This window comes from Wolffia australiana, chromosome 4 (assembly GCF_029677425.1).
Source record: "Wolffia australiana isolate 7733 chromosome 4, ASM2967742v1".
Lineage (NCBI taxonomy): Eukaryota > Viridiplantae > Streptophyta > Magnoliopsida > Alismatales > Araceae > Wolffia > Wolffia australiana.
In genome coordinates, this window is record NC_135838.1 from 5,199,341 (window position 1) to 5,339,820 (window position 140,480).

General features: G+C 40.0%; 7 protein-coding genes across 9 annotated transcripts; 2 read left to right on the forward strand and 5 right to left on the reverse strand.

Annotated features, from left to right (window-relative positions):
• Window positions 1–4,175: 4,175 nt before the first annotated feature.
• On the reverse strand, window positions 4,176–22,153 carry LOC144702066 (AT-rich interactive domain protein). Its single transcript, XM_078573936.1, has 3 exons — window positions 21,819–22,153; window positions 17,135–17,666; window positions 4,176–4,555 (listed from the first exon to the last, which is right to left on the reverse strand). The coding sequence occupies exons 1-3, from the start codon at window positions 22,151–22,153 to the stop codon at window positions 4,382–4,384; spliced, it is 1,041 nt and encodes a 346-aa protein (XP_078430062.1). The 3' UTR covers window positions 4,176–4,381.
• Window positions 22,154–41,248: 19,095 nt separating this feature from the next.
• On the forward strand, window positions 41,249–49,115 carry EIF3A (eukaryotic translation initiation factor 3A). The gene is made up of 14 exons (XM_078573427.1): window positions 41,249–41,353; window positions 41,705–41,803; window positions 42,091–42,572; window positions 43,331–43,546; window positions 43,643–44,011; window positions 44,099–44,128; window positions 44,407–44,634; window positions 44,720–44,881; window positions 45,661–45,882; window positions 45,958–46,176; window positions 46,488–46,694; window positions 47,466–47,546; window positions 47,624–47,825; window positions 48,558–49,115. The coding sequence occupies exons 2-14, from the start codon at window positions 41,758–41,760 to the stop codon at window positions 48,971–48,973; spliced, it is 2,880 nt and encodes a 959-aa protein (XP_078429553.1). The 5' UTR covers window positions 41,249–41,353; window positions 41,705–41,757; the 3' UTR covers window positions 48,974–49,115.
• A 1,384-nt stretch (window positions 49,116–50,499) lies between these two features.
• On the reverse strand, window positions 50,500–63,500 carry LOC144701692 (carbon catabolite repressor protein 4 homolog 3-like). Of its 2 annotated transcripts, none has more exons than XM_078573430.1 (13): window positions 63,171–63,500; window positions 62,248–62,408; window positions 62,099–62,164; window positions 61,964–62,016; window positions 61,785–61,866; window positions 60,893–60,979; window positions 60,156–60,248; window positions 58,619–58,651; window positions 58,457–58,533; window positions 52,394–52,505; window positions 51,833–51,918; window positions 51,663–51,747; window positions 50,500–50,710 (listed from the first exon to the last, which is right to left on the reverse strand). In XM_078573430.1, the coding sequence occupies exons 1-13, from the start codon at window positions 63,454–63,456 to the stop codon at window positions 50,636–50,638; spliced, it is 1,296 nt and encodes a 431-aa protein (XP_078429556.1). In that variant the 5' UTR covers window positions 63,457–63,500; the 3' UTR covers window positions 50,500–50,635. The 2 variants fall into 2 exon arrangements, with proteins under 2 accessions (XP_078429556.1, XP_078429555.1); XM_078573429.1 differs by having other exon boundaries at window positions 63,165–63,499.
• LOC144701690 (uncharacterized) lies at window positions 52,512–58,301 on the reverse strand. The gene is made up of 2 exons (XM_078573428.1): window positions 56,377–58,301; window positions 52,512–56,211 (listed from the first exon to the last, which is right to left on the reverse strand). The coding sequence occupies exons 1-2, from the start codon at window positions 57,692–57,694 to the stop codon at window positions 54,905–54,907; spliced, it is 2,625 nt and encodes an 874-aa protein (XP_078429554.1). The 5' UTR covers window positions 57,695–58,301; the 3' UTR covers window positions 52,512–54,904.
• Window positions 63,501–83,290: 19,790 nt separating the features above from the next.
• LOC144702067 (uncharacterized) lies at window positions 83,291–83,695 on the forward strand. Its single transcript, XM_078573937.1, has one exon. The coding sequence runs from the start codon at window positions 83,291–83,293 to the stop codon at window positions 83,693–83,695; it is 405 nt and encodes a 134-aa protein (XP_078430063.1).
• A 9,507-nt stretch (window positions 83,696–93,202) lies between these two features.
• On the reverse strand, window positions 93,203–98,187 carry LOC144701693 (uncharacterized). 2 transcript variants are annotated; one of them, XM_078573432.1, is made up of 8 exons: window positions 97,352–98,187; window positions 96,563–96,601; window positions 96,406–96,476; window positions 96,257–96,321; window positions 96,037–96,126; window positions 95,324–95,416; window positions 93,527–93,952; window positions 93,203–93,345 (listed from the first exon to the last, which is right to left on the reverse strand). In XM_078573432.1, exons 1-7 carry the CDS (start codon window positions 97,918–97,920, stop codon window positions 93,539–93,541), a joined length of 1,341 nt encoding a protein of 446 aa, XP_078429558.1. In that variant the 5' UTR covers window positions 97,921–98,187; the 3' UTR covers window positions 93,203–93,345; window positions 93,527–93,538. The 2 variants fall into 2 exon arrangements, with proteins under 2 accessions (XP_078429558.1, XP_078429557.1); XM_078573431.1 differs by having other exon boundaries at window positions 93,203–93,952; window positions 97,352–98,186.
• Window positions 98,188–125,727: 27,540 nt separating this feature from the next.
• On the reverse strand, window positions 125,728–130,896 carry LOC144701694 (transmembrane emp24 domain-containing protein p24beta3-like). Its single transcript, XM_078573434.1, has 4 exons — window positions 130,573–130,896; window positions 127,066–127,252; window positions 126,863–126,970; window positions 125,728–125,993 (listed from the first exon to the last, which is right to left on the reverse strand). The coding sequence occupies exons 1-4, from the start codon at window positions 130,795–130,797 to the stop codon at window positions 125,860–125,862; spliced, it is 654 nt and encodes a 217-aa protein (XP_078429560.1). The 5' UTR covers window positions 130,798–130,896; the 3' UTR covers window positions 125,728–125,859.
• Between the last annotated feature and the right edge of the window lie 9,584 nt (window positions 130,897–140,480).

Sequence of the window (140,480 nt, forward strand, 5' to 3'; positions counted from 1 at the left end):
GGTTCTGTATATATCAACTTCACCCTCAACCAGATGTCCCCCATTTTTCTCTTTCAAGGGGATCTGTGAAAGTTTTTATTAGATGATGAAGGCTAGCTGAATCTTAGTCTTACAATGCCCAAGCGTTTCATTTTTCTTCCTCGTGTAGTCTGGAAATATAAGGGTTTTGTGTAGTTTATTTATAAAAATATTCTCCAAATGAATGAAAGAAAAGAATGTGGAAACCTGAGATTGCTGCATTTTCCAGATTTTTTTAGTTGACCCACTCAGAACCTGAATAGAGTGTCTGCTTTTTTTTCTATTTTTTCAATGCCAATAATCTACGTGAAAGATGAACATAATTTCTGCATGCATGGGTTTTCTTGAGCATTATAAATACTGATGAAGAAATATCCTTGTGCATATTTTTTTGCATTTCAATATGCTTCAACATATATTTTTCCTGGTCTTTTTTGTGTTAATGCTCGTTTGATTGGTTCAGATTTATAAAAGCCAGTATTTTCAGGGAGAAAAGAGTTGACCCCTCCATTTCCGATACTGATATTTCAGGTTTTGATAAATACAAACTACCAGTCTTTCTTTTTGTCTCAATCTTTCTGATGTAGATGATCATCTCGAGAGGTTTGATTAGAACTAACTTTATGATGAAGAGGGTGCACCATCAAGGCGATTTAATATTGATTTAAACAAGGAAAGAGAGATATGAAAGTTCATGATAGATGTCTTGAAATCACGAGTAGGGATCGGCAATCGTCATCCGTCAGGTCACGCGTCACCGTGACGGTCACGTGACAGATGATGTGACGGTGACGGTGACGAATCAGAGGGCCCGTGACGGTGACGGTGACGCGTAGCCCAAACGATGACGTGACGATTAATCCGTCATGGATGACGTCCGTGACGGAATTTTAAATAAGTCTCTCTCTCTTTCGTTCTCTCTCTCTCTCTCTCTCTCTCTCTCTCTCTCTCTCTCTCTCGTAGTCTCGTTCTCTCCCTCTCTCGCTCTCTCTTTCTCTCTTGCTCTCTCTCTTTCGTTCTCTCCCTCTCTCGCTCTCTATTTCTCTCTCGCTCTCTCTCTTTCGTTCTCTCCCTCTCTCGCTCTCTATTTCTCTCTCGCTCTCTATTTCTCTCTCGCTCTCTCTCTTTCGTTCTCTCTATCGCTCTCTCTCTCTCGCACTCTCTCCCAATCTCTCTCTCTCACTCTCTCTCCCGATCTCTCTCTCGCTCTCTCTCTCTTTCGTTCTCTCTATCGCTCTCTCTCTCTCGCGATCTCTCTCTCTCTCTCGTACTCTCTCCCGATCTCTCTCTCACACACTCTCTCTCCCGATCTCTCTCTCGCGCACTCTCTGCCGATCTCTCTCTCGCGCACTCTCTGCCGATCTATCTCTCCCTCACTCTCTCTCCCGATCTCTCTCTCTCGCACTCTCTCTCCCGATCTCTCTCTCTCGCACTCTCTCTCCCGATCTCTCTCTCCCTCACTCTCTCTCTCTCTCGCACTCTCTCCCGATCTCTCTCTCTCTCTCGCACTCTCTCTCCCACTCTCTCTCCCTCTCTCTCGCACTCTCTCTCCCGCTCTCTCTCTCTCTCTCTCTCCCGCTCTCTCTCTCTCTCACTCTCTCTCCCGATCTCTCTCTCTCTCACTCTCTCTCCCGCTCTCTCTCTCTCTCGCACTCTCTCTCCCGATCTCTCTCTCTCGCACTCTCTACCGATCTCTCTCTCGCACTCTCTCCCGATCTCTCTCTCTCTCCCAATCTCTCTCTCTCTCTCTCTCTCTCTCACTCTATCTCTCCCGGATGTGCCGTTATGTCACATAACAATAAAAAATGGTCCATAAGAATAAAAATACATAACCTATAAAAATGAAAAAAAATTCCGTCACCGTGACGGTGACGTGACGGTGACGAGGGTCTGCGGACGAGTGACGGTTCGGTGACGATTTTCCTGAAAATCCTTGGACAAATGACGTGATGGTGACGTGACGACCAGTTCGTCACTTCACCGTCCCGTCACGTCCGGGGCGTCACGTCCCGGACGTGCCATTCCCTAATCACGACGCAGTTGTATCATCATTTAAACGTCAAGCTAATACACCAAAAATTGTGGCAACCGTATTTCTTATAATCTAAATATTGATTGAAGGGAGGAGAGCAATAAAGACAGTGTTAGATTATTGAAAATTAGAGCTGAACAATAAAAAAGTTTTTAGTGTTCATTAGAATTTTGAGAGACCTTTCCAAGGAATGGAGAGGACTTACGAGAAGAAAAACACAACTAAGTTTTACTACCTGGAGGACCATCTACTATGATATGATCCATCGGAAGGTTTACCTCCGTAAACGGGCCGGTAATGGGCCTGGCAAGTTAGCACCAGCCCTTGATGCCATCTCCCCTACTTAAGGAGGGGCACCGGCACGACAATAGGCAGGCAATCAGAAGTAAGGTCTCACTTCCCTCTCCTACCTCCCTCTCTGGGTTTTTCCTCACCTCTCCTCTTGTGGTTCGTAGGTTGACGCGCCCTCTTCGACGTGGAGCCAACAGCCCTGCTCAACCATTCCCGTTTCTCCTCTCCTCTACCCCTGGAACTCTCCTCTTCCTCTCTTCCCCCTCTGTCTCCTACTTGTTATCAATCGGATCAGTTGAACTATCTCAATTGGAACTGTTGAATTACATTGAGTCATATGATACGTTCCGAGTAGGTTCGTATCATACTACGAGAGTGATGAGGATACAAAAACAAATAAAGATAGAAGAAGGATGAGATATGTTAGCAGAGATGTTAAAATTTGATCATAATCGTTCTTGTTTATGCCAATCATGAAATAAACCCAAAAAATCAATCAAGAGGCAACGCAGTTAAGCAAAAGTAAAACATCACAAACCACGCCTCCTAAAAGGAGGGTCTTCCTCTCTAACCGAACTTTAGTGCCTGCCTCTCTAACAGAACGATGAGATATGTTAGCAGAGATCTTAAAATTTGATCATAATCGTTCTTGTTAACGCCCATCATGAAATAAACCCAAAAAATCAACCAAGAGGCAAAGCAGTTAAGCAAAAGTAAAACACATTTGAATTGGAATCAGAAACGTCGCTCAGTAGTTTTATCCTTGTTCAAAGTTTTTAAATTATTACATAATCACTTAGATTCAGTAAGTAAATAAAGAGTGACTTAGTAACGTGTGATCAATAATATCAAATCAATGTATGAATCAAGAAAATATAAATTTAATGTATTCAAAAGTCTCATCCATTTGTCATCCATTTTCATTTGATCTTCATCCACATTCGGTATCTCAAAAATCACCATCATCATCGTCATTCCACCTTCCAATCATCACCAGTCTTGTTATCAGCATCCCCACATTGGATTTGAAACCTAGTTGACACCAACATACCATCAGCTAGGGTCCATTGATACGATCCAGGGTGATCTAATCTATCCACTCCGTAATTGGACCTTCGAACTAGAATTGGATGTTCTTGATTGATCGACTACGTTGTAGCGTTCACAGATAGATGAGTGTATGAGACAGAAGAGAGGGAGAGATGGAGAGAGGTTCCTTGGGAGGAAGGGAAGAACGGGAATGGACGGGGGAGAGGCCGAGCAGAGGGGTAGAGATCAGCAAAGGACGAGCCGCCTGACGATGCAGTGAGGTAGAGCTGATCACGAGGACGGGGATCGTAGGGAAAGACAGAGCTTGGACATAAGACTAGAGGAGACGAGAGGAGAGGTACGAGTAGCCAAATACGATAACTTCCAGTCTGCTCTCCTAGGAGGAGGGCTGTGCTATTTAAAGGAAAAGGGGAGGGGCCTAGACGAGTTCATGATATTTAAAGGTTACTGTCCACTACAAAGACGAGTTCATGATAATCATTGTCATAATCAAATTTCATCATCCATGTTGGTGCGAGATGAACGACAAGACAATGACCTGAAGATGACAAGGCGATGGCAAGACGACGATAAATTGATCATCAGATGATTCAGACATATGATGATGAAGGTCATCATAATCCTGGATGGCTACATACCTACCAGTAACCTATTTTTTTTCACAAGAAAGAACCCCAGTGAACCAAAAAACTCGCAACATGAATTTTCAGTTAATCAACATAAAGGAAAAGACTGGAGAGTGAGCAGTGAGACTCCCCACCACAAAAGAAGAACAACGGTGTGATTGGACAAATATTAAAAATCATATAAAAAGTAGGGAACAAGTTTCACACAATAATGATCCAATATCTATGTGGGCTTGCTCTATTCGACACAAAAAATTTCAATATAACTACTTTACAACCTGTCGAAATTGGATATGAAATGAAAGCGCTGACCATAGAGATTACAGTATTAATATGACCTTCTCATCCTCTGAGCTATAAGAAGCTAGTCCACACTGGGCGCGACCTCAGTCGGATTAACTTCAAAAACATCTGAACTGGATAAGTCAGGCTCCTCCAGAAAATCTTGACTCTGAGTTGATTCCTTGTAAACAGTCGTCTCTTTGAAGTCTGTTGCACCCTCATTGTACGTAGCCACCGCAATACCACATGCAATTAACTTCAAAATCCCAAAGATCAGTACTTCTATGAGAGCTTTTTTAAAAAATATTGTAATAGCTGATTGGATCCCACAAAAAATCGAAGATAAAGTAGGACGTCAATATCTAATCGAACGATTTGTCAACCTTGAAACTTTTCGATACAGCACATTAAAATGGAAAAAAACAAAAGTAGGAGACCGAGCATGAAAATAGGCAGATAAAAGATTCAATCAGTACCCAGAGGCAGAAATATTTTCTTTTTGGATGATTATCCTGACTGGGATACTATGTAGAAGCAGCTCATGTACTGCCTACATAAGCGACCACTTAAGCAGAGAGACCGCTGCATGAGTAACCATAAATGTGTCAACAATAAGGATGGTCCAGAACACATTCGGCGGGTGCTTGTACAGTTTTGGGCGGTTTGCTGTGAAAATTCGAACAGCCCTCCGCCCAGGTGATCATTCGTTCCAGTTACGGGATTGGGCATGGGGCAAGGCAAAATTTTGACCAGGGACAGATTATTATAGTGCGTATTATAGTTCCATAACAAAAAATTATGATGCGGATGTGTGGCAAACGCATAAGCTTTTCTAGATGACGTTGCATGTTCAAATCTTGCCTTCTTGTGTAGGGTGACAATGACAACGACGAGCGGATGATAATAAATAATCATCGGTTGATGAATTGTCAACACTGCTGTAGTTCCTCTGTGCCCCAAAATGGACGCCAATGTGATAAAACAAGCAAAATTTACCAGAGAAAGCATAAAAACGGGTCAGACACAAGGGTAAGTATGCATCAAGACGCATGCGATAAGGATGACTTAGGTGGGAAAACCATCCTCCCACCAAAAGGATCAAGAATGTAGACGCAAGAGTTACTGCAGCAACAAGGCTGGAAAGCAAAGATCCTCTATTCTTGCCTTACTGCCTCCTGCTAAATATCTGTTGCGTTCCTGAGCGGATCTGACATTTTTACTACTATTGGAAGTTTGTTTCATGTTATTATTCCTGCTCATATCACAATGACGATGACAACACCAGAGGACAACGATGATAGCGACAAACTCATCATCGCCCGCCATTCCTTGTTTAGCATCAACGACAAAGATGATTTTTTTGAAAGAAAGAGGGAAGATCACCTGAAAACGGTGATCAACCCGTATTTAATACTATATATAATATGAAATACACAACCAACCAAAAGGTCCAATTCCCAATCATCCCTCCCTCCAAAACCAATGTGAAATGAGGTTCTCCACATCATGTTAGATGATGTCTGCCGATACAGCCCTTCCCTTAAACACAACCTCATGGCTGCGCACCCATATTGCCCATAATACTGCGAGGACCCTTATTACATACATCCCCTGCACGTGCCTCCCCGGATCGAGCTCTGTCAAGCCTTTTCAGAAGCCACATCCGACCCTGTGAGCTTTTGCGGCAACCAGATCTCCTGGGCAAACAAATACCCAAAGAAAATATGAGGAAATTCTTCTTCTCCCTCTGTGCATATGCCATACACTGCTGATGTACAAGAAGAACGTGCGCAGGCTCCGGTCATAATTCATCTTCTTTTTAATAGCCATAAAAGCCCTCACTTTTAAGAGGGTATTTTGCTTCGAAAGAAATCCGCAGGTGAAGACAGTAGATTCCTCTTCCATTAGGCCTTCTTGAATCTTGTTTTATGGATCCTGAATTGGGAAAAGTGTGCCTTTTCATCCCCAGCCATCCCGTGTCTTATTCAAAGGCTATAAGTGTAACGAAGGCTGCTGCATGCTCAGCAGTTCTTCCACCCTCTAAAATCGGGTGAAAGGATGCCCTCCAAAATCGGGTTCCATGTGTCATCCCAACATTCTCAAAAAGCACTTGGGTGTTCTTCGCGAGATGGAAGAGCCATGGGAACTCTTCCGGTAGCTTACATCGGACCAAACAGTCATCCGGCCAGTATCAGAATAGAGATTTGTTCCCTAGTCTGGCTTTAAAGAACCTCTGGATTTGGGGAAAGATCTGTCTCACTTCATCTATGTACCATAGCTATCCCTCACAACTTTCATGGCCGTGTCCTCATCCAACCCCATAATCCTGCCGGCCCATTTTGCCAGCAATGCCATGTTCATGTCTTGCAGGAGTAGCGCCCTCAGCCCCCCTCACTCCAGCGTTGGCAAACTGCCTCCAAAGAGACCCTAGTGGATCCTCTGCCGTTCCCTGATGTCTTTTCCAAAAATATTTCACTTCATGGCTTCCAAGAGCCTTCCAATTATCTGCAGCAACTTAAAAACTGATAGATAAAATAACAGAATGACCAAGAGCACCAACAACAGCAGTACCAACTGGCCCCCTCTCGACAGCATGTGGCTTTACCATGCCTCACGTCTCCTCTACACCTTCTGAATCACCGGGTTCCAATCCGTGTTAGTGGTAATGTCAAAGAGCGACTGGGTAACATTCCAATGGGCATCCCCAGAGCCCCAGGGCATTGTACCTCTTCCTCTCGTGATAGGTCAAACCCAACAGAAGCCGATTTCGTTCAGTTGATCTGCAAACCGTAAAATCAGCAACAAAGGTCTAGCAATGTGAAGTTTCTAGTTTCCGTCATGGAGCTTCCACGAAAAAGGTGGTGTCATCTGCATGTCGCAGAAGCATGATGCTTGCTGGGAAGCTCAAAGTCTGAAAACCCTCAGCAAGCATTGGGCACATGCACTGATTGTACATGTGGCCAATGCATCCACCTCTAGGGCCATCCTTGCCTGAACCCATGTTGTGGATGGATCCACCCTCCTTCCTGTCTTCCATTCACCTACAGTAAGAATGAGTGAAACATAATACATCTCCTGACCCATTGCACCCACTCGGCTGAAAATCCTTTTTTCCTAATAGAACCCCACAGAAAGTGCTAATCAAGAGAGTTGTAGGAAAGTTGATTTTGCAAAAGAAGAGTGTACAGTCATCGTTATTGGATTCCCAAGAGCCAACATCCATCATTTGATAATGAATCATCACCATTATCATCTTTCCTCAAAACCCAAACATGGATGATGATCACAATGAAGATGACAGCAGCATTGAAAAATTCATTATCATTTGGCAAGTCACCAATCCACAAATACCCTTTTATGACAATGTGTTAGGCCCCTAACTAGGCGGAATTCCCTGCCCAGAGGCCTGCATGCTTATTGGGAGGGTGTGTCCGCGTATTAGACTCATGACATTAAAGGACTGAGTCATTATGGGTAGCGATAACCAAACCTGATATTTCAGACCAATGCCCCTGTACGTGGTGATGCACTGCAGACGGTGCACGTGTCCGTCCACGCCCAAGGCGGGACGGATCAGATGAAGCCCGCGCGTGCTGTGCGTACAGGTCGACAGGCGTGTGAGCGCGCGCACGCCAAGCGCCACGCCCCAGCGCCAAGTGCCACGCGCGGGCGCCAACGCTACGCGAAAGCACCAAGCGCTGTGCGGGAGCGGAGTGCGTTGCGTGCGGGGCACGGGATGCGCAAGCCGGGCAGCGTGCCGCAGGTGCAGTGCACGGAGTTGTGCGGGGTGCCGCACAGCGGCCGCGCGGACAGCGCGCGCATTGCGTGTGCAAGGCGTGGGCCAGGGAGACATCCCGCCAGGAGACTAAGGCACGTGGTGCACTGAGAGCTCCGAGATGGCACAGAGGGCGTGTAATACACCCGCGGGTAGTGCTGGGCCTGCAGCGCCCAGCATGGGGCGTTGAATGCGGCGGCGTCGCGCAGGCTGCGCGCGAAGGTGTTGACACGGGTGCTGATGGAGTGTGCGATAGTCAAGGCACGGGTGGCATGTGTGATCGCCACGTCTGCGGGCGCACGGCGCACGGCCCGGGGCACTTGTGTAGCGGCAGAGCGGGCGCGCGTATGCGGAGCGGCAGCTTCGAGGCGGTGCGGTAACACTACCCTAGCGCAAGGCGCCTCGTCTCGTTCGTTGTATCACCCCTTGTCTTCCCCATGTAATGATCCCAACGATGATATACTCTTTTACGATATTAAGGCAATGACCCTATTCCTCGATGGGGCTGCGTCGCCACCATCTCCTCTAACCCCTTCTATGCGATCTTAAGCATTTGCAAAGACTTCCGCTGCAAGAGATCAAGGCTGCTCAGTGTTTTGCTCCAAGCATTGAGGCCGGCACACGCCAGATTCGAGCAAGAGACCTAGCTTGGGATTTAATCGTGTGACACCATGCTTAAACTGGGAATACGCTACGTACAGGGAAATTCCATCAAGGCCCAAATTAAGAGTTATAATGTGTGGTAACACAATCATTTCTACAGCGCTCCACATGGCATTATTATAGACTATTGAAGGCCACCAAGAGAAATGAGGCCTTCCATACTTATTTTATACAACCTAATGAAAGAGGGTTACCTGAGGGAAAGATTTGGAAATTTTATTCAAAGCTTGTGAAGGATGATAGGAACAGGAAGGATCAGTACATGGTTTTCAATATTCCAAGGCTTACCTGAATTGGTGGTGTCTCATCGTCCATGTGGTTTGCATCACACCAAGACGCAAGTTTTGTTCTATTGAACCAACGAGTATTAGCATATCCCCTTAAGGTTTGTGTGCACTATGGCCATTTAAATGTCTTTGACCACATATTTCACAGAACAAGAGGTGATGTTAAGCAGAGGATCATGTGAGAACAAAACTAGCAAAGATGTGAGGTTCAATCACAAGGTAGATGATACAATCCGCATATATGGGTTGAGAGATCACTTGAAAATCTACAGAAGGAGGATAAGGGAGGCGAGATGTAGAGTGAGAATCGAGGCCCTCACAAGGATTAGAGAACTGGACGAGGTGGAGGACAATCAAACATTAATGGTTGAGGAGATTCAGGAACGAAAGAGGTGGAGAGATGTAGTGGCAGAGGAAGATAGGAAGGAGGAAAAGGATTGGAGACAAAGATCCCGGCAGCTCTGGCTAAAGGAGGGTGACGCCAACACGAGGTTTTTCCACCTTGTAGCAAATGGACGACGGAGAGTGAATCAGATCCTATCAGTGAAGGTCGGATCACACAAGTTTACCGGCACGCAGGCAGTGGGTCGAGCAATGGCGGAGCATTTTCATTGGATGTCACGGCGGGAGGCCCCAAACAGATGGCGGTGGACGGGCCAGGGGGCGTCACAACTAACTCAAGACCAGAGAGATGATCTGGAACAGCCTTTTGATATAGCGGAGGTTCGGGCAGCTATGGCAGGTTTGAATGGCGAAGGCGCCCCGGGGCCGGACGGCATACCGGTGTTTGTCTACAAGGAGTTCTGGAACGAGGTCAAAGAGGACGCCATGGCCACATTGGGGGAGCTGAGAAACCCTCAAGCAAATATAGAAAAGATTAATAAATCTTTCCTATTTTTATTACCGAAGCGGCAAGGGGCAGAAAATGTAGGCGACTACCGACCCATATCACTATCCAACTCCATAAATCTTATAGTTGCAAAGGTACTGGCCAATCGACTACAAGGGGTGCTTGGGGACTTGGTTGGTCCGTTTCAATCTGCCTTTGTTCCGGGAAGACAGCTAGTTGATAGTGCAGTCTTGGCGGGGGAGATTATTGCTTCGTGGAAGGCGAATGGAACCAAGGGATTCATGTAGAAGGTAGATTTTGCGAAGGCACATGACTCTCTGGATTGGCAATTCCTATGGGCATCTTTAAGGAGGGGTTTCCCGGAGGAATGGACCAAATGGGTGAAGCGATGCGTGACTTCTCAGTCCTTTGCGATGCTGGTAAATGGACGCCCCGAAGTTCGCGGGGGTGGATTAGACCGCAAAGAGGGATCAGACAAGGGTGTCCTTTAGCACCGATGCTTTTTGTTCTGGCAGCTGATGTATTAGCCATCAGTACATCCTTGGTATGTGGGAGGGGATGTATTAGAGGGTTCTAGACGCCGAGCTATCCTGTGGGCATCCCTCTGTTACAATATGCCGATGATACACTGTTCTTCATCGAGGGATCGGTGGAGGAGGCCAAAAATTTGGCGGCACTCCTGCGGGTGTTCGCAGATTGCTTGGGACTGCTCATCAATAGAGGAAAATCAGAATTTGTGGCTTTTGGTCTATCGCCGGAGGAGGAGACCCAGTGTGCTAGTGCGCTTGGAACGCCAGTGGGATCACTGCCTATGAGATACCTGGGCTACCCCTATCTGCCGGTAACCTACAAAAAGCAGATTGGCAACCAGTGGTGGAGAAGGTGGAGAGACGCTTGGAGGGATGGAAACAGAGAGTTTTATCGCAAGGAGGAAGACTAGTGCTATTGCGGTCAGTACTATCAGCAATATCAACCTTTTATTTATCCGTGTATAAACTTCCAGTGGGTGTTGAGAAACGCATAAGCGGGCTCATGCGGAGATTCTTTTGGAAGGGGTCCAATGCAGGGGAGGGGCGTGGCATGGCGTTGGTTTCATGGAATGACATTTGCACGCCAACTAAACAGGGTGGACTTGGAGTACCTCATCTAGATACACTGAATGTGGCTCTACTGACGAAATGGGTTAGACGGATCGTGGGACCGGAGGATGACTTGATTAAGGATGTAGTGAGGGACAGATATGGCTCCAATTTGGGTTGGGAGAATTTGATGGACAAGGTGAGGGGGGAGTCGGCCTTTTGGAGAGGGATGAGGAAGGTGTTTCCCTTGGTCAGGGAGTTTTTCAGGGCCCAATGGGGGAATGGCGCCTGCTTTAGGTTTCGGATGGATAATTGGACGTCGCATGGATGATTTCGAGACCTGTTCCCTCGTCTGTATGCCCTAGCCTGTCATCGGCAAGCTTTGGAGGAAGAGTGTTGGGATGGTGTGTGGTGTCCAACTTTTGCGGCCATCTTATCTAATCAGCGGGTGGAGGATTTCTTAAGCCTTCAGCAAACACTGAGCAACTGGAGGCCAATGGAGGGGATGACAGATGGGTGGGTATGGGCATCGGGTCCATTCTCCAGTCGAGGAGTATACTAGAGGTTGAAAACACACCACAATGAGAACCCAATCATCTTATGGGCATGTCGCTCAATTTGGAGGCAAAAGATACCTCTAAAGGTTAGGGTGTTTGCCTGGATGTTCGCCAAGAAGCGGACAATGACCCGCGTGAGACGTCGAAGGTTTTTCCCAGCAGAATCATCTTTATGCCTCCTTTGTACGGAGGAGGAAGAGGAGTGCGAGCATCTTTTTTTCCAATGTCGTCTCATTTGTGCGATATGGGCTAGCCAGGGGCTAGCAAAGATTACGTCGAGCTCGGTCTTATGGGCCACACTGCCGCGGCGTCAACATGGTTTTGACAAGGAGCGGGGGCTGAGATTCGCGGTGCTTTGGGCAATATGGTCCCACCGCAATGAGGTCTTATTCAAAGGGACGGCAATGTCGGTGGACAGGGCTATTAATGAAGTGGAGAGACTTGTGTTTTGTTGGTTTGGTCTTGGCTGAGGTGGAGGGTATGGGGGCCATGATAGGCCATTTGTTTCTGGCCTAGATCCCTCCTGTCCACGTGTACGAAGGATCACCAAGCTGGGTGATCTTCTTTATTGTTAAAAAAAAAAAAACAAACCTCACACGAAAATATCAGAGAGGGCCCAAAGACAATGAAAGTTAGTTACAAGTATGTGTGGGCCCACACGTGATAGATTCTTTAACAGAGCAAGCTGAGCTAGAAAAGGGGAGGGAGTTTGTTTTACAAGATCAGGACGATCGTAGAGACTGGAGGCAGGAGCAGCGGGGGACCGCGGCAGGAGGGGAGACGATCGACCTGGAGGGAGATCCTTCTCCATCTATCTTCTCATTGTTTTCTTCTTCTATTCAATGTGACATTGGTACTATTCGATTTACTTTGGATTCTACTATTGGTCATGCCCTAGAGGATTTGCAATTCAAGAATAGTTCAAAGTTGTTGTTGGACTACGAGACATTGTTGTGTATCAACAGGTATCTCTCACGTGCGGGCCCACACATGCCTGTAACTAACTTTCATTGTCTTTGGGCCCACACATGCCTGTAACTAACTTTCATTGTCTTTGGGCCCTCTCTGGTATTTTCGTGTGAGGAATGTATCACTAGACAATTTAACACTGCATGAGTGCATTCTAGTAGGAAAAGGAAGTAGCATGATCTTGAATCAGATAACCTTATTTGCTGAATTGATTAAAGCTATGTTCAGATTCCTCTGTATGCAATTGCAGCTCTGATCGATTTTCTTCACATTCCCATGTGGAAAGATCTTACGCTATCTTGGTAGAACTCTACTTCATCGTGATGCCATTACTAGGGGACTTGGCGAGGATTCGATTTAAAGCATATAAAACGTTCCAAAGATTACAGTCTGTTTGCAAGGAGACAATCTGCAAAATCACATGAAGTTGTAGTTCTGCTGATCATTCACATTGCACACGGATGCATTTCAGCTCGAACATCTTACATCCTGCACATCATCATTGACTGTTCCTGATCATACCATGGCTCTTTGCCCCTTTCATTTTCAAACCTTATGAGTTTGATTCCAAAAAAAAATTCGAAACCTTAATAAGGTTTCTTCATAGAAGTAGAGTTGGAGTAAAGGGAGGGAACAGTAGGGAATCATGGTTGAGGAAAAAACAGATATATATCCTGTCAATAAAAGAGCACAGTCCAAAGATGATTCAGAGATTCACATCCCTATTTTTCAATTGCGGGGTCATCTGTAGTCTAAGTCTAGCAGGCGATGGCACATTTCTTTCGCGTTATCCAGAGGTTGTGCTTAACTTTGGACCAACGAGAGATGCATTGAATGAACTACTCATGTAGAAAAGCCAGCCATCTTTTTTTTTGAGGAAAATAGAGAGAGTCCCCCAGAATAGGGACCCCCCGTTGCCACTGATATAATGACATAGAAAATCAAGTCATGCATTACAAGGGGAACGAAATCAGGGGGCCACAGCCACCTCTCTTCCAAAAATTTGCCAATCCCCTAGCGTCGTGCAGAATAGAATCGACGGAGGGAGGCCTCCCCTTGAAGATGACTTCATTTCGGTGTAGCCATATTGCCCAAAGGTGGGCGAAGATCCGTTGCCACTCCGGCTCCCGGAACAGCCCGCCACTGATGGAGTTCCAAAAGTCCTCTTCAGTAGCGGGGTCAACGCTACCCACCCCGGCCGCCTGCCACACAGCCTGGGCCGTCGGGCATCGGAAGAACAGGTGGCCACAGTCTTCCACCGCCCCGGAGCATAGGACACATTTGGCAGTATTCCCCGGGTACCAGCGTTGACGGAACTGTCGCATCACCAGTCTACGCCGCAAGAGAAGCCAGCCGAAGATTTTCACCTTCAGTGGGATTCGCCGCCTCCACAGTATTCGACTTCGGGGTATGAGGGAGCGGTCTGCTGGACTCCCCTGTCCCCGCAGAATGCGGTATGCAGTTTTGGCCGAAAAACTGGCTCCTCGCCACTCCCAGGTGTCCCGCGCCCCTTCTTGCGGCTGCAAAGAGGCAATCAATCGCTGTAACTGGAGGAAGTCTTCCATTCGTTGCTCGGAAAGATTGGCAGGTAATGTTGGGCACCACGCATTGTCCCACATCCCCCGAACCGGGGCACTGGGGGCGGGCGATAGACCATATAATCTGGGGAATAGGTCTCGCAGGGGCCCAAGACCGGTCCAATCGTCCAACCAGAATCGAAGGCTGGTTCCATCCCCTAGCTTCGGCCGAAAGAGAGGCTGAGCCTTGGCGAAGACCCCCCTCAGCCCCCTGATGAAAGCGGAGTCCCCTCGGAGGGGTGTAGCCCATTGCTCCCAGTCCATTCCCCTTCCGTAGCTGTCGTGCAGGACCGCCGTGACCTGATCTGATGGAGGCTGCATCAGTCGACGTACCCATTTGATCAGTAGAGCCATGATGGTGTGCTGAATGTGCCTGACACCGAGGCCTCCCTGTGACGTGGGGAGACATACAGTGTCCCAGCTGACGAGGGCCACGCCCCTCGATTCCTCTTGACTGGGCCCGCTCCAAAAAAATCGCCGCATGCAGCTTTCAAGCCTTCTACGAATGCTCATCGGCATCCTGAAGACTGACATGAAGTGTAGAGGAATCGCGGCTAGCACAGCCTTCACCAAGACCAGTCGCCCTCCTCGAGACAAGAGACGACCTCGTCAGCCTCCCAGCCGCTGTTCAACCCTCTCCACCACCGGTTGCCATTCCCGTGCTCCAACTCGGCCATCAGTGAGAGGCAGGCCCAAATACCGAATGGGCAGGGAGCCAATTGGCGTATATAGAAGTTGGGAGCACTGACACAAATCTCCTGGAGATAGCCCGATACCGACGAGTGTAGACTTGGCCCTATTCAGTTTGAGTCCAGAGAAATCGGAGAAGATGTCCAGCAAGATCGAGAGGTTCTCAGCCTCCTCCACCGATCCCTCGATGAAAAAAGTAGTGTCGTCAGCATACCGAAGGAGTGGGATCCCGCTAGGCCAGCCAGGGGTGTGAAATCCTCTGAGCAGCCCCCTTGCACACAACCGTTTTGAGCACCGCGTCAAGGTATCCGCCGCAAATATAAATAAAAGCGGGGCCAGTGGACATCCTTGCCGGATACCCCTTTGGGGGTGGATCCAGCCCCCTTGAGGCCGGCCATTGACTGCAAAAGTGCTGGTCGCTACGCAGAGCTTCATCCATCGCACCCAAACCTCCGGGAAACCACGCTTGTGCAATACATTCCAGAGATATCACCAGTCAAGCGTATCATATGCCTTGGCGAAGTCCACCTTCCACATAAATCCGGAGGTGCCTGTTCGCCTCCAGGCCGCAAGAATTTCCTCTGCCACAACCACACTCTCCACCATGTGTCTACCCGGGACAAAAGCAGATTGAAAAGGGCTCACTAAGTAGCCGATTACCTCGCGGAGTCTGTTGGCAAGTACCTTGGAGATGATCAGGTATATCGAATTGGAGAGAGCGATGGGCCTGAACTCTCCCACTTGTTCAGCTCCCGGACATTTTGGGATAAGCACGATATAAGCTTTGTTCAGCCGGTCCATCTCGCAGGTACCATTCCGGAATTCCTCCAAAGTCGCCATGACCTCCGGACCCACCATATCCCAGCACTCCTTGTAGAAGAAAATTGGCATGCCGTCCGGTCCCGGAGCCCCTTCAGCATTCAACCCACGAATGGCCAGCTGAGCCTCTTCAGTTGAGAAAGGCTCGATTAGCTTAGTTCGTTGCTCTTCCGAGATCCTGGGTGCGTCGGCTCCAGACCACTTCCATTTTTTACGCAGTCCAAGACGGTAGAAAGCCCGAAAGTGGTTAGCTAGGGCACGTCCAACCTCCGTCTGGCCGCTGACCACTGTCCCCTCCACTTGTAAATGGTTGATCTTGTTCATTCTTCGTCTCCCACTTGCTGTTTGATGGAAGAAGCGGGTATTTGCATCCCCTGCCGCCAGCCAAAGCTGTCGTGATCGCTGTCGCCAGTCCATTTCAGTCTTTAAATCCTCCTCAGCCACTACGTCCCGATGGGCTTGACGCGTCGCCAACTCCTCCGCTGATAAAGGCCGGGTATCCTCCTCTGTGTATAAAAGCCAGCCATTTTGTGGACTTACGAAGGAAAAGGCTAGAGCAACTTCCTAAATTTCAACTTGAGGACAAGAAGATCTCACAGGTAGGGTGTTGTGATAAGGTCCTTCCGAGGACCTCATTGGAGAAAGAGGCAAAGGAGATAGCAAGAGGCACTCACACATGCCATCTGAAAGGCACATATCTGACAGCGCTTTAAGTAAAGGACGAAGCAGGAGATCCATATCATTCAATAAGTCTGTAATGGGAATCCCAGGGAGGCAGCCGAGAATGGCTGAAGGCTGGTCGTGTGAGAAGGCTGCGACCAGAAGGGGGAGTCTACTCAAATCCTTCATTGTGTCCATCTATCTTTCCATATTCATTTCATCCGAGCTCTTCCTTCTACCTTATCTTGTCCACAGACTGATTACTGTCTGGTGTTGGTGATCGAATACTATAACTTCTTCATAGCTAGATTTTCATTGGAAGGACATTTACGTTCATCGAATCTCTAAAGTGAACGTAACATTAGCCCAAAATAAAATTCTCCAGTTATGAATCAGAAATATGAATCAACAATTCAACGTTGGATCAGAAATATGAATCATTTCTCCTGTTATGCATTTAAAAACTCCATAAATATCTTGTAGACATCCCATCATGCTGCACAAGTTGAATTGCGTAATAATGTTGAGAGTCTAACAACTTGAACCAACAAAGAAACGAAACATAACTTCTGAACCAAAAGATATGAGCTCGCGAAAAATCAAGCGTTGCAGAGGTGATGAAGACCCTTTTAGAGAGGAAAAAGCCTAGTTTAGTAAAAAAAACTATGGCATCAACTTTCACTTTAAAGATTAAGCGGCGATTCATTATTGATGAACACGATCCCCATGTGTAAATATAAATTTCAAAATCAGACCACGGACTCGCAAATACTTTGTATTACAAAAAACACGAAGATCTTCGTGAGAAAATAAAATCGAAAAGAACCAACCCAACAGGAAATTATTTGAATAAGAAAGAATACGAGAATCACAAACAGGGAAAAATCAAACAAAATGAAGGACTCTTACAGCGAAAACAATCCCAAACGCCCACAGGTACTGCACGACGAAGCCGAAGGTTTCCCACTTGGACCCTTCCCAAAAATCAGTAGTGAGACCAGGCAACTCCGGCATCGCCATAGAGCTGCCCCCATCAGTTCCCAGCTGCAATCCATCACCGGCAGACGACAAGGAACCATCTTTGTTGCCCTCCGATGCTTCTTCTTTGGGCCTAGTACTCGTACTGCCTTCCTTTTTCCCCCGATTCTCTGACCCTCGCGTCCGAGAAGAAATCCCCTTCCTTGCGCACACCACAAGGGCGGTGCCTCTGCGGGCTTCTCCATCCTTTCCACGGGTAAAGGACAAACGCGGTAAAGGGGAAGGAGAATTCACCGTTCCCGCTTGATTGCTTCTCTGGAAGCTGCTGCAACTCCTCCCTCCTGCGGAGCACAGCATCGCCATGGCCATGGCGGAGAAGAAAGCTCGGAACTTGGACTGATCTCCGAGATTTTCACCCCCTCCTGCATTAAACGCAGACCAGTAGTTCAGAAGATAAGAGAAGCTTTAATGGGCCATTCAAGCCCATTAAAGCCAGTAAGCCCAATGACCCAATTGTACTTCCCTTAGTATATATACTAGAGTTGAGTTCTAGGGTTTGGCAGCCGCCATCCGTCACGCCACACGTCACGGTGACGGCATCATGACGGATGACATGATGATGACGATGATGGAATTAGGGGTCCGCGACGGTGACGGTGACGGGGGACATGACGCGACGTCCGTTACGGATGATGGCCGTGACGGATATTTAAGAGTCTTTAAAAATCACGAGAAAGGCTTATAAACTGTTAGATTTAAACTTTCTGACAGCTGAGATTTTGCCATGTGGCATCACTCAATCGATTTCTTGGCATTTTGCAGAAAAGTCCTTGTATTAATTCACCAGCGCAAAAGGACGCCGCTCAAAAATAATTGGAGGTATGCCCCTCCTATTCTCTCTCCTCCACAAGGGTTGTTCTTCTTGTCACACGTGACGGTGACAACTCCAGTGACGGGGATGTGACGGGACGCCTAATGAGGGACGTGTGACGCTGTTGTGATGAATTTGTCCAAAATCCGTGGACGTGGATGGGACGGTAATGGCAATTGGCAGACGTAGGGAACGGCATGTCTGCAACATGACGCCCCCAACGTGATGGGATGGATGACGCTTCGTGACCTGATGAAAATTTCGTCACGTCACTGTCCCATCACACGTCCATGGATTTTTCCAAAATTGAATTTGGAGAAATTCGAAACCCCCAAGTTTAGAAGGATGACAAGTGGGCCCAGGTATGTCCCATTTTCTTCTAGTGTGGGACCATGACAGTGTAAGAAAGTCAAATTTCAAGTCATGGTAGAGAGAGGGGGTATTTGACTTAGGAATATAAAGGAGAATGGCAAGAAAAATAAAGCAAAATTGTGTAGGAAAAATATTCAAAATGGGTAAGGGGATTCAAGGTGTTGAATTAGGTTGAAAAAACAAGAGATAAATATATAGATATCTAGATGGATATATAGATAAACTGATTGATGAGAAACTGTGCTAAGGACAAATGACAACACACACTTGGTGAGAATCATATTAGGGATGAAAAACAACGGCCAAGATGGATGCCGGATAACACATCATATGAAATACATGTCATGCATTTAAATATTATTTGTCAACATTTGAGTGCTTCACATTGTAATATTTGTTCGTTGTTACTCTATTCATGCATTAATGGTGGGAGCATGGGTCCATTGGTTACAAAACTTGGAATATGTCAAATGGGATGTAAATGTGGGCTGAGGGCCAAAAAATTGGGAAAACAACTGAAAATTTGGCTGAGTTGACTTAGCCAAAACATATGCTAAGAGACTTGGGATATGTGGCGCATGATTGTCAGCCCGCATTGGTATCGACCTCTCAATGACATAACTAATCCAACCGATCTGATTTTGATTAGAGTGCCAACTTAATTTAGATACCGGGCCATGCATGTATCTTGAGTTTTAATTTTTTCTTGATAGACTTAAATCAACTCAAACCTTGTGAAAATTCTACAGTGTATTTCTTAGTGCTCTTGTTCGGGCTGGAAAACTGATATCTTGACCAATCAATGAATACAAAATCACATGATTGGTTCTACGAGGGAGGAAGACAATTGAGCCATAATGAAGGGCTCTTACATGGAGAGGAATAACAAATCAATCAAGATATTACATTGATACTTTACATCTGAATATCTACCAATTAGTATTGGTTTAAAGGCTACCATGTGTAGTTGGTTGTGATTGATTTTACTGCATTGATAATGGAAAATATTTATCAAGTGGAAGTTTTAATTTTTCATTATCTTATGATTTATATGCATTATTTAGCGCTATAGCAATGAATTGGAAATTTGATACATATAAAAAATTGAGGATCAGAAGTGAAATCCTTAGGACTGTGATACAAATAATTATATTACTATAATGGCTTTAGTCAATTTTGGAATTGATATCTTATTAGAGGATATTGGTTTGAAATATGTGAACTAATGCAGATAGAGGAGAAATGCACCAGTAATTGTTGTTGAGAAAAATTTAATGTTATATTTGGAATCCTGGGATAGACTTATGGTTGAGATCTATCAACTTTGAAATTGATGAACGTAGGGAAATGTATATTGACTGAATTATCAAACCAAAGGATATAGTTGAGTTTGACCATCGAGAACAGCTTACTTGAATGTGTTACCAAAGTGACTAACTCTTCTCAAGGTGGAAATATTAAATATATTTCCGTTGATATTAGTATTACATTGAGAAGAGTCCAGTAGTTGATTTGTCGAGAATCAATAAGGCGCTTGTTGGAGTCAATAAGTGACTGGTGATGTCTGATACCTTGAGTGTAATAGGGTGATCAAGTCAAATAAGGGTAGTCCTTTGCATGCATCCTTCATCCTAACTACCCTGAAATTCAGTTCAACGCTACCAAAAAACTATTATTTTACATAATAATGAGATCATGCCTTCCAATTTTTCTAATAATTATAAAGCTATATTTTTTAATCAATTGAGGTTTCCATCAATGCTCTGACATGTATTTCTACCAAGTTGCATAGTTTGGGATTTATGTTTAAGAAGATTTCAGGGATATTTCTAAACCCCACTAGACTCAATGAGTCAGGTGGTATATGAATCTAACAATTTCCCCAGTGTGTTGACTTTTCAGGTCAAAAGTTGACTTTCGGTGGTCGTAAAATTATAAAACTTTATGAGGAAGTCAAGACATGAGTCTTGAGACTTGGGACAGAATTTCAGATCAAAAGGAGCTACGAATAAAAAGATGCATGCTAATCAATGGAGCTGACTCAACCAATAGACTTGTTGTGAAGGAGCTTGAAGAAAACCTTGTATAAGGTCCTTGGAGGCTTTGAAGATGATCAAGACACCTGAGGAGGACTCCAGCTGGAAGTTATTGTTTAGAGGAGAGCCCAGGGTCGGGATCCAGTCCAGGATTCATGAGGTGGAACCCATCCATCCATTCATTCCAGCTCAAAACCAAGGGCTAGGGATGATTTGTAACTAACTCTAACCAACTTGTTCTTTTCCCTCCAAAGTCAACCTGGAGGGAAAGAATCTGGTTGGTTGGGTCTGATCACCAGTATTGAGGCCTCAAGAACTCAATCCTGGATGTTCATCCATAATCCAACCACCACATGTACCCTCCTAGAGGGTATCCAAGAAGTGAGTATTGTTTTGTTCCATTTTCTTCCTTGTTGAGCTTGTTCCTGGGTCCACCTTCATCTTGAAGGTGCAAGGAGTCTTTTGGGAGCGTCCTGGATCTTGAAGCCAGTCGGTAGGGAGCTGAAGAGATCACCTTGGGTGTGACAAAAAGGTTCCTTTCTTCTTCTCGTTCTACCTCCTCCCAGACTTTTCCTAAGCTTCTTGGCTATCCCTTATGATGGTGCACACCATCAAAGATCATCGACGACGTCGTCCGCGCCGCCCGACACCATCATCAAAGATCGGGTGAAATTGCTCAAATTATCGTGTTTTGTTTTTCATCATCCTTTGCCGTGTTTTGTGTTTCATTTTCCCGTTCTCGTCGTTGTGTTTTCGTCGCGTACACGACGTGTTTTGTAAGTCCATCATTTTATCATCAAGGGAAAGGGGCCTTCCTTTGCCCCCTTTTCCTACTTTATTTTGTTTTAAACCCCCCCCCCCTTTCTGTGTAAAGAGGGGGGCGCCCTAGCCCCCTTAAACCAGGAAGAACAAGAAAGAAAGACATTGTCATTGTTATTTTCTCTGTCTCCCTTCCTCGTTTAGAGAAGAAAACAGAGGAGGGAGGAGAGGATCAACAGAGCAGTAAACATGGAGAATTGGAGGTGAGAGAGGCAACGAGGGGAGGCATTTGCCCTTCCAAAATTGCCAAGACGTTCACCACTCCCTCCCCAGATTCCACTAATTGCCTCAGAAATGCTCGTCCGCCGTTGGATCGGTGTTGGCGGCCGATGGTGAAATTTGCCGCCGAGGCACAATCACGACCAACTTCGGTGGAATAAGTGACTATTCTGACTGCTAAATTTCCTCAACTCGGTGACACCCTGTGAGAATCGAACTCGGTGACATTCCCCCAAATTTGGGTGACGATCTCGGTAATCAGGCGCTCGCACCGCTCAATTTGGGCGTCGAAAATTGCCGGGAAATCCCGGCGACTGTTGATGCTCGATCGCTTCCTTTGGATCCCCGGTGCCACAGATTGCACAATCCATGGTCTGGTAGACGGATGACGGATTTCTCTCGCTCCAAGTCTAAGAACAACGGGGTCAACTTGGCTGTTGCGATCAACTCACCGGCCGCGTGACCTTTGCCATTCTCCCTTTCACAAGCGACAACCGTCACGCCTGCGTGGAGTCCTGGTGACGGATCTCCCAAACAATTTGAGGCGGTCGTCAAGCGGCTGCAGGATTTGTTTGCTACCGGCCAGCCTTCGTGGGGCACATTGATCATCTCGAGTGCTCCGGAAGCCGTCATTGAGTTGCCGAGCCACCGCAAACACTTGGTTGCCCCGTGCGTGGTGCAGTTCTCTGGTGTTACGCTACCCAGGTCTGTCTCCCGGCTACATGGTCCCTACCCCAGATCCGCCCGAGCCGGCCCCATCCAAGGCCGAGGTGCCGGAGACGACCTAGTTCTCGACAAGGTACCGCACGTCGACCTCTCTTCTGCCCCTTTTACCTATAGCTCCAGCATCATCACCCTTGCTCATCGAGCCTTCGTGAACTCTCTGGCAACTCTTTGCCACACCCGCTCCGATCGTCGTCAACCATTGACAACACTGCATGACGAGCCACCACCGACGAGGTACACCGTCCTCTCCCGACACTCGTTTATTTACCTTTGCAGTATATTTTTCGTCTTGACTCCACCACGCTCGGGCTAGGTAGGTAAGAGAGGTCTTGAGAGAAAACTACGACGTATTTGAGTGTCTTACCGGTAGGGACGAGCGTCTGTTACATGCGAGCCCTACGGATTGATTCCATTTGGCCGTAGATGCCTTCGTCGCTCTGATGAGCTTCGAGAGGCCACCGTCACCGTCATTCGGCGACTCTGTCCTAGCTTGGATCTGGGCGCCTCCATCGAGTCGGAGCCTGCACGTATGACACGTAGGACATTCATTCGTGCATCGTAGTTACATCTACCCATTAGGGTTTATCCGTCGGACGATGACACCGTCGATGTTCGATACCGCCATCCCTTATCGGTATCGAGCCATCATACTCGGTGCTGACCGGATGGCATCCTAGACGACGTCCGATGCATCTTAGGCAGATATCCAATGTCCTAAGCTTTCCAACGCCTGCTCACACATGTCAAAACGATATCTGGAACTCCAGATATGATCATTTTGGTCCATCGCACGTGAGAGCACCTCTGCCGACGCAACCAGCGGTGGAGCGTCGAAGCCCAGCGCACAAGTGGCACTTCCGCCCGCACATTCAGGGGCGGAGCCCATGACTGTGCTCTTTCTCTCTTTCATCACTAAAACTGTCGGGAATCATTCCCGAACCGAGTTAACTTAGTTTGATAACGATTCGGGCAGCTCTCTCTCATCCGGTTCAACGACTTTGAACCGGATAAGGGAATTACAACCAAATTAATTTCAGAATTTTTTATCTCTTCCTAGAGACGATAAAAAATTCTGAAAAAAAATCTCAAAAATCATATTCTTTCCAATATTTGCACGGAAAATTTTCCACGGCTAGTAAAAATAGTCTTAATCTTTTTTGTTCAAAATAAATCATCTTAATGACTAAAAACATTATAAAAGAGACTTATAAAATCTAAAGCTTAAAATTCTTATTGAAATTCATCCTAACTAGCGGCCTAGCTCCCTGAGGGATCGACCCTTGCTAAGTACTACTAGTAAGGTAATAAAATTGTTGATTGGTTCCTTACTAACCTTACAAACCACCTAGTTAGAGCTATATTCATCATCAACTTGAACCCCTAGGTTGGTCCAATCAAAGGGTCAAGGGGCTGACATGGGTAATTTAATTACATTGGATTTACCATATGATTTTAGGAAAAATGTGTTTCATGGTTGAGAATGCATACTCAGATGAGGGGTGACAATTATGAGGACAAAATGACATTTGTGATAGAGAAGCGAGAAGGAAGAAGAAAGTATGTTTTGAATTTATTAAAGGGAGTCAGAGTGGATGTAAATCCCTCAGTATATGCATTTAACTAGGGTCCACCTTGAACACGGCAGTAAGCTTCAATTGGCTCATACTCAATTCCCATGATTTCATGATTCATTATTTATATTATTTATTTTAATTAACATAGTATAATTGATGAAGGCAAACTGTGGCGTTAATTTTACTGTCCTTGTAAATTTAGTCTGGCTAAATCAAATAAATTGAAATTACATAAAACTCACACAAATATGTATAGTAAGAGTGAGGTTGCCTCCACAGGGACTGGATTTTATAGGTGAATCTAATACTTGACAGAGGGTTAGGGAAAAAGAGAAGATAAAAGTAACTAGATAATATATGCAATGATGTAAGAAAATGATATTATAGTGATAAAGTAGAAGAAAGTGGTAAGTATAAAAAGGCAGTAAGAGTTAGAAAGAAAAGGGGGAAACTAGAGGTGAGATGTTTATAAGACAATCTATTATTTATATTATTCTGAGAATTTATATTGTATACAGAAATACAGGGATTGGGAAAAAGAGATGATAAATTGAGTGATTAGAGGAATTAGTAATGTAACTGTAAAATATAAGCAATGACATAAGCAAATGATATTATAGTGATAAATTAGAAGAAAGTGTTAAGTATAAATAGGTAGTAAGAGTTAGAAAGAAATGGGGGAATCTAGATGTGAGATGTTTATAAGACAATATATTATTTATATTATTATGAGAATTAATATTTTTTATAGATATATAGGGGTAGTGAAGTGGAGAATGAAACTTCTTTATAAGACTATGATGAAGGGAGAAAGTAATTTATAAAGTAGAAGAATGATTTTTTTTTCATTATAAGGTAAGATAAATAAAGTGAGGAGATAGTAGCTAAGATACTACTCTTAACAGAGAATATTTTGTGTTACTATTTATTTTAAGTGATGGTTAGGTTATATGGATGGTAAGATATATATATATATAATAATGGAGGAAGGATTGATGTAATACGATTGTCAGGTTCAGACGACTCGTGTTAGACCACAGGGGAAACAACGAAAATGGATGCAACAATTCAAAATGAATGCGGAGTTTTAAAAAAAAAATTCAATGAGAATTCACTTCTAGCACTAATTAAGAGTTGATCTGTTAATGTGACGGGAGGAGACTAGACAATGACCAAGCTCCCAATGACCCATTTGTTCGACTCAACGACCTACGGGGTAAGGGGACAACAATGTGTTCAAAGGCATCCACGGGCTTCGTTGATAATGATTCTACTTGATATCCCAAAGAAGTCCTATCCCTTGACAAGATGGTGGCTAATCCAATAAGTACATAAATCCTCATCAACTCTAGGTAGCGAAGCCAATAAGAAGATGGCACTGAAAGTAGCAATAATACTGGAATTATAGGAGGGGAAGCGATAGAATCTGGTAGGGTCATAACTGAAAGGTCATGGCGACATTCCATTTAGGCGATGGTGGCATGACTTGCAAGCACAAGATGATTGATGGCGGACGTTCAGGCACGCACCGGCGTACGTGAGGCCAGATGCGGTGACAACAGGCGCGCACGGCATGGCTAGCTACATGGGCACACATCACGAGCACTAGGCATGCTGCGTGGTGCACGAGGCACGACGTGGTGCGTGCAGCATTCTGCGCGTGGCGCAGGAGCATTGACACTATGGCACCGGGCGTGCGAACAGGGTGCCCGGGCGTCGAGCACACGGGGTTGGGCGCTGTGGCGCACATTGAGCGCACAGGTTGAGCTCTGGGCACTGGGGCAGGTGCATAGCACAGCACATGGTGCACGAGCGCGGAGTGACGCGAGCACTGGTGTAGGGGCAGAGGATGGAGATAGACATGATGGTCGACTGGGTCAAAGGCGTACCGCAAGAATGTGATTCTTGGTGATGCAAGAACCCAGGCAGGGCAAAGCGACTCGACAGACGATGATGCAAGGGAGTGAGGATGTGGCTGGCGATCAATAACCGAGGCCTTCTTGGAGGATGTCTCCAATAATCCCAAGAAAAGATGATGGTGATCAAGAAGTAGTGTGGCGACGAAGTCGTTCTTCTAGTGGAGACGTGGTTCAACATGGTGAATCTGATGGTTGTGGAGATGTGGGCTTCTTCATAGAACTAATCTAGAAATGATGTAAATATTATTCCCAAAGGGAGGAAGGCAGGATCCCAGATGAAGACAACTTCAAATGTTCAACTTTTAAAATAAACTCCAAAGGCTCCTTGGGCATGCCCCCTTTTATATAGGTTAAGGAGGATGCCCAAGTGGGTCGAGTTAGGGGAAACCGTCCCATGGCAAGGACTTTCCCCTAAAAGTCCAATAATGCCTGCAAAAGTAAAACGATTACGGACGAGTCCCAAAATACAATGGCATATCTGAAAATTCAGAAAAAAACATACAGAAAATAAAGACAACCATGGCGACCCATTGCTAGATCATATGCTTGAATCTCGGGTCTTTGGCGTCAGCTCAAACTTCGCCCAGCGATTGTTTACGAACTGTCATCTTGCTAGTTGGATGGTCCCCCATCAAGGATGGTTATTTAGGGAATTACATAATATGAGTCTTTGTTTTTATAAGGTCTGATTGGAAGGCTAGTTGAGAGATATGGGAATGAGAACAGGACTATCTAATTATAGATAACGTAATGAAATATATATATATGTCTATATAATAAGAGTTTAAGATTAAACTAAATAGGGAGAAAATATATTTTATTTAGTTTTAGAAGAGTTTAAAAACTTAGGTAGAGATGGAGAGAACGAGAGAAGACAGAAGGATTAATAAAAGAAAATTTTATGTGAATTGGTATATTATTATATAATAAATAAGTACCAGATGGATTAATATAGTTTGACTTATGCCAGTTTATATATTAATAAATATTTTTATAGAAGATAATAGAATATATTTAGAAAACTTTTTGATGCCTGGTACATGTTTGATGGAATGCCTCAACACACTATGAAATATCAATGAAATCAACCTTGGCATATGATATTAGCAAAATATATGAAATCAGTCACAACTACCAATTAAAAATGTACTGAATTTGATTCATAGATGAGCAGGGGTAATTGTGCTAATTTTCATCCCCTAGCTTTGGTATGCTGCCATGTTCATCTTTCTCAGTGCGGGTGCATATCTTGGTCATTTCTGGACCTCCTTCAGCACAGTCTTGAGTGAGCCAAGCTATCTTAGAGGAGTCACGAGCTCCAATTTGGCCAGACGAGCTCAAGATGGGTATCTCGCTGTCACTATGGGTCTAGATCAGAAGACCTGAATTTCAAGATCAAAGTGCTCATTTTAAGGCCTCGGGATGATCCTTGTTTGGCCATGGAGGTCCTCCAAGCACCGTTGGATTACATCTAGTGATCCCCGTGGCCGAAAACTGTCATTTGAACGATGGAGTTGACGACTAGGGACAGAGATGGATGGATCTGCCCTATGATGTCTGATCTCCTTCAGAGATAATTCAACAGCTACAATTAAACCGCACCATGGACCTCACTAAGAATGGTGCAACCCCTTACCACGTCGGCCACACTATTGGAGGGCTCATCAACTTGCCCCCATCAACATTAGCTGGCAAATCAAAAACCTGTGAGAAGAGCAAAAAATTGTAAAATTATATTCTTAAAATATCGCCATCCAATCTTCATTGAATATATTGAATGACCAAGATTATGTCAACAAACTTAAAGAAACATGTTATGATATAAATTTTGGACCCGTTTGGTTCGAACCATGCCATGGTTTCTCTCTTATTTTCTCAGGCTCGTGGCCCACATGGCTGCAGTCATTTTGTCATCCTGTCAACCCAGCCCACATGCACTTTAAAAAACAAAGAAAGATTAATCCCATTCAAAGAAAACTAAAACTACTTGTGGCTAGATAAATGTCATTCATATATATCTGATGAGTTAAATAAAGCTATCCTCGCGCTTGTGTGGGCCACCCTGCCACTTATGCTAATTGTGGGCCTTCCCTTGGGCCTTTGTTGAGGGCTCTCCTTCCTCTAGGTGATATTGCTCATGCGGTGGTGCTCACTAGCTATGGGGCAGGCTTGAGTGTTTGGGCTCCTCTGGTGGTAGCCGGCTTGTGCACTATCGTTCCTAACTTGGCTACCTTAGCTGGTAGAACCATTATTTTTTCTTATTATTTTAATTGTTATTCTTATTTATTTTCTTTCTTTTTATTCATGTATTTGTATCCAGCCCTAAGAAATATAGAATAACCACTAGACAGAGTAGGTGAACCCATCAAAATTAATAATATTAAAACTGATTTACTTTGAACATAATTACACTTGTAAAATATGTACCAAATTATTTTTTCTGTTAACCAAATGCTCCATTTAATGCATCAAATGAGAATTTATTAGTAAAATGATGCAAAAATGCCCTTAAGATGTGTATGTTTCATGACTCAGGTTGGGTTTATTGATAATGCCAATTCTTCCCCTTTAGTTTTTAACTAAAATTAAAGTTCTAAAAAATGCGTTCTACTTTTTAAATAATGTAAATAAATTATAAATTAAAATAATTTAATTAAATTATGGCATCAGCACATTATCAAAATATTTATTGAGCGCCACTTTAAATCTTCTCGATTAGTGCCTAAAAGTCACCAAATATGTTGATTAAGGTATGCTTTATGTTCTTCACTCCCAAAACAAATAATTAAAATTTACACAGAATATGCTATCCTGCATCATCACTACCAATTAGGAGAATGTCATAAACATTAGCTACAAAGATGAGAGAACCATTAGATGGCATTTTCGCAGTCATACTTATATTAAATGGGCATGATGTAAATTTATAAGTATGAAGAATTTTTCTAAGCTTTACAAACCAGTCGTGATGACTATGCTTCAGATCTTATAAAAGTATGATAGATCTGGCACAATGATAATCATGGATAACATCCTATTTTAACAGGTAATTTTATGTAACTTATGTGCTTATTTTAATTAATTTTATCTTAAATACATTTCATTGAAGCTTTAAAGGAACTATTACATTTATAATGAAAGTGTAATAGTTATTGATTTTCTTAATTTTATATCATTTTAACAAAATTTTCAGTTATTAATTTCACAAATAAAATTACTTTAAACTAAAAATATGATTTTGGTTTATTTATTCACTTTTAGTATATTATTAGAATAATAATCTGAATTTTCTGGTCTTTAAAATAATTATATGACCTAAAAATAGTAAGAAAGTATTTTATTATTCTGAATACTTATTTGGATATTTAAATGTTTTTAAGGGTATAAATTATGTTTTCTCATTTTATCCACCTTGCGAAGCTGTCTCAGTCCAGTTTGTGGAGATTTTAGATAATGACTTCCGTCAGAAAAAATCATTGGTTGTGTGAATGATTGGCGTGATCCAATTATTGGTGCAACCAATGAATTATACTCATCTTTCAAGATAATTTTATGTTTACTTTTAACATCATAAAGCATGCAATTAAATAGGGAAAACACCTTTTCACAAGAAATACATCTGACATGTACGCATGTCACTTTGGGATTTAAAGTGCGGAAATGATGGCAGAATTTTGAAAAATTGAAGGATAGGCAACAGTGCATCATTGGATGGCATTTTCAAGTGCGGGTTATGACATGAAATCTTTGAGAAATCTGATGATTCTATGCCACCTATGAAGACATCCTTTTAAGCATTTATGCATTAGAAAATGTCTAAGAGCGAATAATAATAAATTCATCAACTCAATGAAATATGTTCCTTTACAATGACTCTAGTTGGCGAAGCATAAATTAGGTATAGAAATTTCCTTTAAGGTTTCTGGTTTATGCAAAAATATTTATAATTGTCCTTACAACTGCATAGTAAGGTATTTATATATTTATTGGTAATTTAATTAAATAAAATCACAGAAAACTAATTCAAATTACTTCCAACGAGATTACAAAAAAAAATTCCCGCTTATCAAGTTAATTCAAGTTTTATAAAATAAAATGAGGAATTTAATGGAATTTATACTGAAAAATAATTATTATTTTTCATTAAATACCTTAGGTGGAGCTTCAACAATATTGGTGATGTCTGATGGAAGTGGATGTGCTTGTATTAGAACTGATGAAAGAAATATTATCGCTTATTGCAATAGAAAATGGTGTCGGATACGCACAAGGGAGTAGCATAGTGTGAGCGCGTGATGTCAACTTTATTGTCACTGTTGACAGTGGAGATGGAGGTGGATACACCTCGATGACCGGTGAAGTTGTTCTTTTCCAAGGAAAGAATGAAGATGTGAGTTCAAAAAATACAAATATTTCATTAACTTCATTGCCACGTGGCTAATGAGCCGAATGGTGCTTTTTCTTCACATGTAGTAAGGATGTGAAAATTTCTTCTTCAATCCTTCATTCATACAATGCAAGAATGGACCCATACAAAATTTTGAATGAGGTTAATAACTCGTCAAATTTTAATTATGAACAAAATTCAAGGGTACCTTTTTATGATGATGGGGGGCCTAAATTTAGATCTGAGATGGTGGATGGATATACGGGAGAAAGACGGAGCTACACTAAAAATTTCAGCACAAAACTCCTTCATTGAAATTCAGATTAATGTAGGACCTTTATTTTTCTCTCTCATCATCTAGAATTTCCAGCATGGTGTGGAGTCATCACATTTTCTGAAGATTCTACATCATAATCGATGCTTAAAGATAACCCTCCAATAATGGTATGACACATATCCTTCAATTTTGTAAGATTCCACCATTGATTGCATCTATTTCCGCAAATTAAGTCCCAAGGTGACTTATGCACATGGAAAACAGGAAAAAAGAATAATAATAACACAATGATTATGCCTTTGTCTCATCACTGAGTATCATCATGACAAATTGTGTTGAGATCATATGTAATTTTGTAGCTCAAAATGATTCACTAATCAATGATATGCTGCATGTATCATTTTTTAATAATTAATCAGCCCAAGAAATCCCAATAGAGTTGATCCAATCAGTTGTGACAAAACTGGTCTTTGACCAAACTCTTGATTGGACTATGATAATCTCAAAATTAGGGTTTTAATTCATTGTTGGTATTTTGTATATTATTAAATAAGAACATAATCTTGTACCCACTTTTTCATCTAAGCTAGTGATGATTACGGACCGTCTCCACAGGGGACAGTGATTAAGGGTTTAGTATTCTTAATATGGTTTATTTGAGATGGGAAGGGATACGTAATGAATATTATATCAAGCAACAAGAAAATACGAAGTGAGATAAGAATACTAAGTTTGGGTGAGGAGTTAGTGGATAGTGATAGTTTAGGTTTGAGAAGAGCGAGTAAAAGCGAGAAGGAAATAATGATGATGCGAAGAGTGACTAGAATGGAGTAGAGAATGAGTAGAATATGATAACTGAAAAGTAAGTGAACAATATGACAATGATGTGATGGTGGTAAGACATGATTTGGAGATTATATGAAGGTGATGGAATGGCAAGATATGTGGTGAAAGCGAACTAAGCTACCGATGTTGTTGAGAGAGAAAAATGTTAGGTGGATATGCTTATCCTTACATTCAGCCAAGAACATTGTTGCTTGTGCATAGGTGAATAGGTAATTTTCTCGTGCAGCTAATCTCCCTCTCTTCTTTGTTGCTTCTTCTCACACGCTAAGGCACCAAGAACACAATTGATGGTTCTCAAAAACCCATTATCTCTCAATTGGCCCGCATGAGTTGGAAGCAAGTTTAAGGATGATTTTGATAATGATCCGCACATCTATTTATATATCAGAGGGTATGAATGTAAATATGAGATGAAGAAGAAACATCTCTGAAAATTTCAACACAATCGTACCTCTGGATCATTATATATTGCGCTTTGAATTTGGAGCAATCATAGCCGTCCATTTTTTCTCTCCTTATCGTCAACGCTGACGCTTTTTCTTTTACACCATTAGTTGATAGTCTAATTTTTAGATAGTTGATGACTGTGTGGTCACCTCATCTTCTGCAATTGAGTGCTTCGAGAACACCACATGTACCTGCTTGAGAAAAATACAAAGATTAATTTTAAATTTTGTTTTGAATATTGTGACATGGCGGTGTGTCACTACGTGCGTTCCTGCATGAGTGTCAAGGAACATTCCTCCCCTAAATATATCTACTAGGTGTTGTTCCTGATCATTCAATCCCCCATAAAAGATTTGAAATAATTCATGAGATGGAATTCCATGACGTGGGCACTTCCTAGTGAGTGCCATGAATCTTTCCCATGCTTCTCCAAGGGTGTCAGTTCCTTGATAGAAATCTCTTATAGCCTTCCTAATTGAAGTGGTCTTTCCATAAAAATAGAATTTCTTTAAAAAACTAGATTGCATCTCACTCCATGATTGAAATTCTTGACTACTCCTATCTTTCAAAGCAAATTGAAGTAGCCTAAGTTTGAGAATTTCCTGAGGAACACCTGTATATCTATAAGCAGAACATATCTGGTTATACTCTTCTAAACACTCATAAGGCTCCTCATTGAATCGTCCATAAAATGTAGGTAGTTGATTGATCATATTTGGGTCAATTCTAAAGTTAACATTTTCAGGTAAAGGAGCAGAAATTTTAGTGTAAGTTTCACTCTTTGCAGGATCAGAATACTCTCTCAATCTCATTATTCTCATTCCTTTTTCAGCTCTACAATTTTGGTTATCCTCCATCCTCTTACAAATTTGTTGATTTTCCCCTTTGGAGCTCTAAAAAATATTATCAAGGCGAGGACTTCTACTGATCGTCTCAAGGTTCACTAAATAGGGATTTAAGGACCTCCTACCATTCATGCAATGTCAATCACACAAATAGTAAGACAATCAGCTTAGATGAACAAGAAAAATCGGATATAAGATAGAGAGAAATGACAATTTTGCAATTTCCACTATGCGTTTAAAATTCCTAAAATAAATGCAAAATTAAATTTAATTCAAGAATGTATAAAAAATGGTTTATCACTCTAGACCAGAATATTCCTGATGAATAATATAAAATTCTAACCGTGCCTCCCCGGCAACGGCGCCGATTGATAAGCCTAAAAATGATGTGTAAATACGTCGTTGATTGGGCGTTTAAACTTATACAATAAAATTTATAAATACCATTAATCACTAAATACAGTGTGTAGAGCAAGCACGGGGTTGAACCAGAGGGAGGCAGCAAGCAAGAATTTTTATGCAATTTTTTAATAAAATTAATTCAAGAACAAAATTAATTTTACAATTAATAACATTAATTATACTTAATGATATTTTTAATTAATCAAAATTAAGTAAAAACTTAACTTTAATTTTAAATATTTTTTGTCATAACATTCAAAATAGGATAATTTTAATTATAAGACCAGATTAATTCGAATTATTAATCTCCCAATTATTAGAAAATTTTAAGACAATTTTTATGAGTTAAAATTGGGAATTAATAATCAAAAAGGGGGTTTTGAAATTGAACTTCAACATGGACGAATTTTAGGATGAAATTTTATATTTAGGTTTTTATATACTGAATTAAATTTCTAAACAATCAATTTTGAAATCTAGAGAGAAAAAATAGACGAATTAACCTAGAGAGAGCAAATGAAGAATTTGGAAAAATAGTGAAATCCGACCATAAATTAAAATTCTAAAATGCAGAATTGTTCCAAATATATTTAAAACTAAAGATTAAAAATCAGATCTTGAATCAGACTCAAATTGCAATGCTAATTTCATTCAAAACAACTTTTAGGGCATGTACATTTCGCCCATGCCAAGGCGTTTTAAAATGTCTCAAGAAGAAGTTCAAAATACAAATCAGAAATTTACAACTCTGAATGAAGAATCAAGATCTGTCGACTTCCAAAGCAACTTTTGTGTCCTTCCTGGCCAAATCCTTGGGGAGAGCTTCAAAAAGTGAAATTTGCCTTCTTTCAGACCTCTGTCTAAAGATCCAACCATCTGGGTTATTGAAGGGGAAAATAAAAACATGCCCTCAAAATTTTAGCTCAATCAGAGCTAGATCTCAAGACGGTAGAAACTGGCATTTTTTTATTGGTTGGCGCATTTTTTCTCATTTTGTCCCTTCTCGGATCACGTTCTGACACGTCGTTGTCTACGTCCGCAACGTGCAATCATCGGGGAATGATCGATGTGTTTAAACGGCTAAAAAATGCTCCATGTCACCCCGTCAGTGTTGTTTTAAAGTAAAAAATAAAAAAGACAATACGGTTATTCATTAATCATTAGTGCACACACATTTTGACCGTTGCGTGCATTAAACGCACGTAGCAAATCGATTGCGCGTGCCAAATAAAAACATTTTAAAATGTACGTGTGTCGATAGCCGCGTGCATTTAATGCACGCGGTTTACCGACTTCGGTATGAGGTAGATAACCATTTATTTAATAAATGCACGCGAAGATTGATTCTCTGCATGCGTTTATAGCACTAAAAGTAACTAAAAATAAATGAATCTTACCTTTACCTTGCTGCCCGTGCCACGTTGTCTTTTGAGCAAATCATTTGCTCATTATGGCATCGCGCATTGTGATGCCATAATGAGAAAATGATGCTCTATCTCTCTCTTAAAATTATTATTAAAGAAAATGCATCCAATTATTCACCCGAATTTCGGGCGAATGACGTGGATGCCACGTGATATAATTATTAATGTATTATAAAATGCCAAATAAATAGAATATGTATTATTTAAATATGAAAAAATCATTTCTTGGCTATAGAATGGTCAGAAAATTATATAAAAATATGGAAAAAAACTCTAAAAAAATAGGAAAACCATTACTAACCTCTGCCCAAGAATTTAATGCCCTATTAAAATTATTTCTTCAATGAAATGAGGTTAAATACCATGTAAAAATACTATAAATTTAGAAATAACAATAAAATCAAAATGTATATCATTTATCTCTATTTGTATATGATAACATGCAAATATGGTCATTAAAACACATAAATATAATGTAAAATTCATCAATTAAACATGTTAATTTTCAAGTTGTAAGTGCGACATCCCAAAATTCCCATTACTGACATGTGCCATTCATGTCAAAGGAGGGGCAGATTTTCTCTTTAATTTTTAATTACATGCACACCACGTGTAGTGCCACAACTTTTGACTTTTATCCTCCCTTTATATTATTATTTTTTCTCATTCTACAAATCACATTTATTGAGACTTAAATTGTGCCTCTTCTCTATTGGTCCACATAGTCGACTACGAAAAACTAAAGGGTGTCAATTAATGATTGGTGCATTATGGCATCGTGATTTTGTGCTGCTATAATTTTGCCTCTTCACAATGATTAGCTTAGTAAATCACGATGGATACTTGTGATTGGTTGCCATTCAATGAATCAAATGGAGACACATGGCGGGTGCATATTCAAGCCATAAATATATATCTTATAAATCAATATAAAATAAATTATGTCATTAAAATATGATAAAAAATATTTGGAACTAGAAAATTTATATCTCTCTTAATATGAGTCCAAAAAATTCATAAAAGTATATTTTGAATTAGAGCATTAAGTTCTAAAGGATAAAAATGTTGAAAAAAATATTTAAAAATCTGATTAAATCCATAGAAATCGGAATATCAATCTTAAAATATGTTTGATCATTTAAAGGTTGATAACATGCACTATATTCATTTTAGTGCATAAATAAGTGTAACTTTCCCATGATTAACCCCATCATTACCTGTTATCAGTCTCAACCCCATAAGATCTTGAAGCAAGCTGATCTCAATTCTATCAATGGGCCAAATTTTCAGGCTACCGACTGGTTCTATATGCTTGTGTCTCATCTTCATGTGCTTGCTGCTCACCTTCGTGGCCAACACCGTTATAGTACTGACGAAACATATCTTATCATTTTCAATATGTCTGTGCTCTAAAAATTATTGAAATTTTGTAAAAATCATATTTAATTTTTGGGATTTAACTATAGAAATATTTTCTTAAAATTTTATTTTCACTATTTTTATCAATTTAATTGAATTTAATTCTTTAAATATCCATAATTTCCCAATTTTTAAAATAAATTATTTGTGCGTATGATAAATACTTGATCACTTTTAATTATTTTAAATATTATGACTTTTATTAATTCTTATACATATAATGTTTTTTAAAAAGTCAAAAGCATATGTTAAAAAATTATGAATTTTAAAAAATACAAAATAATGTTTCTCAATGAAAGGTTGACCTTTTCATGCCATGCTTTAGTGGGTTGGATTTTTAGTTACCCTTTTGCTAAGACAAAAATATCAATATTATTTGGGAAAATTTGGAAATATTTTAACCCAAAATGTTGGTTAATCATGGAGCATGAAAATCGGTTGAATGGTTCAAATGAGTTGAAAGATCACTCCATGCAATATCACAATTTTTTCAACTGGACTAAGGTATTGGTTCAACATCGAGTACGCATCTCCCCATTTAAAATAATTTCCTTGATTAGTAATAATTTGAATCCAAACTTCATGGAGGGCATTGAACTCAGCGTTTAGGTAAAGTTGTGATTTTTTAAAAGTTATTTCAAGATTATGAATTTCAAGGCATGGTTTAATTTAAGCTATAAATTTGATTATATTTGAACTATAATCAAATAAGGGGAGTGGCTGATGAAGTTGATAGCGGTAGCTATGGTAGGGGGTTTAGAGGATGAGATGTGGGTGGAGCTGGGGACAATGAAGAAGGGATTGAGTGTGAATGGGGGGTGAGATGGGTATTGAAAATATACGTGGCATGCAAGCAAATCACACATTCCACGTCCCATTACCATAGTGCCTGTGTGATGTTTATAATTGAATTCCACGAATATATCAAATGACAATTTTAATTATGATCACCTCATAACACAATGCTCAGTAGTCTTTAAACATGTGTTCTAAACATTCCTATTTGAAGGATACTCAATAAAGACATCGGAATATCTGAAAATAATAGCATGATCAAGTCCCACTCAAATCATGACTATGGCCGATCTCGTAGCCATGACGGAGGAAACATTTAGTACATAAACTTGGTGCTCTTTAGGGATATCGGTTTCTGAATTAATTCACGGATCCCTGAATATTATTTATTATACATATCCTCGATCAAGTTGATTTATGTTAGGGTTGTGTAAGCAGTTCTTAGACACGAGAAACCATACCTTGTGGATGGATGATTGGGCTTTAAATATGATATACAAGTTGCCAATCATGGGATCCCAACCCTTCTTAGCTCAGATGCAGCGATAAATCTATGAAGGTGATTGAGTGATCTGCCCCTGGTTTTGAGATATATTAACTTAAGAAATATGTTCTATATAAATCATAGGCAAAAGTACTGAAAATATCAGTGAAGGTGTTCTATAATGATTTTTTCATGCATGGATAACAAGCAAGATGACCAATTAGGATATAACAATTTACTGGATCCTAAGTCATTTAAGAGTGTCGCGTGGATGATGAATTATACATACACAATAACCAATGATGATAAAGGTTTCATGAGAGAATTTACATAATACTCTGTATCTTTGGGGCACAAGGTGCAGCTTGATACCCTACATGCCCTTGCTTAACCATTAGATTAGGTTAAATTGATCCTTGAGTAATTAATCTGTGTGTTAAATTTTAATAATAAGTTGATCCCATTAATGTTATTCATGAAAAAGTTTATAACTGATTAATCCACAGGCCTAGGGGGTCACACAAAATATTATTCGTAAAATTTTGGGGAATTTTACTAAATGTTCCCATAAAGAAGGACCTGTGTGAAAGTTTCCTAATGAATTTTATGAAAATCTCCCCATGAATTATAATTATGGGACACCCTCATTTGATATCCATGCAAGTTAGTTTGGTGCCCTCTCTTCCTTGTCTTCCTCTATTGTAAGGGCAGTTTCTATTGGAGCCTAGGTGGAGAGTAAAATCAGAAGTCAGGCAACCTAGTTTGCAGAAAGAAGAGGTGATTCATCACTTAGAATATCACATGGATATGGCTACATGTTGGACATCTGGACAACTTGAAGATGCTCAATAAAGGAACTGATAAATTACAGATTCCACTCCTGCAAAGGTGGTGGTTTTTGTTTTGTATGATGTTGGTTTTCAGATACGTCTTTGATTTGGTACTGTACTATGCAATTGAGATCAGATCATATCCATCAAGGCCTGAAATTCCCAATGATGGTGTGACTGATACTGAGGGAGGGGTTGAGAGGGAAGCTGGAATTTTATATTTATGATGTTTAACTTGTAATCATAATTTTATTACTTAGTTTTATGTTTTAATTTCATGTTTTTATGAATTTATATTTCTAAATATTTTTAACCTGTATTTTCGTAATGGGGTGAGGGGGAAGAGGAATGGATGAAGTGGACGAATAGAATTGAGAGTGGATGGGAGGGCCATGAGGATGCAGGGTGGGGTTTTGGATGGTGTAATTGTGGTGGGTTGAAGGGTGGGGGAATTGAGAGGAGGCATTATAAAGAAAAAAAGCTTGGGAATTTTGAGAGATTGGAAGTTGAAGTGGAAGATAGTGAAAGTGGGATACATACGTATTTATAAGGTTTGTGAACTGGAAGGGAGTTTTAAATAATAGCATATATATTAAATATGATAGTTAAAGCAAGATTGAAAGATAACGAAAGACATGTGATTGGAACTGTTGATATAAAAAACAAATAGTGATGATAAGATGTTTGAATATATTTTAATTGAATTTGACATATATATATATCATATGGGATAAATATATTTGATATTGAAAATAAGATATAGATCGAATGAATTCAAATTTTATATATTTTCATAAAATATTGTGAGCGAAAAGGAAATTTGACATATAAATATTAAATTGATAGAATGTAAATGTCATTGAATAATGGAGAGCGATAAATGAATTGGTAGCACCAGATTCAATTTGAACTACAAAATCATTGATTGTTAGATTTTTGATTTGTGTTTTATCATTGATAGAGTTTAATCAATATATTGAAGACGTGGGTGTGATCTCACCAAGTGTAACTAAGTTTGATTTTAATTTTTATCCCAGAGTGTGTAATGGATAAAATGAAAATTATTAGGAAAATCATATGTATACAGCTGGATCGCAAAGAATATGCTGGAAGAAATCAAAGAAATATCTCCATTATTATAGTTGATTTACATCCTCTTGGATTATTTCCATTAATTGTGTAATTTTTCAAGTTGGATCAAAATTATTAGAATTTATTTCAGATATTTGATGTTCCATGTCACTAATTTTTTTGTCCCGGCATCAGCTAGGCTTGTTTAATTAAGATCGAGTCTCTACTAGTTAATTTGTTGATCACGTCTCTTTGATAGTTTTTTTATGGGGATACCAATGGAGGGGGCATACACTAATGGTGGGAGTATGAACTATCTTGAAATTGTGTAAAAGGAAAAGTGTCCACATACAGGTACTATGATTATTTCATATTCACTGTTTATTATTGAGGAGTTTGTAATCATAACAATGGTCTCTATTTTTTGCTGTGCATTATTTCACTTGGAGTTAACATTTTGAAGCATCTTAACAGGAGCATTTTCCTAATTCCTTGATTTCACATGTGACTCTAAGAATGCTTATTAGGAAAAACATATTATTATTCTATCAACACTTAGTCATGCACTTGTCATATTAATATTTATAATGATAATTCTATAATATCTCTTGATTAGATGACAGTATAAGGCCGAAGCGTAACACTATAAAACTAACACAAATCAATTTATCATGCTTCAAAATGAATGCATAAAACTAAATGCTTTTTTCATTGCCTTCACAAAAATATATATACTTATTCTTCAGCATATAATATTCATGAAATCATCAGCCGCCAATGCACTGATATGAAAACTAAGTAATATATTGTCATATGTTATAGAAGGTGAACTAGGAATTAGAATAACATCCAGGGCACATCAACTAATCAGTGATCACTGCAAAAATGGTCATGACTTAGTGATATATTGATTTAGAATAAGGTTTTTGCAGAGTTTATATCAGCCCCAATTATAATGAATACGAAATTCTACTTGAGCGTGAAGGATAACGTGTTAAAGTCGTTGAAAGGGAGTAAAAATTCAAAATGGAAATAATCAAACTAGACAATGGAAGTTAATGTAAAAAAAATATTCGAAAAGGGTAAGTCATAAAGAGGAGACATTTAGATGCAAATGACATTCCACGTAGAAATCATGCTACTGTATATTTTCCCATGAAAAAAGAGAGAAAATTTGAGCAGTACCAGAGATAAAAAGTTGTAACCATGTGAAATGGGACATGAATAACAGTAAAAAATCTCTAAGGTAATATTTAAGGTCATGTCATATGCCAATTGAAAAACAAAAAAAGACAATTCTATATCCTTAAAACCTATAGTAACATTAAAAAAATATAATAATTTTCATGATCAAACTTCCACGAATAATTTTAGGGAATGCCAATGGCTGAAACAGAAAATTTAATGCAATTTTTTATGAATTTTTATATTAAAATCATTAAACGAACATAGAAATAATCCTGACACGAAACACACTTGTTAAAGAGGTCACCTACACTTTCTTCAACAAAAAAAAATCATAATCTCACTAAGGATCAAATGAAAAAGAGCCACAATGGGTTTACTTTTGCATTCCAATATAGAAGTTGGCAGGTTTAAATGAAAAAAAATCATAATCTCACTAAGGATTAAATGAAAAAGAGCCATAATGGGGTTAATTTTGCTTTTCAATATACAAGTTGGCATGATTAAATGAAAAAATCATAATCTCACTAAGGATTAAATGAAAAAGAGCCACAATGGGTTAATTTTGCTTTCCAATATAGAAGTTAGCATGATTAAATGAAAAAATCAAAATCTCACTAAGTATTAAATGAAAAAGAGCCACAATGGGTTAATTTTGCTTTCCAATATAGAAGTTAGCATGATTAAATGAAAAAATAATAATCTCACTAAGTATTAAATGAAAAAGAGCCACAATGGGTTAATTTTGCTATCCAATATAGAAGTTGGCAGGATTAAATGAAAAAAACATAATCTCGCTAAGGATTATAATGAAGAAGAGCCATATTGGGGTTAATTTTGCTTTCCAATATAGAAGTCGGCAGGAGTAACATAAACATGCTAATTATAAATGTTCCAAAAGTTTACCGATGTATACATGTTGACTTACATTCAAACAAAAAATATTCAGTTTTATACGCACAATAATAAGAAAATCCTTTACTTGTTTGTAATTTCGGACTTGAAAAATGTAGCATACGGACCGGCCGGCCGAGACGAACCGGCCGGTCGACCCGCCCGAAACCGTTAAATTCGGGTATCCGCTGAAGTAGTGGGAGAAAACCCTAATCGCCCCACTTCATCTGTTTTCCGTGGTCTAGGGTCTTGGCGGAAGCTCGAAGGAGGCGGCCTTAGATTCATCGGTGGAGCGCCAGAATTTCCAGGTACTTTCTTCTGCTCTACGATCTCTTGATTTCTTTGTTGATTCGTCCGTGTTCCTGTTTTTTTCTTGAAAAATACTGGCCTGTAACCGTTGATTTCGAATAATATTTGTGTAAGAGCTGCTTGAAAGTCGTCGGAGGATCATGGGGTTCAATCTTTGGTTGGGTTTATTGAATACGTGTATGTACCAGCTTTTGGGGATTTGAGGGAGATGCCCCGATTTAATTCGATGGAATTGTGTACTTTTTTGTTCCTCTGTCTTTGCTGTTTCAATTTGTAGACCTTTATTGCCCTCTTAAACTCTGTCATGTCTGGTCAATTGTGTTATCCTGATATTTCTTGTCTATTCCCAGGTTTTTCTCGCCTGCTTTGCGCAAGCAGGCGCGAATTTTGTTGATCGGCAATCATGGCGACTTTTGCGAAACCTGAAAATGCTCTAAAACGAGCGGAAGGTGAAGACTAAACTCACGTTGTCCACTTATTCTTGGATTTCCACGACATGATTTGCTTTCATTCTCTAACAAAATCTGATAAAAAATTCTCTTCTGTGAATCTTATCTGAAGGTTTTATGATGCTTTAAAATACCCAAGAAACCGCAACTCGATCAACAAACTTTTCTCTCTAAAATTATCTTGGCAACTGGAAATCTGAATTGCTCTCAACCCTTTTATTTTTCGTGCCAGATTAATCTGTAGGGATAATTTTCAACCCTTTTAATGTAATTTTACCTGCATGCAGAATTGATAAACGTTGGGCAGAAGCAATCGGCTTTGCAAGCACTCCATGACGTTATCACATCAAAGAGGTACAGGGCTTGGCAGAAGCCCTTGGAGCGTATTATGTTCAAGTATGTGGAGCTCTGCGTGGACCTACGAAGGGGGAGATTTGCAAAGGATGGTCTTATCCAGTATCGAATCGTTTGTCAACAAGTTAATGTTAGCTCTTTGGAGGAAGTCATCAAGCATTTCATGCAACTCTCCACTGAGAAAGCCGAGCAAGCTCGAAGCCAAGCTCAGGCCCTGGAAGATGCGTTAGACGTGGAAGATTTAGAGGCTGATAAGAGGCCAGAGGATTTAATGCTGAGTTATGTCAGCGGAGAGAAAGGTAAAGATCGATCTGACAGGGAGCTTGTCACCCCCTGGTTTAAGTTTCTGTGGGAAACTTACAGGACTGTGTTGGAGATCCTGCGCAACAATTCCAAGTTGGAAGCCTTGTATGCGGTATGCACTAATTTTTCTTGTCTACCTTTACTATATGAACAACTTTTGTAATTTGCAAACCCGTTTAATTATTTTCGTGTCATCTATATTGTGAAGAAACTGGTAGTAAAAGCCTTATAGAGCATACTTATAATTAGAGATTGTTGCTCCTGGCACCTTTCCTAGCTGTATGTGGTCACGTAATAATTAAGAAAAAACTGACGAACCAAATATATATTTTTTCTGAGTATTTTCCGGATCTGTAAGTGAATCCCAAGCTGCGAGTCTAACTTTCAGATTATATACAATCTTATAAACCTGATGATCCCAAGTGTTAAGGGAAAGATAAATTATTTCTCTAACCAGTTAAGAAACACCATTATCTTCAGATGAGATTTTAGTAAATTGCGTACTGCCTTGTGTCATCTATATTGTGAAGAAACTGGTAGTAAAAGTCTTATAAAGTATACTTATAATTGGAGATTGTTGCTCCTGGCACCTTTCCTAGCTGTATGTGGCGCGTATTAATTAAGAAAAAACTGACGGACCAATTAATTTTTTTTGAATATTCTCCGGATCTTTAAGTGAAGCCCGAACTGCGAGTCTAACTTTCAGATTATTTACAATCTAATAAACCCGATGATCCCTAATGTTAAGGGAAAGATGAATTATCTCTCTAACCCGTTAAAAAGCACCATTATCTTCAGATGAGATTTTAGTAAATTGGTGACTACCATGTTTCAAGTAATCAAACTTATGGTCTTTTTTGTTTCATGTAGATGACTGCGCACCGAGCTTTCCAGTTCTGTAAACAGTATAAGAGGACCACAGAATTTCGCAGACTTTGTGAAATCATTAGAAACCACCTCTCTAATCTCAACAAGTACCGTGATCAAAGAGATAGGCCAGAACTAACGGCTCCAGAAACTTTGCAGCTGTACATGGATACCAGAGTTGAACAGCTCAAGATTGCAACTGACCTTGAACTATGGCAGGTTAAGCACTGTTGCTTTCATTTTGATTGATTTTTACTTGAATCTTTACACGACATGTAAACCTTGTTAACGTTGATATGTCTTAATTACGTTCAGGAGGCATTTCGTTCTGTTGAGGACGTCCACGGGCTGATGTGTATGGTTAAGAAGACGCCCAAGCCGTCCGTAATGGTTACCTATTATGCTAAGCTGACAGAGATTTTCTGGGTCTCCGATAGTCATTTGTATCATGCTTACGCGTGGCTCAAGATTTTTATTCTCCAGAAAAGTCACAACAAGAACTTATCTCAGAAGGATCTGCAACTAATTGCCACGTCTGTTCTTTTGGCTGCTCTTTCGGTGGTTCCTTATGATCTGAAGTATGGAGCATCGCACCTGGAACTTGAGAATGAGAGAGAGCGCAACTTGAGGATGTCGAACCTAATTAATTTTAGTGTCGATCCCAAGCGGGACAGCAAGGAAATGGTATTATTCTCCAGCTTGACTTATATGTTTCTGATATTTTCTTGGCTTGCTTGTCAGATACTGACGTTCCTCTTTCGCTTTCTGCAGCTGACAAGGTCGTCACTCTTAGCAGAGTTGGTATGCATTGTGACTTTTTAAATTTTTTCTCTTTAGAGTGAGGATAATATGATGCTTAATTACTTATCAATAATTTAATTGGGATTTCTTGTTAGTAGTTCTAGTCTCGTTTCGAATTCTGTTCCTCCTAGCTAATCTTGCTCAAAAAAAGTTTACTAATGACTATCGGAGAGATTTCCGAAATATATGGTTTTCCGACCAAACAGACCAGTTAATGATATAGAATTACTCGCATTTATGTTGCCAATTTCAATCTTGTTTTTTCTCCCTTGTTTAAGGTTTCTAAAGGCGTCATGTCTTGCGTTTCTCAAGAGGCGAAAGATCTTTACCATCTTCTTGAAAACGAATTTCTACCGTTGGATCTTGCTTCGAGAGTTCAGCCACTGTTGGCCAAAATATCCAAAGTTGGGTCAAAGCTTTCTTCAGCGTCGTCTGTTCCTGAGGTTCAGCTGTCTCAGTATGCCCCTGCTTTGGAAAAATTGACGGCCCTGAGGGTTCTCCAGCAGGTCTGGATTCCATTTTAGAATTTTATATTCAAATAAAACGTCGGGTCTCTGGTGCTTATATTTCTTAAACTTGTGTCATTCTCAGGTCTCAAAGGTGTACCAGACGATGAAAATTGAGACACTATCGAGGATGATTCCGTTTTTCGTCTTCCCATCTATCGAGAAGATCGCGGTTGATGCTGTGAAATATGGTTTTGTCCCAATGAAAGTTGACCACTTGAACGGGGCTGTTCACTTTATTAATCTGGTGCGAATCCACCATTTTCTATCTTTTGATTATAAATTGATACCTTTTTGAGAGTATCAATTATTTGTTTTCAAAAAAAATTTGTACATTTTTGTTAGAAAGTAATTCATTCTTACTTCTATTCTTTCATCTTCAAAAAAGAAAATGACTTGACATAGTCAAACCATGGACATCGAGTAAGAGGGCCTCTGCGACTCCAATTGTCTTTTTTCTGTCAAGAAAAGATTATTTTTACTGATGAAACCTTATCCATCTTCTATTCTGTGATCTTCTACTAGTATGCGATGTCTTTCAACCACATTTTTCGATTTCAGGACTTGAAATCAGAGGGCTCCCCTACTGCCATTTCGTCCTTGTCCCTTATTTTTTCTTGAATTTTTTGAGTTCGAATGTGGGATAAAGTGACCGTCCCTTATAAAGTGACCGTCTCTATCTTCTATCCTTTGATCTTCAACCACAATACCGCTGACGTAAATCATAATTTTTGAGTCTAGGACCTCGACTCTATGGGCATCAGAAATCACTGTTTTCAGTCTTTTAATCATATATTTTGCTGAATGTTTTTGAATAGATAACTGTGTTATTTTGTGTGAAATGACTCAATCCATCTACTAATCTGCGACTATTGTCAACTTCAATCTCATATATTTTGACTTGGGACGTCGGATCAAATGACCGTCCCAATCAGTAATTTCTGTTATTTTTAGTTCAAATTTGGGATCTTTATAAACAATTACTCACTAAATCATCTATTCTGTGATGTTCACAACTCAATACAGGACCTCGAATCAGAGGGTCTCCGCAATCACCTTGCCGCACTGGCCGAGTCCTTGGGCAAGGCCAGGAACATGATTTATCCTCCGACCAAGAAGCAGCCCAAGCTTGGCGAGACCCTCGTCAGTCTGGGTGAGACAGTGGACAAGGAACACAAGCGTCTCCTCGCCCGAAAGTCCATCATTGAGAAGCGCAAGGAAGAGCATGAGCGCCAGATGCTAGAATTGGTACAGACTACTTTCTGTTGTCTTCTTTTCTTGAGTCTTGCACCGAGTGGGCGCTGACTTAGAATGTTTGTGAAGGAGCGGGAGGAGGAATCCAAGAGGATGAAGCTTCAGAAGCTGACGGAGGAGGCAGAGCAGAAAAGGAGGGCGACAGAGTTTTCACGCCGCGAGGAGCAGAGAATTCGGCGTGAGATCGAGGAGCGCGAGCTGCAAGAGGCGCAGGAGCTCCAGCAGGCTCTGCTTTTGGAAGCCGAGAAGCGTGGCAAGAAAAAAGGGAAGCGGCCCGCCATTGAAGGGGTAAGCAAGCTCAATAGATGGGTAGAATGTCATCAATAGAGGGAGTGACCAGCGCTTACGGTCACTAATGATGATTAGTCATTGTCTCGTCAATCGCCCCTTTTTAACCTCGCTCAGATGACGAGAGATGATGACAAGATCGTCATTCGTATCTGGAGGATGATGGGTTCTTGGTTTAGGGTATCCAATTTTCAACATAGTTTGCATCCACTAAGAGATGGGGTAGTCCATTACTGAGGGTGTTTTGTTCTTTAGGTATGATGATTAAGTTGTGAATAAATATAAAATGACTTTGTGGGATTGGTGTGTAGGAGAAGGTGACGAAGCAGGCATTGATGGAGCTCGCGAGGAGCGAGCAGCTGAAGGAGCGGCAAGAGATGGAGAAGAAGCTGCAGAAGTTGGCAAAGACGATGGACTACATGGAGAGGGCAAGGAGGGAGGAGGAGGATCCTCTCATCGAGGCTGCCTATCAGCAGCGTCTAGTTCAGGAGAAGATACTCCACGAGCAAGAGCAGCTGGTTCTTTCTCATCTTCCTTTTTCTCCTCTATTCTCTATTTTCTGTTTTCTCGCTTTCTCTATGTCTCTAGTATAGTGCAGGACGTGGAGGAGACGATTTTTTCGTCCCTGGACAAAAAATCGTCCCGTTCGAGGGTACCGGACGAATTTTGGGACAAAAACTCGTCCCAAGGACCACCGGATGAGACAGTTTTCGTCCCATGGGACGAAAAAATTGTCTGTCCGGAGGTCTCCGGATGATGGACGGACGAATCTGGACGGAAAACCGCCGGATTCACATCCGACGGTTGAGATGTTGCCACGTGGCCTCGCTACGACAATATGCATCAAAGTCCCTGTATTTTAAGCCATACTAATATAATTAAAATATAAAATGTTTTTTTTCGTCCGGGACGAATTTCGGGACGAAAATTCGTTCCGGGAGGACTGGACGGGACGAATAACTGTCCTGAGATTATTGGATTGGACGTTTTTTTATGTCGGTGGACGAAAAAGCGTCCCGTCCTTTGTCCCTGAGCTAACATCGTAGGACGGGACGAAATTCGTCCCGTCCCGTCCGTCCATGTCCGGGACGATCCGGAACTATAGTACTCTCTAGTTTACTTCTTTAATTAGCACCCAGCTTCTGAAATCACACCGTTGTCTGTCTCCCTCTCACACACGCTCTCTGTCATTACTTTTCTATCTCTTGCAAGTATCTGAAGCATTCTTTAGAAATTCTTTCATTCTTGATTTCACTGACCTTGCTTTTAAAAAAAAAATTCTTTTTCAGCAAGCGAACGAGCTCAGTCGGCAGCACCATGCTGGGGATCTGCAAGAGAAGAAGAGGTTGTCGAGGATGCTCGAACACAAGGTCCCCCATTTCTCTCTAGAAATTCTCTCTTGATGTTCTCTCTTATTTCTCTCTCATGAATGAAGTTCCCACTGCAGGTGATATTCCAGGAGAGAATCGTGGCCCGCCGCGAGGAAGAGCAGAGCCGGTTGAAGAGGGAGAAAGAGGATAAACTGCGACAGGTCATCGATGAGAGGAAGCGCGAACGAGACACTCGCCGCAAGCTCATCTTCTTCCTCAAGTCCGAGGAGGAGCGCCTCGCCAGGCTACGCGAAGAGGAAGAAATCCGCAAGCGAGAAGGTAAAATAGTCTACATTCTCTCTCTATCTTCAACCCACCTATTTCTATCGATCCATCAACCCTTCATTCAGATCTCTTTCCACCCATGCAGCTCTATTTGCCCATCTCACTCTTAATACATCTCTCTGCCCTTCTGTTTCTCTGGCTCTATACTTGACATTTCTTTCCCTCTACCCACCTATTTCTATCGTCCCATCCGTCTCATCCTGACTACATCTATCTACATTCTGGTTCTTTCTGGTTCAATCATTGCCTGATCTCTCTCAACCCACCCACGTCTACCTTTCTCTCTCAATCATTGCCTTATCCATTTCACTAAGATTACATCTCTCCACCGTTCTGTTTCTCTCTGGTTCAAACATTTCCATTATCATCTATCAGCCCGTATCATCTCTATACCGTTCTGTCTGCCTCTCTCTCTCTCTCTCAGCCAAACTATCTCTGTTTGCCCATCCCTCTCTCCCGGAGTACATCTCTTGTTTCTCTCTGGTTCAATCCTCTCTCAACTTATCCGACGCCCTCTCTGCACTTTTTAATCCTCTCTCAACTTATCCGAACTTCTTCCATTCATCACATCTCTTATCCCATCCCTCTTGAACTTCTTCCTATCTCATCTCACACTCACCCTCTCTACATTTCTCCACCTTTATCCTTCTCTCTCGGCTCATCTCGCACCCTCCGTTGACGTGCTGCCCTTTTGTCGTCTTCTTAATCCGCGGCCTTTGATTGCAGAAATGGAGAGGAAGAAGAGAGAGGATGCGGAGAGGAAGGCGAAGCTCGACGAGATAGCCGAGAAGCAGAGGCAGAGGGAGAGGGAGTTAGAGGAGAGGGAGCGGGAAAGGAGGGAGGCTTTACTCAGAAGAGCGCCGCCCCCAGACGTGTCGGCGCAGCCGCCACCGCCGGTGCCCGTCGCGGCGAACGCCGCGCCCGCTGCCGAGCCTGCCGCGGCGCCGGTGCCGGAGAAGAAGAAGTACGTGCCGCCAAGCCAAAGGCAGGGCGGCAGGCCCGCGGCGGCTGCACCGCCGGATGCCGACAGACGGGGCGGTGTTGGGGACAGCTGGCGAGACGACAGGCGCCGGTTTGGCGGGGGGAGGTCGGTGCCACCGCCCTCGTCCTCGGCGTTTTCCTCGTCCAGGGGGAGGAATTGATCACGAGGACGGAGACTTGTTTTCGATGTGGGAAGGGAGGAACCCTTTTTCTCGGCGCAATTTTGTGTCGCGTTGGTGAATGGATCTTTTATTTGTTGGCTTTTTTTTTTCTTTGATTATTTTGCGGCATGTTGTTTCTCTCTCCACTTTCTGTCCTCGACTGTTTGTGTAAGAGTTCTTCCTTCATCATGATTGCTTGCAACGAGCCGGTAACATCTCTCAATCCATATCTTTTTATTTCTTGTATTTGTATGTCTTTATTTCAGCTCCTGTCAGTGATCTCCCTCTCAGAAAACATCTCGTTCCCCCTCTACATCTCTCTACCCATCTATCATCTGTCTTTTGCAAAATATTATCTCCCAATCCAGGTACATTTTCTACAAAAAGAATTTTAAGGAGATATTTATGTCAGCACATGTCCCTATCATCTCTCTGATGAAATTTAGAAAATCTCTTTCATGCCAATGTTGTTTCACAATAACATTCCGGAATAAACAAGTGAACCAAGAATACTGTGGAGAAACCAAACGATGTGTGAAACAATACTGGGAATGTCATGCCCCTACTGTAAAATTAACAAGGATTGCTTCATGTCCATGATTTTCACTAGATGGGTAATGAGTGATCGAATTTATTTTCATTATTTGCTTTTTCTGAGAGAAAAAACAAACCCAGAAATGATATGAATATACCAACCTCTGTCTGCCGCTTTCTGACATGATCCCCGTGGTTGGCACATTCATAAAAGATCAATGGGTGAATTTCAGTCATTTTTCACTATGCTAGTATTCCCCTTAAATAGGGTAGCTCTCCCGTCAGGAGGGCAGACAAGGAAGTACAGTTAACTTGGCTCCTCTGTCTCCTCTGTGCAATGTCCTTTTCCCCGAAACAAGTTATTTCATGCCCAATGATAAATATCATAACATCTGGATTGAATAGAAACAAGTTATTTCATGCCCATCTCTCCACAAGATGGAAATGAAGCTTAATTTTTATATTTTTATAAATGTATTTTTATATTTTTTTTATTGAAAAAATAACCAGAAATGTATGTGTCAGGAAATGCCATGAAGAGACTGTGGCAGGCCAACAGGAGAAGCCTGATGCCCTTGGCCTCGGCTGATGACCATTCCGACATCTTCTCCCTCCATGTCCTCTGACATGGAGGTAGTAGAGACAACGTCTCTTTTTTTATTTACTTACATAGCTGAGAAATCAATTTCCCCTCAGCCTAGCCAATTGACTCAGTATAAACTTACTCACTTCATTTAATATTAATTGTATCACTTTCTTACTCGAAACAGGGTTCCCAAAGTCCAGTGATAAATATCATCACATCTGGACGGAATAGAAACAAGTTATTTCATGCCCATCTCTCCACAAGATGGAAAGGAAACTCAATTTACAATAAATGTATTTTAATATTTTTTATTGAAAAAATAACCAGAAATGTATGTGTCAGGAAATGCCATGAAGAGACAGTGGCAGGCCAACAGGAGAAGCCTGAAGCCCTGGGAGCCAGAATAGATATTGGATATCATATTCCTTATTTATTGGAAGATGAGAACCCTGAATCCATTACATTCAGGCACACCTTAAGGGTAACCTTATCACTTCCAACAATGAATAAAATTTACTCCCTGCTTTTCTCTTTCTGTCTTGTTATCTCCCTCGTTCAGAAGGGTCCCGGGTGAAGACGAAGTCGCAGGCTAGGGCTAGGTGGTCGCTACCAATGTTCTGTAGAAGAGAGATGAGGATGTAAATGCAAGCTCATTGCGTGTAAAATAAATAAATAATAAGATGAACTATTTCTAAAATAAACAATAGTTCTAGAGTGTATATAACCTACACGTTTGATCTTAAGACTGATGATAGGATGAAAAAGAACTGATAAAATTTCCCTAGCCCAGTTGCCGTCTCATGCAGAACATCGGTTCTAATTTGTTTTGTTTCGGATAAAAATTTCAAGTCACAATTCTGTCTAGCTTAATTTCGAACTTCATCTACATAGTATTTACCCCATTTCCTCAGAAGAATATGAGATATTAGATGTATGCTAGAGTCGCTTGAGATCTTGAAACAGAAGGAGCTTAAATGTAGAATTTTTTTGAGATTTCTTCACGGACCATTAGCTCAGATTTTTTGAATATAGTGTTAACTTTTTTTTTTGAAGAAAATAAGGAAGACTACCTGAGACCTTAGTCTTCTCGTTGAAGATGATAAGGAAGTTGGTTCAACATGAAGCTAACACCATTGGGTTGCCGTTAATGGGGAGGCAGTTAATTATGAAGTTGAAAAAGTTAGTGCTGATGGTTGGCATCAACAACGTGTCACGGAGAGTTGACACCATCCGTTGATGCTGTCTGTCAAATTGACGAAATTTAATTAAAAGATCGTCAGACCTGAACGTCAAAGTCAACGACCCTACTTGACGATGATGATGACATTTGACTATTTTTTTTTAAAACTATGGATAGTTGACATTAGCGGTAACATTGACATCCATTGACAGTAACCACATCATAGGCAATTTGTCAACCATCCATTACTGTTGCCATCACCATCACATATTGGCACCTTTGGGATGCGACGAATCCTAACATTATTAACGTCAACAAATCTGGATTTATTTCTTGAAAATCTAGCTAATTTATTGTGAAACTAATGACAACATATATGAAAGTCCTACCTCCCAAGGAAGGCCATTGATCTTCCTCAAATTGTTAAGTGAGGGCGTATCCAGAACCCGAGTGGGTGAAAGCCCGACCGAGTACCTGTAATGGAACTTTCCATATTTCAGACATAACTCAATTGAGAAAATTTTCCTGACATAAATGTATATTTTTATCTCTGACTCACCATATATAATCCACAGTTCCCAGAAATTTCGAGTGGTAGGATGTGGCTAATGGTTCCCCTTCGGGCCCCCTCGTGCTTTTGCCACCCTGAAGAAGCAATTTCATTCAGGAAATTTTTAGGTACATTTGCCAATATTGTGGACACAGACAAGAGGACAATGACAATACATCATCATCCTCGTCATTCTTTCTAACCTAGGTGATGCTGATGCTGATGTCAATGGTGAAGATGATGAGGACCATTCACAAGTCGTCATTGTCTACACCATTAATATTTGGCTCGGACGATGATGACTACGATAATTTTGTCCTCATTATTCTGGCTTCATACGAGGATGATAACAAGCTTATCAACCTCGGCGAACTAAATTGCTTGAATTATTACATTATTAGGTTCCCCAGCCCTAATAATAAGTTGATGTTGAACAGGCTGGCTGATCCTTGCTGAGGGGTTCAAATTCGTGCCTGTAACCACTGCTATTGTATCTTTCTCTCTCTCTCTCTCTCTCAATCTACTCTTCCAAGATCATCTCCTTATGCGCAGTTCAGGATATGAATGCACCTTCACACTGGCATAGGCACTTTGGAGCTTCAAGGGATGTCCAACTTGCGTACATCCCCACTGACCAGTTGCCATTCTAAGCTCTTCATTTGTCCAAGAATGATCCCCACAGCTGAGGCCACATGTAAAAATTAATCCATAAGAATAATCAATCATGAACGAAAAAAAATTGCACAAACTAAACAAATTATTTTGGCTCTTAACGAGTTTAGTGGCAATTTGATAGAATCAAAATATTGCTAGAATCGTGAACAGAATTTCCCTCCAGAAAATATCAACAATGTATCCGTTCACAGAATGCTGCCGAAAGTCTGAGTGTGGAAATCGGGATAAACTTGATGTAAATGAAAAGTATCGATAAATCGAGACGACTCCTCTCCTCCGGACGAGTTCCTCCTCGAACACGGGCGTCTCCTCCTCTCCGGACGAGTTCCTCCCTCCAGGCGACAGAAGATCAAGCTTCCCCCGCTCCGGCCTTCTCCCGTTCACTCTAGATCGGGCAAAACCAAGAAATGTCGAATAATACCCTCCTACCTGAACTGAGGTCGTTATTTGTAGAGTTGCGATCTTGGAGCGCCTGGTTAACTCGCCTGGTCAACCTTGCGTTGACCAGGCCCCCTTTTCTTCTTTCTTTGATAGTTGCGTGACTAAAATCTATCAATACCCATCCCTTGAAGATCCAGCTTGTCCTCAAGCTGGAAATCTGGAAATGCTTTGCAAAACCGGTTGACTTGTTCCCATGAAGCTTCATTAGTTGGTAGATTGACCCATTTGACTAGAACCTCTGCTCCATAAGGCTTGTGACGAATTTTAAGAATATCCTCCGGATACACCAGCCATTCATGTTCATTTGTTAGACAGTCTGGTAATGGTTGGCTATATTGCGGTGGGGGCCCCAATGCTCTTTTCAATAATGATGCATGAAAAACCGGATGCAAATTAGATTGAGGTGGTAGGTCCAATTTATAAGCTACCGATCCAATCTTGTGGGTAATTTTGAATGGACCAAAAAATTTCGGACTGAGCTTTTTGTATTTCTTCTTGGCCAAAGTCTTCATTCGGTAGGGTCTTAGCTTTAAATAAACCATATCACCCACTATGGAGTCCTCATCTCTCCGCTGTTTATCAGCTTGCGATTTCATTCTCGATTGGGCACGTGCCAGGTGCTGTTTCAGACTGGTAAGTACTTGATCTCTGTCAGTTAAAAGTTGATCAATGGAATCAAACGGAGAGGGGGTTGTCCCATAACGAATTAATGAGGGTGGGTCTCTGCCGTATACGGCCCTGAAAGGTGTAGTCTGGATTGATGTATGAAAAGAGGTATTATAATTGTACTCGGCCCAATGCAGCCAATTCTTGTACCTTTTTGGATTTTCTGAAGCAAAACATCGTAAATAGTGTTGGGAAATAGGTGGTGTGGCCTATTAGGTCCACTAGACCTTAGCCCACTAAGGGTTCCCTCTCTTAATCCCACATTTATAAATCTCCAATACTCTCTCTCTCAGCCCTATATATGGGCATGTATCCCTTCTTTTTCTAAGTAACAAAGTTCTATCAATTTTATCTTCTTCAACAAATAGCATTCCAGCCCCCTATTGGTGACTTCTGACTGGCCGTCTGTTTCTGGGTGATAAGAGGAGCTGAATTTGAGGCAAGTACCTTGGAGGCGATGCAGTTCTTTCCAGAAGTAGCTTGTAAATAAGCTTCCCCTATCAGAAATAATAGAGTTGGGAATGCCATGTAATCGAATTATCTCTTTAGTGAATATTTCTGCAATAGTACCAGCCGTGAATGGATGTTTGACTGCAATGTAATGGCTGTATTTACCAAGTCGGTCCACCACGACCATGATGGAATCAAACCCTTCTGATTTGGGTAGTCCTCCTATGAAGTCCATAGTAATATCTTCCCAGATTTGATTAGGAATTGGGAGAGGTTGTAGTAATCCAGCAGGGCTAAGGGTTGAAGACTTCTGTAGTTGACATACAGCACATTGATTCACATATGTCTTGATGGTCTTTCTCATTCCTGCCCACTTACATTGTTGGAAAACCTGCTTGAACGTTCTTAGGAACCCGCCATGACCTCCTACATTTGAGTCATGAAACTCTTGTAGGATTCTTGGTATTAAGGAAGATCCAGATGGCAAGATGAATTTTCCGTTGTATAATAGTATCCCTTGTTGAATAGTATAGTTTGGGTCTTGATCAGTACCTGATTCTAGTTGGTCATATATCTTCCCAAGTTTTGGGTCATTTCTGACCTCTTGGACTAGTTTCAACTTGTCCAACCAATGCGTTGTCGATATAGAATTGCACTCCCCTTGATGACCTTGTGGTGATCTGGACAATGCATCTGCCACAATATTCTTCTTCCCAGATTTATATTGTATCACAAAGTCATAGCCCAGAAGTTTGGATACCCAACGATGATATTGGATGGGCACCTCTTGTTGATCTGTTTAAAAACGAAGACTAAATTGATCTGTGTATATTGTGAACTTGTTAAACATCAAATAGTGTTTCCATTTTGAATAGCCCAAACCACAGCCATGAGCTCCTGTTCGTATGCTGATTTAAACCGGGTTCGGCAATTGAAGGCTTTGCTGAAATAAGCGATTGGATGATTTTCCTTTAGCAATACTGCTCCCACCGCTGTTTCCGATGCATCGGTCTCAATACTGAAAGGTTTGGAGAAATTTGGCAACCTTCGTACAGGTGTTTCAGATAGTGCTTGCTTCAGCTTGCGGAATGAATCTTCTGCTTCGTCTGTCCATACAAACGAGTTCTTCTTCAATAAAGCTGTCAGTGGTTGGGCTATGGCCTCGTACTTGGAGACAAACTGCCTATAGTAACCGGTTAACCCCAAGAATCCTCTTAACTCTTTAACTGTTGCAGGTCTTGACCATTGCTGTATGGCTTCGATTTTTGTGGGGTCAGTTGAAACTCCCTCAGCAGAAATGCCATGGCCCAAGAAGTCTATTCGGTCACATCCAAACATGCATTTTTTTGGGTTGATATGAAGATGATTTCTGGAGAGTAGCTCGAAAACAATCTTCAAATGCTGTTCATGCTGTTGTGAATCTGTACTGTACACTAGAATATCATCAAAAAATACCAAAATGAATTTGCATAGATGTCTGGAGAAAATCGAATTCATAAGTGCTTGGAAGGTGGCTGGAGCCTTTGATAAACCAAAAGGAATTACTTGAAATTCGAAGTGCCCATGATGTGTTTTAAAAGCTGTCTTGTAGATGTCATCGGAATGCATGCGTATCTGATAATACACTGACTTCAAGTAAATTTTATAAAAAATAGTCATCCCATGTAATTCTTCCAGTAACTCGTCGACCATGGGTATAGGGAATCTATTAGGGATAGTCATTTGATTAAGAGATCTATAAGCAATGCAGAGCCGGAACCCCCCATCTTTCTTCTTGACCAATAACGCAGGACTAGTAAAACAACTGTTAGAATGCCGAATAACATTTATTTCTAGTAGCTCCTGCATCAATTCCTCCAGTATGTTCTTGTGTGAGTAAGAATACCGATAGGGCCTCTTATTGATGGGTTTTGAATCTGGTAGCAGGTGAATCTGGTGGTCACAGCTTCTGACAGGTGGGAGGCTCTTTGGGTTTTCGAATACGTGAGGGAAAATCGTTTCTAACCCATGCAAATAATGATCGAGGGAGAGAGAATGTACCTCTTGAGGGTGGATAATCGCCTGCTCCTTGATCTCATTGATATGCTGAATGGATTCCTCCCATTCTTGGTGAGTTTGATCAACTTCAAATTTGGAGTATCTCAGGGAATTCAATTCTGGATCAGATATAATGATGAGTATTTGTCCACCGTAGAGAAATTTTAACATCAAATGATGATAGTTGCAATGAAACCATCCCCGAGACTTCAACCATGGAATTCCAAGGATCATGTCACAAGTGCGTAATGGAAACGGGATGGAGTTCTGTGTAAAAGTCAAACCTTGAAAGGTGATTGGGATGTTGAGGCAAATTCCTTCTGTCATTCTGCGAAAGCCATCCCCCAGTGAGATACTGAATTTGTGATAAGGGCTGACTTGGATGCTGAGTGCTTGGATCACCTTTGGCTTGATAAAATTGTATGTTGCTCCTCCATCTATAAGCAAACTTACTCTAGGGTTGTAGAGTTCTCCCCATAGTCTGAAGGAGGCAGGGCTAAGGCCTGTGTCTACCTTCGAACTATTTATTGACATAAATTCTCCCCTTATTAAGGGACCATCATCTAACTGCATGAGATTCTCTTCTGTGATTGGCTGGTCTTCTTCTTCTTCCACGTCTTCCTGAAGCATGTATATACTTAGCTTTTTGTTGCATCGATGGCCTGGAGTATACTTTTCATTACAGGTGTAGCATAGTCCCTTTTCTTTCCTTTGTATGAACTCTTCAGTAGTCAACTTGGTGATCTTCTTCTTGTTGTCAATCTGAAAGGATTCATTTCTAATTGAATTTTGAGCTTCCCGGTTTTGAGGGGGGTGAGGACGTCCTTCCCCTCTGATTATCCCCATTGATCTCTGATTGTTATTGTTATACAGAATTCTTGGAATGGTGGTAATTACTCGAGTTTGGCCTCCTTGTTCATCTAAAATAGCAAGATTACTTTCTGCCTCCAGCGAGTAATCCATAATATCCTGAATGCCGAACGGTCTGTACTTGTTTAGCTCAACCCTGATTTCGCGTTTCAATCCATTTAGGTAAGCCGTCTCCTGGATATCATGTGGCACATGCGCTAAAAATGCAACCAGATCTTCGAATTCTGACCGGTATTCAGAAACGGTGCCCTTCTGTCTAAGATTCATGAGCTGCGTACACAAGGATCTAACTGAGAAGTTATACCTCTTTTCAAAATAGTGGCAAAATCCAAGCCAATTTTCGGAACCAAAATTTTCTTCAGTATAAATGAACCATCCTTGTGCTATCCCTTCCATATGCAGCGAGACTAACTGTAGCTTCTCGTCATCAGTGAGTTTATGAATCTTGAAAAACCTTTCTACGCAATTTAACCATGCTTGTGCATTGGTGCCATTGAAGTACGGTAGATCCCCCTTGCGGAATATAGGCTTCTGTTCTGCTGTTGGCTCTTGGGTCACTTGAACTCTGCCATGCCTTGATGGGTCCGCTGGGCCTCTTCTTGATGTTGTAGCTGGTTGTACTTCCAACTTTGAGTTCATAGCCTTCAACTGTTGTAAAATTCCAATTAAGATCTCGGCTGGCACAGGAACATCTTCGCATTTTGCTTTTCCCTTGTCGACTTCGTCTTCCATTTTTGACCAGATTGATGATGAGGATAGTAAATTGGTTACTGACCTCTTTACACTTCTTAATGAAGATGGCGTGATATCCCTTGGAATCTTGAAGATTTGGGAGTTGCGGAACAGCCTCCTCTGGCTTCAATCTTGTTGGCGAATCTTGAAATCCAAAGATCGATGTATTGGAAAATCGACGCTACCAGCTTGACAACTTGTCGTCGAATCTTGATGTCCGAAGATCGTTGGCTCTGATACCAGATTGATAGAATCAAAATATTGCTAGAATCGTGAACATAATTTCCCTCCAGAAAATATCAACAATGTATCCGTTCACAGAATGCTGCCGAAAGTCTGAGTGTGGAAATCGGGATAAACTTGATGTAAATGAAAAGTATCGATAAATCGAGACGACTCCTCTCCTTCGGACGAGTTCCTCCTCGAACACGGGCGTCTCCTCCTCTCCGGACGAGCTCCTCCCTCCAGGCGACAGAAGATCAAGCTTCCCCCGCTCCGGCCTTCTCCCGTTCACTCTGGATCGGGCAAAACCAAGAAATGTCGAATAATACCCTCCTACCTGACTGGAGGTCGTTATTTGTAGAGTTGCGATCTTGGAGCGCCTGGTTAACTCGCCTGGTCAACCTTGCGTTGACCAGGCCCCCTTTTCTTCTTATTTTGATACTTGCGTGAATAAAATCTATCACAATTAAAATAAAGAAATCAATTAAAATAAAACAGAATTATGCATCTGGCGAGGTAATTAGAAAATTTTCAACCAACTTTGGCCAAGTGGATGGTAGAGCAGAACGCTTCTTTTGTCCGGATACAAATTTCTTCTCGTGGGCAGTCAAGTTCAGCTGCCAAAATAGGAGACAAACAGAACATGTCAATATCAGAACCTGCCAATGCTTTTATCGTGTATACAGGTTTCACGGGTTTAACCTCAGAAGTCAACAGGAACTTGTAAAGTGCACTCTGCAAAAAAGAAATGGTTTTTCTGAAATCACATTTTCAAAAGGTAATAACCAGAAGGCATGCGATAACAGTAAGGCATGATATAAGTGATGTTTGAAACATTGAATGTTGATTACAACGCTGGTTGAAGAATCATTCTCATGAAGACCTCGAGGATGTATCCATCGTGGATGACCTTGGAAAAGTAGAGTGAAAGGAAGAGAAATATAGAAGAAAAATGCCTATAGGCCTGGATTGGCATCTGAACGCCCTCTGGGGGAATCTAGCAGCCAATTCAAGAACTTCTTGTCTTAAGGGTGAGGTACATGTATTTTAAAAGATTTAATATCGTTCGTGACAAGACTTTTTTTTAAATTTTTTACAATTTACCCTAAAAAGTTGCCTAATTTTATTTGTCACTGCATTATTTGTCGTAAATTCATAACTTATGAAATCCGGTTTCCCCTAATGGGTAGGGGTTCCGGGTGTATAAATTAGAGCATTCACCCAGGAAATGAACAGTGGGGTTTTATGCTTCTTGTTAGGGATTGATGCACTAACCATAGGCCTAAGGCCATGTAATTGTAATAGAACTATTAGGATATTTAATAAAAGAACTAATGAACTTAGGATGCTGCTAATGGACCTCTGACAGGCCCATTAGCAGCCCAGTAATGGCCCACTATGGGCCCACTAAGGGCCCACTGAATATCGGGACCAATCAGGGACTGATATATTCTGGGCCTGTTCTGGACAGGCCCAGCGTCTAACGGCTAGTTTTTAACTAGCCGTTGGACCCTCCAACGGTCACTTTTCAAAAGTAACCATTGGAGGGTTACTTGTTTAACAAGTAAGGAATTACTTGTTAAACAAGTAACTCTGTCTGAAAGGGCTTTTTCGCCCTGGATTAATTCTGTATATAAGGGGAACTATGATGCAGTAATAGATATCTTTTCTTGCCCCAATCTTGTGTACTCTCTCTCTCTCTCTACTTTCTCTCTCCTCGGATTACCATTTTCACACTTCTTGTTCTCTATGCTCCTCTCTATCTCCTGTGAAGCTTCTCTCCGATGATGATCTAAAGTTCCTGGTGCTGTAGAAGCTAGTGGTGGCTTTCTGCACTTCCTCAAGCTCCATCTCACCTACTCAACATTTTATATTCTATCAATTATGTAGAACGATAGAAAGATAGAATAAAAATGGACATAGGCCTGGATCGGTGTCTACACTCTCTCTGGGAGTATCTACCAGAAGATTCAAGAACACCTTCTTGTCCACCTTCCTTAGGGGTGGGCTAAATGTATTTCAAGGGAACTGACCCACGAACGAAAGACTCAATACCCCAGATAGGGATCGGTGTTCCTTGCACAATCAACAAACTGTATAATATTCTTTTACTGTTTTTCTTGGACCATTTCGTGTCATAAAGTTTTCTAGGGTAATACACTTATTGAGAAATGATCATCGATGAAAGTTGTAGTGCAGACTTGATCAACGAGAGTGAGTCATAGGAAGAATTGGTCACCTGGGGAGTGCAGTTGAAGTCACCGGCAACAACAACTGGGATGCCTCCCCTCTTCTCAGCCAAAGCATGCGCATTTTGCAGTAAAACGCGTATCTGAGATGGTAAGAGAATAAAGGTTGACGAAGGGAAAATATAGAGCATACCATCTGTCTATACAATAGATTATTTTAATATGTTTGTCTTTAAATATTGTAATATTGGATTTATACCCATTACCGTTGCAAGACTATAAAAGGGTCATTTTGATCTGAAAATGAAAGAATTGTTCTATTTTTTCATTTTCCCTTTTCTCACTTCTCCCTTTTCTCAACTTGTACCCCATATCTGCAATGACATGCGAGAGATTCCCCTCTCTCCATTCTCTCTATAATATGGAGCTTATTTCTCTATAAGCTTGGTAAATGTGGAGAAAAAGGTTGCATAAACTGATGGCCTGTTGAATAAGTAAGGAAAAATCCTGTCAACAAAAACTTCAAAAAAATCAACCCGTAATATTTTCTAAAAATTTCAAGTCAATTTTGCCCTAATTTTTCTTACATCAGCATCATGCATACATCATGCCTTTTTCGATAGGAATTTTACTAACTATTCAAAAGCTCATCAGTTTATTCAGGCTTCTTCCCCTCATTGACCAAGCCATATTGTAGCTCCATATTGTAGCTCCATATTGTAGAGACAAAGTGAAATACATTTTGGCCTTAAATCATCCTTGAGCATAAGTAAGAAAAATAACTAACCTGACCTATTTTTATTTCTCCACGGTTGGGGTTAAAGAGAACATGAGTATTGCCAACAAGAAATCTTCTAGTTTCTCCTTTACGGGTCTAACTGCAATAAAATTAACAAGGTAAACCATGGCATTGATGAAAAAAAGGCCATTATAAAAGTGATAAACCATGAAAATACAGGAAGAAACCAAAAAAAGAGATTAAGAAAGACAAGATAAATACAATACTCATTAACACCTGCAATCAACCAACCAACTTGACTTCTCTCAATGTCCTCTAAGCTCAATTACGTTTTTTTTGAGACAGTCGGCAACTGATTGTTCCCTCAACGGCACCAGCGGTCACATCTTCCTGTCTGCTACGTTAAAGGGAGCGGCTACTCTATTTAAAGGAGAAATATCTTAACTCTAATGACAAAAATATCGTAGAGAGGTTTGGGGATCATATCAATACTTCCCCGTTGAAGACCATTTTTTCCCCAAGGCAGTGCTCAGGTGGTTTGCCTTCGGGCTCGTGGACAGATCGATAAATTTTGATGAAGGATTACAGACAAGCTGTGAGGGCTATTAGCCCCAAATTGATGTGTGTAACTGTCTGGTTAGAATCTCCAATAGCAACTCAACCCTCTCATAGGGGGGATCTCCCAAATTGGTCGGTCTTCTCACTTCGATCCTTTCTTGCCGAATCGGCACCAGCAGTTACATCTTGGATGCTCCATTAGGAATATGATTACATCTATTTAGAAGAGAGATATCCTAAATCTAATGACAGAAATACCACTGACGGATCATATCAAATAAAGTAATAGAAACAAAACATGAATTGTTATATTTTGTGAGATGTTCAGTGGTTATGAAGGTCAAGTAATGTAATTACCTCAAGAGAAATACAATATAATTACCTCAAAAATACAAAGTTGTGCTATGTTGTCCCATAAATGAAAACTTTTGAACTCGATGCTTTCATCTTCCAGTAAGTACAGTCTGAAAAATCATCCATGTGCAGAAAATACATTAGTCGAAACAACCTCAGTGAGGAAAAACTGCGCCCCCATTAAGTATTTCGTTAAATATTTTCTACTCTTCCTCTCTCCAGAATATAGCACATCCGTCTGTGGTTCCTCCAGTTCGTCTCTGTATATATTATCAGACCATTTATTAAAATTATCACCAAGATACAGGCAAAGAAAACTTTTCTTCCCATTTGAGAAGATACCTTAAAGGTTCCTGCATATCCTTGTTTACTCATAAAGTCTTGTAGATCATGATATCTATCAACCTCCTACAAAAAACACAGATATGCCACGTTAACATATTAAAGATGGAACTATGATACACAATTTCATTACTTTCGAATAAACTCACTTGAAGGCACACTATATCAGCATTCCACCGACATATGTCATGGAGAATAAGCTCTTTCCGCCTGTCCCATTTCATATATTCTATTGGTATATCAACATAGAGATCACGGTGCTTGGAGGAGTAATGGTCTCCCAGAATGTTGTGTGAAATGATAGCAAAATCTGTTGTAAAATAGGGAAAAAATAAGAAATTTTGTGGAAAAACTGTGCTCTAAACTTTCCCCGTAGTGTTCTCATTAAGAAAAAATATCTCTGTTTTTCAATGGATGGGAAGTTTTTCAGGCAGAAGGCTCATAAGTAATGCAGAAGATGTCATATCATTTAGACCTCTTTCATAAGATGAAATACTAATACGATATTAATCAGGTAATGAAGTGTTAGCTGGAGTATCTTAATAGTTTTCACTAAGGGTATTATCCCACATCAAATGATCAAAGATTTCATGCTTCATTTTATCTTCAAAACAATTTCGTGCCTCATTTCTTCAAAAAAAGGTTTCATGCCTCATGACAAAAAAAAACTTATACTCGCCAATTGGTTGGACTCGATCCGGAGAGGGAGGCATAAAAAGTTTCAAAAGATAAAGAGAAAAAAAAACTCGAAATATGATATTTTGTCTTGAAAGTGACTGTTTGTAATACGGGACACTGAGGCTTCTATCCAATCATCTAAATTACCACACAAAGAAGAAGAAAAAAGCCGAAACTGTCAAGGGCATGAGAACTTAAACTAACAAAAGAAATCTTCACGGTGGCAAAGAAAGAAAACCCAGAAGCGGAGAAATCTTAGACAAAATCACAACGCGCTGTTCACTGATACGTACGAATTGAGAAAAAAAAAAAAACTAGAATTAGCCTTCAACGAAATCTACAGGTTCCATAAAACAAAAAAACCCCGAAATTAGCAAAACAGCCGGACCTCGACCTCTGGCGCCTTCAGAGACCGGATTTCCCGCGTCTACCCATCGGCGAGAAACTTCAAAACCCGTCGACCACCTCCCCCTCCTCTCACTATTCTTGTCCTCAGAGCGGATCAAAATCCTCCGATGATCTTCTGATCCAGCCAAATCCAGACCGTCGCACGCAAGAACGACCCTTTGACAGGAGCGACGACGGGGAATTCTACGAACTAGGGAAGAATAGCCTTGCCCCGACGCTCCTCCAACGCTAATGGCGACGTCCCCGTGGCTTCCCAGCCGCAGTGCTGACATTTTCGAAGCTTATCGTCGCCTTCGTCTTACCTCCTGAACGGATATGAAGCTCTTCCCTCTATATATGACGTGGGGTTTCAGTGACCGTTACAACGATAGAGAACAAACAGCTTTAGGGACGCGGACGGGAAGCTTTTTGCGTCCCAGGACGAAAAAATCGTCCCGTCTGCGAGGCTGGACGAAAATTCGTCCCGAGACCTACGGACGGGACGGTTTTCCTCCACTCCGACGAAAAAACCATCCCGTCTGCGTCCCTGCATTGATTCCGGATGTTGGATGGGACGATCTTCGTTGCGTCCCTTCCATCTTCCACGTCCTGGATGATCTAGAACTAGAGAGTGCAGGGACGCGGACGGGACAGTTTTTTCGTCCATGACGACAAAATCATTTCGTCCGTGAGGTTGGACGAAAATCGGGACAGAAATTCTTCCTGAGGCCTCTGGACGGGATGGTTTTCGTCCACTCGAACTAAAAAACCGTCCCGTCCAGAGGACTCAGACAACAAAACCGTCTCGTCCGCATCCCTGCACTGATTCCGGATGTCGGATGATCTTCGTCCCCTCCCGTCCATCATCCACATCCCGGACGATCCGGAACTAGAGAGTGCAAGGACGCGGACGGGATGGTTTTTTCATCCCAGAAATGAAGAAATCGTCCCCTCCGCGAGGTTGGACGAAAATCAGGACGGAAATTCGTCCCGAGATCTCTGAACGGGACAGTTTTCCTCCACTCGGACGAAAAAACCATCCCATCTGGAGGTCGTGGACAAAAAAACCGTCGGTCCGCGTCCTTGCACTGATTCCAGACGTCAAACGGGACGATCTTCGTCCCATCTCGTCCATCATCCTCGTCCCGAACAGTCCAGAACTAGGGAGTGCAGGGACGCAGATGGGATGGTTTTTTTGTTTCAGGACGACAAAGTTGTCCCATCCGTGAGGTCGGACAAAAATTGGAACGGAAATTCATCCCAAGACCTCCGGACGGGATGGTTTTCATCCACTCGGATGAAAAAACAGTCCCATCTGCGTCCCTGCACTGATTCCGGATGTCGAATGGGATAATCTTTGTCGCGTCCCTTCCGTCATCCACGTCCCGGACAATCCGGAACTAGAGAGTGCAGCAACGCGGACTGGATGGTTTTCGTCCCATCTGGGAGGTTGGATGAAAATCAGGACGGAAATTCATCTCGAGACCTCCGGAGCAAACAGTTTTTGTCCACTCAGACGAAAAAACCGTCCGTTCCAGAGGTCTCGTACGAAAAAACCGTCCTGTCTGGAGATCTCGAAGGAAAAACCGTCCCATCCACATTCCTGCACTGATTCCGGACGTCGGACAGGACGATCTTCATCCCATCCCATCCATAGTCCACGTCCCGGACGATCTGAGACAATACAAACAGCTCATAAACTGGGCTGGACTGAGAGAAGGTTGATGGGCTTGAATAATTCATTTATCACATTGTATGGTAGACACCAGCTTTATTTTTCGTCTTCTTTCTAGGCTACATGTTCTGGGATTGGGATTAAATTTGTTCAGGGAAATGATAATGGATGATTACAAATTATCGTCTTGTTCTTCATTACATCTGAGTTATCCAAATGTCTGTTTTGTCATCCCCTCGTCATCGGCTCGTCAATGTCTTGTCACAATGTCATCTTTTGCCCGTTATGAAATTGAATAATGCAATGTTGGGATGGTAATCACAATGATGAGTTCATCATTTTCACCCATTATTAAGGATACTATGAGAAAAGTACTTGTGCGGGAGCATGCTTAACTTTGTAGTTATTGAGGATCCTCTAGTTTGAAACTTATCTGAATTATTTTTGTTGAGAAATGACTAGTTATTTCAAAAAAAATAAATGCTATATTGGGTGGGATGTGTCAAGGTTTAGTGAGTCAAATCAATCTTATTAGATGCACCTAAAATGTTTGTGTTTCCATAGTGATGTCCCCACCCAAGATAGGAAAACTGAGATTTGTTTGCAAGGAGAATGGACCATGACAAGGTACATCATAACTCATTTCTCTTTATGATTTCTCACCATCTGTCAATTTGTGACTAAGAGAAAAGATTATTGTATGAGTGATTATAAAAAGGGGGGATACATGCCTTGATATAGGCAACGGGATATTCGGGTGATTAAAATAACCCATGTAGGACTAATCACCCGAGAGAGAGAGAGAGAGAGAGAGAGAGAGAGAGAGAGAGAGAGAGAGAGAGAGAGAGAGAGAGAGAGAGAGAGAGAGAGAGAGAGAGAGGGAGAGAGAGAGAGAGAGAGAGAGAGAGAGAGAGAGAGAGAGAGAGAGAGAGAGAGAGAGAGAGAGAGAGAGAGGAGAGAATAGGCCTAATGGGCCTTGTTTAACACTCCCATCCAAGCTGGATCATATGGATCAATCACACACAGCTTGGTTCTTGTTTTGTCGTAAGAGACCCTTGATAGACTCTTGGTGATGATATCCGCGAGCTGCTGAGACGAAGCAACATATGGAGTTGAAATACTATCTGCCATTACCTTCTCACGAATATTATGACAGTCCCGGTTGATATGCTTAGTTAGCTCGTGGTACACTTCATTTCGAGCGATGAAGATTGTGGCTTGATTGTCGCAATGCATGGACATGGGTGTAGGAGACTCAATGCCAAGCCCTTGCAGTAGGAGTTTGAGCCGTACCATCTCTCGTGATGTGGAGTGCATGGTGTGATACTCGGACTCTGCACTAGAGCAAGCGACCACCTTGTGCTTTCGGGAGCGCCATGTAACCAAATTACCGCTGACATACATGCAATAGCTGGTAGTGGATTTTCGATCTCCTAGATCAACTGCATATGACACATTTGAGTAGGCTTCAATTCAAAGTTGATGATGTCGTAGATAAATAAGCCCTTTTCTAGGTGCAAGGACCCATAGCACTCCAGCCTAATGAGCTGACGTGGTTTCTACATAAATTAGCTGAGGACACTAACTGAGTATGCAATGTCAGGGCATGTGATGGTGAGGTAGATTAGTTTCCCCACTAACTGTCAATATTGGTCCACGTGCTTGAGTGGTGGCGATGACATGTCCTAGAATGGTGGTTGAGCTTCCATGGGAGATGATGCTGGCTTGCATCCAAGAAGTCCCGTCTCCTAAAACATATCAAGAGCATACTTCCTTTGGGAGAGGGCCAAATTATCACCTTGATAAGCAAACTCGATCCCAAGTATCTTGGAGTTCCCAAATCTCGCATGCTGAAGTGCTGCTAAAGATAGGCTTTTGTGGTCTGAATGCCCTCTATGTCGTTGCTTGTCACAAGCATATCATCCACATAAACTAGAAGTATGATGATACATGTGAGGGTTGTTTTGATGAGCATGGTGGGATCTGCTCGACACGGTATGAAGCCAAACTTCTTTAGAAGTCCACCAAACTTAGCAAACCATGCACAAGGACTTTGCCTGAAGCCATAGATAGCCTTGTGCATGAGACAAACCTATGTTGACTCCCCCAGAGCAACATACCCTAGAGGTTTCTCCATGATGACTTGTTCCTCAATATCACCGTAGAGAAAAGCATTAGACACATCCAACTGATGCATAGTCTGATGGATATTATGTGGCCGTCAAGCCAATCACACTACCATGTTTATTTAAGTTCATTGAATAAAGTATTTGTGTTCATTATTATTCCTTGTGATGTTTATAATGAAGTCCATGAATACGTGCAATGACTTAGTGAATTATGATGAGATCATAATACAGTGATCACTAGTCTTTAAACACATATTTTAAACATTCCTATTCGATGGATAGTCGAGACAGACATCAAATTATCCGGATAGAATAGCACTAGCTGATCCTACTTATACGATAAGTATAACCAATCCTGTGGCTATTAGTGTGGCGACACTTAGGACAGATAGTGGGTGCTCTTTGGAGAAAGTGTTCACTGAATTGATCATTATGAATCCCTGAATGGTATTATACCTAAACGTCAATCAGGTTGATTCAAGTCACGACAGTATAAGTGATCCACTAACCTAAGACACCAAGGACATCTCGTGAGTGGACAACTGCGTTTTGACTATGACTTACATGCCTCTAATTATGGGATTCAAATAAGTTATAGATCGAATGTAGTAAGAAGCTTACTGATATGATTGAGTGGTCAAGATGAGATCATCCGTCCTCAGTATAAGAGGAGATTGACTCGAGGAAGACGATGCAGAAAAATCCCTGGCCAGGGTAGTGAGGATATTGGAGAAGGTGTTCTCCAATAATCCCCATCACACATCAGTACTAATCGAATGACAGATTAGGGTTTGATGATAAACCATACCCTAAGTCGTTCGAGAGTCTCACGCGGATGATGGATTATACATAACGATAACTGATGACGGTAAAGGTTCCATGGGAGAGTTTGAGACTACTCGGTATCTTCTAGTGCACGAGATGTAGCTTCGCAGCCCACGGGCTAGAAACTTAACCTATCGATTGGGTTAACTTGATCCTTATTTAATTAATCTATATGTTGATATAGTTAATTAATAAGGTTGGTCAATAAATGTTATTGGGCCATTAAAATTATTAACTAGAATGATACATGGGCCTAGAGGATCACATGCACAAGGTCATAAGGGCATTGGTGGATATATTTTTCTTTGGAGGGTTTTTGAGAAAAACCTTAAGTGAAATATTAAGAGGAAAGGTCTCATTTTAAGCACCCATGCAAGGCTGATTTAAGAGCCCCTCCCTTTCTTCATTCTCAACATCAACCAATGAGAGAGTCTCCTAGAAGTGTTCAAGAGGAAGAGGTGGAGATCCAAGCGCCGAGTGATCACGTGGATACTTCTAGAGGCCAAATGCGTGAACGGCTTCATAACGATCTCAAAGTGAGCATGTCAAGGGTGGAATAAGTTCCCCAAAAGGTACACTCAATATTTTATTTTAATGATTGATTGTGAATCAATCGACACGCTTCCACATCCATGGAACGTGTTTTCCATGGACGAACCAAGGCATCGAACCCAATAGTGGTATAAGAGCCAGGTTAGTGAGTGTTTTGGTTCAAACATGATGGAAAAACCATCCAAAATGATGTTAAAATGATGATTTTAACATCATTATTGATGTTTTTACATCACTAGGCGGCAGCCAGCACGATCGCCCACGAGCTGCCTGCAATTGCCCAAGGGTGCCCAACGCCATCCAAGGGCCCTCGCGGCCGCCCAAGGGGCGCCCATGAGCGCCTGCGGCCGCCCATACGGCGGCTCGTGGCTGCCCACGAGCGCCTGTGGTCACCCATGAGCGCCCGTGGCCGCCCACGTGGCCTTGCAGCCACATGCGGGGCCGCACGCCCGGCCGCCCAAGGTCGCTGCGTGCGACTGGCGACAACTGCTGGCAGTCTCCAACGACGCCCATGGGTCGCCCCCGTAGCCCCGGATCGGGTTGAATCCGATCCAGTTTTGGCGGCTTTTCAAAGCCGCTCACGGATCGGTTCGACCGGTAGAACCCGGATCGAACCCGGATCGGACCCGGATCGGCAGGTCGACCGGGTCAGACCCGATCCGTTGGGGTCGGACTTAGATCGGATTCGATCCGATCCAATCCAATATTATAATTTTAAATACTTCCTGTAATTTATTTATTTATATAATTTATAAATAAATTATTTAAAAGGCAAAATAAATTTCAAAAAATTCTTGTAAATTTCAAGAAAATATTTCTTAGTTTTATTAACTCAAATAAATCAAAAACAAATTATTTGAGGTTGGTAAATTGTGAAAATTATATTTTTGGATTTATTGAATGTAATAATTTAAGATTTAAATCATTATAGCCTTCAATAAAATTCCAAAAAAGATTTAAAATCTTTAAATAATTATTTATTGAATTTTAAAGCATGAAAGTCATGTTTCTGTTCTAGAATTTTGGAAGTATTTAAGTAATTGTTTTACAATGCATTTGTTATGTGATTTCATTTGTGATATAAATATGTGGCATGATGAATATGTTGTGATCAACGAAAACTTAGATGAACTAAATTTAGGTTCCCTTCAGTTAGTGGACCAAGGAGATTGGAATATGGATTTGACTATATGTGATAGTCAACTTACATTTACACATACAAATTCATACAGCACACATGAGTTAGGGCATATATTAATATGAGATATTACATGTGCGTATGTCATCGATGAGACCATATCAATATCCCTCTCTTTAAAAACTGAGATGCAGCGCGAAAGTGTCAAACTTAAGCGTGGTCCTCCGTCGTTATAGCCTTAGGATCCAAGTCCCTTCTAAGCTAGGTTGGTGGAGTCAACTCCAGGCCTACTTCTTCGGGAGGAGGAACTAAGAGTTAGTGTGTGACACGAGGTTGAGATAGAGGAACCGTGTAGTTTGGTGGGGATATACTCTAGGATTTCACTCAAATCTATTTTTGACAAGTAATGATGGTATTGCTTAGACCAAACTCAGTGGTTGGTGGGGGGTATACTCCAGGCCGCATGAGCGTTGGGGACCAAAGTATGATTGGATATTGCAAAGGGTTGCAAGTCCCATGAGATGGATGTTCAATAATGTATCTTACGATTGGTAGGGGTATACTCCAGGTCGTATTACACATGTTGACATTCCGATCCCCACTAGGAGATAGTCGGTTTCTCCGCATCCGTACACTTGAGGGTTGTATGGAATGATGAATTTTAGTGGAAGCCATTTATATTCAATGAACTTATAATCTGCTTAAACTAGTAATTCATTAGATATATCCCGTGCAAGGCAAAGATGTCGTCGAGCAACCCGGTACATGGCATAATGGATGCCAATTGTTTGACTAGACCAAACTTTACTGATTGGCTCAATAACTTAATGATCCTCCTTAAGTCTGAGCACATAGCCTAGTCCTTGAGAGTGATGGCCCAGGAGAGCTTTCATCGGATGCAACTGAAGGGGAGATTATGGAATATCAAAAGTGAAAACATGACTCAACTACGGTCCAATGCTTCATGCTAGATTCTATGTGTAATGAGTTGCATAGGCAACATGAAGATACGGAGCCAAGGCAAATGCTTCTCCATTTGATGGAGTAATTAGCCGAATATAGTATAACTCAAAGATATGAGATATCAAAGAGCCTATTCAGGGCTCGCATAACCGAATCGTCCTCAGTACAAACTCATGTACTAAAGATGATTGAGTGGATAGAAAGGTTGGCAGTGCTAGGAGTTGAACTCCGTGTTGAGATGAGCACAGAAATTATTCTTCAATCCTTACCTGATTCATTCTCCCAGTTCATAGTTAATTTAACATGAACAAAATTTGGACGACTCTTCCCGAGTTGCTTAACATGCTTACCACTACCGAGGGCAACCTTCAGAAGGACAAGCCACAAGTTCTCTTTGTTGGTGGGACCAACAAGAAGAGAAAGGCGATGTCTGCCTCAAGGCGAGACAAAAGGAAGAAGCAAGTGAAAGCACCACTGGCAAAGAAGGACAATGGCGAGAAAGGCACGTTCTTCCATTGCAAAAAAGGGCCACTAGGAGAGGAAATGCAAGAAGTACCTCAATGAGATAGCTCAAAAGAAGCATGGTGATGCTTCAGGGAGCTGTGATAGATACTTACTTGTCTTGTAGAGATTCATCATCTTGGGTATTGGATACTGGATGTGCTTCTCATATCTGCAATGACTTGCAGGTGCTGACAAGTAGAAGAAAGCTAAGCAAAGGCGAGGTGGAGCTGACAGTGAACCTCAAGCTTCCATCCGGAGATTTCTTGTCTTTAGAAGACAACTATTATGTTCCTAGCATAATAAAGAACATCGTATATGCTTTATGTTTGGATAGGCTCGGGTACACTGTGATCATTATGAACAAATGTTGTTCCGTTTATTTTCAGATAAATTGGTTGCATCAGCACCATTGGTCAATGGGTTGTACTTGATGGATGTTTCTTCTTATCTCCAAGCAGATGTTTCTCTTAATAAGAGTAAACAATCAGTGAACTCAGCCTATTTATGGCAACACCGGCTTGGGCATGTTGGAAATAGAAGATTACTAAAATTGCATAAGGATGCATACTTGGGTTCATTTGATTTTGAATCATGCATAAGCTGTGAATCTTGCATTATGGGTAAGTTACCCAAATCACCATTCTCAGGGAATGGCGAGCGTGCCAAGGGCATCTTGGAACTCGTACATTCTGATGTTATGTGGTCTTATGCCCATCCAAGCTAGAGGTGATTGTTTTTACTTCATTGCTTTCACCAATGATTTCTTTGGATACGGATGGGTATACTTAATGAAATATAAATCCGAAGCTCTTGAGAAATTCAAGGAATTTAAGAATGAAGTCGATAAACAATATGGAAAGAGTATTAAAACACTTTGATCGGATTGAGGTAGAGAATACTTAAGTACAGAGTTCACTCAGTACATGAAGGATAATGGTATCTTGTCTCAGTTGACTGCTCCATATACGCCACAAATGAATTGGGTGTCATAAAGGAGAAATTGAACCTCGTTAGACATGGTAAGATCTATGATGAGTTTCTCGAAACTACCAGTTTTCCACTGGGGATATGCACTTGTAATAGTAGTGCATATACCGAACATGTTACCTATCAAGTCGGTAACTTCTACACCATATGAGATATGGAGAGGGAGAAGACCAAATTTTATGTATGCTAGAGTATGGGGATGTCCTGCCCATGTGAAGAGGCATGACCCTGGAAAGCTGGAACCCATAACTGAGCTGTGTAGATTTGTGGGATATCCAAAAGAGACACATGGATACCACTTTTATCGACAGGAGGAACAAACCATTTTTTGTTTCAAAGAGGGCCGTTTTCCTAGAAGATGGATATCTTCTAAGAGAAGATAGTGGGAGTAAAGTAGTTTGGGAAGAAATTCTAAATCAAGACACAAATTCTAGATCATCAGATGAGGGCTCACTTCATGAACATGTTCAGACAAATACACTAGAGCCACGTAAGTCAGGAAGAGCAGTGAGACAACCTGATTGCTATATCGGACATATTGCATCATGTGAAGTCGAGACACTACATCTTAAGGATGATGATCCTCTGACTTATGACGAGGCGGTTCGAGATTTTGACTCTCAGAGATGGCGAGAAGCGACGGATTCTGAAATCCACTCCATGCACCAAAATCAAGTATGGTACTTTGTTGACCCTCTTGAAGGTATAGTACCTATCGGGTTTAAGTGGATCTTTAAGAAAAAGATCAGTGCAGATGGACAAGTTGACACATACAAGGCAAGACTTATTGAGAAAGGTTATCGTCAAAGGCAAGAATCAGTGCAGATGGACAAGTTGACAAAGGCTACCAGAACATATTTGCCAATTGCCATGATAAAGTCAATCAGAGTTCTTCTCCCAATAGCTGCACACCACGACTATGAAATCTGGTAAATGGATGTCAAGACCACTTTCCTCAATGGAAACCTTGAGGAAGAGGTGTATATGATACAACCTGAGGAGGGTTATGAATCCAAGGAATTTTCAGATAAGGTGTGCAAGTTGCAATGTTGAATTTCTGGCTATGCCCCTAGCTCACAAATTGTGTTACGATTTGTTGAGTTCAAGTAATTTGAGTAACGCAACTGTGCACCAATTTGAGCTTAACTCAATTGGGGATTGCTACATTGAGAGATCTTAACCAATTGAGTAATATTTTTAAAATATTGATCTCTTAAAAATATTTATTTCAATTATTTATATATATATATATTTGTTTGAAATTGAAAGCTAATGTAAATTGGCAAATCGTGAACACAATTTGCCAATTACGGTGTTCTAACTCAAATTGGGTTGAATCAAAGTTCAAATTTGATTCAGAACTATCTAACTAAATCAATTCAAGCTTAATCAATTCGAAGACAAACTAAAATTTGGAATGAAGATAATTAAAATTGGGATTTAAAACAAAAACGGCGAACATGGATGAACTACGAAACTAGGAAAGTTGGACAAATGATAAAGTGTAAAATACGTTCAGCATAAACCTAGAAAGACCAGGAATACCAGAGAACCGATTTGGGCGAATGTCAAGCAACGAACACCGAAGATTTTCAACGTATTTGACTTGAAATTGCTGAAAAATTGCGGTGACGGATCTGCAAATTTCTTCCTCAAATCGAGCTCCAAATTCTTCCTGGTTGAATCTTCAGTCTTCAAGGGGGCTAGGTGTCTCTCCTTGAGCTTTAAAAATCAAGAATCACCCTGAAATTTTCGTTTTCCCCCTTTTATTGCCACGGAATCGGAAGAACAGCTTCTTCCGATTCTGTTAGAGCTATCATCTTTTTTGCATTGTACGCTGGGCGTACAACACGACATGATTGGAAATTTGCGCCTTCGCATATCTCCATTTGGTGCGCGACACGTACAGGGTTGCACAGGTGTGTGTTGCGCACTGAAGACGTGAACACAACTTTTGACAGGGCATTGAGGCGCTGCATTGAGGCACAGACTAGCATTTGCAGTCCGTTTGAACTTTTTAAGCGCACTGGCGCATACAGCACTGCGCACGTGCTTAACTCGCTGCGTCACACGCAGCGAGTTAAGCTGCATGTGATTGGCCCGCGAAAAATCACTTGTGGTGCGCGACACGCACGATGATGTGTACGTGCGCGTCGCACACCGAAGGCACTATCGCAGCCTCTCATTGGCCTGCAGCGTCCTCGTGCATGCCCTGCGCAACTCACCAAACAATTAGCGCTTAAACTGGCCCAATAAGGGCCATTTTCAATAAAAAAAGTTTTTATTAACAAAACAATTAAAATAGATTCTAAAAATGTTTATTAATGCCTAAAAATGATTTTATCAATTTCTTAAAATTCGTTTAATTTTTTATTTTCTTTTTATTTATAGAAATGGATCAATTAAACATTTAATTTCTTTTAAAATTCATTTACAGACATTTAAAAATGTATGAATTGACCTAATTATTCCTCCAAAGTATTGTTTCATAATGAAATTCATGGAAATTCTTCTTTTAACCTAAAACTATGATAACTTGGATTGAAAGTTGATGTTTTTAAGCATTAAAAGCCCAATAATGTGATGAAATTAGCACTTATTTAGCTCCTATTTGCATGTTATCAATAGGGAAGAGAGAAGGAAAGAAATTTAGAGAGGGAAGAGAATCGTGAAAAAGTCAATAATGGTAGGCGGTTAAGAGGTTGAGAGAGCGGAAAGAAATAAAGAGAATAGGTGGATAAGAAAAGTCAAAGACAGGATTTGAGTGAGGAGAGAGAGAGGAGAAAAGTCAAAGACGGGGCGAGGGAGGAGAGAGACAAAGAATGTGAGAAACAGAGAGAAAAAGAAAGAGAGAGAAAAGAGAGGGAAATGTTACGCATTCGCCATCATATTTGTTATCTTTAATTTCTGGTGCTTTCATTGGCAGCTGAGCTAGGAGACATTTTAATCCTAGTTGGTACTATTGTACTGAGAATGTTTATAAAAACTGAAAGAACTCCTGATACAAGTTGTCATATATTCAAAGTTTTCCCAATCATGAACTCCAACTTCCTTTTAAACATAGGTGACTATTTGAAAGGATAGTAAATCCGATTTTTAATTGGATGTTGGAATCTAACATTGGGGAAGGGTTTTCATCCATTGTGCCTGGCATCATTATTAATTCTTTATTTGGTTTTGATGGTGGTTTGATTCCTTCTAAGCAAAGATTCACAGTGGTATCAACTACATTTCATGCTCTAACATGTTGGTGGTGTGCTGTTAGAAATCCATGTTATTATGTTCAATTATGAACTGGTGATCCATCTAAATAGAATGTTTAGGAATATTGCTTGATACTAGTGATACATTAATATGCAGTAGAAACCAGAGTGAAAGTGAAACCATGAATTTCCAAGAATAGAAAATTATTGATGGTGAGTTGTGACTTAATACCAATCCCATTAAGGGATCAAGATGTGTTAAAGACAATAAGGTGGCAAAGCCGATTGACACTTCAGATACAACATGGCGACATATTCCAAGATGATGAAGAATGGCCGCAGCACCGCCCAAATGTCGAGACCTCCAATATGTCAACTGGACACATCTATCTTTGAAGACAAAACTAAAAACTCTACAGTACCAGCATAAACAATCTTCATGTATGCTCTTATAAATAGAAATGAACACAAACATTTCCATCTACACAAGATGGTGCAGGATAAGAAGAACAAATGGGGAATGGGATGACTAAAAGCCACATGAAATGGATAATACAAACCAAAAATCACTGCAATAAATTTGAACCTTTAAATATGAACAAAATAATGTTACAGAATCCCTTTTCATTGGCCAATGCGAGAGCACTGTCTTATGACAATGACAATAAAACAAAATTCAAAATACAAAAATCTGAACAATCTGACTACATGAAGACACAAATGTATTGCACTAACCTATTCTACTAAATCTGATGGTAATGAAAAACACACAAGAAAGCACTAGAGGGAGTAATACATATCAGCAAATAAAAAAGACTGGACATTGATAAGCCTAAATTTGGTGTATAAAATATGTTGTTATTTTTGCGTTTAGATGTATACAATAAAATTTATAATAACCCTTAATCACTAAATACTATGTGTAGAGCAAGCAAGGGGTCGAACCACAGGGAGGCGTTAAGCATAAAATTTTATCCTAATTCCAATGAATTATTCCAATAATGTATTAATTTTGCACTTAATCGGCCTTAATCATGTTTAATTTTGTTTTGTAATCAATCAAAATTTAGCAAAAGCTTAATTGTGATATTAACATTTTCGTTCAAGACAATATATATAGGATAATTTTGGTTCTGATACCAATTTAATTTGGATTACCAATTTTCCAATCAGGATGATTTTTTAATACAATTTTTATGTATTAAACTGGGAATTAATAATCAAGAAATGGAATTTTGAAATTGGACTTTAAGATGGACGAATTTTTGGATGAAATTTTTTATATAGGTTTTTCATATGTTGAATTGAATTTTGAAACAATCAATTTCTAAATATAGAGAGAGAAAGTAGACGAATTAACTTAGAGAGAGAAATTTGACAAAGTTGGGGGGAAATGAATTAAAGGTGAAATTCGACCCTAATCTAGAGATCTAAGGTGCCAAATTGGATGAAAATTAATGTAGAACTAAGGATTAAAAGTCAGATCTTGAATCCAAATCAAAATGTAATGCTAATTTTAATTCAAATCAACTTCAAGGGCATGTACATTCCGCCCATGCCTTGGCGTTTTAGAATCGTTCAAGAAGAAGTTCAAAAAGCAAATTAGAAACTTATAACTTTCATTGATCTGTCTACTTTAAAAGCATCACCTGTGTCCTTCTTGGCCAAATCCTTGGGGAGAGCTTTCAAAAGTGAATTTCACCTTCTTTCCAACCTCTATTTAAAAACCAACCATATGGATCATAGTGGGTGAAAAGACAAACCTACCCTAAAAAATTTGAGCTTAATTGGATGACTAGATCTCAAGATATCGTCATTTTACTGACAATTAATCCTGGCCATTGGATCATTTTATATCTCTTCCACGCAGCTAAAAAATGTCATTTTTATTGGTTGGTGCCTTTTCCTTGTTTCCTCCATCCTCAGATCGCGTTCTGACCCATCTTTGCGCGCTTCAACAGGCCGCAATTATCACAAAATGGTGCTGCATTTGAACGACTCAGAAAACGCCACGTCGCCCTCGTTAGCGTCTTTCTAAAAAACAAAACAAAATAAGTTAAGATTATTGTTAATAACTGCACATGGAGTTGATTGCCGCATGCATTTAATGCACACAGCTAATCAATTCCGCGTACGAGGAGTCCTTTAATATAAATGAAATCAATTTCCGCATGCAATCAATGCATGCGGCTATCGATTTCACGTTTATTAAATGCCAATCTCGTTTAATAAATGCATGCGGAGATCGGTTCTCCGCGTGCATTTATTGGAAGAAAAAGATAACCCAAATAAAAAAAACGAATTTTACTTTACCTCGCCGTTGCTGCCATATTATTTCCAAGATGATAATTGGCTCAATCGGCATCATTTAATGCATCCACTCATGTGCAGTGAATTTCGGGCGAATGACGTGGATGGCACGTGATATATATATATATATACATATGTAAAATGCTTTCTAAAATGCCAAATAAATAAAAAATATATTCTTTAAATTCGTAAAATCATTTCTTGGCTAAATAATGGTCAGAAAATTATAAAAAAAATGGGGAAAATTCCAAAATTAGTAAGACCCTTTCCAACCTTTAGCCAAATATTTTATGCCCGGTAAAAAATATTTCTTCAATGCACTGATGTTAAATACCATGTAAAAAATACTAAAAATTAAAAAACAATCATAAAATCAGAGTCATTTATGCCCATTATTTATGATAACATGCAAATATGGCGAATAAAACACACATATGTAATGTAATATACATCAATTTAACAGTATAATTTGCAAGTTATCAGACCTTTAGTGGTTATGTAATAAAATGGGGTAGTGAGGAGAGTTTGAAAGACATTCAATTGAGAGGGCAGATGATGTACACTTTGATAGGGTTGGATGCAGTCCGGGGTTACCTGTGCTACACAACAGCAATGGCTCAATGTGGGGCGACAGTGCGAGATGGTGGTGACATCGTGGCGAGTTGTGGACTATTTGATGCATGATGGCGATAGTACACGAGAAGCAAGGCACTCTATCAACTGCTGCATGATGAACCCTAAATGTGGCATGAAATTATGCATATTCTAAGATCATTTTTGGGTTCATTTTATCTATATTATCATCATCGTTATATGTTTCATATAATTCATTAAATATAATCATTGATTAGAAATAAAATTTAATATAATTTTTGCACAAATTTCAAGTTCAGTTATTTTCATGCAAAATGAGTTTTAAAATTATAAATGGGTTAAATTATTTCAAGTAGTTATTCTATATTTTCAAGGACACAAATTTAATTTAAAGAAGTAAAAAAATGAGATTGAGCCAAATCAAGCATAGCAGCACTCAAACCGGCCATAGGCAGGTGAGTGCAGAAGCACTTGCGGCCGCGTATAACTGACAAGTGCTGTTGCACATAAGGAGTCACATCAAGGCCCACCAGAGACCTGCACATGCAAGAGGGAAAATATTTTGTTTATTCAATTCATATCTTAGATGACATTTTAATACCTATTTAGATTTTCAAATATTACCAATATGGGATATTTTGTTTTAGCCCCATACTGGGCCAGGCTGGCAAAAAAAGAAAATTATGAGCAGGCTTTGAGCCGAACTGACCTAAAGCTTGGATTATAGTGAGCCTCTTTAAGTGAACAAACATGATCTCAGTCATTTGATATTCTTAAGGAAGATTGGAGGGTGAGATCCATCTTATATTATTTGACTATTTTTCTTTCTTTTTCAGGCTATTGATTGGATGAGACGGATGGTGGGGCCAAGCTATGGTTAAATCAAAGCATGAGTCAATGATGGGGTGGTTGACGTGGCCATGAACGCTGAAAGGAGGGGTACACTGCTTACGAAGGGGTCCACGACTGCAATTTAATCTCAGCTGTTAACCCATTCTTATGGATATTGAACTATGGGCAGGGGTAAAGACGTCCTTTGCCACCCTGACTGTTGTCCCCATCAGCCGGCCCCCGGCAACAGGGGACCATATGAAAATCATATGACACGGAGAAGATTTTGGATCAGGAACCAGTGAATGAAGGGTCAAGATAGCTTCTCTCTCAACCATAAAAAAATGATTTTTGAGGCTTAACACCCCATCTTCATCACGGAGGAAAAGAGCTTCGGTGGAAGTCCCTTTTCGTAGTTTGGAGTCATGACAGCTTCGCCATTGCACAACCAGCTTGGGGATGCTTCAGAGAAGGGCTAGGAATAGAACAATCTGCACCAGCAAGGGGAGAAAAAGTGGGAAACTGCACACCAATGTTAGGGGGTAGCAATCTGTATCCCCACCCCCATTCTAGATTTCTGGCAGATTTGGTAAGTTTCCTAGCTTGATATGAATAAAACTTGTCCATAAATGTGGTAAAATTGATTAGTTTCAGTTTGATACAGAGAAAGTTTTGATTTCATCTCTGTTGAGGTTTTTGTGTTTTAATGTACATTAAATTAAAATAGTAATCATGACTTTATAAATTAATAAGTTCTTTGAAGTTAAAGGTTTTTGAATGCTTTTAAAAAAAATGTTTTAAAATATTAATATAATTGTTAAAGAAATTGTTAAAATCTTCTGTATAATTAAAAATGCTTTTTAAATATTCTGAAAATGTTTTTAAATGTTTTTAAAATGTTTTAAATAATATAAAGGGCGTTTTAGGTTTTAAAGTGTCTTTAAAACATTGATTTATATTTTAAAATGTCAAAAAATAATAATAAAGAAATTAAAAGAATTTTTATTGAATGAGAAATGGTTTTTTAATCACTTTTTTTTTGGATTTAGTTTGGGTTATAAAGGGCCCAATAAGGCCTAAATGGGCGGAGCCCATTAGCCTTAGTGGCGGACCCGACGGGCGGACTTAACCAGTTAAGTCCGCGGTCGGGTCCGCAGTAGAAAGTTTAAATAAAGAAAAAAAACGGGGCGGGCAGGATTCAAACCCGCGACCTCCGCCCTGGCAACGTGGCGCTTGACCAGTGTGCCACGTGTGCACTTTAATATAGAAATAAAAGTTCTATATTGAACTCACTTCGGACCCGATAAATCGAATTAGGAAATTTGATTTATTCCAAAGGTCGGGTCCGACGGTTGACTTTCCAAAATTCATTTGTCATTTTTAAAAATCATATTTTTTCTGACTTTTGGAATTCCTATATTAAACCTAACTACTTTAATTAGCACTAATTACTATAATTAATTTTTTAATTAAGGAAACTTTCTATAAAAATTTGAAAGATCATAAAAAATTAATTACAGCTCCTTTTGAGCTCGAATGTTTTTTGAAATTCTCAGAAAATTACAATATACCCCTTCTAGCCCTATAAATACCCCTTCAGAGCAAGGGTTGAGGCATCCACTATGAAAACCATCTCTCTTGAGCTCCTCTTTGAAGAAGAAAATTTGGGAGCACTTTCTTCTTTACTGAATAGGGACGTTTTTCTCCTTTGTGAAGTTCTTCCCCTGCAATCAGTGTGCTTGTGCTTCTCGAATCTCAAGGGACGTTTTTCATTTTCATCATTCATTCATTTACTGAATAGGGTGATAGTTTCCTCCACAATCATTGAGTTAGTGGTGATTTTTATGAGATTTTGTGAAGGATAGTGAAGGGATTGATAATATTTTTGAAAGTGATTAAGAGGAATTGATTTGTTGATCTTGAAAGTACTTATGAGACAGGTTTTCAGAATTGATCTTGATATCACATTTGAATCTTAGTGTGTTTGATCATTCATACATCATTGAGAGCGGTGATTGACCTTTGATCAATCAAGGGGAGCGGTATATCGTTTCTTCCACTAATCTGAACAGGTGTTGAAGATCGAGAAGGCAGGGAGGTGACGTTGGTGGCACCAAGGACGTGACGGTGACGAGGGAAGTGGACGTACGAGGAAGAGCTCATGACGGTCTACCCGAAGGCGATTCGGGGGTGAAGCTGGTGCACCCAAGGACGTGACGTACCATCGGAAGACTCCTCTGCAGAGGCAACTCGGTGAGTTGGGTTAGGGTAGGGTGCCTTACAAGGGAGGATCCTTAGTAAGGTTATCCTGAGTCCTAATTTGGACTCGAAGGGGGGGCCTTGGATTGACTCGATCACTAGCGGATCGAGGAACCAAGTAAATCTTGTGTTCGAGAGAAAGAAGGTGAGCGACAATCCAAGGAATCTTAAAAGTAATTTAGGCAAATTAAAAGTAGATAAGCTAATTCACCCCCCCTCTTAGTGTCCAACAATCTCATTTATGTGTTGCGGCCTCTTTGAAGCATTCTGTCAAGCACCTTCAGGGTGTCGATAGAACTATCCAATTTTTCTCTATTTTCTTTCATAAAAATACTAAAAATAATTTTTAAATATATTTAGTTATACAAGTATTATTACTATAATTCTAGGATAATCATAAATATAAAACCATAAAATATACTCAAATATTCATCTTAGTAATCTTCTTAATTCTTCTACGTCTTCTTCATTTCTCTCCCAATAACTATCTTGTTAACTAAACTATTATAAACATCTAAACTAATTAACCAATTAATTCTCTTCTAAATTAGGAAATCCCTACTTTCCTATCCATTTTTCTTACTCTATCCATCTTTCAATAAGAGGAATATATACATCATCCCATTCAATATACAAATCAATTAATTATCTGTATTCCCCAATCATAAGTAGTACATGTTTCTTCTTCATTATTCTTCTTACTTCTTACTAAAACACATACTCTTATTGATTCACTCCATACATCTTATCTTGATCATTATTATACCATTCTCCTATGTTACATATAGCTTAACAGTAATGAAATAAAATACCCTCCTATCCCCTATTAATATTATTTTATTATTCTATCTATCTTAATAATCTTCTATACTTCTTCCACTACCTTGATTAACATCACCCTTAATTATAATACCATTAATTGATCCAAATATCCTACTTCTTTATTATCTCTAATCTCTATAAAAAGATATAAATACTATCGTATATTATCTCTCTTTGTCTAGTTCTCCCTCTCACACCATTTACTATTCATTACTATTACATAACATCTTAATTCTTTCATCCATTAAATACTTCCTCCCACCTACTAATTACTTATGTTCTATTAGTTTCACTATCTTTATTATCATTAATTCTACCACTCAATAATAACAAATATATTTAACTAATATTATAACCATGCTAAATTCTACATCACCCTAAACTATTAGTTCAACCTCAAAATGCCATTATACAAATCTATTTTTCTATTTTAAGTGACTTTTCTATTTTAAGGCCATTATACAAACCTATTTTAATCATGTTAAGTGACTTTTCTATTCTTGAGAAGATAGAAATCTGAGCGAGTTTTCTATTTTAACAAAATTATTTGATTTATCCAAATTAGAAGTACAACGACACTAAAATTAACATCATAGTACAGCAGCGGCAACAGAGAGGAAGCTAGAACAAGTCTTGAGAAGACAACTTCAATTCCTAAAATCACCAAATGATCAAGTACGGAAATAACCTTGTTCTGGAGGACCGAGAAAATAACTATAAATTTAAAAATAACTACAAATGAATCATAGATAAAATTTTGGTCCAGGATCGGGTGTTGACGGCGTGTCATGACCCAGGTTGGCTACTCCAGATGGTGCAGCATGGACGTGTGCCCCATAACAAGATATATAGACAAAGTTTCTTCTTCTGTTTCTGCTTATCAAGATATAGATCACTCAGGTTTCCTCTTTCATAGTTCTTTCTCTCCAAATCAGCTTGAAACCGATTCCCAACATATGCAATAGAAATAAGCGTGAAACCTAAACCCAGAAACTCCAAAAAATCTCCCAAAATTCGTGATGATGGATAAGGGCGACCTAATACCAGTCCCATCGAGGGAGAAGCTCTCTTATGCTAGCCTTCCTAGGGGTCAAAACGTGTCTCTCCAGATACAGTCCGACGTACATGCGTTGAAAGATGTTCCTTGGATTCCATCATCTCGCCTTCACAGATAAAGAGAGCCCTTTTAGACGAATGGAGGAACTTAACGTAAAGCGTGCTTTACGCAGGAGATATCCTCAGACCACCATCTGTCTTCAGCTAAGAAAGCATCGTCCAGAGCAAATCCCACGCTCTATAAATCCCCTTCTCTGCTGCTTCATGTCAAGTTACACCATGACACCACAGAGCCGCGTAGAGAAGATGAAAGCGGTCAAGGACTTGGAGGAGGAGAACGAGTATCTCTGCCATGTCTGCGGCAGGTCTTTTAGTAGCGCGCAGGCGCTGGGCGGGCACAAGAACGCTCACAGACGAGGCAGAGAAGAAGAGAAGAGAGCTTCTCCGGCTTCCACTGGGTTCGCTTTCATGTATCTGTACGTGCCCAGGCAGGGTTGGTACCCGCGAGAACCCGCTTTTCTCAGGTGTTTTTACGAGGGGAGTGCTGTGGGGACTTGCCGTGGGCCGCCTATGGTGAATTGTGCTTCTCAGCGCAGAGGAATGAGGCTTGGCTGCTGTTACTTGCCGAAATCGAATGAAGATGGGGCGCAGGAAGAGCAGCCTGACCTCACCTTGCGTTTGTAGAGTTGTAAACATTTCCTCCCTTTGAAAAGGTAGATAAACTATTTTCGTTTGGATTTTAGCAGCCCCTCTCTCTCTCTCTCACTCCCTATCTATCTATCTATCTATCTATCTATCTATCTATCTATCTATCTATCTATCTATCTATCTATCTATCTATCTATCTATCTATCTATCTATCTATCTATCTATCTATCTATCTATCTATCTATCTATCTATCTATCTATCTATCTATCTATCTATCTATCTATCTATCTATCTATCTATCTATCTATCTATCTATCTATCTATCTATCTATCTATCTATCTATCTATCTATCTATCTATCTATCTATCTATCTATCTATCTATCAATCTATCTATCTATCTATCTATCTATCTATCTATCTATCTATCTATCTATCTATCTATCTATCTATCTATCTATCTATCTATCTATCTATCTATCTATCTATCTATCTATCTATCTATCTATCTATCTATCGATCTATCGATCTATCTATCTATCTATCTTTTTTTTTTTTTTAAAGCAAATTTCATCAAATATAAAAATTTGTACATCAGTTTGTTGGAGCTGACCAGATGTCAAGCACCTGAGAGAGATGGGATAGAAAATCAAAAAATATTTGGCAGCATCTCCCCTGTTTCTTTTCCCTTCAGCTAAAACCAAAGTAGAGTAATCTAATCATTTTCCTTGTCAGATTTTCCTTCCTCATTTTGTTGATGTTTGGGTTCATTTGTTGGCTGTCATGTTCTTTTCCTGTTGTCTTCTCTCGTATGTCGTGGTTGTTCCCTATGGTTCGTCTTTAAAGTGTATTCGATCACCGCGGATGCTTGGACTCAACCAAATCTTCTTGGGACGTTGCGGTGCTGTAATTCTTACCTATTTCTGAAATTATCAAGCTATGTCTCAAGGCTAACCTTGAACTTTAATAAAATTTTGGTTAGTTCATAAACAAGAATATAGATAAGAAAATTTAAAATCTTTAAGATGCAAGATAGGTATCCCATTTTTTAATTTTGGTTTTCCTAAAGAAATTATAGTATCATTTAATTATGTTATCATTTCTAAAAGAAATGCTAACATAATTATTTTACATCAATATATGATTTATGTGCTGAAATCTGAGATAAAAATAGTTTCTCCATGCCTTCAGGATCAATACAAACCACCTCCACTGGTCTCCTAGGGTACAATGATATGTTGATGCACTACCCTTAAAGATGTGTCGCTCTTTCTTCTTTGATTTGGCCCAACACTATCCGGTGGTGATGGGGATTAGCATCACATTCCTTGGGAGATCGAGAATCTTCATACGATGGTTTCAACACTTTTCTGAAAATAATCCACAAACCGTTGTACATTTCCCTCATTGTCATCTTTTGATACTTGTACTGATTCCTGCTGTTTTTTATTGGTGCAAACTTTCAAGCTTTTTGTAGAAAAGTTTATCCATTTGTTGTTGTCTGCTTGTTGTCTTGATCTTTCTTGATCATAGCTGAATATAATTCAAATCAAGTTCGGCTTTGAGTTTGATTTGTTGTTGTTTCCTTGTTGTTCTGTCCTTTCTTGACCGCAATTGAATATCTTTCAATATTGACTTTGACTGTGAAGTATTGTTTCAAGTCATTTGGTTTGCCTTTGTTGATTGCTTGAACGCTTATGGTGAGACCTCGTTGTTGGCTCCTCTCTCCCCGACTTTGGTATTGGTTCTCCTGGTCACTTCGGATAGGTGGGTTGCATCATTGAGTACTTAGCTAGTAACTTCTTGAGAAGATGCATCAAAAATCCTCGGTCCTAATAAACCAAAGGTGGAAGTAGCTTCCATGTCCAAAAATGTTAGAAAATCTTTTTTCCTCTCTGATTTCAAGCACAATATTTTCTTTTCATTGCATTCCGATGTTACTAAAAAGTTTTGCCATCCATAATAATTTTGAGTCTAAATATCTAAACATTAGTGTTAAGATAAAGCAGCGCATAGAAATCTATGAATGTACTTGGTCCATAAAAGTGCGTACCTTGGAATTTTGATGCCAAGTTTCATGTCTTAAATTTGATTGAACTTCTTCACAAATGTGTCTCTATCGTTTTAGTTTGCGGAAGATATGGTAATCCCATCTGCTCTGTCCTGATAGCCCCTTGCATGAAAGTGGTAATTCCTGCATAGATGAAAAAAATATTTTCCTACCTAGCCTAATGCCATGGTTAGCCAGCGCATCTGCAACTGAATTCCCTTCCCTATATCTGTGTTAGATTGTCGGTATACCTTCACGCAGTTTTAAAATTTTCTTCCATATTCTTTGCTCTTTCCAAATGGCCCAATGCTGCTTTTGTACCATTTCAACCAGTGACTGTGAGTCTGTTTCACCAATTATATTCCTTATTCTTAGACTTCTACATAGTCTTAGTCCATCCAAAGCGCTCTGATTTCTGCTACCATGCTCGTTTGCACTTTGTAGTCTTTTGAAAATGCAGCTACCACGAAACCTCTTTCATCTCTGATTACTCCTCCTCCTGCACTTTCTCCAGGATTGCCTTTAGAAGCTCCATCAATGTTAAGCTTGAGAATACCCGTTGGAGGTTTCTGCCATGTGACTATTTTAACAGAATGTATATAAATCTTTGGTCCCTCGGTGAGCCCCCAGTTTTTCAGACTTTTTAATTCTTGAATACACGTGATTTTCTTTGGTTGGACTTGTCTATCCATGTACTTGATTGTATTTAGAAGCCTATATCTGAAAGCCTCATTCAAAACCTGACCTTTCCATTTTCCATTATTTCGTTCCTTCCAAATTTCCCACAATATTGTAAAGAAAGAGTTTCTTTTCAATATTTGGGCTTTTGATTCCCTGATGGATTTTTTACCTATCTATCTATCTATCTATCTATCTATCTATCTATCGATCTATTGATCTATCGATCTATCGATCTATCTATCTATCTATCTATCTATCTATCTATCTATCTATCTATCTATCTATCTATCTATCTATCTATCTATCTATCTATCTATCTATCTATCTATCGATCTATCGATCTATCTATCTATCTATCTATCTATCTATCGATCTATCGATCTATCGATCTATCGATCTATCGATCTATCGATCTATCGATCTATCGATCTATCTATCTATCTATCTATCTATCTATCTATCTATCTATCTATCTATCTATCTATCTATCTATCTATCTATCTATCTATCGATCTATCTATCTATCTATCTATCTATCTATCTATCTATCTATCTATCTATCTATCTATCTATCTATCTATCTGTATCTCCTCTCTCTCTATCTCGCTCTCTTTATATTTCTATCTCTCTCTAATTATATATCTCTCTTTATGTATAGAAACATATAAAGGGATAGATATATACCACCCTCCCTACCTCCCTCTCCTCTCTGTGAGAATAGAGAGAGATGGAGAGGGGGCCCAAGTCGAGAGGAAGACAGAAAGGCACCAAGATAGACATTACCATGGATATTTCTGAAAATAGACTTTATGTCTATTAATACTCAATACAATTCCTATGCTTTAAGTGTATCCTATGATGTCCAAAATAAAAGTATGCGTGTGACACCCTAGGCTTAGGTACCATTCTACGTAATGGTTATGAAAGCCAGACATATTGTCTAACCCGATGAATCATCTATACTCAACTGTCACGCGGTCAAATTCTGAGCTAGGACAATTGCTCGAATCTGGCGCGTGTCGGCCTCAGTGCTTGGAATAGCGGCCTCAAATTCTCAACGGAAGTGTTTTGCAATAGCTTAAGATCACATAGAAGGGGTTAGAGGAGAGGGTGGGGACACATCACCATCAAGGAATAGGGTCATTACACTAACATCATCAAAAGGGTTACATTGCCATCATAGGCATTACATGGGAGAAGACGAGGGTTGATACCGAAGTAACGAGATGAGGCACCATGCGCTTTGGTAGGGGCGGTCTTGTGCCTTGAGGCCAACAGCCTCGCGCGTGCCCGCCGGCCTTGCTGCTACATGTGTGTCCCCTGGTTGGGCGCCGCACACCCGTGGGTATGGCGATCACACACACCACCAGCACCTGTGCTGCCACCCATCGTGCGGTCCGCTCGGACGCCACCGTGGTCAGCACCTCAAGCTGGGCACTATGCACCCAGCGCTACCCGCTGGAGCGCCATGCATCCCAAGCACATGGAAGACCAGATGGAATGCCGGTCGTCGAGGTATGTGGTACCAGACCCTTGTGCCTTTATTTTGCCTATTTTGTCTTTAACTTCTGGGCATTCGTCTTCATTAAGACCAGATTGCCCACTTGGAACGCCACATCCCTTTTGTGTTGATCTGGGTGTTTCTTCATCTGTTGGGCAGCACGTTCTAGTGCCTCACGGGCTTCCTCAATGCGAGCATGATAATCGCACGCAAAGCGGAAGGCTGCGGGGAAATGACCATTTCCTTTTCTTTACCACTTCCGTAGGGTTAGTATCTGCCTTCCCGTTGCAATCTCGAATGGCGAATGCCTTGTAGCTGAGTTCCGATTGATATTGCGTGCCAATCGCGCTGCATCCAACAGCTCAGCCCAATTCTCTTGGTTGACCAAGATGTAATGTTGTAAATACTCTTCAAGCATAGCATTCGCACACTCGGTCTAGCCATCAGTTTGGGGGCTTAAGCTCGTTGAAAACTTGAGCTTGGAGCCCATGTATTTAAACAGTGACTCCCACAAATGTCTCGTGAATCTTGTATTGTTGTCGCTAATGATGTCCAATGGAGGACCCTAGTATTTCGCCACGTGGGACAGAAAGAGTCAAACCACGCCATTCGCGTGCACTTGTGATGTGGTAGGGATGAATGTTGCATACTTGGAAAAATGGTCCGCGACCACCAAGATAGCATCGTGCCCACCCACGAGCAGAAGACAGGTGATGAAATTCATCGAGATGGACCCACGATCTACTCCTCTTTGGGAGAGGTTCCAGCATTCCCGCAGCTTTAGCGTTCTCAGTTTTATCTTATTGACACACCATGCATGAACGGACACATGCCTCAACATCTCGTTCCATTCCCGGCCAGTGATAGCTTTTGGACAGGAGTGCAAGCATACACACTTCTCTTGGGTGTCCGGCGTGAGGTGTGTTGTGTGCCTCGTAGAGGAGCTTACGGTGCAATCCACCCTCACGCGGCGCATACGTTTGATTCCTGTTAGCAAAAACTATGCCCCGTTCGATCCAGAATCTCTTCGTCTTGTCCGCGGTAATACGCTTCATAAGGCGAAAAATTTATAAATCATCTTTCAGCATTAACTTGATATCATTTAGAATGCGTCCTTGGACTGCTGAAAGTGCGCCCACAAATATTCTGGTTCTTTGAGGCTCAAGGCGTTAGCAACTTGATTGGCAAACCCTTTTTTGTACTTCAAGTCGAAGTCGAACTCTGCCAAGAAGTCATGCCATCTGGCTTGCTTCGGGGTCTTCTTCTTCTGGGACTCGAAGCAACTGATGGCCACATTGTTAGTGTAGACCACAAATTTACCTCCAAGGAGATAGTGATGCCATACTCTTAAGCAATGTACCACCGCCGTCATCTCCTCTTTGTGTAGCGAATACCTTCTCTCCCCTTCATTCAGCTTCCGGCTTTTGTAAGCCATGGGATATCCGTCGTGCATCAAGACACCTCCAAGTGCAAAGTCAGAAGCATTGATGTGTGCCTCATATGGCTTGTCAAATCTGGGCAAGCGAAACATCGGCTCATTGGAGACTGCATTCTTCAACTCGTTGAATGCTCTCTGGCAACGGTCTGTCCACTTCTTCTTTGCATCTTTCTTCAACAAGTCCGCCAATGGAGTAGCTAGTCGGGAAAAGCATTTGACAATTTTTTGATAGTAATTGGCTAGCGCAAGAAATGATCTCAATTGGGGTACTTCCTTCGGTGCTATCCAATCCCAGATGGCCTTCACCTTAAAGGGATCCATGCGCACACTTTCCTTCATGATTAGGTGTCCGAGGAATTCAATCTCCTACAAGGCGAACTCACACTTCTTCGGGTTGAGGTAAAGCTTGTGCTCCTTCAACTTGGCCATCACCTTCTTGTGGTGCCTCACATGGTCATCCAACCTCCGACTGTATACAAGAATATCATCCAAATACACCACCACAAAGTCGTCTATATAATCCTGGAAAAGATTGTTCATCAGGCAACAAAACGTAGCAGGAGCGTTTGTGTGCCCGAAGGCATCACACAAAATTCAAAGGATCTGTAGTGCGTCAGACACATCGTCTTCGGCTTGTCTCCCTCCTTAATCCGCACATGGTGGTACCAGCTCTTGATAACATGCATTTTTAGTACCTTATAAGATCCTATTTACATGCTTATCTGCATTAAATTACTCATATTTGCATGTTATCAAGCTTAAAATAATTGAATCGATTTTTAGAATGAATTTCTGAATTTTTTGCATTTTTTAGGATTTTTCTAACCATATATTCTAAAATAATATAATTTTGAGACAGAATATGATTTTTCAGGAATTTTTTGAAACTAAATTTGGAAAGATATGATTTTTTTGAGTCTAGATATATATTTATATGTATTTTTGGGCTTTTATTTTAATTATATGAATTTTGAGATATTTTTATGCCCTTTTATTTTGCGCTGCCACATGTCGCCGTTCGATTCATCGAATAACGAAGAATTAGAAATATTGCTAATGATTGGAGACAGCCAATCATTAATTGATTTAATGATTGGCATCAGCCAATCATTTCATCACGCAATCATCGCTTTGTGATTCGCGAACGATGATTTCAATTATTTCTAACAAATGGGATATGGAAATTCTGACACAGGAAGCGACATGGACAAATGAAAAAAAGGACAGATTTTTTTTGTAATAAATGCTATGAAGACCGAGGCAGAAAGGACAAAAATAAACTTTTTGCTCTCTCTCTATTCTGACGGCGGCAACTTGGGGTGTGCACGTTCACCGAATATTTAGAAAAAAACTCTATTGCACACGCTGACGCGTCGCCACTTCAGCCGCAAACCTGGCTCTAACACCAATTGTACATGGTCAAATTCTGAGCTAGGACAATTGCTCGAATCGGGCTCGTGCCAGCCTCAGTGCTTGGAGCAGAACACTGAGTAGGCTTGATCTCGTGCAGCGGAAGTGTTTTGCAATAGCTTAAGATCACATAGAAGGGGTTAGAGGAGAGGGTGGGGACACAACACCATCGAGGAATAGGGTCATTACACTAACATCATCAAAAGGGTTACATTGCCATCATAGGCATTACATGGGAGAAGATGAGGGTTGATACCGAAGTAACGAGATGAGGCACCATGCACTTTGGTATGGGCGGTCTTGTGCCTTGAGGCCAACAGCCTCGCGCGCGCCCGCCGGCCTTGCTGCTACATGCGTGCCCTCGGGCCGAGCGCTGCGCGCCCATGGGCATGGTGATCACACACGCCACCCCAGCCTTGGGCAATCACACACACCATCAGCACCTGCGCTGCCACCCATCGCGCTGTCCGCTCGGACGCCACCGTGGTCGGCGCCTCAAGCTGGGCACTGCGTGCCCAACGCTACCCGCGGGAGCGCCACGCGCCCCAAGCAATCTCAGTGCTCATTATGCGCCAATGCTTTAGTCTCTTGGCATGATGTCTCCCGCCCCATGCCCCGCACACGCGATGCGTGCAATGCTTACGCGTAGTCGCACGGCTCCCCGCACAGCTCTATGCGCCAACACTGTGGCACTACTGCCTGACCTGCGCATCTCGTGCGCGTGGATGGCGCTTGGCGCCCATGCCCGCATGCACTCACTATGATCAGGATGCACACTCTAGCGCGCATGGGTCACCATGATCCGTCGCACACTCTAGCGCGTGCGGGTCACCTTGATCCGCCGCGCAGTGCGCTGACAGGCACGCGCACTATCCATAGTGTGTTACCACTACAAGGGCGATGGCTTGAAAGATCAGGATCGGGCATTACCATCCTTAGTGCGCTGCAACATGACACTAAATAGGACTCAGTCATTACATATTGTGAGTCTATACACGAACACACCCTCCCAATAAGCACGCAAGCCTCTAGGCAAGGATGCCGCCTAGTTAGGTGCCTAACATCAACATGTACATTATTAATCTTATGAACATCTCTCTTGTAATGAGCTTGATTAGACCCAAGATACATAATATCTCTTATACAATACTCAAATCACTAAGCTCCAAACTTTTAAACCCAATCCCATATAAAATTTATATTTCACTCCATGTCTATAAATATTCAATGACTAAACAAAACTCTTTTCAAAAATTAAAATCTCCATCTCATCATAAAAAAACATATCTTTCTCAATCCAATATATTTGAGATATTTAATTATTTATGGATTATATTTAGTAAATATGAAATTTCACTTTTAGTCCATCTATCATATTTTGGTTTTGATCAAATAGAAATTCATGTACGACATAAATATAAATCAAGTTATAAAAAATTAGAAGTGAATAATTTGGAACGGTTGTTGTTCTTAGACTTTGCATTTAATTACCATTACTATTATGATTCAGCTATGTTTGGCATGCTGACTCTTAAGTGGCTGATGACTGTTTAAGTGACTCATGGGAACCCAATTTCATCCTCAATTGGATGTAATACTGATTATAGTCCTAGTTATTGGTGAAGATCACTCTAAGGGTTCATATCCCCAAAATCTCTTCACATATAATAAAATATATTGAGGGAGGTGAAGAAACAATATTGACAAAGCCCTGATGCGTGAAGAATAGATTTAAAGCTGGAGGGCCTTTAACTAGAAGTACCTGGGGTAGGATGGTTTTTATACAAAGAAGCAAAATGAGGTGGGCAGAGTCCCAACACATCCAATATTCGCTTACCTATTTGATTATTTACTCCAATAAGATTTCAAAGTTTAGAATACTCTTAATCATTGTTTTTTCCAAAGGCCCCATCTTTTACAAAGGTAGTAATTGTTTTTTCGCTCCAGTCTTTTTCCGTGAACTCCTGAATATGAGCAGAACAGGTTTACTAAGGAAATTTAGTTTTAATGATTTATTCAGTTTTCGAATGTCGTGCCAATGAAGCAAATAAACCAATAAAGATACCAACCCGCACACCTTCTATCGAACAACTAAACTTGGAAGGGCAGGACTTGCAGTTTAGCAGCGCGCTGGCGTTAACAATTGCTCACAGAGACCAAAAGTCCCATCTTTTTCGGCCCAATCTTTTTCCTTGAACTTCTGAATATTTCCTTGAATTCATGATTTTAAAAATGTTCAAAAGTTCAAGCAGAAATTGAAGTCAAAAATCATGATCAGAACATGTTTGCTCTGGCCATTGGGTTTTCACAATTTATTCAGTGCCAAAAGAGTCGAATAAACCAATAAAGATAGCAACTCACACACCCTCCTTAAAATAGATAAAATAGCAAAGGCGAATTTGCAGTTTAGCAGCGGGCCGGCCTTGACACTTGCTCACAGAGACGGGCCTACTCTTTCCACCATCGATTTGAAAACATTCTCGCCTTAAATGAATTATTTAATGCTTGAGTGTCGTGCCAAAGAATCAAATTGAACCAATAAACATAGCCTCTGTCACACAAGTAAAGTGCTATGGGCCTAATTTGCTGTTTAGCAGCACGCTAGCCTTGACACTTGCTCACGGAGACGGGCCTACTCTGTCCACCATCGATGTGACAACATTCTTGGTTTAAATGACTTATTTAACATGCTCGAGTGTCGTGCCAAAGAATCAAATTAAACCAATAAACATAGAACCTGCCACAATAGTGGTGAGGGCCGAATTTGCAGTTTAGCAGCGCGCCGGCCTTGACACTTGCTCACGGAGACGGGCCTACTCTGTCCACCATCCACGCGACGACGTCCTCGGCGATCTCGATGCCTTCGGGCTCGAACAACAAATCATGCAACAGCCCATCATAGAGCTTGACAGACTTGTCCTTGGAGGGTGCAGCCTGATGCAGCAGTTGGGTTGCAACCGGGTCCGTGACGGTGTCCTCTGTGCCATGCAGCGCCATGAACGGAACGTTCACCCTGCCCAAGTTCCGTTGCAGGTAGCTAGTGATGCGCAGTATCTCGTACCCCGTTCTCACTCTCAACGCTCCCGTGAACACCAACGGGTCTGAGTACTTAGCCGCTACGGCTGCTGGGTCTCTTGATACCGCCGTCCCCTTCTTCTCCGCCGCGCTCAGCTGGTAACGTGGCAGCAGCAGGGAAACTATTGGCGCCACCATCTGCCCAAGTTAGGGTATGTTAGGTTAAAGATAAGATATGTTGGGTTAGGTTATGTTAGGTTTGAAGAGGAGAATGCAAAGAGAAGGGTAGAGAGGAGAAATTTGTAACAGAGTAGGTAAGAGGAAGATAAGTATAGAAGAGAAGAGACAAAAAGAAAGTAGGATTTAAGAGAAGAAGATAGAAGAGGAAAGAAGATAAGATAAGAGACGACGACGACGACAAGAGAAGTGAAGATAGGAAAGGAGAGAACTGAAGAAAAAGGTAAGAGAAGCGAATATAGGAAAGGAGAGAACAAAGGAAAAAGGTAAGAGAAGTGAAGATAGAAAACAAGAGACCAAAAGAAAAAGGTATGAGAAGCGAAGATAGAAAGGAAGAGACCAAAAGAAAAGGGCGAGAGGAGCGAAGATAAGTCAAAGAAGAGAACAAAAGAAAAAGGTAAGACCCGCGAAGATAGAGAAGAGGAGAACAAAGATAAAAAGGTAAGAAAAGCGAAGATAGAAAAGAAGAGACCAAAAGAAAAAGGTAAGAAGGCGAAGATAGAAAAGAAGAGACCAAAAGAAAAAGGTAAGAAGGCGAAGATAGAAAAGAAGTGATCAAAAGAAAAAGGTAAGAAAGCGAAGATAGAAAAGAAGAGACCAAAAGAAAAAAGGTGAGAGAAACGAAGATAAGGAAAAGAAGGGAACAAAAGAAAAAGGTAAGAGAACCGAAGATAGGAAAAGAAGAAGAGGAAGAACAGAAAAAGAACAAGGATACGATAGAAGAAAAAAGGATCTTAGAGAAGAGAGGAGATCAGATACGAGGATTTAAAGAGCAGATAGAAGAAGAAAACACGAGAGGAGATCCACCCATCTCATAGGTAAGATTATTTTAGGGTACACGAAAGAAAACAAAAAGAAAAGGTTAGAGAAGAAAGTGATAGAAGAGAAGAGAAAAGAAAAGCGGACTTAAGAGAAGATGATAGAAGAGGAGAGAAGGAAAAAGAATAAAATAAAAAGCAAGAGCAGAGATCATCCTATCCATCCCGTTCGCAGCTTACGTAGATCACATAATCACAATATAGAAAATGGAGTATATTATCTTCGATCATAGAAGTAAGAGAAAAGAAAATAAACAGAAACGAAAAGATCTGTCCTTCTGACTTGTCCGGGGTTAGATCACATTTTATCGATCGTAAAAGAGAAAAGAATTAGAGAGATTTGAATACTTCAGAGTTTAGATGGATCAAATTACAGAGATTATATTTTCTCCTCTGATTAGTTTGGTGTTTAGATCTTATTTTATCGATCCAAGGTGAAATCACATTATCGTCCTTTTTTAAGACAAGAGGACAAAAAATAACAAAAATGAACAGAAAAGAGAGATTTGTTTACCGCGAGGATCCTGTGAGTCGGTTGCACCCGAATGGCAGGGGACGTGAGAACCACGCCGCGGAGCCGCGCTTCCACTTTTGGGTCCAACGCTGCCTGTTTTCGACGAAGATACAGAAAAATTAGGGTTTTCAATCAAGATTAGCATATTTTCTTGAAATAGATTAGAGCTTTCGACGAAGATAAGCACGCTTTATTGAGAGAGATCAGGATTCCGAGGGAGATGAGCAAGATTTCTTGAAGGAGGTCAGAGTTTTCGACAAAGCTTCTAGATGGAGATCAGGATTTTTGACGAAGATTCTAAAAGGAAATTGGAATTTACGACAAAGATTCTTGAAAGAGATTAGCGTTTTCGACGAATATTCTAGAAGGAGATCAGGGTTTTCGACGAATATTCTAGGAAAGATAAGCACAATTTCATCAAGGAGATAAGAGTTTTCGACGATGTTAAGCACGATTTATTCAGGGCGATAAGAGTCTTCTAGGAAGATAAGAGCGATTTCTTCGAAGACATTAGGGTTTTCGACGAGTTTTTGACGACGACTACGGTTTTCATTGGAGATAAACATGGTTCCTCGACGGCAGTTAAGGTTCTCGACGATACTAAGCATGATTTCTCGAACGCAGTAAGGGTTTTCGTAGAGGATTACGACGGTTTCTTCAAGGAGATAAGCACGAGTTCTTAAATAAAATTAGGGTTTTTTGTTGTTGCTGACCTTAAGGATGATGGCCGCGCCGGTGGAGTGCCCGAAGCAGAAACACGGCAGACCGGGGTTCTCCTCAAAGATTTTCTCCAAGAACAACTTCTGAAAATCAGTGAATAAGCATGTTACGTAAAAGGGCGAGCCAAAGATTGAGACTTTTTTTTTTATTTTACGTAAAAGGGCGAGCCAAAGATTGAGACTTGAAACGCGAGTCTGCGTTTAACGGTCGTACCGCATCTTCTACAGCGTAGTCCAGGGAATGAACATAGCCATGTAGTCCGTCGCTGCCGCCATGTCCTTTGCATGGAACAAGCAAATTTTTTTTTTAAAAAAACTGAATCGTAGTCATGCGACACGATCGACAAGTTCGAGCTGATTTACCCGTCCAATCCATGGCGTAAGCTTTCAACCCGCTGCGGTTTAACCTTCTTGCGAATAAGTTATACCGACCGCTGAAAAAAGAAACGATAATAAGATAAATAGTTATATTTGATTGTCTATTTTGTCTGAACAAGCTGCAGAAAGCTCATGCAAATACCTGTGCTCGTTCAAACCATGCAATACCAGCACCAGACCTCTGCAACCGGAAAGAATACAAAGAGAAGTTCAAACTCTCAGTCAATTATAAGTTTTTTTGGTCGGAACTAGTGGTATTTCATCAGAGATTAGATATCCAAACAAAAATGCAGTCAAAGCATCGGAAGAGTCGATATTTATTTGATTAAACGTTAAAGAATAAGAACCGACATAATCATAATTTGCGATTCGTGAGGAGAGGATGTGGAGACTAGATCTTCTCACGCTGACTCCATCGAATGACTGCATTAGTTTAGATCAAAGAATAAAGAACATATAGAGTCAAGAACACACACCAAATTCAATCGCAAGTCTTGTATATTGAGAACTATCTTTTGCGTCAGCTAGTCTAAGAACGATGGGAACTCCAAAAGAAAGTTTTGACTTGTGACATTCTAATTAGGCCATCATCGTATTTTGGTTTCTAAATGCAATCCCTACGCATGACCGGAACGTTCAAATCCCATCTTAACTGGACGGAATCACTTCCTCGAGATTTATGTGATAGCTAATAATCAACAATAATATAATCGTCCCTTCTACAGACAAGAGGAGAAACCTTATCCTCTTCCGAATATCCTAAAATTATCCAATCTCTACAATTTGGTGAGACAAGCATATACATATGTATTTAATCCTCCACATAACTTAAATTGAATCAACCTATCGATATTTTATACGATGGACACTATCATCCGTCTAAGAAATTCAAACTTGCCTTAAACTAATGAGTAAGACATTCAAACTTAACCTGATTGGGGCGTCGATCGGACTCCATGATCTTGTGAAAAGCGTGTCTCCACGGGTGGTAGCAAAGAGAGAGAATTCTTTTCTCGACCAACTGGCCGGAGAGTCGTCTTCCTCCATCGCCAGCCGTCGGATCGCCATCGCACGCCTAAACGCCACGTCCGCTCTCCTCGCCGCCGGAGTCCTAACCGCCATGGGCGCCGCCAGCTTCCTCTTTCTTTCACTGCCCTTCGTCCTATCCACAGAGCGTCTTCCAATTGCAAGCCTCGCTGCTCCGCGTTGCAGAGGCGACAAGAGCGCAAGGAGAATCATGTTTAGGAGCATCAAGAGAGCTCGTAGAGTTCGCAGAGACATCACAGCGCTTACACGGCTACTTGGCCCTGACGTGAGCATTACTGGCTTCGGCGCCTCGGAGAACATTCCCGCGGCAGGTTCCATCCTCAGAGATCTCAATTCAAGATACTTCTGCTGAGAACAGTGGCGTTTCCTTCCCTTCTCATCCCTACTATCCGAAAGGACAACAAAGCCGAGACGATTCGCGGCCGCTAAATTGCTCGTCCCGATCAACACCATAAAGAATTTCGCCGAATTGCGCAAAAAAAAACCGGAGATCTTATCCTTACCGCGGCAAGAATTGGGGATTTTGATAGAAATCAAACCAGAGAAGCCAAAGCAATCCAAATCTTGAAGATTAAGGGATGAACTCGTGCAGAATCGGCCTCCGATGAACAGATTCCTTTCAAAATCTTCGAGACGAACTACGCTTGATCTGCTTCGTTAAAACAGATCGGGAGAGCTCGGTCAGCTCAGGGAGAAGGATTCGAGAAACGGCAAAGCTCGATGGAAAGGACGGTTATTTATGCTGTCGACGAACGGCGGAGGCGGCAGCGTTGCCCCGCTTCCAGCGGAATATTTTCCCAATAACCCTTCCAATTAACTTTTTCCTCAATTCGCTCCTTAAACTCATTAAATTACATTAGAATCTTTCTAGCACAACCTTCTTAAAGGATCCCTTTCCAATTTTCGCTAATCCAAGATGGTTTCCGGAAGTTCGGGGGTCTTAGAGAATTTGCCACGTCGCGGACACGTGTCGCGATGTAACAAAGGCACGTGGATGGAAAAGGGCTGTTCAACGATAGTTAAAAGGCCGCGTCTGCTGGGCCCACCAACTTGCGACGAGTCGGTTAGTCTCACGAGATCGGCCCAGTTTAGCGGGGCCCACATAAGAGCGGTTACGGATAAGGGTGATGTTTCTTAGACAACGTGAGGCGGCCGGCGTTGACTGCAGTGATAGCCTGCCGGCGTTGACTGCATGAAACAAAGGAAACAGTCATCAGCGGATCAGAAACAGTGATCAGCGGCGTTGACTGCATGTAGGGTATATGTGTGCATTTAGGGTTTGATGGTCCCGGTCTAACTTAGGGTTTTTAGCAAAGACATGAAACTTATCTATACTTTGGCCCCGTTCTGGCCTGTTCTTGTTTAGCCCTGGTCCGCCTCAGAATAGTCCCAGTCCTGGTCAGGTTGACTAGTCAAAGTCAAGGTAGAAAATTTATGTCATGGTTTGTTAAATATCCTCTACATCAAGTGGGTGCCGACGGATGGTCAAATATATGGCGGCTACAGTGAGCTCAGTAGAAAACTCTCCAGCGCGTTGGATTTGACATTTTTAGAATTTCACTAAGAATATTAAAGTAATATTTAATAATTTACTTCCGGTTCTGGTCCAGTTTGTCCCTTGGACCTCAACCTGCCTGACCTACTGGTTCACCCTCAAATGGAAGATCAGTGTCCCGGTCAAATCGGTTCTCAGTCCTAAATGTCCAACCCTAGCTATGTGTGTGCTTGAGTTCTATCATTACTACATTTTCACTTAAGCTTCTTTACACTAAAACAAAAAAAAATTCCTGTACCTATCTTATTAGTTCTCTTACTAATTAAATACACTCTATACTTCTGATTATCTTCTCTACTCTTGAGATGTAAATAAATATCTCTGACCATATATTCCAATCTTCATTCAACTTATAATATTAACTTTCCTTCATCTTTATGATACTTATTTTTTCTCTTCTTTCTACCTCATATTTCTTACTAAACTAAACTAATTATAATATCTTTATGATACTATACACCTATAAACTAATTAGTGATCTCTTATTTTTATAATGTCTTATTCCTTATTCAACTCAAATATTAATACCATTGTCCTTATAACTGAATCATATTCTTATATAGCTAATTAATAATTAAGTAAGTAATCTCCTAGCTTCTATTCATAATATTTTACTATTCTTATCCACTATATTAAACTTCTGTACTTCTCCCACTACCTACACTAATACCAGCCTCAACTATAATTCTATTAATTCATTTCAGTATCTGTCTTTCTTGTTATCTTTAAGATCTATAAAAACTATAAATAATATCTTATATTTTCTCTCTGTCTTGCGCTCTTTCTCATCACTTATTTTTCTGAATTAATAGATACTATTTGTGAGTTACTCAATACTTATCTGATCTTACATTCACTATCTTGAGTACCTTCATTACTGCTCATTCACGATAACTCAGTTATTAAACACCTCTACAAGGCCAGTTCTTTTGGAGACGACCTTATTCCAACTATACCTCTAAGTGAGTTTACATCGTTTATCAAATTTATTTGATATTTAGCAAAAATTAAAATTACAACGACATTAAAAATTACTACACAATTTGCCTACATCACCCGCGTTATCCGCCCGGCCGCCCGCCTATGCCCCCTGGACACCCGACTGCGCCACCCGACCGGCCGCCTGCGCTGCCTGCCTACTTGTGCCACCCTCGTCCGAGCTTCCCTAAGCGCCGCCCGCCGTCCACCCGCCATCACACCATCGTGCCACCTCCGCTCATTTGTGCTGCCGCGTTGCTCCGCTTTTGCGCCGTCGCGCCGCCCCAAGCAGCCGTGTCGTCCTCACATCGCCACGCCACTCCGGCATTGTCTGCATTAATGCTGATGTCGACTATGCCATTATCGTGCTGCCTGTAATGCTTTGCTGTTGTTCGCACCGGGACGCCACCGCCATACTATGCCACAACACCACTGCATCAACCCCGTGCCATTGCCACGCCGTACCAATGCCACACCTCTCCACCACCACGTCATGCCATCACCGCGTTGTGCCACTGTTATGCCTTGTCGCCACCGCCCAAGCTGTGTTGCTATCATCACACTGCGACATATCTTTTGTACTCTAATACACATGCCATGGTCAGTGCTGTCCCCCCCAGCTCTGCTCTTGCTGCCTGCACTATTGCTGCATGCCGGCCATGTCACCGTTGGGCCACCCGCCAAATCCCATTATCTCTAACACAAACAACAAGGTCACACCTACTCTGGTACGCTCGCACTTACGTGTTCATTATTTCTTTCATACCTCCCGAGCATGTCTCCACTGTCGTGGTTAGGATAGGTATAGATAGGATTAATGTTCTGAGGGATAGAATTTCTATTGGTACTTCCTTGGTTGGACCCGTCGAGGGCATGTGCACTAGCGTTAGTAGCCGTGCTCACGGCATTGGTGTTCAACCCGACCTCCGGGTCATTGGGAGCTAGTCGCATACCCAAAACTCTCTTGCCATGATTTATGGGTCAATGGTGTCTTTCCACGCCTTGTCTATATTTCTCATTATTTTTTGCACGCACATCCACATCATCATCCAATGTGTTACACCCACACAATTGGCATTGGAACAGTCATTTGATCCTGACTAATCTTTCCGCATCAAATCAGCTATTATATGATGAATGATGTATCAGGATGTAAACAATATTTAACATCTAATCCTCTAAGTTAGTCATTCTAGTCATTCTATTGGACACATTGAAAAAAATTAAGAAATATCATATTTTAATGCATTATTAATTAGGGGAAGAATTAAGCACAAATTTTAACCTTCCTGAGTTTAGCACGAATTATCAGATGGATAAAACTCAACTTTGAATCAAAACAGGATTTACTAACCATTGAGAGCCCAAAAAAATCACTCTTTGGAAGCCATTAATAATTTAAATTATATCAAAATATATATCATTAAAATGAAATTAGAAATAACTTAGGCCTAACCAAGAAATAGTTTACTCGCTATTAGATTGATTTAACCTAATCAATAGGTGGAGCAAAGGACATGTGAAGTCCCAATTATATGGCATGTTTCAAATGGTACAAATGATTTCATCAACTTTATTGTGTAACTTTTATGTCATCAGTAGGTAACGTCATGGTCTGACCCAAGTTCAGTCATCAGTTACACCAGACTGAACTGAGATCGTCAGTCCACCTTTTTTGAGCAGACCTAACTTTTGGTCTGGGTTTCAGTTTGACTGCCAAACCAGACCCAAGACCAGAATTATAAAATTTATATGTTATGTATTCTGTCTCTTAACCTCTTTGTCTGAGTCATCTCTCACTCTATATATCTCTCTCTCTCCTTCTTCCTCCCTCTCTCTCTCTCCTTCTCTTTGTGACTCTCACTCTTTGTGATTCCCTCTCCCTCTCTCCCTCCCTCTCTCTCTCTCCCCCCCTCTCTCTCCCTATGTGACTCTGTCTCTCCCTCCCTCTCTATCTCTATCTCTCTCTCTCTCCCTCCCTCTCTCCCTATGTGACTCTGCCTCTGTGTCACTATCTCTCTCTCTCCCTCCTCCTCTTTCTCTCTTTGTCTCTCTCTCTCTCTCCGTCCCTCTATTTCTCTCTGTGACTCTCACTCCCTCTCGCTCTCTCTCTCTCAGTGACTCTCAGTGACTCTCACTCCCTCCCTCCCTTTCTTTCTCTCTTTGACTCTTTCTATCTCTCTCCCTCTCTGTCAATGACTATCTCTCTTTCTCAGTGACTATATCTCTTCCTATGTGACACCAATAACTATGTCCTCTAAATATCAAATAATTATCTAGAAACAATAAACTTTGAAATTGTAGATTTTTTCAGAAAGAAACATTAACTGTTTGTGACTAGATAAATTATTTAAGTCATTATATGCATGGCCTAAACACCATCACCTCAAGACATTAACTGCACATAAATAAGATATACTAAGATATTAATAATAAAAATTAAAATTAAAAGTATATTAGACATTCAATTCTATAAATTCATGATATACAACTTTAAGATGCCTTCAAAAATCCTTGAGTCAATTTGGATATTTTCTAGCATGATAATATATAATTATTTCTTAATAAGGTTCAATGTAAATTTTTATTTGAGCCTAAAGCTAATTTTGGTGCTATAAACAAAAAAATTATTCACGGATTAAAAATTAGAGAACAATACAGTTTTTTTCAATGATGGATTTATAATATAACTATAATCATGGTTATTTGTTTTTATTTTAAAATTTTTTATGATAATATTTCGACAAACTATGTATGGAGGAACATTTCAAGAGAGAGAATCAAAATCGGTTCATCTTTGTAACAGTTTACATAATATTACATGTTTTTATAATTGGTAATTTTTAACATTATTTCTGTGTTTTAATGAACTACATAGGATAATATGGTTTATACATAACATTTTATGTAAATAAAAATTGATGTCGAGTTGATGATTCAAATCAAGTCAACCCTAAATGAGAAACGTTAACGTAAGAATTCAAGGGAAACGTTTGGACAATTTATCTCACATTTTTATAATTTTATTTTGACATAATTTTTTTCTGATAGATATACTAATTTCAAGCCAACAAAGAAAGTTGAATTTATAAATGAACTACATCGCCTCAAGTTTGACCAAAATCCAGACGCGACCAAGCAAACACCCTATGAAAAGATATCAAAACCTTGTTCCAACAAGCGTAGAAGTTCTGGTGTGATATTTCTACTATTAGTTTTTTTCTTTCATGTGTACTGATCTCATCATGTTTGACAATATCATCATGTTTGACAATATCATGAGTAAATACAAATTTGCAGCCGGTTATCACCTTATGTGTGCATGCTCAAATTCCCCAGGATACTTTTATCCAAAAATCTCAAAATGCTTAATGTGTCATTAGTATAAAATTTTCTCTATAGTTGAACAAACCACATTTTTGTTCATTCTACTGGTTAATAAACTTCCCCAAAAATTGCTTCATGAAAATATTTAATCAATTAACTACCCTACCTAATCTGTGTTAGAAAAATATTCAATGAGAAGTCCTCATATGTTGTGAATTGGATATCCTGGCCCTTGCAGCATTAAGATTGATTTTTTAATATATGCTTCAATTAGGCTAAATTAATTTGTATTATATTTAAATAGGCTTAGGAAATGGTGGCATAAAAAGGCCAAGCAAAAAGCCTTTTTAATGAGTTTATTCTCTACAAAGGATTCCCATTTCTTCACCATATAATTTTCAGCATTAGTGTTGGTTATCAATATGAATTTTGTTGGCTTATGTGGCCTTGATTCAAATAAAAATTGATTCAAGCAGCAGAATATGAGTAACATAATTTAAGCTCAGTTAGAAACCTACAATGAAATTACCGTGCATGAATTGGATCAGTGATCTATCAGTGATCTATCAGTTCCTCAAGTGAAACGGGTTGAGTTGTTCATGCATATGGCCATTAGTATCTCACAATCCCTAGCATTTAAAATTTCCTCCATCTTGGTGAGGCCCATTTTTGTTGTACCGTCAATATTACACTAATCCGATTGTATCAAGAATGTAGAGGAGCCAAGGCGAGGAGGGAGAACAAGAGAGGGCCTTGAATAATTCTAACCAGGGTGAATTTCATTCAAACCCTTCCACTTTTTATAGAAAGTTAGAAATTTTCATGATACCCTTAAACATGAAATTTATCTTTTAATTTCCTAAATACCATTTGTGTGTGACCCTCTAAGACCATATTTAATCATCCTTATTGGACTTCCAAATTAATTAACTATTCTTCATATATTAATCACAGATCAATTTAACCCAACTGACAGGCTAAGTTTTTAACCCATGCGATGCCAAGCTACACCTTGTGCTCTAGGAGCTACAGATGAGTGCATTTACACAATAGTGGAATCTTCCAATCATGTTAACATTTATGCAATGCCCCACATCTTCTAACTGCTCCTTGAGTAACTTAGGGTATGGTTAACCCTACTCAGTCATCTGAGGTAGTATTGATGCATTCCATAATCATTATAGAACTCTTCTCTAATATTATACTATTTTATTGACTTCCTCGTATCACCTACCTTGAGTTTTGTCCTCTTATACCTAAGCTGGAAGATCTTGTCTTGTCCATTTTTTCATATTAGTAAACTTCTTATCACACCTGGTCATGACATGAATCAATCTAAATAATAGTTTATTATAATACCATTTTAGGGATTCACACATATCAATTTAGTTAACTCTTTCTGTGACAACCCCCAGTATCTATACTTTGTGTCTCCACACTATGGACAATGGGATATGTCATACTCATCATATGAGTGAGACTTGTTCTTCTCAAGCATCCATCAAATATCAATATTTATAACACATCCTTTAAAGATCTACATATTAGAATCTAATCATAATTCACTTACTCGGATCATGTATTCATGGACTTCATTATAAGCATCACATCTTCACAGTAATAATACATTATTAAAACATTAAACCAATCACATATTCCATCAAGCATGATATGGAATCTGTGATTGGCTTATCAGCCATGTATATTTCCATCACCTAGCACTAGTGCTGGCACTAACACTAAAGCCAATACCATTGGTGGCCCAAATGGTGGAAAACCATTTCCTTTTGTGTACCGACCTTGGTCAAACTGATATGCCTAAATTCATGTCAATCATGATGTCAACCTATCTCGGACAGTGACCCTTTCTCGCTCCCTCCCTCCCCCTCTCTCGGTGACCCTTTCTTGCTCCCTCCCTCCCTTTCTGTCAGTGATCATTTCTCGCCCCCTCCCTCCCTCTCTCTCTCTCTATGACTATCTCTCTCTCCCCCCTCCCTCTCTCTCAGTGACTCTCTCTCCCACCCTTCGTCTCTCTTGGTGATCATTTCTTGCTCCCTCCCTCTCTCTCTCTCGCAATGTCTGTCTCTCTCTCTCCCCTCCCTTTCTGTCAGTGACCATTTCTCGCTCCCTCTCTCTCTCTCTCAATCACTATCTCTCACACATATAAGTGATTGGTTTAATGTTTTAATAATTAAACCAATCACTTATATGTAGACATTGCGAGAGAGAGAGAGGGAGGGAGGGAGCGACATTGCGAGAGAGAGAGAGAGGGAGGGAGCAAGAAATGATCACCAAGAGAGAGGAAGGGTGGGAGAGAGAGTCACTGAGAGAGAGGGAGGGGGGAGAGAGAGATAGTCATTGAGAGAGAGAGAGGGAGCGAGAAATGGTCACAACTTTACTACATTTATGTGCCTCTATGTATTTATATATTTTTGTAATGGTTGAAATTGAGATGAATAGAGGTAGTTCTGTCGACACCTTTGAAATGCTTGCCAGAATGCCTTAGAGATGTTGAAATACAAGCAAGTGGATATGTATATGTATATATATAAGCTTTTCTAAGGTTGAATGAATAGGAACTTAGTGGAGTTCATTAAGCAAGTGGATATGTACATTTTAGTTTGCCAGTTTCATCATCGTTCCCTACTTCATCAGCGTCACAACTTTGTCATCAGTCCTGTTCTGTCATTCATCCATTATCGAAAATGGAACTGATAAGGGAAAAATGGATGACAAAGTAGAGTGAGAGGGCAGAGGGAGAGTGAGAGGGAGGAGTTGAAGAAGCGGGAGCAATCGAGAGAAAGAGAGAGAGGGAGAGGAAGAGGGAGCGATCAAGAGAGAGGCAAAAGGAGATGGACAGACAGAGAGAGAGAGAAAGAGAAAGAGAGATGAAGAGAGAGTGATGGAGAGAGAGAGGGAGAAGGAATGATAGAGAGAGAGGGAAGGAGAAAGAGATGGAGCAATCGAGAGAGAGGGAGAAGGAGAGGGAGCGATCTGGATAGAGGGAGTGGGAGAGGGAGAGGTAGTGAATGAGACAACGAGATGGACTGCTTGAGAGAGAGAGGGAGAGGAAGCGATTTAGAGAGAAAAAAAATTCCGTCACTGAAACATCAGTAGTCCATTTTTTCATCTGTTTCGTCAATTCCGTCAGCAATCATCCATCACAGATGACATATGACAAATGAAGTATCACTAAAAGTACTTCGTTAAGTCATCCATCCTTCTCTCGGGATGATGATGGATGACGGTCTTTGCACAAACAATGTGTCATCCATGCTACAGCTCTAGTGCAGGTGACGTGAACCCATAAAAAAAACACTTTTTTCACAATAAATGCACTTCGTGAAAGAGATGATTAAAATTTTATTATTTCTAGTTTTCTCTTCCTCTCTCGTCAGAATGGTCAACAATGACAACTGGGTGATGTGTCAGCGTCATAGGGCGCCATGTGTACACGTGGCGCACATATATCCTATTTTTTGATAAAAAGGCAAATGGCTCACATGGCACACTTACGCACTGCAGCGTCAACTACAATAAAAGCAATTAAACTATACATTTAAATAATAGACTATCATTAATCCTTTTTTTATTTTCCCAGGGTGACACATGGCATGACGAGAGCCGTAGATTGTGGATGACGAGGAGTAATCTCAGCCGATCATCGCATTTAATGCCCAGATGAGACAAAACCCTAACAGAATGACGTGATGACACTTAGGAGGGCAAGGAGAGAAAAATATTTAAATTAAATTGACAGCTAGAAATCCTCCAACTTCCAAGCTTGATATTTGACGATCCAGAACTCGAATCCAACTGAAAATTTAAGGGCAGCTTCAGTTTCATCCTATATCCATGGTTGGATCTATAAATTGAACCCCTGATCTTTGTAAAAAAACCTATTTAAGCTCACTTCCTCCTAGTGAGGTTGATTGAAAATAAAGTGAAGTTTAAAAGGTCCATCATGTGTTCCTTAGTGTCTATAATCCTTGGGGAAGTTTAATATAGAAGTGGAGAGGTTGACCTGCATCAAGAAGACATCGTGATCCCAGAAGAATATATGGATCTAAGGCTATCATTACTTTCATCTTCATTAACCATCATCATATCCTTCATTTAATGTTCATACACCCCTGTTATCTTCCCCATCCGTCCTTATTAACCTTCATTTAATGTGCACTCTACATGGTGACAATCTCTTCACACGCCTCTTTCTTTACTATTCAAAACAAACACATATCACTACACCTCTCTTTTCTACCATGGTTCTACCTCATTCTCACTATCTCTATCACCATATCCACTCGCCTGTACATCAGCTTCCACTCCATTGTTACACCCTCCTATTGCTCTCCATTCTTGTCCATCTAAATCCCCAATTAATAAAACCCTAATTAGCCATCTCTCATTGTATCTTTCACTCTCATCACACATTCACTACCATAAACATAAATCTTCTCGTCTTTACTTCACCCAATTAAGTTCATATTTTCCCGAAGATCTGTTCCCTGTGGAGACGACCCTTACCTGTCTCTATACATTTAAATTATTTATGATTATAGGTTTATAAATTTTATTAAACTCAAATTCTCGATAACGTAATTCTTTCCCCAATTTGAGTTTATTAGGCTTGTTGTTGGGCCTCTTGGCGTCAATCTTGTTCACTTGTAGTAGTGGGCCAGCAATTGGGCTTCTTCTGTCAGCCCTGCTCCTCGGTTGCTGGCCATCTTGAGCGTTGAGGGCTCATTGGCTGGCAGCTGGCTTGAGTACCGCCGGTTTCCCCCTTCAGCTAGCTACTTATAAATTGTTATTTATTTTTATGTGTCTATATTTCCATATTAATTTGAAAATATTTCCTAAATGTAATAAATAAAATGGCCTTCAAATATTAGATATAATTTTAATCAGGATAAATGGTCATATTGAAGATTTTCAAGAATTAAGGCATGGAGGGAAAAGTTATACTAAAATAAAGATAAAGTTAATAAAATGATGCATGTACTTACTCTCAAATATGTAATTTTTTACTACTAAAAATGCCTTTATCAGTAGGGGGGGGGAAAGTGGTGGGCTACCCGGAGACATGGGCAAGCAGTCGAGTGGTGGGGATAGTCGGTGGCACAGTGCAGGTGGTCAATTGGGCGGCGTGGGCAGGTGGCCAAGCGGCGTAGGAGGGTGGCTGGGTGGCGCAAGCGGGCAGTTTGGCCACGATGCGGGCTACGCTATGTAGGATGCAGGCCGGCAACTTGTGCAGAAATGGGCGGTGGCACTAGGGGCGATGGTGGCAGAGAAAGAGTTAGGGTTTCACCAAGGAGAACCCCATACACAGTGGCATTTTGTAAATAAGTTGAAAAGTAAAAATAAAATAAAACACTCATTTTTCTCTTTTTGTCTTCTCTCCCTCAAGGAGGGGTGCCGCCCTGTTACATGGGCCCACTAAAGGGGTCTTAGAGGTCTTCTTCAGGATGGAAATAAGGCCCATATATATGAACACATAGGAACACATATACGACCTTCAAAAATAGAACCAAGTGATAAAAACACAAAAGAGATAACATCAACCTAGGGGGGCATGTTGACTAGACCAAGTACGTGCAGATCGGGTCTCTCCTTAAGCCCACGTTCTACGAGCCAAGCCAATCATGATGGATATTATGCGACCGTCAAGCCAATAACACCACCATATTTTTAATTTAAGTTCATCAAGTGAAATATTAATTCATTTTTATTCCCATTGGATGTTTATAGTGCAGTTCATGAATATGTAGTATGCCTAGTGAATTGTGATGAGATGATAGGACAATGAGCACTAGTATTTAAATATGTATTATAAATATTACTATTTAATGGATAGTAAAGTTAGACATAAAATTTTCTCGATATAATACTACTATCTGGTCCACACTTATATGTTAGTGTGGAGACATTAATGACAGATGGGGGGTGCTCTTTGAAGAAAGAGTTCACTTAATTGATCTGTATGAATCCCTGAAAGATTTTATACCTAAACTTAAGTCAGGTTGATTCATGTCATGATTGTATAAGTGATTCTTTGACTTGAGATAACATGTACATCTCATAGATGGACAATTATATTTTTACTACAGCTTATGAGTCTCTAACCATGGGATTGATTCAAATAATTCTTAGCTTGGAAATAGTAAGAAGAACACAAATGATTGAGTAGTCAAGATGGAATTGTTTGCCCTTGGTGTAGGAGGATATTGACTCAAATAAGATGACACATAAAGTCCATGGCCAGGGAAGTGAAGATATTGGAGAAGGCATTTGCCAATGATCATCATTACGCATTAGTCCTAATCCAATGATAGATTAGTGTCTTACAATTAACCACATCCTAAGTCATTAGGGAGTCTTGCACAAATGAAAGATTATACATATACAATAACCAATGACAGTTAAGGTTTCGTGAGAGAAATTGAACACTACTATGTATCTTATAGTACATAAAGTGTAATTTGGTACCCTACGGGCTAGGAACTTAGCATATCGATTAGGTTAAATCAATCCGTACTTAATTTTTCTATATACTAAATAAATAAGATTGGCTAATAAGTATTATTTGGCCCGTGAATTATTAACTAGAATGATAGATGGGCCTAGAGGGTCACAAGGGTCACACACATACGATTATAGGAGCACTATTGGACATACTTTTACCTAAATGGATTTTTAATTGAAACATTTTAAGTGAAGTATAAATAGCCAGAGCTGGGTGCTCCTATTCTTCCGGCTCATTTGCTCATTCAACCATTAGGAGGGTATTCATGATGATAATATCTATAAGAGCTTCAAGAAGAGTTGGAGAAGAGGAAGAGGAAATCCATGAGCACCTTGATCTCGTGGAAACTTCTAGAGGCCAGACACATGTACTCCAAAAAAATTAACAAGGGAGCATGTCAACTGTGGAAAACATTCCCCGCAATGTACAAAAAGATTAAATTTTTTTTGAGAATTGATCATAGATTTGTTGCATAGAAAAGTGTTTTCTAACCTTCAATCAAAGATTCAGAACCTTTCAATAACTATGTTATGAAGTTATTCCATTCCCATATTAGCTGAAGATATTTAATCTCCATTCCAGAATTGCATCCCCAGAAAATACAAAAACATATGTCCATACTTTTTCAATACACTGGTCTTAACATATTCCTTCCAGAGCGACACTGTTTTAAATCATATTTTCTTAAATCATGTTTCAGGGAACTCTTTGATTGGAAATAAATAAAGTATGAAGGTAAGGAAATAATCCTTATTTAACTTTTCTCTTGTTAGACTCTTTTTTAACACTCTTATTCGATGTTAGTATTTGTTCAAAATATCTAACCTCCTCTAAAAATAAATGAATGTTTCACCCAAATTTATATCAATACTTGTATATTGAATATCTTGTATTTTTAAAATAATTAATGAGCATATTTCAGGAATAAATAAATGATTGATATTTCAAAGGCATTACCAACCTTTCATAGTATAACTTCTGCATATATGTTATTATGACTATTAAAAGGGTTCAATAAAGATTGACATTCCTAGGACTACTTAAAAGTCAAACCCAATCAGGTGACTAAATATTTGAGGATAGTTATTGGAATGACCATAAAATAACCTTCCATATTATTTCAAATAAGGCATTATCTGAAAACTCCTCATTCCAACATAATATAACTGATGATCAGGATATTGATATCACTGATTCAATAAGTCTATAAAAATGATAACAAAGCTTATAAATCTGATCATAGTGTGTAGATTTTTTGAGTTTAATGAGGTTAATTATTTTATGAACTTTGATGTTTAAAAAATGGGAAATAGGCTTCAGAGGCAAAGTTATATCACTCACCCTGTATGATACTTCAGAATAGTTAGGTAATGAAAGATATGTCATTAGAAAATAATTCTCAATGATATTTAAAAATATTCAATATTACAATACTATTATAGTTGGAGAGTGATTAGTCTATTATTTCATAAAAATGCTAAAAATACTTTTGAAGAATATGCAATAAATTGATAATCTCAAACTTAGGGTGAGGGAGGAAAGTTGCATAATAATTTTTAGTGTTGTTGTAAATTTACTTGCCTGCAATCAGATATATTTGATAGAAGTATAAAGCTCACTAAAACATTAAGTTGGAGTTTGGTCATCTCCACGGGGAGTGGCCTTTAGAGATGTATTTAATAATTGAGTTTTAGTTAATAAGTAATGTATTTAATAATTAAGAATAAAGTGGTTGGAGAAGACAAATTTTATTCTTAGTAAGATATAAGGAGTTACTTTATAAGAGTAATTATTTTAATATAGTAAAGAAGAAAAGAAGAAGAATAGAGTAGAAATTTGATAGAAAGGGAGAGAATATTTAACTAGGTGTAACTAAGTAAGCTAGAGAAGTACTTATATAGGTTAAGAAGATTTCTATGGAGAGAATAAAAAATTATCTAACTATAATATAGCGAATTAAGTGGTAAGATAGGTATAGAGAGATTAAGAGAGGATAAAGGGGTTACTAAAGGGTAATTAGGGAGTAAATATCTATTTATAAAGTGGCATTTGGCTGTGGAAATTGGCTTATATAGTTATAATATTTATTATAGAATTAATATATTTATTTAATATACTTATATTATATATATATATATATTTCATAACAAATTTTGGATGTAAAAAGCATGAGTTAGTAAAAAATATGGGGGTTAAGGGGCAGTTCTGGCGAACACCCTTGAGGTGTTCTACATAACGCCCAAAAGGTGATCAGAATAGGATATATATATACATAAATTTATATGTTTATTATAATTCCAGCGAGATCAAGATAGGAGGTAATTCCGGCAACACCCAAGAGATGTTCGACATAATGCCTCTGACAGGTCAAGAGAGGAGTTAGTAAATAAGTAGATGTATATGTTTAGATTTTTAGAATGTTTATTAAAAAGATATTATATAAGTGAATAAGAACCTTGGATGCGCACAAGGCGCTTGACGAAATGCTTAAACAAGATCACTGTAATGAACTTTGACTAAATCAAACTCGATGAATGATGGAAATCACTAGGATCAAATCAATGGTGGAAATCACTCTGATTTAATTTCAATGGAATAGAACTAGAAAAAACTTCCTAATCTGCCCTAATTCAAAGGATAAGAGTGGCAGGGCCAGTTGTCGTCACCTAGCTTCAATATTCAAGTTCCCTCCCTCTTCTCGTCTGGCCTGGCACATATCCAAGCTCTTTGAACTCTTCTCTAGAGCCTCCCTAAGCCTTCAGCACCCGCAGCAGCTGTCACAATACCACCACGAGCTTCCAGCCTTGGAAGGGACCTTTGATGTCGCCTTTGTTCTGCCACTAGAAATAGGTGGAATTGGAGATCCTCCTTCACTTTGAGTCGAGAGGGATCCTCTGGAATGATAACTTGCATATTATAATCTTAAATTGATGAATATTATGTACACATATGTGTTTTACAAGCTATAGTTGCATGTTATCATACATAAATGGACATAAATAACTTGCACTCTGATTTTATGATTATTTTTTAAATTTTAGTATTTTTATATGCTATTTAACCCCATTGGATTGAAGAAGTATTTTTTAAGGCATAAAATACTTTACCTTTTCCATATTTTTTATAATTTTTTTACCATTATTTAGCCAAGATTTTTTTTTGAATTACAGGAATTCATTTTAATGATTTATCTAATATTTTAAACATGATTTTTTATCAAATTGGTGGGGTCCATGTCATTCGTCCAAAAATTCGGGCGAATGATTGGAAGTACAAAAAAAAACAATCATTGGTTTATTATGGCATTACAATGCACTATGCCATAATGAGCGAACTATGAAAGAAAGAAAAGGACGTGGCACGGGTGGCAAGGAAAAGGTAAATTTTGATTTTTTATTTGGCTTTTCTTCGTGCAATAAATGCATGCGGAGAATCGATATCCGTGTGCATTTATGATGATTCCTTGTATTACACATGCGCAGAATCGATACGCCACGTGCATTTAATGTACATGGCAATCGACTCTGCATGCATTAAATAATTTGATAAGCTTACCACTTTTTTTTTTATTAAACTGAAAGCAGGACGTGGCGACGTGGCGCATTCTCATCCTCTCAAATGCAGCGTCATTCCACAATGTTTGCGGCCTATGGAAGAGCACAACGACGTGTTAGAACGAGATCAGAGGATGGGGAGAACAAGGAAAAAGGTGTCAGCCAATTAAAAAAACCATTTTTAAATGCGGGGAAGAGAGATAAAACAAGCCAATGGACAGGATAAAGCGCCAATAAATCTGTGATATTTGAGGGTAGGTTTTTTTCCACCCTCTACAATCCAGACGGTTGGATCTTTAAATGAAAGTCGAGAAGAAGAGAAAAATCACTTGTAAAAGCTCTCCCCAAGGATTTGGCCATGAAGGACACACGCGATGCTTTGGAAGTCAACATATATTGGTTCATCATTGAAAGTTGTAAGTTTCTAATTTGTTTTTTGAACTTCTTCTTGAACAATTCTAAAACGCCAAGGCATGGGCAAAATATACATGCCCTTGAAGTTGATTTAAATGGAAATTAGCATTGCATTTTGATTTTGATTCAAGATCTGACTTTTAATACTTAGTTCTACATTGATTTTCAAATTTCACCTTTAATTCATTTTCCCCCAAATTCTTCTACTCTCTCTAGGTTAATTCATCTACTTTCTCTATCTAGATTTAGAAATTGATTGTTTAAAAATTCAATCCAATATATTAAAAACCTAAATCCAAAATTTCATCAAAAAATTCGTCCACCTTCAAGTCCAATTTTAAAAACCCCTTTCTTGCTTATTAATCCCCAAATTTTAATGCATAAAAATTATCTTCATAATTATCTTGATTTGAATATTGGTAATCAGAATTAAATTGAAATCAAAACTAAAATGATCACTTTCTCTCTCTAGATATTTGTGCCCTAATTCAAAGACTCTTTATTCCTTATTTAAATTTCTTATTAAAATCAAGAACATTTTTAAACTACATATCACTAAAATTTGTTAAAAACAATTGGGCTCACTTTATCTCTCTAGAATTTTGTTATTGAATTCAAAGATTCTTAATCCCTGATTTAATATGCCAATCAGAATAAAAATACAATTAAAACTGATATCACAACAATTTGATATAACCGATTAGGTTCACTTTCTCTCTCTAAATTTTTGTTCCCTAATTGGAAGACTCTTTATGCCTGATTTAAATTTCTATTTAAAATCAAGAAAATTTCAAAATCACAAACGATTTTTAAAACCCATTAGGCTCACTTTGTCTTTTTAGAATTTTAAGCCCGAATTCAATGACTCATCATGCCTAATTTAATATGCCATTTCATAATAAAAATACAATTAAAAACTGATATCACTAGAATTTGATATAACCTATTAGGTTCACTTTCTCTCTCCATATTTTTTTACCCTAATAAGAAGACTCTTCATGCCTATTTAAATTTTTAATAAAAATCAAGAACACTTCAAAAACATATATCATTAAAATGTGTTAAAAATAATTAAGCTTTTGCTAAATTTTGATTAATTTCAAAAAAAAATTTAACATGGTTAAGGCCTATTAAATGTAAAATTAATTCATTATTTAAATGATTCATTTGACATAGGATAAAAATTCTTGCTTAGTGCCTCCTGTGGTTCGACCCCTAGCTTGCTCTATACATAGTATTTAGTGATTAAGGGTTATTATAAATTTCATTGTATTAAGTCTAAAATCGAAAATAACAACACATTTTACATACTAAATTTAGGCTTATCATGGAGCCCTCAAGGGGTGAGGCTCGATCAAATAGCATCGTGGTCCCTTCGTCGGCAGCCTCGTCACCCCGCTACATTAGTCATCCGTCAGTTATCGATCCTTTGATTTGTCCATTGATGGGTCCCCTGATCCTCGTCATGCGCGACAACGAATAGGGAGGGTCTGAAAAAGAAATAAAATAAGTTAAATAAGATGAAGAGATATCATTGTCCAATCTTCTTTAAGAAGATCAGATGGATGAGATAATGTCCATCTATTCAAAATAGCCAGAAAACATATGTGCTTTGGGTCGGAATGGCTTGTTGGGCTGTAGGGCTGCAATCAGGTTCTTGCTCATTGGCATGGCCCAATGCGGAGCTGAAAGAAACATGCTAATTTTTTCCCATATCAAAAAGCTGAAGAAATGTGATTACTATATAAATTTGGTAATCTGAAATAGTGTGAAATAAATTACCATCAACCTTACCTCTCCTTCACATTCACGGGTCCATGTTGGGCCTGCTATTGGGCCTCTGAGTCCATGGAAGGTTGAGGCTTCTGTCTCGTGCATGCGCCCTTGGCTGGCTGCGCGTGGGCTTGAGCTCCCTGTTTTTGCTCGCCTGAGGCTGGTTTGGGTGCTGTTGTGCCTTGACTCTGCCCCTAAGTGGCCCAATAAAGACTTTTTTATTATTTTTATTTATATGTATGTAAATTTTCTTCCTTGCTCTCGTTCTCTCTTCATTTCCTTTTCTAAGACCTACATTTCACCCCTGCAACATCATAAATGACATCCTAAAAAGAGCATTGATCTTATATTAATTAACAATATTTTAAACATATTTTTTATTAAGACATTGTTCGACTTTTAAATTATGTAAAAATTGCACTAAATTATGTATTAATTAACAATATTTTATACATATTTTTTATTATGACATTGTTGGACTTTTAAATTATTTTTAAATTTTGTAAAAATATCACTTGCTCTTATTTAGTGCATGAGACGCAAATTATTGTAAACCTGAAGATAATATTCATGAATTATCCGAAAATTAATTTAAAATATGTATGATTGTATGAAAAAATTTGGGTCTATCATAGGATTTTGAGTTTAATAAAAAATATTGATAAAATGATACCAAATAACTTTAGATACTAGATGATTAAGGGTCGTCTCTACAAGGAACGGATGTCAAGGAAATAACTCTCTTAATATAATTATCTGATGAGGATGAGCAGGGATAAATTTAGGATAAGTGGGAGTGATAAGATGAAGATGGTGAAATGAGATGATGATAATGACCAAGTAATAAGGATGAGACGAAGACGAATAGGAGCGAAGACAAAGATAGATCTAAGGATAGTAAGGGAGAAAAAAGATAAAGGATGTTGTGGGAGAAGGTGATAGTTGGAAGAGATGTGGATAAAAGTGATCTGGAGGAGAAGATGATGAAATGTATATTTAAGATTATATATTTTTGTGGATAAGAGGAAAAATTTATGTAATGGAGATGATGTGATGGTATGGGTGATGTCAATGTATTGATATGGATACAAGTGAAGGATGTGTGAAGAATAATCCATGTATGGCAAGATACCAACCTTAGATCTTTATGTTTCATCGTGATGAAGGTGATTTCATGATGTAGATCAGCCTGCCCACTTCTCCAGCAAGGTTCTTCAAACTTTCAAGACTCCAAGAAGCCTTGATGGATCTTCAAAAAGCTCACTCTCTTTCAATCAGCCTATGTCAGAGGAAGAAAATTCAAAGTCGTTTTTTACAAATATCCTGGATCATTTCTTAAAACAAAAAAACAAATATCATGGATCATTTTGTAGTACAACCGATGGATGGATAGAGGAGATATGATTCTCCCAACATCGAATTTGAACTTCTGGGTACTAAAATTTTGAAATGTCATTCTTGATCGACCTTTTGGGTTGCCGGATATCGAGCCCTGAAGTTGAAGAATTCCTGGCTATTGGTTTAATCTAAATAAGATTAAATCAATGAGTAATAAGGAAGTAAGTAGATAATAGAATAAAAGAAGTCATAAGTAATAATAGTGGAGATAGTCAAAGGGTGGAAGATAATTAATTAGTAAGTGGGATGAAGATTTGAAGAGAAATAAAGAAGGTAGAGGTAAGGTGTTTATAAAATAGCATATTAGTTATATTATTTTTGGAATTGATACTTTTATGAATAATAAAATATATTTATTCTTTTTTAAATAAGGGTAGTAAAATAGGTAGTGGAAGAGCTGTTTTCGAGTTCTAATTAATATACAAGAGTAATTAGGTGAAGAGATTCATACAGATACTATAATAAGTAATTGATATATTTAATATGATAATTTATTTTCCTAAATAGTAGGTTATGTTTAAGATAGGAGGGATGGATATAATAAGTATAGAGTGATTAAGATTTAGTCAGTAAATAGGAAATTTAATTAAGTAAGATGTTAGAGGAAGAATAAAGAAGAGAATGAGAATAGTAATGATAAAAATAAAGATAATATGTAATTATATTTTTCAATTGGCTGAGGTGATTCTAGATATAGATATGAGTGTAAGGATTAAGGAAATAAGATGAGAATATTTTTTTTTAATTTTAGATTGATTTAAGAAAATAGATCGAGAGTAAGAGAGTAAGAGAAGATAACATGAAGAATAGGAGTAATTAATAGATTTGTTTTTCTATTATTATATGGTCTGGGACACCTTTAATAATATAATATGCCTTGTTTATGTAAATATATATTTTATAATTAATTTTTAATAATTTTTATAAGACAAAATCAAAGGCAAATCCTATAAAATTGGGAAATTGCTCAATGCATGGTATGTGTTGATAGAATGCCTCAATGAGGCTGCACTATGAACTCTCCATGAAATCGTCCTCGGCAAGAGATTTTAACCAAATGCGTTCAACAAATCACAAGTATAACTTAATATCTACTGAATTTGATTAATTGGCTTCCCTGATTCAGATGAGCAGGGCTAGGAGTGCTCATTGCGTCCCCCAAAATTCAGTATACATCTATGCTCATCTTTATGTTGGGTTATGTGGCTTGGTTCGTCCATGGAAAAGATGATTCCATGGATGCGGAAGCGTGGTAATCAATTCTCAATCGATCTTTAAAATCAAACATCAAATGTAACTTATGAGGAACTCATTCCACCCTTGACTTTGTTGCTCTGAGATCATTATAAAGTCGTTAATGTGTGCGGCCGCTTGAATTATCCACACAATCACTTGGCGCTTGGATTTCCATATCTTATTCTTCAACTCTACTTGAAAATCTTGAAGATCTTCTCACCATGAAGACACTCTACTTGGTTGAGTGGAGAAGAGAATGGAATAAGGTAGGGGCTCTCAAATCTGGCTAGCTTGGGTTCTTGAAATCAGTGCCCCTTCTTTATTTATATTTTACTTAAGTTTTTCTCAAAAACCTTACAAAGTAAAATATATTCACCAATGCCCTTATGACCTTATGTGTGTGATCCTCTAGGCCAATGTATCAATCTAGTTAATAACTTCGTTGCCCAATAATAATTACTTGTCAAGCTTATTAGTTAACTATATCAACTTCTAGATTAATTAACTAATGATCGATTTAACCCAATTGATAGGTTGAGTTTCCAGCCCACATGGGGTGCAAAGCTACACCTTGTGCTCTAGAAGATACCGACCTGTGTTTGAACTCTCTCATGGAATCCTTACTATCATTGATTATCGTATATGTATAATCCATGATCCTAGCAAAACTCTTGAACGACTTAGGGTATGGTTTATCGTCAAAGGCCATTTGATTAGTACATATGCGTAACGAGGATCATTTGAGAACTCCTCAACTATCCTCACTGCCCTGTCCATGGATTTTTCTACATCGTCTACCTTGAGTCAATCTCCTTTTATACCGAGGGCAGATGATCCTGTCTTGACCACTCAATCATCTATGTGAGCTTCTTACTAAATCCAAGCTATGATTTGTTTAAATCCCATGATTAGAGGGTCGTAAATCGTAGTCAAAATGGACTCGTCCATTCACGAGATGTCTTTGGTGGCTCAGGTCAGTGGATCACATAAACAACCGTGACATGAATCAACCTGATTGACGTTTAGGTACAATAACATTCAGGGATTCGTAAGGATCAATTCAGTGAACTCTTTCTCCAAAGGGCACCCACTATTCGTCCTTAGTGTCACCACACTAATAGCCACTGGATCAACTATACTTATTGTATAATTAGGATCCACTAGTGCTATTCTATCCAGATAATTCGATGTCTGTCTCAACTAGCCATCGAATAGGAATAATTAGAATACATGTTTAAAGATTAGTGATAATTGTATTATGATATCATCACAATTCACTATGTCATTGCAAGTATTCATGGACTTCATTATAAACATCACATCGGAACAATAATGGACGTAAATATTTTATTCAATGAACTTAAATAACCATGTTGGTTTGATTGGCTTGATGGCTGCATAATATCCACCACTTCCTCCATGCTACTTAAGATCTTGGGCATTTTGGACTTGCTTCACCACCTTCCTAAGAATGCCAAGCTATCATTGAGGTGTTACATATTCTGATTTGGCCAGACAAGTACCAAAAGGACCTAGGAAGCTTTGGATATTGGCAAGAAGATGCTCAAATAGGAGATGGTACAACACTTTTAAGTCCTAGGAAGGACCTCCCATGGAGGTAGATTTCACGGTACTGCCTTGGGGGTCCTTGAATGGCCATTGGATGGTGATAACATATGATTTCATATATTTCATATGATTTTGGTCTTATTAATCTTGAATTTATATTATTATTAATTGAATTAACTGAATATTTATGCATCAGCTATAAATTCTAATTTTTTTCACATTATGGCTATTTTTAACTAACCTCCTTGAATTATCTAAAGTCAAGAAATTTGATTACTTATGAGTATTTTATAGTTCCTCTTGTGCAGAAATTTATATGAATGAGAAGATGCAACTCAAGGAGTTAGAGAATCTTTGGAAGTATAGTGATTCTACAAATGGGCATGATATGATCGAATGGTGTTGTGGGCCTTCAAAAACACAATGAAAGGGAGATGGGACACGACCTGACCTGCCTATTGGGATTTCAAATACCTTGGAAAAGAAAGAGGCTGAAAATTATGAGGCAAAGCTCTCAACCCAAGGAGAAAAAGAGGCAAAATGGCAAGAAAAGAGCATAGAAAATGCCCAAAGGGTTATTTTAGTAATTTTTCCTATGTATAAATACTATTTTTATTCCTCATTTCCCCACATTCTGGTCGTGCTCTAGCAATTGGCTGGCCAGGAGGACAAGAAATTTTTAGAATCCAGATTGTTCAACCTACTTAATGTAAGTTTGTTGTGGTTTTCTCTTAATCTTTTTCCTTCTTTGCATTGAAAATGCCTGATCCTAGGAGAATATAAGGATCCAGACTTGAGAGAAAGCATTGATGGATCAATAAACTTGCATTTGGGGTTTTAGGAACTTAGATTTCCATTTTCCCATCATTGTCTATCCATTTGCCCTTTAAATCAATCACTTTCTCACTCTAAACAATTGTTTTCTCTAATTTCTCTCTCTAGAATCAATTTTTTTCTCTTTCTAGACCTTCATCCATATCCCTGATTTGTTCCCTTAAATTTCATAAAAAATCTCCACCATTTGCACCTTCAAATTCCATCTCAAACTCTTTCTACACCATTTCTTTATTTTCTCTATCTACCTCCTCATTTCCACAACTTTCTCTCTCTAGAGCATATCCTATATCTCTCTAAAGTATACCACTATCTCTCTCTAGATTCTCCTTCATCTCCCATTTCAAATCTAAAAAAATCATATCTAAATTTCATCAACTTGGCCAAACAAAGTCAGATTTTTGCTCATGTCGTTGCCGACGTGCGCTGCTATGTCATACTGTGTGGCGCATGTGCTCCAAGGACACCCTTCCACCGCTGGTTCACACACGGATAGCATTCACGCCCGCCACGCAAAGGGGTGCCCTGTTCAGGACTTACCAATTTTGGGTAACTCCTGAGTTAATTGGGTCGTCCCACTACAGTGGCCTACATGGACTAGATCAGGTCCGCCGAACCAAAGGCTGAAAGCAGAGCCACCGCAGCCCGCTGCCACTTGCAATTTCCAGAAATGGTAAATTATTTATTTTTGGCATTTAAAAATTGTAAAAAAATTAGGAAAATCTCTAAAAAATATTTTTTCTGCATTAAAAAAATTGTAAAAAATCAGAAAATTTTCTAAACTAATCTAGTCGATTTCGACTATTTTTAACATCTAAGAAATTATAAAAAAATCTCTAACTCTCATTTTATTATTTCCTGTGCTTTTTGTTTTCAATTTAATTCTATAAAAGTATATTTTCTGTTTCTGGCGACTAATTAAAGTTAAGAAAATTAGTGTAAAATATTTAAATGGTTTTTCTTTGTATTTATGCTTCAATGAAAATCATATAAATTAATTAGAAATCTATAAAATCTCAAATATTATATTTCTCGCTTTTAAACTCATTTCGTTAATTCCAAGCTTAAGAAAAAATTTGAAATTAAATCTGTCTCTTCGTGGATTGACCACTTAGTTGCGCTATATTAATTATATAGTATTTAAGTGAAATTTTTTCATAAATATTGTTGGTTAAGTCTGAATTAAAACAATGACAGTAAACCCCTAAATTTGGACTTATCGCCCATTACTACCTGAAGCTCAAACATAACTGGCCTTCTTAAAAAGAACTAATGTTGTAATCTTCACCATCAGTTTTCTTAAATAATATCAATAGTCAAGATTTATGCACTTTCCTTATCACTCATCTATATGTTGAAGGTCGTGAGTTGTCAATACCCCAACTGATGGAGTCAATGGGAAACCAACATATGGAAGTAGTGGGTGACAAAGCATTTACAATGTGTATTGCTTACTATCATCTCTAAAGGTGATCCATGGCTCTGATTTTATTTCAGCCATTTGAATCCCTTGGAACAGGAACTGGATGGTTTCAAAAGGGGCCATCCTGATACTTCGTCGTCCACCGCCCCTTGCACTGAGAATGGTGGATTCCAACAAAGGAGAAGCAGTGAGCAGCCCACAGTGACAAGAAGTTCCAGGAATCTTCCCATTGGTCAGTTATGAAATCCTTGATGTCGTAACCTATAAATTTTTTTATGTTCACTTCTACAACAATCTTTCTCAACAAAATCGAAATTTATTCATGAGACTTAAATAGGGGATGATGGTGGACGTCGTCGGTGAATAAATTTTACTATGCTAACCCGAGCGCAGTGGAGTACAATCGAAAAGTATATGGCAGAAGGTAAATTAACTTGGCCAGCTAAGGGAGCAAGGTACCTCTTTGGTGGCCCCGCCCTGAAGTCGATAATACTCGTCGATGTAGGAGAAAGGGGGGCAGGTTGAGTGGAGTTGTGTCAGAGATGGCCACTACATCGGTCAACTGGCAGCGGAGTCACGGCTCATGAGACGTGAAGCTGGAGAAGAGAGATGAGGGGGGGAGGCGTAGGGTGCGGTGGCAATGGCGCGAGGCACGGGGGCAACGGCGTGAGGCACAGTGGCAGGCGTCGTGGCGGGAACCGTGTGGCATGGCGGCGTTGTTCCCACACGTGGGTGCTAGCATGACAGTGCGTCTCAACGATGTTGCTGACGGGCGACGACGGTGGTCCTGGGCGGCACAGTGGGTGTGCGGCGGCGGATTGCTGACGGTCGCACGGCTACGAGACAGGTGCACGGTGATGCACGACGGGCGTGTGGTGGCCAGTCACGAGCGGTGCGCGGGAGGCGCGCAGCAGCCAGTCACGGGCAGTGCGCAGCGGGTGCACTGCAGCTCGGCGGCAGACTAATAATGAATTTGATGAATTTAAGTTCAGAAAATTTTCCTCAACTAATAATGCCTTAGTTTCTTTATTTAAAATTAATTAATAGATCATTTTATATCTCATTATGGTTTTACCCTTTAAATACTCTGTATTTATTATATCCTTTGAAGGTGAGAATGTATATAAATGTTATTTTATGGCCTGAGTTAAGAAAACAACTAAATATCCATGATATGGACTTTTCATTATTACACATAGTTTTCTCTTATAATATGAATGGGTGGGAAGCTTTCACCTGTATTATCTAGATCATGTTCTATGTATAGTAAGCTAGATATCTTACGGTGAGTATAAATCCAAACCTCCATCAATGTGAAGTTTTCATATCTTTTTCCATGATTCCAAGATGTTTAACTGTCTTTTAAGGATCCACTGCAGATAAAGGTGATAGGGGCCCTCTCCAGCTGCATGAGGTGGTGGTTGTGATGGGTGCATCATGGATAACCAATATATTAAGTACTAAAGACCTGGTCGCAAATGTGATCAGTTGGATTATTCCAACAAATAATATCAGGGATATTTTCCAGTCATCAAGTTATCTTGTGATTTAAGAGAATCTTTTCAAACATATTGAGCATTGTATCTCCCAATTGATTCAACTGTACTCCGTTATGCGAAGGTTGAATCGCGTGTGCAATCCTAAGCTCAAGGTCGGCTGGCCTAGGCCTAAAGGATACACTGAGCCGTGGTGCAGTCCACTAAACTCGGGTGTGCTCTTATATGGCCCACTAGTTTCTCTTGGCAGCTCACTAAGCTCATCTTCTTTCTTGGATTTTATTTTCATTTTTCCTCATATTTCTTCATAAAAACCTTGGGAAAATATTACTAATAGTAGAAAAGCCATAAAACTCTTAGAATAATACATGGTTATATTAATCACAATAATTCATAAATATTATCCATCAAATCAGTAAATTTTCAAAAATATATTTATATTTGTGTATGCATTATTTATATGAAAATACAGGAATTTGCATAAACATTGGTATTTTTCCTTATCGTTTATTTACCAAATGATACAAAATATGTTGTAAATGCACAATGATATACATGTTATAAATATGTTATCATTTTTTATATTTCACTAAGTCAAATCCAGAATGTCAAGAGGCAAATAAAATGGCTAACCTTCCATTAACTGCAATAGTTCCTATACTTTTAAAAAAAGATATCTATGATGCTTGAAATAAAGACGATGTGACTTGCCATTGATAATCCATAAAAGGAATTTGATGTTTCAAAAGAGCAAAGGTATAGAATATCGTTTCATAAAGTAATACAATGTTTTAAAAAATGAGTGTAGAAAATCTCTCCCACCCTTGTTGAAGGTTAAACAGATTTTATACAAACAAGTGTTGCAATGATTTCAAATCTATTCAAAATCAAGGTTAAAGTTCAAACTTGTAGCTGGGATAACAGAGTAATTATTTATCATTTAGCATGGTTCTGATATGATCATAGTTCATGAATAACAAAGAAAGAAGAAGAGGATGAAACCTAATGAATTATTTATCCACTGCGGTGAATTTGACAACAAATGGTTTGAATCAAACATTTTACTCCCAACGCTCTAGTTTGCATTTCTTGTATCCCAGAGTTAAGATTAACAGCAAAATCAATGGCGGATGACCCAGGCTAACAACGAATCTTGTACACTGCATCTGACAGCCGTGATTAGATTTCTGTCAAGACTATGATAAACACTGGTAGTTTTAAGATTAGGATGTACATTAATCTAAGTGGCGATAAAAATAATGGAAACGGTATCAGATAACTAAGATAAGATGTTCAGTAATTATGGCACTAGTTGTCCTATAAAACAATGAAAAATTCTAGAGACAAGGGCCTTCAATATCGTGGAACACATCGGATCTCAATCAGACCGTACAACGCTGCCCATATCACGATATCACGCATATGAACTAGCAAGTTTAAGTCATATATTACTAAACTTTGTCATACATATTCAAGCCGCCATTTGGAAATGATTCAAATTTTGATCCCATGAAAGAGTGAAGGTATCAAATCTCTTTGGAGATTTCATTAATAGACGTATTTGACTCAGCCGTTTCTTTTTTCTATACCATTTTTCTGTCACTGAGGGTGGTCTAAAATGCTGCTTTTTTTCACTGAGAAGAGACTTCAAGAAGATCAAGTGTGGGTTTACCAACTTTTAAACGACGGATTGTAGACTTTTTATCTGCCGTTGGTACTTGAAATCTGTTCTAACAAATCTGCTCGTATGTTAATCTGACGATTAAATAACCTGATCTGAATCATTGTACTGCATAAGTTTTCAATCTCCCCGGGATTCAATCACTTCTAAGACAAAAAAACCGTCCAATTAACTGATCTCGAATATATTGACCTCCAGTTAATTTCATCAATTTTAGTTTCATCATCCCTAAAAGGAAAATTTCATGAACGTTCAGAAATCAAGATTTTCATATTCAAGTGAAAGGGATAATTCAGGCAGAGAACAAACCAACACAGACATTGAAACGTAACAGAGGGACATGAGGTGCATTTTATTTTGATGATGTTGTCAACATGCCGTAGATTCTCATTAAATCCGTAAAAATAGGATTTTACAGGCATATATTTGAACTGGATGCAAGTGATTTGGACGACGTCGTCGAAATATGTTTTAACTATTCTAAATCATTATTCAAAAATTGGAGTGGAAGAAAGTATGATTTAAGATGAAATTAGGAAAATGAAGAAAATCCAGTGCATGGTACCTTCAGTAATGATGAGACCAAATCATATTATATCGAAACTCACAGATCTTGGCGGAATGAACATGACTAGACTCTGTTATATCCCACGGATTTGCTAAATAGGTGCCGGATGTAGAAGACCTGGAGCCCACTGGCACATGCAAACAAAATATACTCTGCCACTGTGTAGACCAAGAGACGCTTCCTGGTGCTCTCATTCGCTGCGAAATGGATGAGGAAAGAAGAAGATTACTTTCAAAGTTAAGATTTCTCACGAACAAGTTTAATTTAGTATATCTCCTGCCTATCTATCAATCCATGGATATGTCTCTCTTCCACTCTACCCATCAAACTCTCTTTCCATTTCTTTTTCACCCTCCCTCTCTCTAAATCTCCTTCACCCAACCTCTCACTCTCCATCTTTATCCTGTCTCTAACACCCTTTTTCCCTCTTTAACTTTTTTTTGCCTTCTCTGTCTTTATCTCTCTTATTCTCTGTCTTTCACCTTATCTCGCTAACTGTCCCTATTTTCGTCTCTTTCACCTCCTCTCTCTAACTCTCTTTCACATTACATCTATCTCTGCATCTCCCTTTCACCCTATCTCTCTAGCTCTCCCTTTCTCTCTCTTCTTTCCTCCCTATCTCTCTAGCTCTCCCTTTCTCTTCCCTCTTTCCTCCCTATCTCTCTAGCTCTCCCTTTCTCTCCTCTCTTTCCTACCTATCTTTCTAGCTCTCCCTCTCTCTCCCCTTTTTCCTGCCTATCTCTCTAGCTCCCCTTTTCTCTCCCCTCTTTCGTCCCTATCTCTCTACCTTTCTCGCACGCTATCTCTCTTGCTCCCTCTCTTCTTATTTTCCTCTCTCACAAACTCTATCTTTCCCTCTCTTTTCTAGCTCTACAACTCTCTTTCTCTGTAACTCTCTCTCTGTCCCTCTTTTAACATCTTTCTCTCTTCCTAGCTCTCTCCCCACTCTTTTTTTCTCCCTCACTCAAATTTTATAAATCCCTCCTCTATCCACATATCAATCTATTCCTTGTTCACTGCCAAATAAAGATCCTGAGAAAAACTGGGTTTAGACAAAGATGCTTACTGTGGCGATGTCTGGCCTCCTTTGCTCTCAGATAACGCTGCTCCAATGAGACAGACTCTAAGTTCTCTCGGAGCTGTGCAATCTTCACATTAATGGGGTCAAGATGCTCTGCCACGTAAAAGAATTTGCAGTTTTAACCTTCGTCTTGTTCCTTCTTTTTGAAAATTAATTATGCGCCAGAGAAGATTAATGCAGAGGCTAACCGTCCTTTGCTAGGTCCTGCTGGTTGGGGATGTGTCCAGCGTGAACGTTAAAGGAGACGATCTCTGGGGTATAGGACGGGTTGTGAAAGCAAAATTTATACATTCCGGGGGTTTCTGCCACAAATTCGAACTTGTCCCCGGACGTTCCCTTAATTGAATGAATAATGACTTTTGAGGGAGAGGTCACCTGCAATATGACACAAAATATGGGGTCATCGATACCTGAAATATACTTCATCAAAGCGGAATACCCAGCACGAAATCAGAGAGTTGTTATATTTTGCCGCAATCAAATAATTAAAATTAGGAATCTTCAAACAAACAATTGTGTAACATATCTCTGTAATCCCACATTTTCGGCACATGGAAGGCACAAATAAGGCATCAGACTTTGGAAATCAAATAGAGTGGAGCGAATAAAATAAAGCTCTTAAATTGAAAAATATATGGCAAGAAAAAAGAGAAAGCAATCACATTTCATGAATAACACCAGTAGAAGTGAAATGTCCACAGCACCTCTTCGCAGATCATCAAAGAAAATAAGAGAGCTCAAATCTTGCGCGGCAATAAAATAACCATCCAAATTCCAACGCCAAGTTATATTTACCCAGGGATCTGATGAAGCAAAGTTCAGTGACAAATAATAATGAAATTTCTTAACGTAAACTGCTGTAGGAAGTGAAGTTTCTTTATATGCTCCACTAGAAGATATAGATAACCTCCCAAAGAAAAAAGACTCGAAGATTCTTGATTCTTCAAGAAAATCCCCAGATCCCTGGGAAAGGATAGTTTTCAGCTCCTCGAGAAAATGTTCAAGAAGTCACTGGAAAGGATCGATCTTGTTGCCTTCTGAAAGGAGAATTTCCAGCTCCAGCCTGAGGTTGCCCTCCCATCAACAAACGTCAAGAAGTCCCTGCCCCCCTCTGTTTGCCAGATGTCTATCCCACATCCATTCCACATCTCACGCGTGACTTGAAGAGCCTTGCATGATACCTTTCTTCATCTTCTTTCTCCTTTCCGAATATTGACAGGAAAGTTCCTCATCAGTAAACTCTTGAATCTTACATGGTATCAGAGCTGGGCTGCAGGTTCAAATCCCAGAAGCAACATAATGCATGATTGGGCCATAAAACAGGATGGCAACAGGTGTTGTGAGGGAGTGTTGAAGCACAAAATTCTGCTTCAAGAGGGAAAGTAACACCCCTTCTAACAGCTATAGCTTTTATCACAGTTGATACATGCTTGAATCTAACAAGTACTAACCTAATGACAAAAGATGGGAATGCTGTCGGGAGGGGTCGGGATTCTATGGGCTTCCTAATTATGATTGTCCAGCTTGCCAAGTCATCATCCACCCTAGGAAGACCAGATGATGTTATGCTCTCTGAAAGGAGACTGCCACGGCATGTTGTCAAAGAGCTCAAATTTCAGCCTTGCATGTTTCAAGAAAACATATGCAGAGCGCCTGAAAGCTCTCAAGGGGGAGCGCAGTACCCTAACCAAGCAGCTATATTTGGCAATGAGCCAAACTGATACAATCCCCCTTTTATCTTAGGGATATTCAAGTAATTTTGCCCTCTTTGTGCATTTCCGTCATTTTACGTTTTAAGGCTTCCCCGTTAAAATAGTTGCAGCCCTCCACTTGAGAGGGCAGCCAAAGAAGTAAATGGACGTTGTTGGCTCTAGCACCTCCTCCGGTGATGTTCTTCCCACTGTCTATCCTCCCTCCGCTGATGATCTTTCTGGCATTCTTCCCCTCCCTCTCAGTTCTGGGGGACAATCTTGCCGTTGGTTCTCCTCCTTTATCCTCATCTTCCCTGATAAGAACTCCCCTGTTCTTATCAGAAATTAACATTAAGTTTGCGCAGATTGGAAGCAAGCTTAAGCAGAATGATATGTTCCTTGGAGATTATTGGTCAATCAACCAAACGTAAAGGAAATTTACAAAAGAAAACTCTAATTCAAAGATGAAGGAAAGGAGCAATAAAATTCAGAAAGATGAGGAAATATAACTCAAGAAGAGAGAAAAAGGGAGAGGGCAGATATAACCGCCAGCAAGACAAGATGAGTGCATCGCCTACTTGCAGGAGATTGTCTGCAGAGGCAAGGGAGGGTTAGAGAGATCTGACATAGTGTGTTAAGCAAGGATTCTCATGGAAGGCCATGCTCTGTTAATTTTCAATAAAATCTAGAGATGACCTTAGAACATAATTGGCACAGTCAACCTGAACCAACAATGCTTAAGCTTGATTTTGCATACGCCTAAAGTGATCTCAAAAGATTACTTCTGCCCAACATTTTATATTTTGGTCTTCAACGCCATGATCACCGGCGAAGGGTATGCGGGTGCTGACATTGAAACACAACTAGCCAGTTTGAGTGGGTATAGCCGCAATTTAGGTTCTCTTCATAGGGCCTAAGCGGCAATGCCACTGGCTAATGTACCCGTGAGGTGATAGTTTTTTTCATGAGCACGTTATGATCAGGATTTTCACCACATCCGTGTTTAAAAAGGTTTCCGTATCTGATCTAGAATTTGTCATTACTCTAGAATTCGACATTGACAGTGAGAGAGATGATCAAGAATAAAGATTGAATTAGATCAGTCGTGAGACAGAAATGGGAAGATATCTTGTGCACTGGATAATCACTCCCTTCCAATTAAATCAAAAAAGTCCTCCCAACCTCTCCTCTAGGTCCTATTGACACTAGTTCCTCAAGCGGAGGAATTATTTGGGGCTTCCAGAAGCTTCTTTTAATGGTTGGTCTGGCCGTTAGCTACACGGTAGACTTGAAGGCCGCATGTATCCATGAAGTACCGAAACCAGTAGGAGAAATTCAATTCTCGAATCAAAATAACAGACTAAGTTTTGGGGTATGATACTATTTCCCAGCGAATAGTCCTAATCCGATGCTCCGCCATAAGTGACATAGTAGACAGCGTGGGACAATTTATCATTATAAGAGCATTGCATGGCAAAATTTCTTCCTGCCTTCCAAACATTACTGGATAATTATGAGTCGAAACAGAATTAGATTGAGTTTGGATAGAGGGCTTTCTCGAGCAGAAAAAACTGAAGAAAAATTCAATAAAATTATGGTAAATTTTTAAAACAACTGATTCGCCAACCAAGGATTAGAACTAATTTCTCCTTTTAATGCAGTAATTCACTGGCGAAGAGGCCTCAAAGCCCGCTAAAATAAAGAAACAAAATTCCCACGGTTTGGGGAGGTTTCTTACCCGTTGTGCCGCGAAGTAACAGCGTAATCTCAAACTAGACCTTCCGTAAGATTCGCCCACGGATCCAAATTAAATTCCGTTTAAAAAATTTGAACTATTATATGAAAGGGGAAATTATATATTTTCATTGACTTGCATGAAAGCAAATCGCATCGGAAACTTGCGCGAATCGTATAAACTCTAACCATTACGACATCTTAAAAAATTTGAGCAGCGCAATTTTCAATCCGATCGACAGCACGGAAAGAGTGCTCTAATCACGATACCTCAAAATCGATGGCTCTGTTCTCCGAGCTCCAGTAGCGCCCCTGGTCACTCACAACGAAGTTTCCGGACACCTTGCTTCCCCCGTAGAACACGAACTCATACAAGCACTCTGTGCCGTCGACGTTCACCGATATAGCCGCGGCTTGGCGGCAGATCAACGCCATGAGAAGAAGGATCAAGATTGACGCATCGCCCAACCTCCTCCATGACCACAATCGATCCATCTCCCTCGATCTACCTCCAAAATTGGGAATTCTTCGTCTCCCAGAGAAAAATCCTCCCGCTTTGTAGATGAGAAGGTCAACTCGAATAAGACTGTCTCAGTTGGTAGGAGTTGGGGTAGTTGAGTGGCGGCATTTAAGGGCGAATGGACGGACGATTTTTTCGTCCCATGACGAAACAATCGTCTCGTCCGCGAGATTGGACGAAAACCGGGACGGAAATTTGTCCCGGGACGAACGGACGGGACGGTTTTCCGACGTTAATTGATGGACGAATATCAGTCGGATTTGCTTCCGACGGTTGATTATGCTGTGGGAATTATACTGAAGCCAAATATCAGAAGATTAACCTTCCCAAAGAACTTTAAGGCTCCCGCATCTTTTCTTGCAAAGTACGTAATCTAGAAATTTGTGTAAATATCCAAACCAAATATCAGAACAGTGGCCTTCTCCAAGAACTTAAAGGCTGCCATATCTTTACTTGCAAAGATAAGTAATCTAAAATGTTGTGTAAATATCCAAACCAAATATCAGACCAGCAACCTCCTTTGATAATTTTAAGGCTTATGGGATTATACCCAAGCCAAAGATCAGATCAATAACCTTTTCTAAGAAATTTAAGACTGCCATAAATTTACCTGCAAATATCTAAACTTTGTGTAAATATCTAAACCAAATGTCAGACCTGCAAACTCCTTTCATAACTTTAAGGCTTCTGGAATTATACCCAAGCCAAAAATTAGAGCAATATCCTTTTTTAAGAACTTTAAGACTGTTGGTTCGGCCATGGAAAATATGATTCCATGGATGCGGAAGCGTGTTGATCAATTCTCAATAGATCTTTAAAATCAAACATCGAATGTACCCCGTGGGGAACATGTTCGACCCTTGACTTTGTCTTTGTGACATCGTTCTAAAGCCGTTCATGCGTCCGGCCTCTACAAGTATCCACACGATCATTTGGCGCTTGGATCTCCAATCTTCTTCTTCAACTTTTCTTGAAAATCTTGAAGATCTTCTCACCATGAAGACACTCTCCTTGGTTGAGTGGAGAATGGAAGGGGCTCTCAAATCAGGCTGGCTTGGATGCTTGAAATGAATGCCCCTTCCCTATTCATATTTTACTTAAGTTTTCTCAAAAACCCTACACAGTAAAATATATCCACCAATGCCTGTATGACCTTGTGTGTGTGACCCTCTAGGCCCATGTATCATTCTAGTTACTAAATTTAGTGGCCCAATAATAATGATCAGCAAAACTTATTAACTAACTGTATCGACATATAGATAAATTAACTACGGATTAATTTAACCCAATCAATAGGTTAAGTTTCCGGCCGTGGGGAGCCAAGCTACACCTCGTGCTCTAGAAGATACCGAGTAGTCTCCAACTCTCTCATGGAACTTTTACCGTCACCGGTTACCGTATATGTATAATCCATCATCCGCGCGAGACTCTCGAATGACTTAGGATATGGTTTATCATCAAACCCTAATCCACCATTTGATTAGTACTGATGCCTAACGGGGATCATTGGAGAACGCCTTCTCCAATATCCTCACTACCCTGGCCAAGAATTTGGTACATCGTCTTCCTCGAGTCAATCTCCTCTTATACCGAGGGCGAATGATCTTATCTTGACCACTCAATCATCTCTGTGAGCTTCTTACAACATCTAAGCAATGACTTGTTTGAATCCAATGATTAGACGCTCGGAAGTCAAGGTCAAAATGTACTCATCCATTCACGTGATGTCCTTAGTGTCTCAGGTATGTGGATCACTTACACAACCATGACTTGAATCAACCTGATTGACGTTAGGTATAATACCATTCAGGGATTCATACGGATCAATTATGTGAACTCTTTCTCCAAATGGCACCCATGTCCTTAGTGTCGCCACACTAATAACCACAGGATCAACTATACTTTACCGTATAACTAGGATCAGCTAGTGCTATTCTATCCGGATAATTCAATATCTGTCTCGACTATCCATCGAATAGGATTATTTAGAAAACATGTTTAAAGACTAGTTATCATTGTATTTTGATATCATCATAATTAATTATGTCATTGCACATATTCATGGACTTCATTATAAACATCCCATCGGAAATATAATAAATGTAAATATTTTATTCAATGAATTTAAATAAACATGGTAGTGTGATTGGCTTGATGGCAACATAATATCCATCAATCCCAACATAAGTTGGTGTACCCCGACTGCCACGTCAACACGCCTCATCAACCGCCAAAACGTTAGCTGCATTGTCACCAAGCTCTTTTCTCTTGAGCTGTTAGATTCCTCCTACGGGCCTTAATGGGCATGTCCTCCATGTGTCTGACTGGGTGCGTTCGCCAGGCGCTGCCCTTTCTGGCTATGGGCCGGCTTGAGCCTTGTGCTTGCTGGCCTGCGGCTAGCTTGGGTTGGTGCCTTGTTTGCTCCTTAGCCGACCCTAAAACAATTTTTTTTCTTCAGCTTAATTCATTTGCTCTATTTCTTTCTTCTATTTATTTTATCCAACTTTGTTTTCTTCCCTACAATAGTATAAGTAAGAAAATATTCTTATTAAACATTAGAAAATGTTTTAAATAGAGCATTAGAAAATATTTTAAACATGTTTTTATTAGGAAATTCTTAAGTATGTAGAACATGCATAAAATATGGCATTAAAATGTAATTTTAATCACTTGCTCTATTTAATACATAAAATGCAAATTTCTTGTAGAATTGGATAAAATACACTTAAAATGCCCCCAAAAATGACATTTAAATATGTATGATTTCATGGCACATTTTGGGTCTATCAATGTTTCTCTACGTGATCTATTCAGTGTAGTTGTTTCTTTGAATTATAGGAAATGAGATCACTTGGGCATGGATCAGATCCGTGATTTCTTGAATCCTTGAGTGAACATGGTGAGATAATCAAGTGTGTGGCTTCTAGACATGTCACCATGATCCATGGCATGTCAAATCTCCTCCATCATGATGATGATCTCTGTGCACACTTCACCGTTGTTGTTACACTTCCCTTATCACATTGGGAATGATGAGGAGCCAAAATGAGAAGGGAGAAGAAGGGAAGTTCCCTGAAAAGTTCTGGCATAGTTTAATTTATATTAGGGACTTTCCCTATCTATAATAAGTGGGTAATGTTCATATATTCCCATGTCCAAAAGTCCATTTGTGTGTGACCCTCTAGGTCCATGTATTAGTCTAGTTAATGATTCTAGTGGCCCAGTAATATTTATTGGCTTCCCAAATTAATTAAATGTATAATCATATAGATTAATTAATGACATATTGGTTTTTCCAATTGCTAGATCAAAGACTCGTGCTGCGATGTGCAAAAAAAATGTGTGGTACTCTAGAAGATACAAAGGAGTGTGTATTGAGCATGTTTGTCATCGATTATAGTGTACGTATAGTCCTCCATCTGCTTGTTTCTCCTTTCATGAATTAACATATGGTTAACTGTAAAACCCTAATCAGTCATCTAAGGCAATACTGATACAATTTCTAAAATCATTGGAGAACTCTTCTTTGATATTTACCTGCCTTTATGGAGGGCTTCATCACATTGTCTTCCTAGAGTTGTCTTGATGGGGGACCATTGCACCGACACCGACACAAGATGAGCCCGACCACACCGAGCCGCTCGTGCCGATTCCGTGACCCCGGATTCAAGTATTCGGCATGATGATTCGTAAGTTTTCTTCATTATTTGGTTTAGTTGTAATTTTCTGAACAATTGGATTGGGCCATTGTTTTGGGCCTCGTCCATGTTTTTGTTTTTACTTTTGAAATGCTTGTAAAGAGGAGGACCTCGTCTCGCGACGGTTTCCTCCTCTAAGTACGGTCACTTGGCACCCATCCTCCCTATATAAGGGGATGGTATGCCCAAGGGAGGGACAGACTTGAGAATTTGAAAATCGGAATTTTTCTTCTTTTCCTTCGTTCTTTCATTCTTGAGAGATAGTTAGATCAGCGTAGAAGTTAGATCGTGGAAGATCGTGTTTCCGTCATCGTTTCATTACACGTCGAGATCACTCCGTGTTATGAACGGTCGGCAACAGTTACCAGTTCTTGTTTATTGGAAGGATCATTCAGGAATTGCATTTTCTTGGCGGTAATTCATCAAGAACCGCAAGAAATCTTGTGAACTCCTTTTCATTGATCTCGTCCATCATTGGATTGCGCCTCAACACCGACCAGGGCCGCTCATACCTGGTCACCCTTCGCCACCGTCCGCTAATCGCCGACGGATGTGTCTTGCACAGCCTTGTCCGTCCTGCCCCCTGTAGTCCCAATTGCGCCCGCGCCTGCCCCGTCGGTCGCGCGCACTGGATTCCGCCCGCCACGCACAATCGCCTCCACCGATCACGCGCGTCGGTCTTGATCGACCACCCGCGCGCCCTGCCTGAGCGCTGCGCCGCGGCCTGTTTTGCGTACCCTGCCAAAAGGCACCCGGCGACGTCCGCATCTCAACCGGCCTCGCCCATTCTAGACGTGCAGCCCTAGGCCACACGTAGCCAGGCCGCACAACCGCGCCGAACGTGCCACCTGCAGACGTTCTCTGCCCAATCGCGCCCCGCTGAATGGCGACCTTGGTTCCGTCGTGAGGTCACACCTACGCCAAGTGTTGATTCCACCCCTCCTCAGCGTCTCGTCCCAGGCCTTCTTCACAACAACGCGTCATACTTTGAGGTGTTCGTTGAGGCGTCCATACCAGGTTCCGTCTTTCGCTCACCCCCCCTTGTCTTTCAGTATCATTATCTCTTTCAATGCCGTCATCCGCTATCTCGTTCCTGTGCTGACTTTGTTGATCAAGATTTGATATGATAGCCACCATTGTCGAGAGTTTGGGAATTCTTGCGATTGACGATTAGGTTGTTGATGTCAAAGGTTTAACTCCGACGGGCCATAAAACGCCTCTCTGTCGTAGATTTGCTCGTGGATTTCAAGGGTCATCTAGAGTCTACCTGATCTATTCAGTCATCCGAGGACGTATTGTATTGTTCACCTTAGCCGGTCCATCCTTAATGCTCATTAGAGTTTTCAACATTGCATAATTCATTTTCATTAGTATCTTCATCGCGCCTTACTGTGTCGTAATACGTGCCATTGATCCCGGCTGTCAACGTGTTACATCATGTCTCCTCTTACACTGATGGTGGACAATCCCATCTTGACCACCCTTTTATTTTCATAAACTTATTGATGCACCTGAACTAAGATCATTTAGAATCCAATGATTGGGAATGTGTAGGTCATAGTCAAAGTACATCTTCCATCCACAACACAACTTTGGTGTCTCAAGTCTGAGGACCAACTATAGAACTATGATGTAAATCAACTTGATTTATATTTTGGTATATCATTCAGGGATTCATACGGATTAATTCAATGAAACAGTTCCATTAAAGAGCACCCACCATCTATCCTTAGTGTCTCCATACTGCTGGTTACGAATCTGGTTGTACTCACCTTATTAGTGAGGTTAGATAGTGTTATTCATTCTAGATACTTTGATGTCCTTCTTGAGTATCCTTCTAATAAGAATATTTAGAACACATGTTTAAAGACTAGTGATCTTCATATTATGCTCTAATCATGATTCATTCAGCCATATCATTGATTCATGGACTTCATTATAAGCATCACATGTGAACTATATTGAATACATTGTATTAATGAATATGGAATGAGATATTAAAAGGTGTGATTGACTTGTTGGCCACATATATTTTCATCAACCCTCATAGTGAAGTGCTTCGACAAATCCATCTAAAATGCTTTAGGTCCTCATATGGAGTCAACATTTCTTTATTTGTTCAATGAAATTTTTGATGACCTTCCATCACTCTAGCTTGATTTCTAAAAGAGAAAGTATTTTCCATTTTTCATGTGATTCATTTAATCTTTCTTTTCTTATGTAAGGAATGATGTATTCCTCAAGGATTGAATTAAGAAATAAGAAGTCTACCGGGACCATGTAGCACCGAAGACCAGTCTCCGCTATCTCGTGGAGCGTGGACTGAAGGAGAGACCCAGCCTTCAAGTATTCAGCCTAGTCAACGGGCCCCTGGAGGTTGATGTTATCTTTGTCATATTTTTATCGCTTCTTTCTACTTTTGAAGTCCATATCTGTGGGCCTACGTGTTCGTTTGTAAGGACCTCATTTTTGTCTAGAGGGACCCCTAGGACCCTTTAGTGGACCTCTTTCCAATCCCTTAGAGAGAGACCCATATTACACCCCTATGTAGAGGAAGGGGGTGGGGGTTACCCTTGCCTCTCATCGAGATAAAGATGAAAAAAAGGAGAAAAAAGAGTGTTTTATTTTTTTATAGTTATTTTTACCTTTTAACTTTATTTACAAAAAATACCACTATGAATTTAGGCATTCTTTGGGAAAACCTAATCGGTCATTTTTATGGGTTTAACTCATCGTTGGTAATTGAGATTATTCAATAAAAATGTATTTAACTGCACTTAAGAACACTTGATTAGTGATGAGTACTGATCGTCTCCATAGGGAACGATGATTAAGGAATTAACTTCTTATGATAGTGATGATCAAGGAGAAAAGAGATGAAGATGAGAATAGAGTATATGAGCTTGTGATATCGAGGGACATGAGTTATATGTTAATTTAATAATGAGTAAGTGAACGTTAAGGATACGGTGATGGTCGAGTGCGTGGACGATGATAGTGGTTGAATGTAAACAATGTGATGGATACTATAGTGATCGAATGCATGAACGGAAAGATGGCAAAGATAGAGACGATATAATGGGGATGTAAGTAACTGAAATGATAAATGAAAAAGATGATAACAAACTCTAATCATGATAACATTGGTTTTGGAAAAGGACCAATGTAAAGCAAAGACACTTACCTTAGATCCTTACGTTCCGCCAGGATCACACGCAATTTACGAGTGATGGTAAGCTCCCCCACTTCTCCAATGCTTCTCCCCACACACCTAGGACACCAAGGACACACTTGATGGATCTCAAAACTCATTATCTTTCAATCACCCACACAAGTAGGAATCAAGTTCAAGATGAATTTTACAATGATCCAGACCTCTATTTATAGATCAGAGGGTATGGATAGAAATAGGAGAGGAAGACGAAGCAGTACTGAAAATTTCAGCTCAATCGGAGTTAGATCAAAAGTTATGGCCATTTCAAGTTGAAGAATTCCTAGCCCTTGAAATTTTCTTTCTCCTCATCATCGTCATCAGTTTCCGTGCCCGTTGAGAAGTCAAACCGCTTATTATTCCATGCAGCTCATATTCCGTGCAAGCGTCCTTCATATTCCATGCCACGTGTACCTGAAAAAAGGATAAAGAAATAAAGGAAATTTTTTTAAAAAAACCTTTGTCGAGGATGATGTGACGGTGCGTCAGCGCTCCACGTCACCATCTTCTTATTTCTTCTTTTTTCCTTTGTTTTAAATGAGTGGACGTGAAGTGCCACATCACCCTGTGCCAAAAAACCAAAAACAGTTTCAAAATTCGTATTAAATAATATAAAAGCCCAAAAAATATGTATAAATATATATTTCGACTTAGAAAAACCATATCTTTCAAAATTTTAATGTCAAAAAATTTCATAAAAATCATATTCTGTCACAAAAATTATATTCTTTTAGAATATATTATTAGAAAAATCCCCAAAAATGCAAAAAATTCAGAAATTTCATTCTAAAAATAGATTTACTCATTTTAAGCTTGATGACATGCAAATATAAGTAATTCAATGCATATTAACATATAAATATGATCGTATAAGGTACTAAAAATGCATGTTATCACCGCCTACGCCTTCGGGGTCATTGTGCGTGCTCGATTTGGCTGCCATCATTGTGGCCACCGTTGCAGTTGTCCCTCACCTTCATGTGGAGGCCACATGTCCTTCTAGTGTTGCCACCACCATTGGCCTGTGCAACGCCCACCGCCATTTGGCCACCGTCGTGCATTGCTGCCACTACATTCCATGCTACCTTACCACTCCATGCCATTACGATGTTCTGCAGCATCGTGTGCCACCGCAATGCTCCATGCTGCCCCACCCCACCATAATGCCTCACCTCATCACCCTGCCCCATGCTCCCGTGCCACCCCCACGCCGTAAGATCTCGTGTTGCCGCACTGTCATCCCTGCCATACTCGCCTTGCATTTGCGCACGCCCCCTTGCACACTCGTTCATAGCAATCCGTGCACAGTCCACACACCACCTGCACTTGTCTGCGTCCTGCGTGCCTTCTCTCACAACCGCTTTGCCCCTCACATTGTTGTCGTCGCTGCATGTGCACCTCCGTGTCGCGACTGTCATAGCCGTCAGTTCTCTGCCACACTAGTTGTGCTGCCCTCATCACCACGTGTGTCTGCCTACATGATGTACGAGTTTTCACCACCACTCCGCCCCCATCCACATCACCAACAGGTCACACAACAGCTCTCGTTATTATTGTTTGGATGACCGGATAACATCTAAGTGCACCTACATCTCTCCCTAATTACGCATTCCTTTATTTCTTTTAGTACCTGCCGAGCGCGTCTCCACTATGGTGGTTAGGATAGGGATAGATAGAAATATCATTCTGAAGGATAGTATTTCCATTGATATGTCCTTTGTTGGACCCGTCGCTGGTGTGCGCACTAACGACAGTAGTTGTGCCCACACTACTGGTCTTCATTCCAACGTCTAGCTCATTGGGAGCCTAATGGCATACCCAAGACCCTCTTACTATGATTTTTTGTTTGTTATGTTTCATTGACATCTTGTTTGTGCTTCTCTTTGAATTTGCACGCGCATTTGCATCGTCATCCACTTGCATTACACCCCCCCCTATTGACACTAGAATAGTCGTTCAATCTCGACCTAGCATTTCACATCAGAAGTCCAAGGACTTATTGATTGATTCTCTACTAAATCTTTAATATATGATTCTTAATGGTGTTCCTTTGAAGGAAAAAGAAAAATGGCTTCAAAACAATTTTGTGAACCGTTCACAAACGTTTAGGTTCTCGAGTAATTTTTTATTTGTTTACAATACTCTCTCTTTATCTGTCTCACTCCCTCTTTCGATCTCCCTCTCTCTCAATATATCTCTCACTTGCTCCCTCTTTTGATCTCCCTCTTTTTCTCTCCCTCTGTTAGTCTATCTCTCACTTTCTCCCTCTTTTGATCTCCCTCTCTCTCCCCTCTCTCTCAGTCAATCTCTATCTCTCCCTCCCTCTCAGTTAACATCTCTCTTAGTCAATCTCTCTCTCTCCCTCTCTCCCTCCTTCTCAGTTAACATCTCTCTTAGTCAATCTCTCTCTCTCCCTCTCTCCCTCCTTCTCAGTTAACATCTCTCTCTCCCTCCCTCTCTCTCTCTCTCCCTCTCTCTCTCTCTCTCTCTCTCTCTCTCTCTCTCTCTCTCTCTCTCTCTCTCTCTCTCTCTCTCTCTCTCTCTCTCTCTCTCTCTCTCTCTCTCTCTCTCTCTCTCTCTCTCTCTCTCTCTCTCTCTCTCTCTCTCTCTCTCTCTCTCTCTCTCTCTCTCTCTCTCTCTCTCTCTCTCTCTCTCTCTCTCTCTCTCTCTCTCTCTCTCTCTCTCTCTCTCTCTCTCTCTCTCTCTCTCTCTCTCTCTCTCTCTCTCTCTCTCTCTCTCTCTGATGGAA

Excerpts from the sequence above, each read along its gene's own strand:
- LOC144701690 (XM_078573428.1), bottom strand. The coding sequence starts at position 57,694 with ATGGAAGACGAAGTCGACAAGGGAAAAGCAAAATGCGAAGATGTTCCT. Across the intron at positions 56,212-56,376 it reads CATCCCAATCACCTTTCAAG|AATTGAATTCCCTGAGATAC; the intron begins GTTTGACTTTTA and ends TATCTGATCCAG.
- LOC144701692 (XM_078573429.1), bottom strand. The coding sequence starts at position 63,456 with ATGTCAGCACTGCGGCTGGGAAGCCACGGGGACGTCGCCATTAGCGTT. Across the intron at positions 60,980-61,784 it reads CACAACTTTGTATTTTTGAG|ACCCGTAAAGGAGAAACTAG; the intron begins GTAATTATATTG and ends TATTGCAGTTAG. Across the intron at positions 58,652-60,155 it reads ACTTCAACTGCACTCCCCAG|AGTGCACTTTACAAGTTCCT; the intron begins GTGACCAATTCT and ends TCTTTTTTGCAG.
- LOC144702067 (XM_078573937.1), top strand. The coding sequence starts at position 83,291 with ATGACACCACAGAGCCGCGTAGAGAAGATGAAAGCGGTCAAGGACTTG.
- LOC144701693 (XM_078573432.1), bottom strand. The coding sequence starts at position 97,920 with ATGGTGTTGATCGGGACGAGCAATTTAGCGGCCGCGAATCGTCTCGGC. Across the intron at positions 96,322-96,405 it reads TTACGCCATGGATTGGACGG|GACATGGCGGCAGCGACGGA; the intron begins GTAAATCAGCTC and ends TTCCATGCAAAG. Across the intron at positions 95,417-96,036 it reads GCGCGGCCATCATCCTTAAG|GCAGCGTTGGACCCAAAAGT; the intron begins GTCAGCAACAAC and ends CGTCGAAAACAG.
- LOC144702066 (XM_078573936.1), bottom strand. The coding sequence starts at position 22,153 with ATGACGGCTTCCGGAGCACTCGAGATGATCAATGTGCCCCACGAAGGC. Across the intron at positions 17,667-21,818 it reads ACAGTCGCCGGGATTTCCCG|CTTCTCTTATCTTCTGAACT; the intron begins GCAATTTTCGAC and ends GGCCCATTAAAG. Across the intron at positions 4,556-17,134 it reads CGTTTGGGATTGTTTTCGCT|TTAATTGCATGTGGTATTGC; the intron begins GTAAGAGTCCTT and ends GGGATTTTGAAG.
- LOC144701694 (XM_078573434.1), bottom strand. The coding sequence starts at position 130,797 with ATGGATCGATTGTGGTCATGGAGGAGGTTGGGCGATGCGTCAATCTTG. Across the intron at positions 126,971-127,065 it reads GCAGGACCTAGCAAAGGACG|AGCATCTTGACCCCATTAAT; the intron begins GTTAGCCTCTGC and ends TTTACGTGGCAG. Across the intron at positions 125,994-126,862 it reads GGAGGCCAGACATCGCCACA|CGAATGAGAGCACCAGGAAG; the intron begins GTAAGCATCTTT and ends TCCATTTCGCAG.
- EIF3A (XM_078573427.1), top strand. The coding sequence starts at position 41,758 with ATGGCGACTTTTGCGAAACCTGAAAATGCTCTAAAACGAGCGGAAG. Across the intron at positions 44,012-44,098 it reads AGCGGGACAGCAAGGAAATG|CTGACAAGGTCGTCACTCTT; the intron begins GTATTATTCTCC and ends CGCTTTCTGCAG. Across the intron at positions 44,635-44,719 it reads CCCTGAGGGTTCTCCAGCAG|GTCTCAAAGGTGTACCAGAC; the intron begins GTCTGGATTCCA and ends TGTCATTCTCAG.